Here is a 144,179-nt window from a genome sequence, read left to right as displayed (position 1 = left end):
ATACCAAATGCACTATGCCTGGGACAGCAAGTTTATTACTAAAATCACAGTGTATATAGGGACATATCAGATCAGAGGGCCCATAGAGAAGAGTGGGCTGTCTCTGTGTCCGCTTTGCATAAGCAGAGTAGACGCGGAGCTGTCATCTGCCCACTCTGCTCATTGTGGCCCGTAACTGGTTACGAAGTCACTTAAGTGGCCCTCGCTCTTCAAAAGGTTGGGCACCCCTGGTGTAAAGCCTCATACACATGACTTTGTACAAACTTTCTGTGGATTTTTGTACAAAGGACGTCGGCCGTGAACTTGTATTGCATGAACACGGCAGGACTTTTTCAAGCAACTTTCACCAAATCATGTGTTTTTTCTGCTCTTTACCGCCACCTTTGGTCAACTTCTGTATTGTTGTCTGGTCTTTTGCATTGGTTCTGAGCATGCGTGTTTGTACTTTGTATAAAAGTCCTATGGTTTTCTGTACACATGATCGGACTTTGCTCCTTCAGACTTTTGTTGCCTGAAAGTTTGTCCATTCACACAGCCAACAAAAGTCTCATGAAAACCGAAAAAGTTTGTCCGATGGAGCGTACATATGGTCAAATGTTGCCTTAAAACAGCTAATTTGCATGTTTGTTGTCAAAAAGTCAGATCGTGTGTATGGACTTTAAGCCTGGTGTTACAACATATACTTCTGGTCACCTGGCTTAGCCTAGAAGAACCCACCCCGGGGTAGGTCTTCTGTGTGACCCAAATTTGGCACCCAATGAGTTAATGGGGAACATGTCCCTAACCTTTAAAAGCAGATCAGGAAAAACTGTTTCCCAATGACTACCAGAAATTAACAGAGAGCTGTGAACTGGGGAGTGCTCCAAGCTGAAAGTTGTGAACATGGAATGGATCAGAGCTGAGCTTTATAGGTTCAATGCATACAGTAAGATCTGGAAATAAATGTCCCTCCATCTCCTCTCCCAGTTCTTCAGTCTGAGCTCCATTTTTGTAGGTCGGGGCTCTCGGGAAATGCAGATGAACCCTGGAGTTATATGGGGAGGGGGCAGCACCTTTCATTGCCTCTAGAGGGGGCTGTGTGCCTTTAAAGCCTTTCAAATTACTTAATTTTAACTCTGTGACTGCTACAAAATATCATCGTGATAATGGAATTAAAAATAAATTTCTGATCATAAAAAAAAAAAAAAAAAGTTGGTAATGAGAATGTGCCACATGCATTATGTTTTCATGCCTTGATAGTAATAAAATACAGTAGAGTTATAGAATACACTGCAACAAGTAAAATGCTAGGTGCAGTAGGCATAGCAATAGCAATCAATCATACACCATCTTGGTACTGGTCTCACTTTAATAAAGTGAAATGTGATTGGCCACAATGATTTACTGCTATTTGTGCTTTGCTGTTTGCAGTTTAATGAATAAGACCATATGTGTGTCTAACTACAGTATGTATATGTTTTTAGTTTTATACACCAGTTATGATCTTATATTACCTCCTATCAGAAGATTTCATTAGACAGATTTAAAGTACTCCCACGCTAAATCTTTTCTTCAGACTGAGTAATTGGATGGAAAAGTTAATGCCTCTGAACTACTGGGAATTAATGATCCTAAAGTGTCCCTGACCTGCTGACATTGGGATGAAATGTGATATTAGTTAGATGCAGATAAGCAGCAAGAGAAGGTTATTTAATTTCCAATTATTGCTCACGCCTCACTCTAGTATATCTCCCAGCTTTCCTCACTGCACGTCCACCCTTATGAGCCTTATGAGCCTTTTCTTCCATACTGCAGCAAATATACCTCTTCCTCTGACTTCCCACCACCATTATATTACGTGCCGCTGCTCACATCATCCCCTCAATGACACCATAGATGTTACCATAACAATGTCATCAAGTTTCAGACTTTCTAAAGTTGGACCCTGAATACAGTTTTTCAGTACATTCTTTCCTCCTTTTTCATCTTTAATAAACAGTGCTAGTAACTCCTCTGTATCTAAACGTCTTTTTTACTAATACAACTACTTGTGTTGGGCTTAAACCACATACTTCTAACCCAGACTCATACAAATATATTTATTCTGACAGCAGACATGTCCATAGTTGCCAACATTGTAAAAAAAAAGTTCGGGACACTTTTTTGGCAGTAGGCGGAGTTGTGTTATAATTAGGGGGCGGGGCATGCAGTTATAGGTGTGTCATGGATAAAATGCGGCAACATATGCGCGTGGTTTACGTAAAATAGTGGGCGTGGCTTACATGGGCGTGGCTCAAAGGGGTGTGGTTAGTGTCTGGAATGAATGCGGGATGGAGAGGGAAAGGGAAAGGGGGAGGGTGAAGGGATGGAGGGACAGCAGCCCCCCGATCCTACACCACAATAGCAATGTGTTTTCCAGAGTTTGACAATCAGCAGATAAAGATACTCCAAATACCTGGTGTTAGCGCTTCAATCATCCCGGCGCCATGATTGTTATGGTGTCAGGATGATTGAAGCGCATTATTTCTATTATTACATTGTAATATGAAATTAAATCATTTAACTCACCATAATGCCGAATCAGTGGGAGCCATGAGCGCGTCACTAGCCACGTTGCCTGCCACCAGATGCCATCAGGTGCCCCATCAGAGCAGCCTTCCTCACATCTGGTGTCCATCAAAGCGGCCTTCCTCACATCCGGTGTCCATCAGCGGAGCCCCTCCTAACATCTGGTGGCCCTCTGACATCCAGACTCTGACTGCGCCCCTCTGACATCCAGACTCTGACTGCTCCCCCCTGACATCCAGACTCACTGGCGCCCCCAACATCTAGACTCACTGGCGTCCCCGACATCCAGACTCACTGGCGCCCCCTCTGACATCCAGACTCACTGGCGCCCCCTTTGACATCCAGACTGGCCCCCTCTGACATCCAGACTGGCCCCCTCTGACATCCAGACTGGCCCCCTCTGACATCCACAGACTGGCCCCCTCTGACATCCCATCCACAGACTGGCCCCCTCTGACATCCACAGACTGGCCCCCTCTGACATCCCATCCACAGACTGGCCCCCTCTGACATCCCATCCACAGACTGGCCCCCTCTGACATCCCATCCACAGACTGCCCCCCTCTGACATCCCATCCACTGGCCCACTCTGACATCCCATCCACAGACTGGCCCCCTCTGACATGCCATCCACAGACTGGCCCCCTCTGACATCCCATCCACAGACTGGCCCAGACATACCACTGGCCCCCGACATCCCGCGTGGAGACTTTGAACTGTGGCGCCACCCACTGCACTTTACAGGTTCTCTACTGAAGACCAGCTTCTGGTCTTCTTAAAAACCTCTAGCGGCTGGCGGCGAAAAACTGGAAATTTGCATTTCCTGGGACAAACCGAATTTCCCGGGACATTTCCCAGGACAAAATTAATTCGGGACAAATGTCCTAATACCGGGAATGTCCCGGGAAATTCGGGACCGTTGACAACTATGGCAGGTGAGTTATTAATTGGACTGCAAGACAAACACATCTACTTTGTACATCTAAAGGCTCCCGTGTTTAAACCATTTTCAAATCCACTTACTATGTGATATACAGTCTCGTTATAAAAACAAAAAAAAAATTCCTTTACCTCCACTGAGTTAGCCAAATCCACCTTTATTTGTGTCGCTTGTGCTCTGCTTCCCAGAACTGCAGTTTGCAGTGGAGGGTTTTCAGCAGCAAATACAGGACTGTCAAATCAGAAAGCAGTGGTCAGGATTAGGTGTTGACAGTTGTTGACTGACAAGCTACAGGCTTAGAAATCTGCAGAGATAATGCTAAATGAGCACACACACCATGCAATGTCTTCTCATTCCACTGTAGTGTAAGCAGGCACAAACTATATAAGGAGAGCAGGGTTGTCAATCCATCACTGGCAGGATCAACAGTTAGTTTCAGGAGGATTAAGTGAGTAATATAAATAAGTGCACATATATTTTAATGAGGGACCAGGTTTCACTAGAAGTTTCTACTTCATGGCCATATAACAATTTATGAGATGAATAGCTGAATATTCTAATATTTGTTAGAAGAAAATATGGCAGACAAACTGTAAGCTGGCTAAATGTAACCATGCCCCCACTGCTTTGTAAATAACGTCAATATTCCCATTACACACATTCCTGAATTAGGCTCATTAGAGTATAGAATGCTACAGCATCACCCAGCTGGAGACTAGATACATCACAGGTCAATGTACATACACCATATTACCAAAAGTATTGTGACACCTTCCTTTATATGTACATGAACTTTAATGGTATCGCAGTCTTAGTCCATAGGGTTTAATATTGGGTTGACCCACCCTTTGCAGCTATAACAGCTTCAACTCTTCTGGGAAGGCTGTCCACGAGGTTTAGGAGTGTGTCTATGGGAATGTTTGACCATTCTTCCAGAAGCACATTTGTGAGATCAGGCACTGATGTGAACATTAAGGTGTCAGCATCCCAAGACATTTTGGACAATTTCATGCTCCCAGTCTTGTGGGAACAGTTTGGGGATGGCCCCTTCCTGTCCCAACATGACTGCACACAAAGCAAGGTCCATAAAAACATGGATCACCGAGTTTGGGGTGGAGGAACTTGACTGGCCTGCACAGAGTCCTGACCCCAACCCAATAGAACACCTTTGGGATGAATTAGAACGGAGACTGCGAGCCAGGCCTTCCCAACCAACATCAGTGCCTGACTTCATAAATGTTCTTCTGGAAAAATGGTCAAACGTTCCCATAGATATACTCCTAAATCTCGTGGACAGCCTTCCCAGAAGAGTTGAAGCTGTTATAGCTGCAAAGGGTAGGCCAACTTAATATTGAACCCTACGGACTAAGACTGGAATGCCATTAAAGTTCTTGTGCCTATAAAGGCAAGTGTCCCGATACTTTTAGTGTCAACACACCAAGGATCATTGAGTACCATCCGAAAGTTTTAATGAAGAATGATCATTAGTAGACAAAGTGCAATTTTTCTGAGCCATGCAGGAACCCTTCATCAGGCATGTCATGCTTTTTAAAGACACATTTTCACACTTTTATGCTGGCTATACAATATGTAGCAATACATGAACAGGTATAGTCTCAAATTCCAGCCTCATTAGTCATTTAGACCAACACTTCCTCCAATTACAAATCATGAAATAATATATTTTCAGTACACTTATTTTTACACATTTGTGTTTTATTAATACACTGTATGGCAGCATTTTAGTTTGCATTGGTGCTATATGGTCCCATATGTAAATCTCATCTGCAACAAACACTTTCTTTTTTTAGCTTTGGATAAAGTGAATACGAGTTTGAGCCCTTGTCAATTTTTATCTGCTGTTTTCTGCTGTCTCTATCCATATATAGTAGATTTTCCCTAACTTTATCCCATAATAATATTTCCAACAGGCAGAGACAAAAAAATACATATCTTTAGTAAAGTGAAGAAGGTTTAATACTTCTGTTTTTATTGCTGTCCGAGTGTCCGTGCCTTCCTATACTAGTGACAACAAACCCCCCATTTTTTGTAGGGTTGCCACAAGGACAGGGAGTAAGGAAAAAGGTGGGGTCAAAGACAAAAATCAACCTGACAGATATTTTAACATTCTATCCAAGACTACAAAAAAAAAGATTTGGATGGAGATAGGATTTACATTTTCCATATGCATATATTATTGTACACTATGCAGTCATATTGGTAGTTTCAAAACCCATCATGTTGAAAGTAGAGAACATGGCCATTCTATATGGAGGAAAAACAAAAAGTGCTAGGGCAGTGATGGCAAACCTATGGCACGCGTGCCACAGCTGGCACGCAGAGCCATCTCTGTGGGTACGCGAGAGGGTCCTGGTTCCCGGTGGGGAGAACATGGCAGCAAACAGCAGCGAGGTGCAGGAAATTAACTGCACGAGTGAGTGGGTGGGTGGCTCCGCAGCCTCCGCGTGGAAGGCTACAGACCTGAGAGCACGTGAGGGAGAGAAGCAAGCAGCAGCGAGGTGCGGGAAACTGTCTGCACGAGTGAGTGGGCGGCCCCACATTCTCCGCGTGGAGAAGCTTCACTGCTTCATTGTATGGCTGAAGAGGGGCGCAGCATCCCTGGCCCCTTCCGGAGCTTGGACTCCTCAAACCTCCTTCAACAATGAGGCCCGGAGAACAGACTGACCATGGGCCCAGAAGACAAGGACAGGCGAGAGGCGCAGGCTGTGAGGGAGCCGCTGGATGGAACAGGGATGGAGACAGGTACCGGGCACAATTACAGTGGTGTGAAAAAGTGTTTGCCCCCTTCCTCATTTCCTGTTCCTTTGCATGTTTGTCACACTTAAGTGTTTCGGAACATCAAACCAATTTAAACAATAGTCAAGGACAACACAAGTAAACACAAAATGCAATTTGTAAATGAAGGTGTTTATTATTAAAGGTGAAAAAAAATCCAAACCATCATGGCCCTGTGTGAAAAAGTGATTGCCTCCCTTGTTAAAACATACTATAACTGTGGTTGTCCACACCTGAGTTCAATTTCTCTAGCCACACCCAGGCCTGATTATTGCCACACCTGTTCACAATCAAGGCATCACTTAAATAGGAGCTGCTTGACACAGTAAGGTCCACCAGAAGATCCTTAAAAGCTACACATCATGCCGAGACCCAAAGAAATTCAGGAACAATTGAGAAAGAAAGTAATTGAGATCTATCAGTCTGGAAAGGGTTATAAAGCCATTTCCAAAGCTTTGGGAATCCAGCGAACCACAGTGAGAGCCATTATCCACAAATGGCGAAGACATGGAACAGTGGTGAACCTTCCCAGGAGTGGCCGGCCACCCAAAATTACCCCAAGAGCGCAGCGACGACTCATCCAAGAGGTCACAAAAGACCCCACAACAACGTCCAAGGAACTGCAGGCCTCACTTGCCTCAGTTAAGGTCAGCGTTCATGCCTCCACCATCAGGAAAAGACTGGGCAAAAATGGCCTGCATGGCAGAGTTCCAAGGAGAAAACCACTGCTGAGCAAAAAGAACATCAAAGCTCATCTCAATTTCTCCACAACACATCTTGATGATCCCCAAGACTTTTGGGACAACATTCTGTGGAGCGATGAGACAAAAGTGGAACTCTTTGGAAGGTGTGTGTCCAAGTATATCTGGCGTAGAAGGAACACTGCATTTCATAAAAAGAACATTATACCAACAGTAAAATATGGTGGTGGTAGTGTGATGGTCTGGGGCTGTTTTGCTGCTTCAGGACCTGGAAGACTTGCCGTGATAAAAGGAACTATGAATTCTGCTGTCTACCAAGAGATCCTGAAGGAGAATGTCCGACCATCTGTTCGTGTACTCAAGCTGAAACGAACTTGGGTTCTGCAGCAGGACAATGATCCTAAACACACCAGCAAGTCCACCACCGAATGGCTGAAGAAAAACAAAATGAAGACTTTGGAGTGGCCTAGCCAAAGTCCTGACCTGAATCCTATTGAGATGTTGTGGTATGACCTTAAAAAGGCCGTTCATGCTCGAAAACCCTCTAATGTAACTGAATTAGGACAATTCTGCAAAGATGAGTGGGCCAAAATTCCTCCAGGACGCTGTAAAAGCCTCATTGCACGTTATCGCAAATGCTTGGTTGCAGTTGTTGCTGCTAAGGGTGGCCCAACCAGTTATTAGGTTTAGGGGGCAATCACTTTTTCACACAGGGCCATGATGGTTTGGATTTTTTTTCACCTTTAATAATAAACACCTTCATTTACAAATTGCATTTTGTGTTTACTTGTGTTGTCCTTGACTATTGTTTAAATTGGTTTGATGTTCCGAAACACTTAAGTGTGACAAACATGCAAAGGAACAGGAAATGAGGAAGGGGGCAAACACTTTTTCACACCACTGTATACACTGAATACCTGCAGACAAAGACTGGGGCAGGGAGGCAGAGCAAGGATTGCAGATAAGGACAGAGCTATAGGTCTCCCTTTCTCTCAGCTCTCCTCTTTCTGCTCCCCCTCTCTGTGCCCCCCTCTCCCTGTGTCCCCCCTCTCTCTGTGTCCTCCCCTCTCTCTCTGTGTCCTCCCCTCTCTCTTTGTGTCCTCCCCTCTCTCTCTCTCTGTCCCCCCCCCTCTCTCTCTGTCCCCCCTGTCTCTCTGTGCCCCCTCTCTCTCTCTGTCCCCCCTGTCTCTCTGTGCCCCCTCTCTCTCTCTGTCCCCTCTCTCTCATTTCTCTGTGCCCTCCCCTCTCTCTCTGTCCCCTCTCTCTCTTTCTCTGTGCCCTCCCCTTTATCTCTGTCCCATATCTCTCTCTCTCTGCCCCCTCTCTCTCTCAGCATCTCTCACACTCCTCCCCCTCTGTGTTCCCCCATCTCTCTGTCCCCCCTCTCTCTCTGCCCCCGTGTGTCCCCCCTCTCTGTGTGTGTCCCCCTATCTCTATCTATCTGTCCCCCCCTCACTCTGTCACCTCTCTCTCTCTCTGTCCCCTCTCTCTCTCTTTCACTGTGCCCTCCCCTTTATCTGTCCCATATCTCTCTCTCTGTCCCATCTCTCTCTCTCTGTCCCATCTCTCTCTCTCTCTGTCCCATCTCTCTCAGCATCTCACACCCCTCCCCCTCTGTCCCCCCTCCTCCTCTCTGTGCCCCCATCTCTCTGTCCCCCCTCTCTCTCTGCCCCCCGTGTTTCCCCCCTCTCTGTGTGTGTCCCCTATCTCTATCTATCTGTCCCCCCCCCCTCACTCTCTGTCACCTTTCTCTATGTGTCCTCTCTCTCTTACACACCCCCCTTTCTCTCTCTCACAAACCCCTATCTCACAACCCCCCTCTCTCTTACACACACCCCCATCTCTCTCACACACCCCCTCTCTTTTGCTCAGCACCCCTCTCTCGCAAATTGCCGTGTTGGCACTTTACAACACAAAACCAACTTATTTATTTCAGTTTGGGCACTCAGACTCAAAAAGGTTCGCCATCAATGTGCTAGGGTATAATAAATTAACTTAATTAAACCAAAATAAATAAATCAATCAATAGATCACATTATTATTAAATATTAGATTCTAGTGCTTATTGGCACTGGATGGTGATCTTTATATGTTTGAAGAATTAGGCACTTTGGAACAGTTTTCTTTATTTCTTTGTTTTCAGTTTTCTTTAGTTTTCAAATTTCTTTATTTCTCTGTTATGAAATGCTTGTAGTATTTATGAAGAATTTTTGCACTCATAGTACTTTTTTGATTTTATGTATTGTAGTTTTGTTTTTTACATAATGTGATTTATTGATTGATATTTATTTATATCTATATTTATTTTGGTTTTGGCATATTTCAGATGAGAGGGATATAGCGCTACACTGTTTGTTTTTATTATTCTATATGGAGAGATCCAAAGAATTTAAGGAAAGGAAGAGGATGTGCCTCCATAGTAACCACATGCCACTTTGTTTTTTTATGACAGAGTGTGGCTCCTGTCCCCCAAGCACACCAGCGCAAGCACGGCATGGCATCTTTTTGCCTGCGTACTTGCGTAGCCCCTTGAATGCCTATGGAGCACCACTGGTTCCGAGGACAAAGCACAGGAAGAGGCCATGGAGGAAGAAGAAGAGGAGGGGGTGGAGGAGAGAGGTGTGTCACAATCACCAGTAGTAGCATTTTGGAGACGTGGTGGTGGAACAACCTCCAACACTACTGCACCAACACTACTGCACCTTGTCCTGCATCCTTCCCAGCTGCCAGAAGAGTCACCCAATGCGCGGTGAAAGATAGGTAACGCCCCTGTCCATGCCTGCTGGACCATGAGTCAGCGGTAATATGCACCTTACCGCTGACCGCCCTGTCCATCAAGGCATGGACATTGCCTTCCACATGCCGGTAGAGAGCCAGAATTGCCTTCCGGAAGAAAAAGTGGCGTTGAGGAACCGCACATTGCACAAACTCACGGAAGGGGGCAGAGTCTACCAACTGAAAAGGCAGCAATTGAAGTGCTAACAATTTAGCCAAGATAGCATTCAACTGCTGGGCATGTGGATGGCTGGGAGTGAACTTCTTTTGACGGTCCAGCAGCTGGGGCAGGGAAATTTGCCTGGTACAATCGGACGTCAGTGTACTGATAGCAGATTGCCCGCAAGGACTTGGCTGTGACACACCTAATTCTACACCTTCATTCCTCTCAGTGCAGGTTTCAGAGAGGACTGAAGGTATAGTGGGGTTGGAGATCACGGCTGATGAGCAGCAAGGAGAGGTCCGCTTTGTTCTTTGGTGTGGGTATTTTAGGTACGCTTGCCAACGAACTGCATGGCAGGTCGACATATGTCTGGTCAAGCATGTGGTGCCCAAGCGGCTGATGTTTTGGCCATGTGAGATACGCTTGAGACATATGTTGCAAATAGCAGCAGTGCGATCTGATGCACTCATCTCAAAAAAGGCCCACACTAAAGAACTTTTAGAATAAAGCGCAGAGGCAGCGCCCTGCACAGGCGGAGCTCTGCGTGTGATGCAGTTGTTGTGCTGCCCTTAAGCTGGCCCCTGGAGGGCATCCTGCCTCATTGGAGATGTGCCTCCTCCTCCTCTCTCCTATCAGGCACCCACGTAGAGTCAGTGACCTCATCATCCCCTCCCTCCTCATCACTGGAGCAAACCTGGCAGTATGCTGCAGCTGGGGGAACATGACTGCCAGATTGCTGTCCTTCTTGAGCATCCCTTCTCTCTGGGCTCATGTTACTGCCTTCCTCTAGCTAGGTATCATCATCATAGCCTTCAAAATGCTGGGCATTCTCATGAAGCATGTACCCAACACTGTGCTCAAACAGTTCAAGGACTTCTCAGGAGGACATGGTGAGGCTAGGGAAGGAGTGACTGATGCCATTGAGACGAGGGAAGAGGCCATGTTGGCAGATGCTTTGCCAGTACCCTGAGCCTGGGTGAGAGAGGATGAGGAGGATGAGGACGGCTTGGTCATTCACTCTACCAAGTCTTCTGCATGCTCAACACGTCCAGCTTCCGAAAATAAGGACAAGCATGTCCTATGGCCACGTGCTGATGAGGATGCACCGTGTCCATGACCAGCACTGTTTCCTCTAGACACAGAGCCTGCTTGCCCTCTTTTATTGGCTCATGACTGTCTGCCTCTCCTTGTACGCCTTCCAGACATACTAATGGCCTGCAAGGAGATGTAGCTGCACAAAGCTGGTACATATATACTGATTATACTGCAGCTAGCAGAATCAACTACCTGCCTGTATTATTATTACTATGAGAACACCAACAATTGGGATAGCTTTAAGTGCACACTGTGCAGATGACACAGTACACCGACTGTAATTGCTACAGCTACCTGTGCATAGGATCAGCAGAACACCAGCAATTGGGGTAGCTTTAGGCGTACACTGTGCAGATGACACAATACACCGACTGTAATTACTGCAGCTGCCTGCATGTGGTATAGGATCTGAAGAACACCAGCAATTTGGGTAGCTTTAGGTGCAAACTGTGCAGATGACAGAGTACACCGACTGTAATTGCTAAAGCTGCCTGTGGATAGGATCAGCAGAACACCAGTAATTGTGGTAGTTTTAGGTGAAAACTGTGCAGATGACACAGTACACCAACTGTAATTGCTACAGCTGCCTGTGGATAGGATCAGCAAAACACCAGCAATTGGGGTAGCTTTAGGTGTACACTGTGCAGATGACACAAAACACTGACTGTAATTACTGCAGCTCCCTGCCTGTGGTATAGGATCTGAAGAACACCAGCAATTGGGGTAGCTTTAAGTGCACACTGTGCAGATGACACAGTACACTGACTGTAATTACTGCAGCTGCCTACGGTATAGGATCAGCAGAACACCAGAAATTGGGGTAGCTTTAAGTGCACACTGTGCAGATGACACAGTACACCGACTGTAATTACTACAGCTGCCTGTGGTATAGGATCAGCAGAACACCAGCAATTGGGGTAGCTTTAGGTGCACACTGCAGATGACACAGTAGACCGGCTGTAATTGCTACAGCTGCCTGCAGATAGGATCAGCAGAACACAAGCAATTGGAGTAGCTTTAGGTGTACTCTGTGCAGGTGGCACAATACACCGACTGTAATTGCTACAGCTGCCTGCGGATAGGATCAGCAGAACACCAGCAATTGCGGTAGTTTTAGGTGCAAACTGTGCAGATGACAGTACAACAACTGTAATTTCTACAGCTGCCTGTGGATAGGATCAGCAGAATACCAGCAATTGGGGTAGCTTTAGGCGTACACTGTGCAGATGAAACAATACACCGACTGTAATTACTGCAGCGGCCTGCATGTGGTATAGGATCTGAAGAACACCAGCAATTGGGGTAGCTTTACGTGCATGCTGTGCAGATGATACAGTACACTGACTGTAATTACTGCAGCTGCCTGTGGTATAGGATCAGCAGAACACCAGCAATTGGGGTAGCTTTAGGTGCACACTGTGCAGATGACACAGTACACCGACTGTAATTGCTACAGCTGCCTGCGGATAGGATCAGCAGAAGACAAGCAATTGGGGTAGCTTTAGGCATACACTGTGCAGGTGGTACAATACACTGGCTGTAATTGCTGCAGCAGCTGCCTGTGGTATAGGATCAGAAGAGCACCAGCAATTGTGGTAGCTTTAGGTGTACACTGTGCAGGTGGCACAATACCCCGACTGTAATTGCTATAGCTGCCTGTGGTAAAGGACCAGCAGAACACCAGCAATTGATGTAGCTTTAGCTGTACACTGTGCAGGTGGCACAATACACTGACTGTAATTGCTACAGCTGCCTGAGGTATAGGACCAGCTTAACACCAGCAATTAGGGTAGCCTTAGGTGTACACTGTGCAGGTGGCACAATACACCAACTGTAATTGCTACAGCTGCCTGAGGTATAGGACCAGCAGAATACCAGCAATTGGGGTAGCTTTAGGTGTACACTGTGCAGGTTGCACAATACACCGACTGTATTTGCTACAGCTGCCTGTGGTATAGGACCAGCAGAACAACAGCAATTGGGGTAGCTTTAGGTGTACACTGTGCAGGTGGCACAATACACTGACTGTAATCGCTGCAGCAGCTGCCTGTGGTATAGGACCAGCAGAACAACAGCAAATAGGGTAGCTTTAGGTGTACACTGTGCAGGTGGCACAATACACCGACTGTAATTGCTGCAGCAGCTGTCTGTGGTATAGGACCAGCAGAACACCAGCAATCGGGGTAGCTTTTGGTGTACACTGTGCAGGTGGCACAATACACCGACTATAATTGCTGCAGCAGCTGTCTGTGGTATAGGACCAGCAGAACACCAGCAATCGGAGTAGCTTTTGGTGTACACTGTGCAGGTGGCACAATACACCGACTGTAATTGCTGCAGCAGCTGCCTGTGGTATAGGATCAGCAGAACACCAGCAATTGGGGTAGCTTTAGGTCTTCACTGTGCAGGTGGCACAATACACCGACTGTAATTGCAACAGCTTCAAATGAAATTCAAAGACACTGTCTCTCTGTCTATCTCTCTGCCGATGCAACACCCTATGCAAGGCCGCCGTGCATAGTGTGGGGCGTGTACTAAACCCCCTGAGCCATAATTGTCCAAAGCCACCCTTTGTTCTTTTGTTCTTTTTTTTCTTTTTAATAAAAGACTTTTCCCAACTGTGTCTGTGTGTTTTTTTAACAATTTTTTACACTTTCTTTGTGAAATGGTAGGGGTACTTTTGTACTCCCTTACTATTTGAAACGGGGGGGCGGGATCTGGGGGTCCCCTTGTTAAAGGGGGCTTCCAGATTCTGAGAAGCCCCCTGCGCACAGACCCCCACAACCACCAGCTAGGGTTGTGAGGATGAGGCCCTTGTCCCCATCAACATGGGGACATGGTGCTTTGAGGGGTTACAGACCCCCAAAGCATCCTCCCAATGTTGAGGGCATGTGGCCTGGTACGGTTCGGGGGGTGCTCTCTCGTCCCCCCTCTTTTCCTGTGGCCTGCCAGGTTGTGTGCCTGGATAAAGGGTCTGGTATGGATTTTTGGGGGGAACTCCACGCCATTTTTTTTTTAATTAGTGTGGAGTTCCCTTTAATATCCATACCAGACCTGAAGGGCCTGGTAATTGAATTTGGCGGGAACCCCACACATTTTATTTTTATTCTATCAATGACTTTCAATGACTGTTCTCTGCCGACAATTCATTATAGCCGCAAGTGCTTTTAAATGACTTTTTTCCTTCAGAAATGACACTTTGTGCAGGGACAGTTCTAAGCACGGGAAACATGCGGCCCTTTACAGGCATACTATAGGCACCCCTCAGGTACGAAATATAAAGGAATATTACACTTTTATTGTTTCACTTTAAGCATGATTAAAATCACTTTTTTTGCATTGATACATGTCCCCTGGGGCAGGACCCAGGCCCCCAAACACTTTTTATGACAATAACTTGCATATAAGCCTTTAAAATTAGCACTTTAGATTTCTCCCATAGACTTTTACAGGGTGTTCAGCGGCTTTTTGAATTTGCCACGAACACCCGAAATTGTTCGCTGTTCGGCGAACAGGCAATGTTCGAGTCGAACATGAATTTGACTCGAACTCAAAGCTTATCCCTATTAATAAGCCAGTTTATCCAAAACAGACTAGTGTGTTAATTCAGACTGTATCACACCCAAACAATCATGTGTAACTTCAACGTATAATATAAAAAAGTATTGACCACAATATTTTATAGTGTCCAGATAGTTAACATACAATGTTCAAAAAACATTAATATTTACTAAAACTGGAAAATGTAAAAGCTGGTGCAGCTGTGTATGGTAGCCAATCAGCATCTAAGTTCAAGCTTGTTCAATTAAGCTTTGTCAAAAAAAAAAAAATATGTACAGCTGCACCAGATTTTACACTCTCCAGTTCTAGTAAATCAACCCCATAGTGTCCAAACAAACAAAGTGAATCTGCTCCAAACTTTGTGCATTCTTCGCCATCACGAGACAAGTTTAATCATGAAATTATGAAACATAAATTCAACCATGAAATATCTTCCAATTGGTGATCATTGACTCTAAAGAACATGGACCTGCACCTGCAAAAAAAGTGCTCCCAGAACTCCCTACCAAGTGATCCACTCACCAGATGTATTTGACTCCTCACCTGAATAAGCAGGTCAAAGCCAGCTTTTTCTATAGTATCGTCAGGCAACCTCCCACATGTCTCCTCCACTATACAGACCCATTTATTCCTCCATATTTCACTCTATCATACTAAGATACAAACAAATGGTGCACACAGACCTCTACTGTCTGTATGGGAATGAATAACATAGGGTTTAAGCAATAGATTAATAGTAATTATATTATTAGTATAGTATAGTAATTAGGAATGCATTATGGTATTTCATTTTATTCTAAAGGCACATAGACTTTTTTATGAACTTGGTGACAAGTCCAATAGATCATGGATGAACCCTATAGGAGCCCGACACAATTTATTGTACATCCCTGCTTTGTTCACTTCTATGGGCACCAAAAGACATTCTGTGATTTCTATGCTTCACTTTACAATTTGCACCCCTCCTCTCCCCCGCTCAGGCCCCTGATAAATTGGAGGCTATAGATGCTTACCTTAGAAATGTTAATATAATGAGGAAGAAATAGAGCTGCTTTCTCAACCTACAGTATCACTACAGAGGAACTCTCCAGTGCCTTGGTTGGATCCCCAAGGGGGAAAGCTCCTGGCCCAGATGGCTTTACAGTCTCACATTATAAAACCTTGCATGAACAACTAGCAACTCATTTCGTTACCACCTTTAATGCAATATTAGAAAACCACGCCATGCCTCTTGACCTCCTAAAAGCAAGTATTTCAGTAATTCCTAAGCTGGGAAAATACCCACTCCTTTGTGCCAGTTATAGGTCCATTTCATTGCTTAATTGCGACCTCAAGTTGTTCATGAAAACTCTGGCTGAGAGACTGGGTGCAGTTCTCCAGTGTATCATCCCCCTCAATCAGGTCATGTTCATCCTTAATAGGGAGGCCCGAGATAATATGATAATGACTATTGATGTTATAACAAGGATCAGGCATCTTAAAAAGCGTGAACTGGACCTTTCTTCTGGCCACATTGCGGCATATTGGGATTAGGGATGAGCCAAACACCCCCCCCGGTTCGGTTCGCACCAGAACTTTCGAACGGTCCGCAAATTCGTGCGAACTTTAGAACCCCAGTGAAGTCTATGGGACTCGAACGTTCAAAATAAAAAGTGCTAATTTTAATGGCTAATATGCAAGATGTTGTCCTAAAAAGGGTTTGGGGGCCTGGTTCCTGCCCCAGGGGACATGGGTCAATGCCTAAAATGTTTTGAAAAATGGCTGTTTTTTCAGGAGCACTGATTTTAATGACGATTAAAGTGAAAAAAAGTGAAATATTTCTTTAAATATCGTGCCTGGGGGGTGTCTATAGTATGCCTGTAAAGTGCCACGTGTTTCCCGTGTTTAGAACAGTCCCTGCACAAAATGACATTTAACGGAAAATAAGTCATTTAAAACTGCTTGCGTTTTTAATGTAATATCTGGTTCTGGCAATACGGATGAAAATCATTGAGAAAAATGGTATGGGTAGCCCCCCCCCCCCCGCCCATTACCAGCCCCTTTGGGTCTTGTACGGATATTAAGGGGAACTCTGTACCCATATTAAAAAAAGGAAAGACTTGGGGCCCCCAGGCCCTATATACTCAGAACAGCAGTATACAGGCAGAGCAAACAAGACAGGGACTGTGTAGGTTTGTTGTGTTAAGTAGAATCTGTTTGTAATTTTGAACTGGTACATTTTTAAAGTGTAGATCCAGTCAAAAAATCTATTTTTAAGCTTTTTGGAAAACATAGGGAAGGGTTATCACCCCTGTATAATTTTTTTTGCCGTCCGTCTTTTTTCATCTCACTTCCTGTTGTCTCCTTCCATTTGCAAGTAGGAGACATTTGTAAGTTGGATGTTTGAAAGTAGGGTCCTGCCCTATATGCTCTGCAGAAATGGCAGAACAAGGTGACTCTTGGTGGGTGCTGGAGCACCCTGCTGTGAACGATTATATCAAGAATTGTAATTACATGCCATTGTTGAACAGTGGTAGAAAAATTAGGCCTTTGGTGGTTGTGGTGGTGGTGGTGCTGGTACCACAACACTATAAGTCCTCACAGTTACTCTTGGTGGGCACAGGAACGGGCCCTGCTGTGAAATATTATATCAAGAATTGTAATTACGAGTGCGCATGCGCGAGAGCTCCGACATGGCCGCTTAAGCCACGAGCTCCGCACCACCCCGGACCGCCGATCAGCATTACACCGCTCTCAGCGCACGGAGCCTCTTCCCAGATACTCCCCCGAACGTGGGACAGTACGGAGCACAACAACGGATGCCTGGTCCCCCCGCCAGACGAGATCTCGGGCCGCACTTCAACCGCACAGCGGGGAAAGGGTGTACCAAGATGGCCGCCGGCGCCTCAGCTACACAGACACTTGCGGCCTACATGGACAAACCACCAGAACCCAGGCAAGTGCTGACCCCGGCCACACTGTCCTATTCTCAGGTGGCACAGAGCGGCTCCCAACGCAGGCATAAACCACCTGATGATCCCTGCTCCCCTCAGGTCCCGTCACCTGCTTCCACCGAATCCCTCATAGGCCACCACATGGAGGAATTCCCTCCCTCCCCAGAGAGCCCAGGCACACCGCAGCCACTGGGACCTGCACCCCAACACTTCTCCCTGACAGACATTTCCACTCTCCAAGCCAATCTGTTCTCCAAATTCTCTGAGTTATTAGACAGGGGACTTGCTAATACTGCTACTCAGATTACAAATAACATCAAATCTGACTTTGCCAACCTGGGCTCCAGAATTGAGGCCATAGAAAACAAAATGGACACTACGGTAGCCAGGACCAACCAAAACGAAGCACATATTAAAACTATCCAGGATCAACTTGATGTTGCCATTGCAAGAATCGACGACCTTGAAAATAGGTCAAGGAGATATAACTTCCGAATCCGTGGCCTTCCAGAGTCCTTTGATGACATCCCCCTTACGGTTCGGGACATCATTTCCCAATTGGCCCCACAAATCCCGCCGCAACGTCTGGACCTAGACAGGGCACACCGTTCCCTGGGACCCCCCAGAAAAGATGGCTCCCCAAGGGATATTATTGTGAAACCCCATTACTATACCACTAAAGAAGAAGTGATGCACCAATCTAGATTGCAGTCAGACCTCCAATTTCAGGGCCATCGTTTACAGATTTTCGCTGACCTGGCTCCCTCCACCATACAAAAGAGAAGGGCACTCAAACCACTCCTGTTGGTGCTCAACCAGCAAGACATTAAATACCGATGGACTTTCCCGTTTGCAGCGAAGTTTTCCTTCAACTGCAAATCTTACTCTTTTTCCAATATGACGGATGGTGAAAAACTCTTTCTACACTTGAAGCTGATTTCTCAGGAGCTCCCCATGGACTTCTCTTCTTCTTCAGCCGGGTCAGCCAAGAGACCCCCCCCATCTAGCCCGGTATCCCCACTCTGGCTTAGCGGCCGCAACAAGAAGAGCAAGGATGGAGGCCCCCCTGATGGAAGTCTATTGTGAGGCAGACCTTTTCGTTTCTTTTCCCAACCTCGAGTGGACTCCCTCGGGCAATAGCCCACTCGATGGCCGGAGGAATAACCTCCAACATCACGGTTGAACTGACATTTTCTTCCTTGATCCTTTTTGATCTCTTATGGCACTTAGTTTTTCTGTTTATTTAAATTTTTTTAATATATATTTTTTCTTATAGGGTTGGCCTCCAGGCGATTAAGCGGGTTTATCCCCCTATACCCCCACAACGGTATGGTCGTGGATGGGCTCTAGGAACACCTCACTGATGGCCACTGGGTCATTTGGGAGGAGTCCCTCTGCTCGCCTGGGGGCCCAGGCCTACCTTGGTCCTGCCCCCCTGGGCCGGAGTCCCCTTTGCAATGTTAGGCCTTTGCATTTCATATGTCTACTTGGTATGTATAGGTTGATGGGTCCACGAATCCTCAGGCTCCCCCTCCCCCTACTCGGTATCCTGGTGTTCCTTAGTTTATTAGTAGGGGGGCAGCAGGTGGATATGGTTTGCTAGGACCAATGGCTCGGGGATGGGCAGTGGCCTGTCCCATCATTTCACTGTCTCCTCGCCATAGCCTTAGACTTCTACACCTTGGGTTTGGATCTAGCTGGACCAGGTTGGATCCTCTCCCCACTCGACGGTCGCTCTCCAGAAGCAACCTGGGTCCAACGGTTGGCAGGAAATTGAGGCTCTTAATTCTATAGCGTTTAGTCGTTAAGTTTTATACTGTTTTATATAGTTGTATGTTAGGGTCCGGGGTGGGCCCAATGTGCTCTCACCCATCTCATTGAGGTAGTTTTCTCCTCTCTGACATGGGCCTTTGGACGATCCTCGGGATCGCCCAAAGCATTTTTGTCGGGGTCGGTGGGTTCTATTGCACCGACCCTACACCAGTCTTCGTAGAAGATATGTTTCTGTGTTTTTTGTCTCCCTACCCTCCCCCCCCTCATGTTCTCTCCTTCTCTTCCCCCAAGCGTGTCCGCAGACGAATAGAGTGACTGGTTCCGGGGCCAGCCGTGTTTTCGGAATCGATCTGGGGGCTTCGATTCGGAAGGTCACCACCCAAAAGGTTAGTGGATGTATTTGGTTGATCATCTCCCCTCTCTGTTCTCATGGCTGATACTCAAAATCTCAACAGGGATCTGAGACTGGTCTCACACAATGTCCAGGGCCTTAATTCTCCCAAGAAGAGGAGAATAGCATTCGATCGGTACAGAGCCCTTAAAATTGATGTCGTCCTGCTACAGGAAACGCACTTTCCTACGTGATATAGACCTAACTTTATTCACTCTTCCTACCCCACGTTTTTTCTGGCAAATGCCCCTACAAAAACCAAGGGGGTTGCGATCCTCTTCTCTAGACACTGCAACTATACACACATTTCGGATTATAGGGACCCAGAGGGCAGATTCATCCTAGTGAAGGGCACGTTTGAAGGAATTCTATATTCCATAGTCTCCTATTATGCTCCCAATAAGGGTCAAGCCAAATTTTTCAAATATCTCTATTCGACATTGGGTCCAATGCTGGAAGGCAAAATCATTATGGGTGGGGACTCCAACGTAGCATTCGACCAGGGTCTTGACAAGACTAAACCCACTAAACATCAAGCGATTAGACCCTCGAAAATGAGCAGTAAAATTGCAAAATTCCTTCACTCTAAAAGCCTAGTGGATATCTGGAGGGAATTAAACCCTAAGAGTAAGGACTACACACATTATTCTCCCCCACATCAGTCATATGCCAGGATCGACCATATCCTGATCCCCCCGACGCTAGTTCCTTTAGCCCTGAAAGCATCCATTATAGATTCCTCATGGTCGGACCACTCGCTGGTCCTTCTGTCCATCCGCAATGTCTTCTCCAACAAAGGAGGAACACACTGGCGCCTAAACGAGTCTATCCTCAGTAATCCCATTCATGCCAAATGTATATCCGACTCCATCAAGGACTACTTTTCCACCAACGCAACGGAAGGCATCTCCCCAGAAATTATTTGGGCGGCCCATAAAGTTACTATCAGAGGTGAACTGATTAAACTCTCCTCCCGTCTCAAGAAAGAACGACTGTTAGAAATCCGTGCTCTAGAATCCAAATTCGCGAATCTAAAAAGGGCACATAAGCAACATCCCTCTAAGGCCTCGGCAGACCAACTAGATAACGTTAGATTAGAACTTAACTTAAAACTCACCGCATCAGCAGAGAAACACATTAGATGGAGTGGGGCCAAATATTACATGCATAAAGATAAAATAGGAACTATGCTTGCACGTAAACTCACCCCTAAATTCAAATCGCTTGCGTTCCCCAAACTCAGAGTGAACGGCCAACCCCCTACTTCCAACCCGACTAAGATCTTGAAGGCTTTTCAAGATTATTACGCCAAACTATATAGCCAAGACACCACAGGGAAGGCCACAGCTATGTCTGCCTTCTTTCAAGGCCTCAGACTACCGTCCTTGGCCACAGCACATAAAAACATTATGGAAGATTCCTTCTCGGAGGAAGAAGTTTTGGCAGTCATTAAGGCCTTGAAACCTGGCTCAGCCCCGGGCCCTGACGGACTATCTACACCTTATTATAAGACCTTTGGAGACATCTTAGCTCCGCACATGGCAAAATTCTTTAACTCCAAAACGGAAGGATCCCCCTTAGACCCACACCTCAACACCGCCTTCATCACGGTTATTCCCAAGCCCAACAAAAATCACGAAGAAGTTGAAAATTATCGGCCCATCTCCCTTATTAATAATGACCTAAAAATTCTAACCAAAATATTAGCCAATCGCCTCTCTTCTTTTATTAAATATTACATCCACAAAGACCAAGTAGGCTTCATACCGGGCAGACAGGGACCTGACCAAATTAGAAGAGCGGTTGACATTGTCTCCCTACTCCAATCTGGCTGGAACGGTAAACAAGCTCAGGAAGGGATGATTCTATCCCTAGATTTACACAAGGCCTTTGACGCAATAGACTGGAATTACATTTTCCTCCTTCTAGACAAATGGGGATTTGGTCCCCGTTTTAAAGGAATCCTGGGCTCGTTGTACTCGAATCCTACAGCCCTGATTCGTATACAGGGCCAGCACTCAGAACCACTAAAAATAGCGAGGGGCACCCGGCAGGGTTGCCCGCTCTCCCCCCTAATCTTCGCTATGGCGATCGAGACCTTGGCCATTGCAATCCGCTCAAACCCAGATATTCAAGGAGTCACAGACGGGACAAGGGTACACAAATGTGGTCTCTTTGCAGATGACTTACTTCTTTTCCTTACTTCACCGACAGTCTCCCTACCCAATCTATGTAAACTCCTCCAGGATTTCTCAGATGTCTCGGGTCTCAAGGTTAATTACACTAAATCACATGCCCTGAATATCTCTCTTAGACACGAAACTAAATTAGCACTACAGAGCTCGTTCAATTTTAAATGGAGCGACTCCTCTATAGAATACCTGGGCATCAACCTAACAGCCAGGGTGGAACAGCTGTACGACGCTAACTTCCCCCCCATTTATCGAAAACTCGAGGAGGATCTGAGACAATGGGAAAAGGGAGAGTTATCATGGTTGGGTAGAATACACTCAATTAAAATGACTTTGCTTCCGAGATTGTTATACTTCTTCATACCCATCAATATCAAATTGGACCACCTAAGGTCTTTCCAAGCTAAAATAAACAAATTTATTTGGGGAGGTAGAGGCTATAGGATCCCCCAGCAGACTTTGTACGTCCACAAATCACAAGGAGGCCTGGGGTTGCCGAGATTGCTCTGGTATTTTCAGGCAGCCAGAATAGCACAGCTCTCAATAATTTATAATAGCTCTGAAAAACCAGACTGGGTATCCCTGGAAAATCAAGCAGCCCCGGACTACACCATTGAGTCGCTCCTCTGGTCCCCCCCAAGGCTTCGGCCCCCCATTCTTTCCCCGATCCTCTCACAATCGCTCCTTCTGTGGGACAGGTTGAAAAAATCCCCCCACCTCATCTCACATCTAAAACCATTAGCTCAATTATTCAACAACCCGGACTTCCCCCCGGGCCTGGACCCCACGGCTTTTAGATGGTGGAGGGATAAGGGTCTATATCGCATAGGTCACTTTATGGACGCTCGAGGCCCTATTACCCTGGGACATTGTGTGAACCAACTAGAGATGCCTCCTTCAGAACGCTTTAGGTTCTACCAAATCCGCCATTTCCTTCTACAGCTTTGGACGGGCAAGCAAGCCTCCTCAGGATGCACTCCGTACGAATCATGGTGCGGACAAGCCTCGGAACAGAGAGGGGCAGTCTCAGTGGTATACAAGGCCCTTGCTCATCAACCTAATAGATCCTCTTACATGACGGCTTGGGAGACTGATCTGGCATTTAGCATGACGGTAGAGCAGTGGCAGACCTCCTTCTCCAGAGCTTTTAAAGGCATTAGAAATGTCTCACTAATTGAAGCCGACGATAAGGTCCTCACCAGGTGGTATCTAACCCCCTCGAGACTCTCCTTGATGTTCCCCTCAGCTGACCCCTGCTGCTTCCGGGGGTGCCACCTGACGGGGACCATGGCCCACATTTGGTGGGAATGCCCCAGAATTAGGCCTTTCTGGAACAAAATCCTGGCCTTAATAAAGAACATCACTAACCATACTCTCCCGAGAAACCCTGCCATTGCACTACTCAATGCTAATCTCCCAGGGATCCCGAAACACACTCGTAAACTAATTCACTTTATATTCCTGGGCGCCAAAATGACAATAGCCAAAGCATGGAAACTCCCTAAAGTTTCCTTTGCAGCCGCCGTCAAAAAAATTTCTTGGATTATGGTGCAAGAGAAACTTTCCGGCATTCTACTAGATACCACAGCTCAGTTCGAGGCTACGTGGGAGCCTTGGGCTCAATATGTGGGCATTTTGCTCATTCCGGGTGTCCCACCCTAGTTCCCTGGATTACCCTCGACTTAGAGGGACGCTCGACTGCGGACACGCCCCCCCCCCTCCCTATCCCCTGTTCCCCACTCCTCTCACCCCCTGTCCACAGGTACAGAAGCTTGTTGTGTTGTGTTCAGTTGGGTTTCAGTGGGTTGCCTCACTCACCAGGACCTGTAAGGCTCTCCTCTTTTATGCCTTACGTGTTATATATTAATGAAGAGACGAGGGGTGGGCGATTCAGTCACACCACTAAAATAGTACATCTCCCCCAGGGCTCGAGAGGTCTCCTCACCTCTGGTGGAAAACACCGGTTGCCGCGAGTCTCCTCTACCGCACAGTGTGCTCCCAGTCGGGGTGCGGTGGAGGGCTAGGTGGTGATACCCAGATTAGACCTCGATTTGTAATAAGCAAGCAAGGGGACATTTTATATGGAATGTATTAATGCTTTATTTCCTTGTTGATATACTAAGCTACCCCTGAAACATTGTATATCAGTGTCTGTTACCAATAACAAGCATGTATGCTTACCTGTAATGTATTGTTCTGTTTTGTTTCTCATGTCTGTTTAAACTCAATAAAACTTTTGAAAGTAAAAAAGAATTGTAATTACATGCCCCTGTTAAAGAGGGGCTGAAAAATTGGGCCTTAGGCACTGTAACCTCTCCCATATACTCTAGTTGTAGTGCAGGAATGAGCCCTGCTGCAAAGCATTGCATCAAAAATTGTAATTACATGCCCCTGTTAAACAGGGGCTCAAAAATTGGGCCTTAGGCACTGGTGCTGGTGCCACGACACTGTAAGCTCTCCCATATACTCTAGTTGTAGTGCAGGAATGAACCCTGCTGCAAAGTATTGCATCAAAAATTGTAATTACATGCCCCTGTTAAACAGGGGCTGAAAAATTGGGCCTTAGGCACTGTAACCTCTCCCATATACTCTCATTGCAGTACAGGAATGATCCCTGCTGCAAAGCATTGCATCAAAAATTGTAATTACATGCCCCTGTTAAATAGGGGCAGAAAAATTGGGCTGGTAGCATCACCCAGAACCAAAAATGTTCTTCCAAGATATCAGCGGAGGAGGAAGAAGATAGACTGTCAACATAACAGGACAGTCACTCAGCATCAGCATAGGCAGTCTTGAAGGGATGTGATATTTCAAAAAACATTATTCGGTTACATCAGCTACAGGTGCTTGGTAGCTGTGGGTGATCCAAGACTGATTCATCTTTATGAAGGTCAGTCGATCAACCGAGTTAGTGGACAGGCGCACCCTGTGATCGGTAACAAAGCCACCAGCAGCACTGAAGGTGCGTTCCGAAAGAACGCTGGATGCAGGACAGGCCAGTAGCTCAATTGCATACTGTGCAAGCCCTGGCCCGTGATCCATCCTCAAGACCCAGTAAGCCAGAGGATTTTCAGTGGGAAAGGTGTCCAAGTCTGACCTTGCCCCTAGGTATTCCTGCACCATGTAAATCAGACGCTGGTGATGGTTGCTGGAACCGATCATACCTTGGGGCTGCGGACTAAAAAATTGTCTGAACGCATTGGTCAGAAGGCCACCTTCTCCACCGCTCCTTCTGACCGATGCCTCAGTAACACATTGTGCAGGACCAGGAGTTTGTAACCTCCCAGTCTCTGGGAATGCGTTGCACAGGCCTTTCTGCAAGGCCTCCCGGAGATGTCTCATCCTCTGCTCCCTCTGCGACGGCAAGATAAGGTCCGCAACCTTACCCTTGTACCGTGGATCAAGGAGAATGGCCAGCCAGTAATGGTCCCTCTCCTTGATCCGAAGAATACGAGGATCCTTCCATAGGCTTTGCAGGATCAGGGAGGCCATGCAGGGTAGGTTAGCTGAGGCATTCGGTCCGGAGTCCTCTGGGTCACTAAGGACAACATGATCCACAGCTACCTCCTCCCAGCCACGTACAAGTCCACGGGTTTCTTGGGAATGTAAATCGTCCCTACAAGACTGCTGCTGCTGATGCTGAGCCTTCACCTCCATGCTGACACAATCATCCTCATCCTCCTCCTCTTCCTGTGTAATGGGTGGGACAGCAGGAACACTGTCTGGATAAAAGGGGCCTTGAGAGGAAAGGAAGTCCTCCTCTTCCTGCCTCTGTTCTGCCTCAAGTGTCCTGTCCATTATTCCATGCAGCGTGTTCTCCAAGAGGTGGACAAGAGGTACAGTGTCACTGATGCATGCACTGTCACTGCTCACCATCCTTGTGTCCTCCTCAAATGGTGACAGGACAGTGCATGCATCCCTGATCATGCCCCACTGGCGTGGTGAGAAAAAACCGAGTTCCCCTGACCCTGTCCTGGTGCTGTAGTCGCACAGGTACTTATTGATGGCCCTCTGCTGCGTGTGCAGCCGCTGCAGCATGGCCAACGTTGAGTTCCACCTGGTGGGCATGTCACATATAAGGAGGCTCTTGGGCAGGTTCAACTCCTTTTGGAGCTCAGCCAGCTGAGCACAGGCATTAAATGATCGGCGGAAATGCACACAGACTTTCCTGGCCTGCTTCAGGACATCCTGTAAGCCCGGGTACCTGCCCAAGAACCGCTGCACCACCAGCTTAAGGACGTGAGCCACAGAGGGCACATGAGTCAGTTGTCCCTGTCGGAGGGCGGAGAGGAGGTTGGTGCCATTGTCGCAAACCACCAATCCTGGCTTAAGCTGGCATGGTGTCAACCACCTCTCGACCTGCTCCTGCAGAGCTGACAAAATATATGTCCCAGTGGGGCTCCTATCCCCCAAACAAACCAGCGCAAGCACGGCATGGCATCGTTTTGCCTGCGTACTTGCGTAGCCCCTTGAATGCCTGTGGAGCACCGCTGGTTCCGAGGACAGACCACTGGAAGAGGCCATGGAGGAAGAAGAAAAGGAGGGGGTGGAGGAGAGAGGTGTGTCACAACCAGTAGTAGCATTTTGTAGGCGTGGTGGCGGAACAACCTCCAACACTACTGCACCTTGTCCTGCATCCTTCGCAGCTGCCAGAAGAGTGACCCAATGGGCCGTGAAAGACAGGTAACGTCCCTGTCCATGACCGCTGGACCATGAGTCAGCGGAAATATGCACCTTACCACTGACAGCCCTGTCCAGCGAGGCAAGGACATTGGCTTCCACATGCCGATAGAGAGCCGGAATCGCCTTCCATGAGAAAAAGTGGCGTTTGGGGACCTGCCACTGAGGAACTGCACATTGCACAAACTCACGGAAGGGGGGTGAGTCTACCAACTGAAAAGGTAGCAGATGAAGTGCTAGCAATTTAGCCAAGCTAGCATTCAACCACTGGGCATGTGGATGGCTGGGAGTGAACTTCTTTCGACGGTCCAGCAGCTGGGGCAGGGAAATTTGCCTGCTATAATCGGACGTGGGTGTACTGCTAGCAGAGTGCCCACAAGCACTTGGCTGTGACACACCTAATTCTACACCTTCATTCCTCTCAGAGCAGGTTTCAGAGAGGACTGAAGGTCTAGTGGGGTTGGAGATCCCAGCTGATGAGGAGCAAGGAGAGGTCCGCTTTGTTCTTTGGTGTGTGTCTTTGAGGTACGCTTGCCAACGAGCTGCATGGCAGGTCAACATATGTTTGGTCAAGCATGTGGTGCCCAAGTGGCTGATGTTTTGGCCACGCGAGATAGGCTTTAGACATATGTTGCAAATAGCAGTGGTGCGATCTGATGCACTAGTTTCAAAAAAGGCCCACACCAAAGAACTTTTAGAATAACGCGCAGAGGCAGCGCCCTGCACAGGCGGAGCTCTGCGGTGTTATTCAGTCGGTGTGCTGCAGCTAAGAAGGCCCCCGGAGGGCATCCTGCCTCATTGGAGATGTGCCTCCTCCTCTCTCCTACCAGGCACCCACGTAGAGTCAGTGCCCTCATCATCCCCTCCCTCTTCATCGCTGGAGAAAACCTGGCAGTATGCTGCAGCTTGTGGAACATGACTGCCAGATTGCTGTCCTTCTTGAGCATCCCCTCTCTCTGCGCTCACGCTACTGCCTTCCTCTAGCTGAGTATCATCATCAGAGCCTACAAAACACTGGGCATCCTCCTGGAGCATGTACCCAACACTGTGCTCAAAGAGTTTAGGGGACTCCTTAGGAGGACGTGGTGGGTCTAGGGAAGGAGTCACTGATGATGACATTGAGACGAGGGAAGACGATGCGTTGGCAGCTGCTTTGCAAGTACCCTGAGCCTGGGTGAGAGAGGATGAGGAGGATGAAGAGGGCTTGGTCATCCACTCTACCAAGTCTTCGGCATGATGCGGCTCAACACGTCCAGCTGCCGAAAATAAGGACAAGCGTGTCCCATGGCCACCTGCTGATGACGATGCACCACGTCCACGACCAGCACTGTTGTCTCTAGACACAGAGCCTGCTTGCCCTCTTTTATCGGCTCGTGCCTGTCTGCCTCGCCTTGTCCTTCCAGACATGGTAATGGCCTGAAGGGAGATGGGAAAACCAGCAATTGGGTAATGTATATTGTGCTGGAGGCACACAACACCCACTAACTCCTGCAGATGCCTTTATTATAGAACAACAGGAATTAAAGGGTAGATACCGGTGTATACTGTGCTGGAGGCACACAACAAGAGCAATATAGCTATACAGGTGGATAATGGTGTATGCTGCGCTCAGGGCACACAAACAACACCCAGAAACTCCTGCAGATGGCTGAAAGCTCAATTACAGAAGAGCAATATAGCTACATAGGTGGATAATGGTGTATACTGCGCTCAGGGCACACAAACAACACCCAGAAACTCCTGCAGATGGCTGAAAGCTCAATTACAGAAGAGCAATATAGCTACATAGGTGGATAATGGTGTATACTGCGCTCAGGGCACACAAACAACACCCACAAACTCCTGCAGATGGCTGGAAGCTCATTTACAGAAGAGCAATATAGCTATATAGGTGGATAATGGTGTATACTGCGCTCAGGGCACACAGACAACACCCACAAACTCCTGCAGATGGCTGATAGCTCAATTACAGAAGAGCAAGAACGCTAAATATGTGGATAACGGACGGTGTATACTGCGTTGAAGGTACACAGAGAACACCCACTAACTCCTGCAGACACCAACACAATACACAAGGCCGCCGCGCTGGCGGCCTTATATAGTGTGGGGCGTGTACTACACAGCCTGAGCTATGATTGGCCACAGGCATCTTGTCTGTGGCCAATCATGGCTCTCCTCGCTGCCGGCACTGTGATTGGCCAAGCATGCGGGTCACAATGCATGCTTGGCCAATCATGAGCCAGCAATGCACTGCGATGGCGCAGTGCATTGTGGGCCGTGAGCGCCACACGAATTTGGCGCGACGGCCCATAACGTTCGGTATTCGCCGAACGTGCGAACAGCCGATGTTCGAGTCGAACATACGTTCGACTCAAACACCAAGCTCATCCCTAATTGGGATGCCAGTTCCCAATATATCTTGAATTTCTGATCTTTACTCTACCCCTAGTGCTACAGTCAAGGTGAATGAAGTTGCCTCCAATTCCTTTACCATTTGTAACAAGACAGGAGTAGGGATGGCCGAACGGTTCGCCAGGCGGTCGTTTCGCGGCGAATTTCGGCTGTTCGTGGTCTGCCCGATCGGCGGACTATTGCCGCTGTTCGCCCGGCAGACTTCCGTGTTTACTGTGTAAAAGAACTTTGACCTATGATGACACATCCATCATGTGGTACAGGACAGCCAATTGAGACATTACAGCACATGGACACTTGGACATTCCCCCTAACTTATAAATAGACCCGATCCGGCGGCCATTTTACATTCTTTCGTATGTCACTATAGGGAGAGGTTGCTGTGTGGAGCAGGGAGAGACTGCAGTGACCCAAATCGCTAGCTATTAGGTCCACAAAAGTTCTTTTAAGGACTGGTATGGTATAGGTGTTAGGTGTAGTTCAGGATATAGGTTTGAGGCACTGCTATTCAAGTCATTGTTGCAGCAGCCTGTCTTTTGTCAGTGTAGAGAGAGGGACAGGACGCTGTGTGCAGCAGGGACAGTCAGTTTAATCATTAGCTGTTACTATTAGGTCCACAAAAGTCCTTTTCAGGACTGGTATGGTAAAGTAGTACAGGATATAGTTTTGAGTGCTATTCAAGTTCTTGTTGCAGGAGCCTGTGTTTTGTCAGTTTAAATAGGGACAGGCAGGAAGCTGTGTGGGGCAGTGAGGGACAGTCAGTTTAATCAGTAGCTATTACTATTAGGTCCACAAAGGTTCTTTTCAGGACTGGTATGGTAATAGGCTTTTTCCTGTATAATATTCTTTCTTCCAAATAGAGAAAGAATATTATACTTGACTGCTGCCATTCTGCTGCAGTAGTCCTTTATGAGTATAGGGACTGAGGTACAGTCTGCTAATCACAACCTACTAGTTGCACAAAGGTCCTTATAAGGACTGGTAAGGTATAGTGTACTACAGTACATAGGGTTGAGTCGAGGTACAGTCTGCTATTCCTTAAGGACTGGTATAGGTCCACAATATATAGGGTTGAGGTGCACTACTGCTGACTGCTGCCCTATTCTGCAGCAGTCCTTTATCAGTATAGGGACTGAGGTACAGTCTGCTAATCACAGCCTACTAGTTGCACAAAGGTCCTTATAAGGACCGGTAAGGTATAGTGTACTACAGTACATAGGGTTGAGTGAGGTACAGTCTGCTATTCCTTAAGGACTGGTATAGGTCCACAATATATAGGGTTGAGGTGCACTACTGCTGACTGCTGCCCTATTCTGCAGCAGTCCTTTATCAGTATAGGGACTTAGGTACAGTCTGATAATCACAACCTACTAGTTCCACAAAGGTCCTTATAAGGACTGGTAAGGTATAGTGTACTACAGTACATAGGGTTGAGTGAGGTAAAGTCTGCTATTCCTTAAGGACTGGTATAGGTCCACAATATATAGGGTTGAGGTGCACTACTGCTGACTGCTGCCCTATTCTGCAGCAGTCCTTTATCAGTAATTGCTTCGAGAAATGCTGCATTCTGCTTTTGCGTGCGCTGGCAGAGGAGCAATTCCCACTCACAGAGAAGGAGTTGCGGGTACCAATCCAACAGCGCCTGCAAGAAGAGGCCGGTTTGAAGATGTGTTGGTGACTTCTGATATGAGGTCATTCTTTCAGCCGACCCATCGACAGGTGTCATCCGGATCCAGCATCAGGGAACGCCTAGACCATCAGGTGTCTGACTACATCGGGTTAACGACCGATGTGGACGCTCTGAGGAGTGATGGACTACTGGGTGGGCAGGCTTGACCTCTGGCCAGAGCTTGCCCAATTTGCAATCGAACTGTTGGCTTGCCCCTCGTCCAGTGTCCTGTCCGAAAGAACGTTCAGCGCAGCAGGGGGGATCATGTCCGATAAGCGTACTCGCCTAGCTCACGACAGTGTTAACTACCTCACATTTCTAAAAATGAATGAGGCATGGATCTCGGAGGAATTCAACACATGTGACCAGTAGACCATGTATATGTCTTTAAACGATTTTTTTTTTTTTTTTTTCCAAAGAAAGTTTATTGAGAGTCACAAAATACAATCAAGGTATGTACCTGCAGTGTAGTATAATAATAACAAGGAGAACAGCATAAGAAAAATAAAGATAAAATATACAACTCAAGTCACAACAATTAAAGAAAAAAAAAAAAAAAGGTCAACAGGATTCGTGTACATACTGAGAAGGAAAAGTAAGTATAGACAATCCAATATTTGGAACAATTAAAGTACTCATAGATATTCTGAGCAAGGGTCAGATAATAGTATTGGGTCCTAACCGATCTCCTGTGCTGCCATCCACCCCAAATGGGATCACACTGTGGATGGTTGAGATATGTATACTTCGTGGTTTGCTATGGGAGGAGATCTGATAGGGGCCAGTAAAGAAAGCACATTACATAAGTTTTATGTAAAATATTTATATAACTGTATAGTAGAAGTAAAGGGAAGGGGGGGGCTAGCACTAAGATTTTCATATGTTCAACGGGGGAAGGGGGGGGGTGAGGCCTCATGAAGGGGGTAGGAGGGGGGTTGTATATTGTATGGTAAAATGTGGCGAAATGTGTATGAAAAACTGTAGTCGGCTATGATCTCTCCAGGGAGGAAGTAGAATAGGGGTACAGAGATGGGGTGTTCGAAGAACCGTCCATGAAAAAAGAAAAGTGTAAATGGTGTCTATACTATTAGTACATTATGTTAAGTAAGAGCAACCGCAGTGCTAAGAGATTTAGAGGCGCGGAAATGTGTCCAGCACGCCCATTTATGAGAAAATTGTTCATGCCTGTCATATGCTTGGTGAATTAATCTTTCCATTTCCTCTATTCTATCCATCTGTTGGAGCCATTCTTCAACAGATGGAGGTTTCGTAGATCTCCAATGACGTGGAATGCATTGGGTGGCTGCATTGATCAAGTGTGGTACTATCGAAGTCTTATAAACTTTATGTGAAAGCGGTGTGTGGTGTAGCAAATATTGGGCTGGGGAGAATTCTGGATGATACGTAGTAATGCTAATTATTGTGTCATGAACCTTCTTCCAGTAGGGTTGTAATATGGGGCAATCCCACCATATGTGTAGGAAATTCCCAATTGGAGCACTACAACGCCAACAGGATGCGGGAGCGTCTGGGAAGAATTTGTGAATTTTGTCAGGAGTGCGGTACCACCTAGAGTAAATTTTATATCGATTTTCCTGTGTCGATACGTTAATAGAGCGTTTGTGTATATGTTCATAAATCAAGGACCATTGTTGCGAGGTTAAAGTAGATTTCAAATCTGAGTCCCAACGCTGTAGAATGGGTTTCTGCGGGGAAAGGTCTGAACTTAGCAGCTGTACAATAGTGGAGATCACGTGTTTTTGCGGTTCCGAGCTGGAACATAAGGATTCAAATGGAGTAAGGGCTGTGTGCCATCTCGAGAATGGTTGTGATGATGTAAGGAAATGTCGGATTTGAAGAAACTTGAAAAACGGTAGGTGTAGCTCAGGGAATTTTGCAGCCATATTAGGGTATGTCAACAATTTCCCTTTATCGAAAAATTGGTAAGCTCTGTAGACATTTCTTTGAAAGGTGGCTCCAGATCCAGGAACGGTAAGATCCGGGGGAAAGTCTGGGTTTGAGGAAAGCGGAGTCAGAGGGCCCTGAGGTATATTAATGTGAAGAGATTTATATGTTTGACGGAGAGCGCGAATAGTGGGGCCTATCAACGGGTGTTGGGTGCAAGCTAAAGGTGTAGCCTGAGTGGAGATCCAAGGCAGATGGGATATAGGGAACGGGGTATAAAAATTTTCTAAAGGGATCCATGCCTTATCTTGTGTGTGTATGTGCCAATCCACTACTCTGGCCAGAAGGATTGCATTGTAATAGGTGTGGAGATCAGGTAATCCCAGGCCTCCACATAGTTTTGGAAGGATGAGTTTGGCCCAACTCAGTCGGGGGGGGTGGTATGACCACAAAAATTTCCTACATATGGCTTTGTACGAGTTAAAAAAGGATTTGGGAATTGCTATAGGCATGGCCTGTAGCAAGTAAAGCAATTTAGGAAGGACATTCATTTTCAGAATGGCTACCCTGCCAAACCAAGAGAAAGGGCCTCCATGCCACTTTTGTAGATCTTTTTGTATCTGAAGTAATGCAGGGGTGAAATTGAGCTCATACAGCCTGGATAGATCGGTGGGGATTTTAATGCCCAAATAAGTCAACGCCTCACTTTCCCAGCAAAACGGGAAATTGCGGCTGCATTGAAAAACCGTGCTTTCAGGTAGAGAGACATTTAAAGCCTTTGATTTGTCAAAATTTATTTTCAAGTTTGAGATTTTGGAAAAGGCATCGAGGTCCTTCAAGAGGTTCGGAAGAGTAGTGATGGGGTCTGAAAGGTATAACATGATGTCGTCCGCGTAGGCGGCAATCTTATATTGATGGTTGTTAACGTTAATGCCTTGGATGGTTGGGTTATCTCTAAGCATGCGAAGTAATGGTTCTAAGGTTAATATAAAGATGATCGGTGAAAGTGGGCATCCCTGACGTGTACCATTGTTGATGGAGAAGGCGTTCGATAGGCGGCCATTGACTCGTATGCACGCGGTAGGGGTGGAATATAAGATCGATATCATCTGAATCAATCGCGAGGGTAGGCCAACATGTTGAAGGACAGACAACATGTAGTCCCATGCCACCCTATCGAACGCCTTCTCCGCATCCAATGATAAAAAGAAGCCTTTGCTCCGAGATGTGGTCAACCAATGATGCATATTCAGGGTCTTGGTGGTGTTGTCCCGGGCTTCTCTGCCGGGGACAAAACCGACTTGATCAGTCGAAACAATGTGGGGAAGCAAGGGTGCAATGCGGTTTGCAAGAATTTTAGCATATATCTTAATATCCACATTGAGTAAAGAGATAGGCCGATAGTTAGGGATGAGTGTATCATCTTTGCCAGGTTTGGGGATCAGTGTAATGTGTGCTTGTAAAAGGTCAGTAGTGGATTGGGTGTTGGGAGTGAGGTTATTAAAGGTGTTTAAGAAGTGAGGAATTAACTGATCGGAAAATGTTTTATAATACGCCGCAGATAAGCCATCTGGGCCTGGACTTTTACCAGCTTTGAGTTGTTTTAGGGCGAGGAGCACTTCTTCCTTAGACAAGGGGGAATCCAGTACCTTTTGATCTGAAGATTCAATAGGGGATGGGGAGAATTTAGATAGAAACGCCCGTATTCGCTCCGATCTATCCTCCACCGTCTCAGGCGGAGAAGGTGGTGGAAGGTTATATAATGATTGAAAGTATTTCACAAATTGGTCCGCAATTTCATCTGTTGCTACTATAGAGTCTCCTTTAGGCGTCACGATTCTATGTATGGTGTGTCTCGCTTTCTTGGTCTGTATGGCTCTCGCTAGAAATTTACCCGCCTTGTTCCCAAATTCATAGAACATTTTGTTGGATAAGGCAAATTTACGACGAAGAGTCTTTTGGAGTTCTTCCAAAAGAAGTTCCCGGGCAGCAATAAGTTCATTAAGGTGAGTATCAGCCAAAGTACGTTTATGTAAGCGTTCGAGAGATTGAATGCGCGAATATAACGAGTCTAGAGTTGCTCTTTGGTATTTGTGTCTTTTAGCTGCAAGGGAGATGAGTGTGCCGCGTATGACGCATTTATGCGCTGCCCAAACCGACGCAGGTGGCGTCTCGAGGTTGGAGTTCTCCCGGAAATAATGCGAGAGACATTCCCCGATTATAGCCTTATTTTCTGTGTCAAGAAGTAAAGAGTCGTCAAGGCGCCAAACTACAGATCTGTGGTTACCGTGTGCGAACGTAAGGGTAACCGTGATGGGGTTGTGATCGGAAAGCAAAAGGGGCTCGATCGTGGCTTTGGTCAAATAATGAATGTCCGCTTGCGAAAGGAAGAAGTGGTCAATTCTGGAGTATTTGGAATGTGGGGGGGAGAAGAAGGTGAAGTCTTTAGTGTTTGGGTGGAGAGTGCGCCAGGTATCATGAAGGGTCAATGTTTGAAGTTGTGTTTTGATATCCCTGAGTGCTTGGTATTTTAGACAGGACTTGCCATTGGAAGTATCGAGGGAGGGTGTCAAGGGAACATTGAAATCCCCTCCTAGGAGGAGGATGCCTGATTGAAATGCGGTAAGAAGGGCCATGGTTTCCCTGAAAAAGGTCACCTGCTTAGAATTGGGGGCATAAATGTTAGCTATCGTAATAGGGAGGTTGTGCATCCGTCCCTTAATAAATAAATATCTTCCCTGAGGATCTCTCAAAGTGTCGGTAATGGTAATGGGGCAAGATTTTGAGATTAAGATAGAAACTCCTTTAGATTTAGTGTGGTCATTCGTCGCATGGTATACTGTGGGAAAATGTTTATTGTAGAGTTTGGGGATAGCATCTGAACGAAAGTGGGTTTCTTGTAAAAGGGCTACTTGTGCTTTTGCTCTATACAGGGTATATAAAAGCTTGGATCTTTTTTCGGGAATGTTCAAACCTCTAATATTCAGAGAATATAATTTAATGGATGGTGATGGACGAGCTTGTAGGGGGGGGTCACTAGTAATGGGAGTTGAGTCCGTCATAGTCAAGGGGGGAGGTAAAGAGGCCATGGTACGGGAAAGGAAAAGGGAGGATTAGTAACAGGGAGGAAGGGGTGGATAGACAAGCAGATGAGGGGGGTAATCTGTTTGGACAGCCAAATTAGGTATGGGGAAAAGGACGGGGGGGTCACTGGTTGAGTGACACAAAATCAAAAGGCAATATATTGACGGGCGGTCGGAGAGAGTACACACCTAAATAATGTATACTCACTCACTTCCGCCAGTACGTGGGGGTTGGCTGTCGCCAAGTCCAATGAAAGACTAGGTGAGAAGGAAATCAAGTCGTGGAACTCCGCCAGTCAGGACTAAAGAGACAGGGAAGACTGTCGAGGTGATAGTGTGCAATCTTATGATTGATTGCTAACCTATGATTAGCATGTTATGGGGAGCATCGGCAAGATTTATGCAACAAGGAGCCAAAAATAAGCTAGTAGAGGAATAGAAGTCTAAAGATGTATTGTTCAGATACAAAATATAAGCGTAAAATGTAAATAGTTTGCAGGGCTATAAAGATTTTAAAATACAAAGTAAATGCAAAACTGTTGACCTGTAAAAGAAGACACTTGTCATCAGAGCTGTTAACATGCAAACTATAAATATTATGCATAACCGGTAAGCTTCAACCGTCAACGTAACGTGTAGCATTGTAAATAGCACATCTCTGAGTGAAATCATGTAGCAAACTGTGTTTTGGACATCAAGTCGGAGATGCAAACATGAAAATGGGTATATGCGTTAGGGTAAGGGAAAAATTCCCCGTAAACCAAAGGTCAAAAGACCGGTTGTAGCTATAGCCATTCTCGTAAAATGCAGCATAGCCGAGATAAGATAAGGCATGTCCATGCGTCATTATGTACACAGAGCTTTCAGCTATGAAAAAATGTCGTCATCCTAAGAGAGCTATAGTGAGGAGCGCAAGCTCAGTAAAGTCAAAGTACAGTAAACATTAACAACTGTTGAAGAGTGAGAACAAGTATTATGCAGGCACTGACAATGACCGTAGTTCGTCCTGTGCGTTTACTCACTGCTTGAGTACAAGGTAGATAGGTCCATGTGTTTCTTCCAGCATGGGATAAAGCAGCAGACAGCGCAGAGGTAACGCAAAATCGATCTGTACGTAAATTCTAGAAAACTGTTGGTGTTATCCGATGCATGTAACAGGCGTCTTCCGCTAGGGGTTGAAACATCCGGGAGGTTACGCATGAAGAGTCATGTGGCAATACGGCGTACTACGCTCCAGGTGTATGCTGGGTAATGTAGTTTCAGCGCTGGCTTCAGTTTCCGTAACAAAAAATGGACACAGTCAAAATAAATCGGGTCCAACGTAGTACTGAGCAAAGAACGAATAAAATAAATGTGGAGTATCCCACAACATCACATGTGCTTCCGCAACAGTAACAGGTATAACGAACAAAACTCCCACAATCGTGTAACAAAAAAGGTAGGGAAAGAGAGAAGAAGCATGTATCCTGCAATGGAGAGTATTGCAAGATCTCGCAAGTAGGTAGCGGTCGTCAGCTTTTTTTTTTTTTTAGTAATCTCTCCTCGCTCTACGCGATCTGGGGGATATGGAAGGGCTGTACGCTCCTTGAGGATGGTCAGATTGTCGGTGCACCCTGGTGTTAGAAGGAGACCTGCGCCTACGGTATCCTGCTTCCTGAGCTTCCATCAATTCAGGTTGGGATTTATCTGATCTATTCAGTAGAGGACGAAAGTTAGAATACCAGTTAGGGACCTCTGTTAGTGGGATCCCTAAGGTTATACAAAACGTGGGTAGATCCTCCGGGACTCTAAGATGAGCCGTTCTACCATGATTTGAGGCGGTAAGGAAAAAAGGAAATTTCCATTTGTAGGCTATGTTCCTGTCTCTGAGCACTTCTAGGAGAGGTTTGAGGTCTCTGCGATGCTGCAGGGTAATGCCTGAGAGATCCTGAAAGATTTGTATGGGGGCATTGTCATGTAATATGCGTTGCTTTGCTCGAGCACCCCTTAATATATCCTCTTTAAGCTGGTAGTTAACGAGGCAACATATAATGTCTCGAGGGGGGTCGGTGTCCCTACCTTTAGGTCGCAAGGCTCTATGGATTCTCTCCATTTCAACAATTGATTGCGGAGGTCGGTCAAGTATATTGTTAAAGATGGAGGTTACAGCAATAGGGATTTGATCTCCCTCAATAGCCTCAGGGAGACCTCTGATACGGAGGTTGTGTCGCCTCCCCCTATTGTCTAAATCTTCTAAATGTCTCTGCATATCTCTCATTTGTATTGTGTGCCCGTCGATCTTCCTGGTGGACTTACGAAGAAGCAGGTCGTGGTGATCAGAACGGTTTTCCACTTGGAGCACACGATCAGATAGAGCTCTGATATCCACCCTTAGTTCAGCAATGGCCGCCGATAGAGTGTCTTTTATATCTGAAGCAATCAGTTTTAGGTCCTGCATGCTGATGTGTGAGGACGGGTTTACCTCAGATGGTGGTTGGGTAGTAGAACCGGTAGTGCGAGAAGCCCGGAGTCCAGCGTCCGTCAAGATGATATCTTCCCGCTGAGGGGAATGTGTGGACACTGACTGTGAGGAGCTGTGGCGGGAAGGCGCCATATTTCCCCTCTGCGTGCGGAACATCTCTGGTATCTGTTGGCTCTGTCCGCTGGAGTTCCTACGCGGAGAGCGGGACCGAGATGTGGAGGAGTTTCTGGAAGCTGTTCCCATCTTTTGTAGGGAGATATCGGGTGAGAAATCCCTCTGTAGGCTGAAGTATTCGTCCCGAGGCAGCGGAGCTATTCAGTTAGACGTCCGCCATTGAGCTCAGCCAAGCCACGCCCCTTTAAACGATTTTTTTATTCGAGCACACAGACCTTCTTTCTTCATTTGGCTCACTTCCTTGTCCAAAAAAAGCACACCGTACTATATGCCCGTACCCTCCTGTTTGAAGAGTTTGAGTGGTGTCATATTTCTACTGGGGCTGCTTATTATGAGGGGCTCCCACCATCCCTGCGCTGTGCTGACTTCCTCCTGGGGCTGCTTATTATGAGGGGCTCCCACCATCCCTGTGCTGTGTTGACTTCCTCCTGGGGCTGTACCTCTGCTGTGCATATTATGAGGGGCTCCCACCATCCCTGTGCTATGCTCATTATGAGGGGCTCCCACCATCCCTGTGCTATGCTCATTATGAGGGGCTCCCACCATCCCTGTGCTGTGCTGACTTCCTCCTGGGGCTGCTTATTATGAGGGGCTCCCACCATCCCTGTGCTATGCTGACATCCTCCTGGGGCTGCTTATTATGAGGGGCTCCCACCATCCCTGTGCTGTGCTGACTTCCTTTTGGGGCTGTACCTCTGTTGTTCCTATTATGAGGGGATCCCACCATCCCTGTGCTATGCTCATTATGAGGGGCTCCCACCATCCCTGTGCTATGCTGACTTCCTCCTGGGGCTGCTTACGGTGCAGGTGTCAGTGCTGTATATCACGGTGCTGGTGTCAGTGCTGTATATCACGGTGCTGGTGTCAGTGCTTTATGTCACGCTGCTGATGTCAGTGCTCTCTATCACGGTGCTGGTGTCAGATCACTCTATCACGGTGCAGGTGTCATTGCTGTATGTCACGCTGCTGATGTCAGTGCTCTCTATCACGGTGCTGGTGTCAGTGCTGTATATCACGGTGCTGGTGTCAGTGCTTTATGTCACGCTGCTGATGTCAGTGCTCTCTATCAAGGTGCTGGTGTCAGATCACTCTATCACTGTGCAGGTGTCATTGCTGTATGTCACGCTGCTGATGTCAGTGCTGTATATCACGGTGCTGGTGTCAGTGCTTTATGTCATGCTGCTGATGTCAGTGCTCTCTATCACAGTGCTGGTGCCAGATCACTCTATCACGGTGCAGGTGTCATTGCTGTATGTCACACTGCTGATGTCAGTGCTCTCTATCACGGTGCTGGTGTCAGTGCTGTATATCACGGTGCTAGTGTCAGTGCTTTATGTCACGCTGCTGATGTCAGTGCTTTCTATCATGGTGCTGGTGTCAGATCACTCTATCATGGTGCAGGTGTCATTGCTGTATGTCACGCTGCTGGTGATCATCTCCTGCACCCTCTTCTTTGCCTACCCTGACCTTCCCTCTCCTCCATTGCCTTCATGCGCTCCACAGTCCTGAATTGTCACAACAATTTCACATATAAAAAAAGAATGCTTGTAGTTGTCGATCCCAGATTCACCTCATACATGTGTTATGTCATTGGCCATGTGGTGGGACTATGTTTGCACAGCTAGTAATTATTTTGTGGCTGCAAATTTGACCTGTAGGTTTGCAAAGTTCGCCTCCCATTGAAGTCAATAGGGCCCGCCGCGAATGTTACGGTTTGCGAACTATCGGCCGCGTTCGCGAAACGTCCCGTCGGAAGTTCGTCCATCACTAGACAGGAGTGCCCACTTTTTCTGCTCCTTCCATCATACCATCATAAAATTGCTGCTTATGCTGCTTATGCTTATGCGGATGATTTACTCTTTTATATAGCAGACCCGCTTGTCTCCCTACCTGTGCTTGTATCCAAATTATGGGTTTAGGGTGACCTGTCAGACTTTAAAGTTAACCTACAAAAGTCGGAAGCCCTCAACGTTACCCTCACTCCTTGTTTCCTTGCCCGCCTCAGTGGCAACTTCCCTTTCCATTGGACCTCTCAAACCATTCAGGAGCCAAGACTCCTTCAAATCTCCACCTCATTTTCCAAGACAACTTCCAGCCTTTACTGAGCATTTTTTTCCCGCTAACCTGGTCAAATGGAAAAATCTAGCTGTTTCTTTGTTCGGTGGATGCAACATTTTAAAGATGAATGTTATGCGGTGCCTTCTGTATCTTTTACAAGCTCTGACAGATAAGATTCTTTAGGGTTTCTTTTATAGGCTTCAGACAATTTTCATTAGGTATATCTGGCATGGTTAACCTTCCCACCTCAAGAGATCACTTCTGCAGCAGCCAAAGCTTTGAGGAGGGGTGAGCCTTCCCGACCCAGCCTTATATTGCGCAACGGTCCACATGAAGAGTGGTCGACTGGTGTAGCCACTCATCTTATAAATTATGAGTATCCCTGGAACAGGAATCTTTACCGAATTCATTAGCTGGCCTTCCGTTAGGACTGGGATTCGCTACTCTCGATTTTCCTCTCCGCACCCTTTGATTGAACTACTGGAACTTCGCAGGTACTACCGAATAGCAGAGATGTCCAGCTTCCCCTCTCCATTGACACCTATTATTTACCACCAGTACTGTGTGCTGGGTTTATCTAATAAAGCTTTTCAGCTCCAGCCGGACTTGAACCTGAGCTTCTACCTTCCTTTGCACCTCTGAGTGGGTCTTATATCCTGTCCCTTAATTCGTTGTCCTTAGGCAAGTGGGAGATTTTACAATTGGCCCACTTTCTTCGGTCCCTCCCAGGCCATGCTTGTTTCTGCAGACAGTCCACTTTGTTTGAAGACCTCTGTCTGGGAGTTGAGCCCTTAAGGAAATCTCTATCCTACTGGCATTGTACTTGCAGCCACCTCCCAACCAGTGATGTAAGTAACGGGATTAAAGTAAACCGCGTTACTTAACGCCGTTACTTTAGAGCAGGGGTAGGAAACCTTGGCTCTCCCGCTGTTTTGAAACCTCAAATCCCATCATGCCTGTACCTCTAGGAGTCATGCCTGTGATTGTTAGGGTCTTGCAATGTCTCATGGGACTCCCAGTTTCAAAACAGCTGGAGAGCCGAGGTTCCCTAAATGACGGAGCGATCACTTTTTAAACAAACCGGCGTCATGATGACGCCGGTTCCTCTCTCCCCTCCGTGTACAGATCTGTACAGTGGAGGGGAGAAATCGGATGGCAGCAGCCCTGTGGGCTGGATCTGTAGTGCCCACAGCGCTGCTCTGTGACAATTGCAGTCACACAGCCATCCCTCCATGCCCTGCCAATACTCTGCAATTCCTTGCCAATGCTCTGCAATAGCCTGCCAATACTCTACAATTCCCTGCCAATACTTTGCAATTCCCTGCTAATACTCAGCAATACCCTTCAGTACCCTGCCAATGCCCTGCCAATACTCTGCAATACCCTGCCAATACTCTGCAGTACCCTGCCAATACTCTGCAATACCCTGCCAATACTCTGCGAAACCATGCAATACTCTGCAGTACCCTGCCAATACCCTGCCAATGCTCTGCAATTCCCTGCCAATACTCTGCAATACCATGGCAATACTCTGCAATGCCCAATACCCTGCCAATACTCTGCAATACCGTGCCAATACTCTGCAATACCATGACAATACTCTGCAATACTCTGCAATGCCCTGCCAATACTCCGCAATACCCTGCCAATACTCTGCAATACCCAGCCAATACTCTGCCATACCCAGCCAATACTCTGACACAGCCAATACTCTGCCATACCCAGCCATAACCAGCCATACTCTGCCATACCCAGCCATACTCTGCTATACTCTGCCATACTCAGTAATACCCATCCATACTCTGCCATACTCAGTAATAACCAGCCATGCTCTGCCATACTCTGCAATACTTGGTAATACCCAGCCATACTCTGCCATACTCTGTAATACTCGGTAATACCCAACCATACTCTGCGATACCCATCAATACCCAGCCATGCTCAGCCATACCCAGCCAATATTACAGTGGGGGAGATGACGTGGATATTACAGTAGGGAGATTGTGGATATTACAGTGGGGGCTATATGGTGGTGGAATTTTCACAGGTTTTTGTAAATTCAATTATTATCTGCTGATCCGAAAAATGATCCAATCCGTGACTCAGATCCGAGGAATGATCCGATCCGTGAGTTTGGGGGGGACAGATGTACAGAGAGGAAACAGATATATGTTTGTGGGGGGGATGACAGACGTGTAGTGGGGTACAAAGGGGGAACAGATATCTGTGTGGGGGGAGGAAAGACGTGCAGGGGGGTACAGAGGGGAAAAAGACGTGCAGGGGGAACGTGCCCCTTGCTTACAGTAATACTACACCCGCCCCTTAGAATATAGAAAAATAGTCACAGTTACTTTGCTGAGTAACTAATTACTTTTCCAATGTAGTAACTGAGTTACTAACACAATTACTTTTTGGGAGAAGTAATTTGTAACTTAACTAATTACTTTTTTAAAGTAAGATGACCAAAACTGCTCCCAACATGATCCACTGTATTTGATTAAATGGGAAAGAGATCTTAAAACTTAGTTTTTGGAATACCAAAAAAACTGTATACTTTTCTTTGCTCACAGGTCTTCCTTGTGTACCAAGTATCAGGAGATCACATTTAAAATCTTGACACTCTGGTACAGGGGCGTAACTAGAGATCACAGGGCCCCATAGCAAAATGTTGTATGGGCCCCCCCCACCAAAAAAAAATGAACTAATGCTATTAAACAACAGACTACCACACCCATGTGGCACAGTACCCAGGCAACAGCTTATATTAATTTTGAACAACAAAGTATGCAGTATACTGTATGCAGCCCCTGAAGGGAACACATTGCTGACCTCCAGGCCTTTTAACCAATTTCTGTTCTGTTATACAAAATGAAATAGTTCAACTCACCATAATGCAAAATCAGTGGGATCCCTGAGCGTGTCACTTGCCATCATCGCCTGCCACCAGATGCAGATTGTAACTTGTCAAACGTTGCGGAATGTCACCTACCACATGTTGCGGATTGTCCATTTGCCACATCCCAGATTGTCACTTGCCAAGTCACCTGCCACACATTATGGATTGTCACTTGCCACATCCTGGATTGTCACTTGCCACACATTATGGATTGTCACTTGCCACGTCCTGGATTGTCACTTGCCACGTCACTTGCCACACATTATGGATTGTCACTTGCCACGTCCTGGATTGTCACTTGCCACGTCACTTGCCACACATTATGGATTGTCACTTGCCACGTCCTGGATTGTCACTTGCCACACATTAAGGATTGTCACTTGTCACATCACCTGCTACACATTGCGGATTGTCCACTTGCCACGTCGCCTGCCACCAGATGCAGATTGTCACTTGTCACACTTTGCAGAATGTCACCTGCCACATGTTGCGGATTGTCCACTTGCCACGTCCCGGATTGTCACTTGCCACGTTACCTGCCACACATTACGGATTGTCACTTGCCATGTCCTAGATTGTCACTTGCCACGTCTCGGGTTGTCACTTGCCACGTCACCTGCCACACATTACGGATTGTCACTTGCCATGTCACCTGCCACACATTACGGATTGTCACTTGTCACGTCACGGATTTTCACTTGCCACGTCACCTGCCACATGTTACGGATTGTCACTTGCCACATCCAGGTTGTCACTTGCCACGTCACCTGCCACACATTACGGATTGTCACTTGCCACGTCCTAGATTGCCACACATTACAGATTGTCACTTACCACATCCTAGATTGTCACTTGCCACACATTATGGATTGTCACTTGCACGTCCCGGGTTGTCACTTGCCACGCCACCTGCCACACATTACGGATTGTCACTTGTCATGTCACGGATTTTCACTTGCCACGTCACCTGCCACATATTACGGATTGTCACTTGCCACATCCAGGTTGTCCCTTGCCATGTCACCTGCCACACGTTACGGATTGTCACTTGCCACGTCCCTGGTTGTCACTTGCCACGTTGCCTGCCACACATTATGGATTGTCATTTGCCATGTCATGGATTTTCACTTGCCACATCACCTGCCACATGTTACGGATTGTCACTTGCCACATCCAGGTTGTCACTTGCCATGTCACCTGCCACACGTTACGGATTGTCACTTGCCACGTCCCGGGTTGTCACTTGCCACGTCGCCTGCCACACATTATGGATTGTCACTTGCCATGTCACCTGCCACACGTTACGGATTGTCACTTGCCACGTCCCGGGTTGTCACTTGCCACGTCGCCTGCCACACATTATGGATTGTCACTTGCTCTGCCACTTTCCTACTGTGTCACAGAGTTAGGCAGCAGATTATCAGTCAGGCAGCAGAGAGATAATGTCATCTCTCTGCTTCCTGGCTGCCTGCACAGTGAGGGGGAACTGCACTACAGGGATGAGAGGGCAGCGAGAGATGATGTCATCTCTATGCTCCCCCGCCCGTCAGCTCCCTGATTGGCCAGCCCACTCATGCCCACTCTCATCTGCCTCCCAGTCCCACTATCACCCGCGGAGCCGCTCGCGGACCACCCGCGGAGCCACTGACTACCCGCGGACCACCCGCGGAGCCGCGGACTACCCGCGGCCGCCCGCGGACCACCCGCGGACCACCCGCGGAGCCGCGGGCCGCCCGCGGACCACCCGCGGAGCCGCGGGCCGCCCGCGGACCACCCGCGGACAGCCCGCTCTCACCCGCTATCTCCCGCGGAGCCACGGAGCCTATCCTCACCGGGCCCCACTTGACTGCGGGCCCCATAGCGCCCGCATGTGTTGCTATGGCGGTAGTTCCGCACTGCTCTGGTACAGGACTCTGGCTATGTTAACTTCTATTTTCCCCGGTTATAGCCCGTTATGCTGGAGATATGGTTCCTAGACAGTCACACTACTGAACATCTTCTGGGATTGGCTGCCGCTTGACCATTCTGGCAACAGGTCCTACAGATTGTTTACAAACTTACAGACGTTTCCCTCTTTGATAACCCAGCAGTAGCACTCCTAAACCTGCCCCAGATGAGATACCATAAGTTCCTGTTGAGGCATCTGCTAAATCAGTTAGGGCATGCATCCCCAGCATTTGGAAACAGCAATCTCCACCTACAGTGCTACAATGGTTTGCCAGGGTGAACGACATTTAGCAGAGTAAGCATTCATACCCCTTGAAATTTTCCACATTTTGTCCTGTTACAACCAAAAACGTAAATGTATTTTATTGGGAATTAATGTGAAAGACCAAAGTGGAAGGAAAATGCTAAATAGTTTTCCAAATTTTTTATAAATAAATATCTGAAAAGATTGGCATGCATTTGTATTCAGCCCCCTTTACTCTGATACCCCTAACTAAAATCTAGTGGAACTAATTGCCTTCAGAAGTCACCTAATTAGTAATTCGAGCCCACCTGTGTGTAATTTAATATCAGTATAAATAAAGCTATTCTGTGAAGCCCCCAGAGGTTTGTTAGAGAACCTTACTGAATAAACAGCATCATGCAGGCCAAGGAACATACCAGACAGGTTAGGGATAAAGTAGTGGAGAAGTTTAAAGCAGGGTTAGGTTATAAAAAAAATATATCAAGCTTTGAACATCTCACGGAGCACTGTTCAATCCATGAAATCCGGGAGGAGCTTCAGAGAACTATAGCTCAGGTGGGAGAATCTGTCCACCGGACAACTATTAGTCATGCACTCCACAAATCTGGCCTTTATGCCAGATGAGTGGCAAGAAGAAAGCCATAAGAAGTCCTGTTTGCAATTTGAAAGAAATCATGTGGGGACACAGCAAACGTGTAAGGCGGCGTACACACGCGGGGACTGTCTGCCGAAACTAAGTTCGTCAAACAGTCCGCTCAAACTTTTAAATGAACGAACACGCCCACACACGGCACTTTTTGAGCGGACAAATACGGCAAACTTTGTTCGTCGTACTAAGTCCGCGCAACTTTTGAAATGAGCGGACTCGCCCACACACGAGGCAACAGTCCGCTCATTTCGAGCGCGTGTCAAGGTAGGCGGGGCCCGCGACGGAGACGTCGTGGGCTCCGCCGCCTGGAATGGACTTAAAGGGGAACCCCAACGCCGAAAAAAATCGGCGTGGGGGTCCCCCCAAAGTCCACAACAGACCCTTGTCCGAGCACGCTACCCGGCCGGCCAGGAAAGGGGGGCGAGCGAGCGCGCCCCCCCTTCTGAGCCGTACCCGGCCCCCCCACCCCAAAGCACCTTGTCCCCATGTTGATGAGGACAAGGGCCTCTTCCCGACAACCCTGGCCGTTGGTTGTCGGGGTCTGCGGGCGGGGGGCTTATCGGAATCCGGGAGCCCCCTTTAATAAGGGGGCCCCCGGATACCGCCCCCCCCCCACCCTATGTGAATGAGTATGGGGTACAATGTACCCCTACCCATTCACCTGTAAAATAAAAGTACCCAAAAAAAAAACACAACACACGAGATAAAATATTTTATTGCACAGCTCCGGGGGTCTTCCGTTTTTGGGGGTCTTCTCGCCGGACTCCTCCGCTATCTTCTTGTAGCTCTTTTGCTAGCGGAGGAGCCTGGCTTTCTTCCTCCCCGCCGCCGGCCTCTTCTCCCGACTTCGGGGGTCTTGTCCCCCTCTTCGGTTCTTCTGCCGGGCCACTGCGCCTTCTTATAGCTCTTTTGCAGGCGGTGGCCCGGTCTTCTGTCGCCACTGTCGCCGCTGTCGCCGCCGCCTTCCGTTCTTCTTCTTCTTATTGTTCTTCTTGTTCTTCTCCAGGAGATGTTGACACGTCGCTCTCTCTGGCCGGAATGCCAGAGCCGCGCTGAGCGGCCACTTATATAGTGACAATGGGGCGGTGTCACATGGTATATGTCACATGGGTTGGTCACATGGTGACCCCGCCCCCTTACGATGTCATAGTCCCCATGTGACATCAACCCATGTGACCAACCCATGTGACATATACCATGTGACACCGCCCCATTGTCACTATATAAGTGGCCGCACAGCGCGGCTCTGGCATTCCGGCCGGAGAGAGCGACGTGTCAACATCTCCTGGAGAAGAACAAGAAGAACAAGAAGAACAAGAAGAACGGAAGGCGGCGGCGACAGCGGCGACAGAAGAACCGAAGAGGGGGACAAGACCCCCGAAGTCGGGAGAAGAGGCCGGCGGCGGGGAAGAAGAAAGCCGGACTCCTCCGCTAGCAAAAGAGCTACAAGAAGATAGCGGAGGAGTCCGGCGAGAAGACCCCCGAAGATGGAAGACCCCCGGAGCTGTGCAATAAAATATTTTATCTCGTGTGTTGTGTTTTTTTTTTTGGGTACTTTTATTTTACAGGTGAATGGGTAGGGGTACATTGTACCCCATACTCATTCACATAGGGTGGGGGGCCGGTATCCGGGGGCCCCCTTATTAAAGGGGGCTCCCGGATTCCGATAAGCCCCCCGCCCGCAGACCCCGACAACCAACGGCCAGGGTTGTCGGGAAGAGGCCCTTGTCCTCATCAACATGGGGACAAGGTGCTTTGGGGTGGGGGGGGGCCGCGCGGCCCCCCCTTCCCCAAGGCACCCCCCATGTTGAGGGCACGCGGCCTGGTACGGCTCAGGAGGGGGGGCGCGCTCGCTCGCCCCCCTTTCCTGGCCGGCCGGGTAGCGTGCTCGGACAAGGGTTTGTTGTGGACTTTGGGGGGACCCCACGCCGATTTTTTTCGGCGTTGGGGTTCCCCTTTATATCCATTCCAGGTGGCGGAGCCCGCGACGTCTCCGTCGCGGGCCCCGCCTACCTGCACACGCGCTCGAAATGAGCAGACTTCCCTCCGAGCGGGAACAGTTTGCTCATTTCGAAAGTGGCCTACACACGGGCGGACTGTTCGCTCAAACCAAGTTTCAGCGGACAGTTTTTCGGAATTTCCGAAAAACTTTGTTCGTCAAACTGTCCGCTGAAACTGTCCGCTGAAGCCCCACACACGAGCGGACTGTCCGCTGAAACACTGTTCAGCGGACAAAGTTGAGCCAACAGTCCGCCCGTGTGTACGCGGCCTAAGAAAGTGTTCTGGTCAGATGAGACCAAAACTGAACTTTTTAGACTAAAAGCAAAATGCTATGTGTGGCTAAAAACTAACACTGCATATCACCCTGAACACACACCATCCTCACCATGAAACATGGTGGTGGCAGCATCATGTTTTGGGGATTCTTGTATTTAGCAGGGAAACAAAAGCTGGTCAGAGTTGATAAGAAGATGGATGGGGCCAAATACAGGGCAATTTTAGAAGTGTAGCGCCGGCTCCTGAAGAGCATGCGCTATGTGTTTTTTTCTCTATTTAAAGTTCCTAGAACTGCAGTTTGGTTTTGGGTTTAATTATACCAAATTATGCTTTCAGTACCAGTCTAGCTGGATTGTGTTCTGCTTGGCTATAGGTGGTGCTGTCATCTCTGGCAGGTGTGAGAACGCAGTTCAGCTGGGCGCATTGGGTCCCACTTTTTCTCGGAACCAGCCCAGTGGGAGTGTCATCCTTCTGTGCATTCTGGGAGAAAACATGAACAATCAACTGAAGATGAACAGGAACCTTTTCCCAACCGTACCTGTTACGTTTCCTGCTTCCTTTGAGGTACTGGAAAAGTGTGGACTCGCCAATGTCCTTCCCAAATCAGTAACCAGGCACTTCTCAGGATGCCACTTGCTGGCCCTCCTCCAAAGAGTCTTCCCCCGGTAACTTGCACGAGCTGTGGTGCCCCTCCCAGCCGAGAGCACACCCGGACACTTTGAATCCTCCCTCAGTTACAGCGCCTTGGACCAGCAGGTTCCAAGACTCTGGAACAGACTGATCCCTACACCAGACAAGTCGGGTCTATCAGGGGCCACTGACAGGAACATGCTGCAGGATGTTAAACACCCCGTGACCGGGACCCCTCACAGGGCTACCCCGGTCCTGGAACCAGAACAGACCACACGGGTCTCTCGAACAACTCCAGAACCCTGAACACGTGACTCACACCTGCTTAAGTACCCCCTCCCAGACTCCTCAGCGGGCTCGGCACTCCCGCTGATTGGCTCTGAGAGGGCCATACCCAAATATCCAACCAGGCCTGGTTCTAGCCTGTCATGTGCACCTCACCGCTCACATGACCAGGCAGAACATCAATCATGGCCTGGCCATACTGGTGTTAAGGCTTACCTACACAATTTACCCTCAGTACTGTAAGGTCCTGAGGAAAAAACTAAATTTACAATGTGTGTGACATTTGAACCCAAATGTCATACCGCTACATGTCTGTTTGGTCCTGGTCCTCCTGACCAGCCCCCATGGCTCTCATGGCCTGGGGTGTGGATCCATCCAATTCCGAGTCTCAGGGCTGGCTAGCCCAAGGCAAAGTAATTGGAGGGAGGATTCGGAGGTGGTCCAGTGCCGTCTCATTTGTGGAGAGGCCCAGCAACTGAGGAAGCAACCAGGGGAGGGCTCTTCGGGAGAAGGCCACATGGAAGGCTGGCTTCTCAGAAAGAGCCTGGAGGCTTAGTTGAAAGACCTCAAGTGAATCTACACTCGTACGGTATCGCCGGACCAGCTGCAAGATACTGGTACTGTATGAGGGCTCTCTAAATTTATCTACATCCTCCAGTTTACTACAAGAGTTCTACAACAAGTCTGTGGCAGAGACTTTACTACAAGTGTTCTACAACAAGTCTGTGGCAGAGACTTTACTACAAGTGTTTTATATGCAAGTATGTGGCAGAGGCTTCGCTTTATCTGAATACCCTATCGGCTGCTAGGCCTAGCGAGAGGAGGTCTATCCAGTAGCAGTGAGAATCCAGTTGTGAATGACTAGTCTCTGGAGTGTTATAGTGAAAGACTACTTACTTTGAATAAGTTTCAAGAGTACCTGAACTTTCTACCTAAAACCCTCTTATCCTCATTGAGAGACTGTGTTTTGTCTACTTCTTTTTGCAAATAAAAATCCTTGAATTGGATCCAGTGTCAGTTTCTGCAGTTCTTTGGGCCATCAACCTCGGGAAACTCCTGGACGCACACGAGGTCAAGAAGGTAACGGTAAGCCCAATAAAATCAGCCACTGCTTTGGGGGTCATTGCTACAGAAGAAAACCTGTTAGAGTCTGTAAAAGACGAGACTGGGGCAGAGGTTCATCTTCCAGCAGACAAAGATCCTAAACATACAGCCAGAGCTACAATGGAATAGTTTAGATCAAAGCATATTCATATGTAGAATGGCCCAGTCAAAGTCCAGACCTAAATCCAATTGAGAATCTGTGGAAAGACGTGAAAATTGCTGTTCACAGAATCTCTCATCCAATCTGACAGAGCTTGAGCTATTTTGAAAAGATAAATGGGCAAAAATGTCACTCTCTAGATATGCAAAGCTGGTAGAGACATGCCCAGAAGACTTGCAGCTGTAATTGCAGCGAAAGGTGGTTCTACAAAGTATTGACTCGGGGGCTGAATACAATTGCAAGCCACACTTCAGATATTTTGTTTGTAAAAAAAATGTAAAACCATTTATCATTTTCCTTCCACTTTACAATTATGTGCCACTTTGTGTTGGTCTATCAAATAAAATCCCAATAAAATACATTTACACTTTTGGTTGTAACACCATTATACCAAAATGAAACAAAACTGTTGCTGTAACTGCTTAAACAGTGTTAGCTAACACTACCCTCTCCCCAGATTGACAATGCTGCTGTCCAAGGGTTGCTCCTCGAGTGGAGTCACAAGAAGTGTTCTATTGGCCAGATCACCAGGTGAAAGTAAAGGAAAAGCAGTGTATTAAATAGAAAACGAATGCAGCCACCACATCTAAGGAATGATTAGCTGCCATTATTAAAATGTTTGTTTTTGGGCGTGGCCTGGCCGCTGACCGGAATGGCTGCTTAGATTCAGAGCTCTGCTCGTCCACAGAGCAACAGGCGGCATCCAGCACTATCAGCCAGATCTCCACACCTCACGGAGAGCCAGCATCTGCCTCACATCATCGGGGACATGACCCGCGGCAGATCCCACGGAGCGCAAAAACTCACGGAGTTTTACATGAAGCCTGCCAACGCTCAGGCCCAAGATGGCGCCGATCGGGACGGAGATCCCGTGCCTCAGGAGGTACACACAGCCTCGGCACCCACAGAGGACCCCCTCTCTGACATGGAGGAGTGCGGGGATCAGCAGCACCCGCCCTGTCTCTCACCGGCTGTCAGAGATAAGAGATCAGCCATGTCTCCAGCACACTCTCCCTCTAAGCCTCCCCCTGTGAAGCGGCAACATGGTGCTGACACTTATAGTGCCACAGCAGCAGCAGAAGAATCCAATACCTCTCTGGCAGCATATAGCACCACTGACAGTCCTGCATCTGAGCATACTTTAAAAGCCATGTTACTCTCATTACAAGCAGACATGCAGAGGGAGTTTAGATCCTCAATTAACCATTTACAGGACAGAGTAGATGACATGGAAGATCGCATAGAACACATTGAACAGCATCTCTCTGCCGCCACCAGTTCACATAACACTATGGTTGACATTCAGGATGAGCACTCTGCAGCTATACACCAACTGCGCCTTAAAATCGCAGACCTCGAAGACCGCTCAAGGCGGAACAATATTAAAATCCGAGGGGTGCCTGAGGCCGTTTCGCCTCCTGAAATAGTCTCATACCTACATCAATTTTTCATACCTACCTTAACACCGCAGGTCCTTACGCAACCTTCCTGAACCATTCACTAAAATTCAACTGTATAATGATATCTCGGCCACCACTTCGCAGACACATAAAGCATTCTCACAAGTCACTTCAATCCTCATGGAGCACAAAATCGCATACAAATGGGGATTCCCTACAAAACTCCTTGTTAATTTCCAGCAACAACAGGTCGCCTTCCTAACCCCTAAAGATGGGCTCAAACAGCTACACAACTGGGGCATTGCATCTAACATACCTCCGATGCCACCTTTGAACACAAGGTCCTCCAGGATCCCCAACAAATGGGCTACAAAAGTTAAAACCTAACTCTGCAACGGAAATAGAGCAACCTCTCCGGTTGCCCTCTCCATTAGCTGGTCCTCAGCTATCATGAAATTGTGGACGAGCGTCTCGTTTACCATTGAACCCTCCACGCCATACTGCTACAGTGTGCAAAGCACATGGCATCCTCCACAGTTTTTCAGTTACGTTACAGTTTCATACCGTTTACCAATGTTCGTTGTTTCTAACGGAACTATTTCACAAAGTGAATATAGCCTCTATATCCGCCGGTTAACGATATAGAAGTCTCAGAACAGTTTGCTTTTCCTTTTTGTTTTTCTGTTAACCTCTTGTAACACCTGATAGTTGCAGATAAAAGTCAACGGTTTCTTATTTGTATAACGTGTAACTAACCACTACTTGCCTCCACATAGGACACCATCATCCTCAGTACCTCTTTGACATCTGCGGTCTGTCTAGCATGTCCCTCACAATTACGTCCCTTAATGTCAAAGGCCTAAATAGCCCTTTCAAAAGATCCCTCTTATGGAGGGAAGCGACTGCTCGTCGTGCTGACATATTATGCACTCAAGAGACCCATTTCTCCTCACTTAACCCACCACAGTGTACCCATAAATGGTACCCACATATTTTCCACTCCCGCACAAACAAAAAAGTTAGAGGTGTAATGATAGCGGTTCGCTCCACAGTAGCACTTACAGTCTCCAACGTAGAACATGACCCCGCAGGAAGATTTCTGATACTAGCTGCACACTTTAATAACAAGCCCTTAGTAATTGTTAACATATACGCCCCAAACTCACACCAAAAATCCTTCTTTAAATCCATTTTTGCCAAAATACAACACTACCCGAAAGATCAAATCATTTTATGCGGGGACTTCAATGCGGTGTTAGATCACACGCTTGATTCCTATACCCCTCGTAGGAGACGGTCTACAACCCTCTCCTCCATCACACGTCTAGAAGATCTCTATGACCCTTGGAGGTGTCAACATGGTACTGAGAGAGATTTTACGTTTTATTCCAATGCCCAAAGAACCTATTCTAGGATTGACCTGTTCCTGACTTCCAAAGTGCTGCTCCAAGCAGTCTCCTCCACCAGTATTGGAGTAATATCATGGTCAGACCATGCTCCTATCTCGATGGTCCTCAATCTATCGTCCTCCACCACTCCAATCACGCTGTGGCGATTGAACGCCAGCCTAATCAGTGCCAAGGACATTAGGGAACAGGTCAAATCCGCCATTGACGATTACTTTACTTTGAACCAGCACTCTGTCTCCAATGACACCACATATTGGAACGCCCATAAGGCGGTTATAAGAGGGGTCCTGTTAAAACTGGGAGGCCAGGAGAAGAAGAAGTGCAACGCAAACCTTAACACCCTCCTAGACAACATAAAGACCCTAGAGAAGCGTAAATGCAATCACCCATGCAGAACTATGTAAACTCCGGTCAGAACTGAGCGCCTATTTACAGAATAGAGTTTTATATACGAAAACTGAGGCTCACATGGTACTCTCAGGGAAATAAAACGGGCAAAACCCTGGCACAACAATACAAATGTAAGACGGCCCAATCCACAATCCCATATTTGGAAGACTCTAGGGGCAACAGACTAACTAACCCCAAAGACATAGCCAACTGTTTTGGTTCATTCTATCAACAATTGTACAACTTAAAAGACTCCCTGATTGAGACGCAAACCACTGATGTGAATATTCAGACTTTTCTCTCCAGCGTGACCCTCCCCTCCTTAACCCCGTCACAAACGGCGGACTTAGCCCAAACCTTCTCGGCTCAGGAAATTCGGAATGCTATTAAAGGGCTACCATTACACAAGGCTCCGGGCCCAGATGGCTTTGGAAATGAATATTACAAAACTTTTGCTGAACTATTAATCCCACATCTCTGCAACTCATTTAATAGAATGCTCGCAACTGGGGAGACCCCTACAGAATCTTTAGAAGCCACCATCTCCACCATTCACAAACCTGGGAAAGCGCCAGTGAATTACCGCCCTATCTGCTTCTTAACTCCGACTTGAAAATGTTTGCCGAGCTACTAGCCACCCGACTGTCACAACACATGACCCACCTCATACACCCAGACCAAGTGGGGTTCATCCCCCGACGTCAGGCCTCAGATGGCACACGCAGGTTTGTGGATCTTATCCACTGGGGGGAACATCATCGAGCGCCTTATCTTTAGACGCAGAGAAGGCATTCGATAGAGTACACTGGGGATACCTAGAGGCAGTATTGAAAAAATTTGGTATAGAGGGTCGCTTCTTAAACGCTATCATGGGTCTATACTCCTCGCCTACTGCGAGGATCCGTACCTCGGGCATTCTTTCCAACCCCCTTAAAATTACCAACGGCACTCGTCAGGGGTGCCCGCTCTCACCCCTGATCTTTGCCCTAGTCATGGAGCCCCTAGAGTAGACTATTCGCACACACCCCCATATTAACGGTATTGCGGTGGGAGATACATGCCACAAAATAGGTCTCTATGGAGACAACGTAATCATAGGTCTCACTGACCCAGTCAATTTACTGCCTACCCTGATAAAAGTTCTAAATAACTTTAGTGATGTATCCATGTACAAATTGAATCACTCCAAATTGGCCATGCTTGGCATTGAGATATCCCCAGCGCTTAAATCAGAGATCTCAAAAATCTTGCCCTTCTCCTGGGCTCCCAGTTCTTCTATGACGTACTTGGGCATTCAATTGGTAACCCCCTCCACAGCAATGCTTCGTAGCAATCTTACCTCCTAGTATCTAAAACTGAACAACCTGACCGCGAACATGTCCTCAATCAAAGCCTCATGGGCCGGAAGGATAGCCCTGACTAAAATATTTCTCCTTCCACATGTGCTTTACTTGTTTCGTACTCTTCCGCCTCCAATACTCACTGCGGAGCTGTCCAAACTCCAACGCATCCTAGATTCATTTGGGCAGGACGTAAGCCCCGTTTGAAATCCTCAACCCTGTGTACTCCCACCATCACTGGAGGGATGGGGCACTGGACGTCAAAAGATACTACAAAGCTGTCATCCTGGATCAAGGGAAGCAACTTTGGACCCAGAACCCTGACGTAAGGTGGCACCAAATAGAATCAATGACATTACCTAATAATTCTCGTTTGACACTCTCAGCGATCTGGATGTCCCTCTCCATCACACAACCATTTCCCACAGTGCGTGCCTGTATAACACAATGGAATGCTATAGGTCGTGCCCATCAAGGCATACATGGAGACACATTAAAAAGTCTACCGCTCTTATCTCTACAACTATTATCTCCGGACCTTTCTATTCAACACTGGCTTGATGCTGGGATCAAAACCATTGGAGACCTTTACCTACTGTCGAAACTCAAAAGCTACCAACAATTGACTTCGGAATTCGGCCTTTCACATAAAGACTTCTACATATATCTCAGGATCAGGCATATTCTCTCAAAAATTCTGACCTCTACAGAAACCACTTCCAAGGATCTACTTAATCACTATAACCGCCTCGCTAGTACAACCAAAGGAATATCCCTAATTTATACCCTCCTCTCCAGATCTACCAAATCGCATAAACCAACGACCATAACCTACTGGGAATAAAAGATACAATCCTCTTTCTCTTTAGAGGAATGGTACCGTGCTTTGCGCACCCCACCCAAAAATGTTTCACATTGGGAAACGATCATAAAGATCTTTCATGAGTGGTACTTCACACCCGCCAAGTTAGTAGCTATCTTCCCTATCTGCAACGCAACAGGAGATATGTTGCACATCTGGTGGGATTGTCCAATTATAACCTTTTTCTGGAACCAAGTCTCTACTTTATTAAAGTCCCTGACCAATTCCCCCCAGCAACTGACTTCGCGGATGGCTCTCTTTGGTCTGGACTCCCAACACTGGCCCATCGCCAGCTTACCACTTATACACCACGTATTATTCGCAGCACTCCTAATTATTGCTCGCGCATGGAAAAGCCCCCAACCTTAGTGAGCTCAATGAACATTGTCATATGGAATATCTTTTCTCTAAAATAAATTTGACAGAACCTAGGTTCAACAAGCATTGGGCTTCCTGGCTAACACACCCAAGCTGTATAAAACTAACCTGACTGTCTCGAGTACCATACCCAGACCAGATAGAGCCAGAAGCGAAAGCCACCTTGTTTATTATTTCCTCCCTTGCCTGCCACATATAAGTCAGCTATATCTCATAAGATGCACCTAGACATTTGGCACTGAAATCTCTTGCGTGTTCTGGGACTAGGCATTGTCCACTCCCAGCTTTGTTTTATCAATGTGAATGTAATTCTGCCTCCTCCCCACGGGAAGAGGACCTCAGACATGCTCGAAATTCACTTGACCGAACCGAGGGTACACGTACACTGTATAGTGATGTCTTCTCGGTTGGAGGCAGAAATAGGGTACAGTGTCGCATCCCCCCAGGACACAGCTTGCTCCCACTGGGGTGTCTGCAGGGGACGGGATACTGCCAGGACTCTACTACACGGAGACCGCAGGAACAAACAAACAGGAGGACACTTTTCTCTTGTCTTCTGTATTAGTAGTTTGCTTGTCCCCCTGGTTGTTCAGGGTGCTAGTGTATTGCCTATCTCTGTATTATTGTACCTTTACAGCAAGTAGTGATCATTGTATGTATGTTACTATGATAAATCTCAATAAAATCTTTTGAAAATAAAATGTTTGTTTTAGGGTTCAATACCACATTAATAGAATAGGAACTTACATCTTTCATCTAGCACAAATTCTGCAACTGAACTTTTTAGTAATGGAACAATATCTTGCCTAAGTAAATAAGTGGAAAATATCGCCTGGCTCTGGCAATGTGCACATTTGAGGACATCAGACTGAAGCTTGCACTGTCCACAGACATAAAAAAGTCATCAAGCTGCTTGCCAGCTTAATTCTGGACCTGCCAAGACTTGGAGTGACACACACTCAAGACAGCCAGTAACTTTGGTTATTATTCAAAAACTGGGCCAAGACAAACACAGGTAAAGTGAATCAGGCTGTGTGTGCATAAAGGAATTGTACAATTACTTCTTATCATTATTATTGGCTGTACTCACATATAAATATTACGATTGGGAAGAGTCATGTCAATCTAAGTTAAATGGACAGGGTGCAATCAGTAAATACAACCCAGAAAGCATTGCAATTATGTTTAATGCAAACCTATCACTTGCATGCCCTACCAACTGTTTAGATGAAAATACTCTACCAATATCTAGAGCTGATAGGCCTGTTACCATATCCAAATTGTCCTTCCACAAAGATTCTAAACTTAAAAAAAATGCAACAAGAACTTTAATCTACAGTAAACCTAATTTCCTGGTTTGGGCACTCCCTATTAATCATCATTAGGGATGAGCTTCGTGTTCGAGTCGAACATACGTTCGACTCGAACATCGGCTGTTCGCCCGTTCGGCGAATTCCGAACGTTATGGGCCGTTCGCGCCAAATTCGTGTGGCGCTCACGGCCCACAATGCACTGCGTCATCGCAGTGCATTGCTGGCTCATGATTGTCCAAGCATGCACTGTGACCCTGCATGCTTGGCCAATCACAGCGCCAGCAGCGAGGAGAGCCATGATTGGCCACAGGCATGATGCCTGTGGCCAATCATAGCTCAGGCTGTGTAGTACACGCCCCACACTATATAAGGCCGCCAGCGCGGCGGCCTTGTGTAGTGTGTTGGCGTCTGAAGCAGTTAGTGGGTGTTCTTTGTACCTTCAACACAGTACACACCGATCGTTATCGGCCGATTTTCGATCTTGCTCTTCTGTAGTGGTTGTTGTCTGCGTGCCCTGACCGCAGTATACACCGCTATATTCACCTCACCTATATAGCTAGTGATCTATCTTTTAAAATAGAGCTTGCAGTCAGTAGTGTTAGGAGCTTGTGCGTGCTGTCTGCGTGCTCTGTACCCAGTACACACCGCTATATCCACCTACATAGCTCTTCTCTATTTGAGCCCACTTGCCATCTGCAGGAGTTATTGGAAGTTGTGTGTGCCTCCAGCACAGTACAGTATACATCTGTATATACCCCTTTATCTCTGGTGTTCTATAATAAAGGCATCTGCAGGAGTTAGTGGGTGTTTTGTGCCTCCAGCACAATATACACCCGTATCTACCCTTTATTGCTGTTCTCTAATAGAGCCATCTGCAGGGCTTAGTGGGTGTTGTGTGACTCCATTACAGTATACCCCTTTATCTCTGGTGTTCTATAATAAAGGCATCTGCAGGAGTTAGTGGGTGTTGTGTGCCTCCAGCACAATATACACCTGTATCTACCCTTTATTGCTGTTCTCTAATAGAGCCATCTGCAGGGCTTAGTGGGTGTTGTGTGACTCCATTACAGTATACCCCTTTATCTCTGGTGTTCTATAATAAAGGCATCTGCAGGAGTTAGTGGGTGTTGTGTGCCTCCAGCACAATATACACTACCCAACTGCTGTTTTACCCAACTCCCTTCAGGCCATTACCATGTCTGGAAGGCCAGCAAGGAGAGGCAGACAGGCGCGAGCCGATAAAAGAGGGCAAGCAGGCTCTGTGTCTAGAGACAACAGTGCTGGTCGTGGACGCGGTGCATTGTCATCAGCACGTGGCCATGGGACACGCTTGTCCTTCTTTTCGGCAGCTGGACATGTTGAACCGCAACATGCCAACGACTTGGTAGAGTGGATGACCAAGCCCTCTTCATCCTCCTCATCCTCTCTCACCCAGTCTCAGGGTACTAGCAAAGCAGCTGCCAACGCATCGTCTTCCCTCGTCTCAATGTCATCATCAGTGACTCCTTCCCTAGACCCACCACGTCCTCCTGAGGAGTCTCCTGAACTCTTTGAGCACAGTGTTGGGTACATGCTCCAGGAGGATGCCCAGTGTTTTGTAGGCTCTGATGATGACACTCAGCTAGAGGAAGGCAGTAGCGTGAATGCAGAGAGAGGGGATGCTCAAGAAGGACAGCAATCTGGCAGTCATGTTCCACAAGCTGCAGCATATTGCCAGGTTTGCTACAGCGATGAAGAGGGAGGGGATGATGAGGGCACTGACTCCACGTGGGTGCCTGGTAGGAGAGAGGAGGAGGAGGAGAAGGAGGAGGAGGCACATGTCCAACGAGGCAGGATGCCCTCCGGGGGCCAGGTTAGGGGCAGCACACCGACTGAATCACACCGCAGAGCTCCGCCTGTGCCACTTTTTCTCACGGAAGGCGATTCCGGCTCTCTACCGGCATGTGGAAGGCAATGTCCTTGCCTCGCTGGACAGGGCGGTCAGCGGTAAGGTGCATATTACCGCTGACTCATGGTCCAGCAGGCATGGACAGGGACGTTACCTGTCTTTCACGGCCCATTGGGTCACTCTTCTGGCAGCTGGGAAGGATGCAGGACAAGGTGTAGTAGTGTTGGAGGTTGTTCCGCCACCAGGCCTCCAAAATGCTACTATTGGTTGTGACACACCTCTCTCCTCCACCCCCTCCTCTTCTTCTTCCTCCATGGCCTCTTCCAGTGCTCTGTCCTCAGAACCAGTGGTGCTCCGTAGGCGTTCCAGGGGCTACGCAAGTACGCAGGCAAAACTATGCCATGCCGTGCTTGCGCTGGTTTGTTTGGGGGACAGGAGCCACACTGGGGCGGATGTTTTGTCAGCTCTGCAGGGGCAGGCCGAGAGGTGGTTGACGCCACGCCAGCTTAAGCCAGGAATGGTGGTTTGCGACAATGGCACCAACCTCCTCTCCGCCCTCTGACAAGGACAACTGACCCATGTGCCCTGTGTAGCTCACGTCCTTAACCTGGTGGTGCAGCGGTTCTTGGGCAGGTACCCCGGCTTACAGGATGTCCTGAAGCAGGCCAGGAAAGTCTGTGTGCATTTCTGCCGATCATTTAATGCCTGTGCTCGGCTGGCTGAGCTCCAAAAGGAGTTGAACCTGCCCAAGAACCGCCTTATATGTGACATGCCCACCAGGTGGAACTTAACATTGGCCATGCTGCAGTGGCTGCACATGCAGCAGAGGGCCATCAATGAGTACCTGTGCGACTACGGCACCAGGACAGGGTCAGGGGAGCTCGGTTTTTTCTCACCACGCCAGTGGGGCATGATCAGGGATGCATGCACTGTCCTGTCACCGTTTGAGGAGGCCACAAGGATGGTGAGCAGTGACAGTGCATGCATCAGTGACACTGTACCTCTTGTCCACCTCTTGGAGCATACGCTGCGTGGAATAATGGACAGGGCACTCGAGGCAGAACAGAGGCAGGAAGAGGAGGACTTCCTTGCCTCTCAAGGCCCCCTTTATCCAGACAGTGTTCCTGCTGTGCCACCCATCACACAGGATGAGGATGAGGAGGAGGAAGAGGAGGAGGAGGATGATTGTGTCAGCATGGAGGTGGAGGCTGGCACTCAGCATCAGCAGCAGCAGTCTTGTAGGGATGATTTACAGTCCCAAGAAACACGTGGACTTGTACGTGGCTGGGAGGAGGTAGCTGCGGATCATGTTGCCCTTAGTGACCCAGAGGACTCCGGACCGAATGCCTCAGCTAACCTACGCTGCATGGCCTCCCTGATCCTGCAAAGCCTGCGGAAGGATCCTCGTATTCTTCGGATCAAGGAGAGGGACCATTACTGGCTGGCCACTCTCCTTGATCCACGGTACAAGGGTAAGGTTGCCGACCTTATCTTGCCATCGCAAAGGGAGCAGAGGATGAGACATCTCCGGGAGGCCTTGCAGAAAGGTCTGTGCAACGCATTCCCAGACACTGGGAGGTTACAAACTCCTGGTCCTGGACAACGTGTTGCTGAGGCATCGGTCAGAAGGAGCGGTGGAGAAGGTGGCCGTCTGACTGATGCTTTCAGACAATCTTTTAGTCCGCAGCCCCAAGGTATGATCGGTTCCAGCAACCATCGCCAGCGCCTGATTTACATGGTGCAGGAATACCTAGGGGCAAGGTCAGACTTGGACACCTTTCCCACCGAAAATCCTCTGGCTTACTGGGTCTTGAGGATGGATCACTGGCCAGAGCTTGCACAGTATGCAATTGAGCTACTGGCCTGTCCTGCATCCAGCGTTCTTTTGGAACGCACCTTCAGTGCTGCTGGTGGCTTTGTTACCGATCACAGGGTGCGCCTGTCCACCGAATCAGTTGATCGACTGACCTTCATCAAGATGAATCAGTCATGGATCACCACCAGCTACCAAGCACCTGAAGCTGATGTAACCGAATAATTTTTTTTGAAATATCACATCCCTTCAAGACTGCCTATGCTGATGCTGAGTGACTGTCCTGTTATATTGATTGTCTATCCTCTTCCTCCTCCGCTGATATGTTGGAAGAACATTTCTGGTTCTGGGTGATGCCATCAGCCCAATTTTTCTGCCCCTGTTTAACAGGGGCGTTTAATTACAATTTTTGATGCAATGCTTTGCAGCAGGGCTAATTCCTGCAATAAAACTAGAGTATATGGGAAAGGTTGCAGTGTGGTGGCACCAGCACCAGTGCCTAAGGCCCAATTTTTCTGCCCCTGTTTAACAGGGGCGTTTAATTACAATTTTTGATGCAATGCTTTGCAGCAGGGCTAATTCCTGCAATAAAACTAGAGTATATGGGAGAGGTTGCAGTGTCGTGGCACCAGCACCAGTGCCTAAGGCCCAATTTTTCTGCCCCTGTTTAACTGGGACATGTAATTACAATTCTTGATATAATATTTCACAGGAGGGCCCGTTCCTGTGCCCACCCAGAGTAACTGTGAGGACTTATAGTGTTGTGGCACCAGCACCACAACCACCAAAGGTCAATTTTTCTACCACTGTTCAACAATGGCATGTAATTACAATTCTTGATATAATCGTTCATAGCAGGGCGCTCCAGCGCCCACCAAGAGTCACTTTCAGGGCTTACAATGTTGTAGCAAAACCAACACCTTGTTCCGCCATTTCTGCAGAGCATATAGTTCAGGCCCCTACTTTCAAAAATCCAACTTACAAACATCTCCTACTTGCAAACGGAAGGAAACAACAGCAAGTGAGATGAAAAAAGATGGACGACAAAACAAATTATACAGGGATGATAACTCTTCCCTATGTTTTCCAAAAAGCTTAAAAATCGTTTTTTTGACTGGAGCTACACTTTAAAAATGTACCAGTTGAAAATTACAAACAGATTCAACTTAACACAACAAACCTACACAGTCCCTGTCTTGTTTGCACCGCCTGTATACTGCTGTTCTGAGTATATAGGGCCTGGGGGCTACACGCATTTCCGTTTTTTAATATGGGTACGGGGTTCCCCTTAATATGCGTACAAGACCCAAAAGGGGCTGGTAATGGGCAGGGAGGGCTACCCATGCCATTTTTCTCAATGATTTTCAACCATATTGCAGGAACCAGATATAACATTAAAACCGCAAGCAGTTTTAAATGATGTTATTTCCGTTTAATGTCATTTTGTGCAGGGACTGTTCTAAACACGGGAAACACGTGGCACTTCACACGCATACTACAGACACCCCCCAGGCACCATATTTAAAGGAATATTTCACTTTTTTTTCACTTTAATCGTCATTAAAATCAGTGCTCCCACCAAAACGGCCATTTTTAAAAACATTTTAGGCATTGACCCATGTCCCCTGTGGCAGGAGCCAGGTCCCCAAACCCTTTTTAGGACAGTATCTTGCATATTAGCTGTTAAAATTAGCACTTTTAATTTCGAACGTTTGAGTCCCATAGACTTCAATGGGGTTCTAAAGTTCGTACGAATTTGGGGTCTGTTCGAAAGTTCTGGTGCGAACCGAACCGGGGGGGTGTTCGGCTCATCCCTAATCATCATGTCTACCTACAAGTTCTTTTGTATGCAGTCACCAGATTTGTAGCAATTTGTGTACATGCCATCCATACAAACTTGCATTTGCACTCCATACTTGCACTCCAGACAGCCACAACTAGAGTGACTTGAAGCGATAATAAATCCGAAATTAAAAATGTATTATATTGCAGCCTACTAGATATCAGATGTGGTGGCTGCATCAGTTTTTTTTCTTTGGCGTTTTCTCCTCTGTTTTCAGCTGGTGATCTGTCCAGTAAAACACCTACTGTATTAGTGGGACACAACTCTTGAGGACTGAGTACAATTGGCACAGCAGACAGCAGCATTGGCAGTCTGGGGGGAGGGGAGTGTTAAATATATTATCAGACTTAGAACCACTAATAAATTGGTGCCAGTCTCCAGCTCACACTTCATATTCAGTTACAGCAAACAGTTTTTTATCTTTTGGGATAAAGGTTTTCCATTAATAAATAAAAGCTAATCATTTTACTCACCCCCGCCAGTGTTAAATGGTTTGTCTCAGTCTAAGAAAACTATTTTAGGGACTTAGGAGCTAAATTGAGGAAAAGGCCCCTTAAGGTAGTATTCTCAGAAATACTACCAGAGCTAAATTGAGGAAAAGGACCTTTGAGGTAGTATTCTCAGAAATACCATGAGCCACACCAGAAAGGCAGAGGGAGATTAGAGAAGTAAACAAGTGGCTGAGTAGCTGGTGTAGAAAAAAGGAGGTTGGGTTCCTGGAGAACTGGGGCGACTTCACAGTCGGTTAACAGCTCTATAGGAGGGACGGACTGCACCTAAACGGGGAAGGTGCAGATCTGCTGGGAGTGAAGATGGCCATAAAGTTAGAGGGGCTTTTAAACTCGGCGACAGGAGGGGGGGGGGGGTCCAGAGGTAGAGATTGTCAATGCGGAACATATTCCAGAGAGTAGTATTGGGGGCATTAGTGGTAGGTTGACTGAAGCACCTAAACCCGAGGTAAGTATAGTAACAAGTCCTATTTGCAACCCCAGAGCACCCAATAATGAGATATTATGCGATCGGTCTAAACTACAGGGAATGTTCACCAATGCCAGGAGTCTGGCGGACAAGATGGGAGAACTAGAGCTATTTTTTTTTTTTTGTAAATAGTCTTTATTAAATTTTTTAGTGTACAGAAATACAGGATACATAGGGCGAAAAGAAAATACATTGCCCAGCAATTAACAGATGCCGATCTCCACATTGTATTAGGCATACTGGCAAGAAAGGGAAAGAAAAGAAAAAAAAACAACAACAGGAGAAAACACAAAAAACAAAAAACAAAACACAAAACAGAAACCCCAGTTACAGTATATCAGTACAGTGATGTGAATAAACCAACAGATGTAAATTGCAACAGATGCGCAGACCAGGGAGTATCAGGATGTGAATCATATATATTAACCCATACGTAAAGCTAACCATCCGACATCCCTGGGCTGCGGAAGCACAGTCATATCAGTATTCAGCTATAACATTATTCCACCGAATATTATGTACACAAGAAATTGTAATAGGGGGCGTAAGGAAGGGAGTCAGAGAAGGGATGGGGAGGGTGTAGTCGGTCTAGTCCAGTCTACTCGGCTGGGGGTACCCCTTAGTTCTTACATTTATACCAAGTAGTCCAACATTTCCACTTGTTATCAAAATATTTTTTGTTTCCCCCTGCTGCTGCTATTAGTGACTCATAGGTATAATGGGTCTGCATAGTAAGAAAAACCTCGGCTACATCCGGGGCTTTGTTGCTCTTCCAATGTCTTGTGATTAGAGACCTGGCAATTATCAATACGTGGGTAACCACTACTCTAAATTCTGGTGGAAAAGAATCTATTCCCAAATTTAGTATGGCCAGGGTCGGGCTGGGGGGAGTGTTGATTCCCGTGATGCCGGAGAGCGAGCGGAATATGGAATTCCAGTAGCTAGTGAGATGTTTACAAGTCCAAAACATGTGGAGTAAGTTGCCTACCTCCCCGCATCCTCTCCAGCATAACGGTGAGCCATCCCTACCAAACTGGGCAATCCTGTATGGGGTAAGATACCACCTCAGGGCAATCTTTTGTGACAGTTCCCAATGGTTCACACACTTAGAGGCCCTGTATAGCCACTTGAAAGCCTCCTTCCACTGTGGAATAGTGAAGGTCGTCTGCAGGTCGGCTTCCCATTTGAGATAGGGGGGTGATTTAACAAAGTCCATTTTACATTGGAATAGATTATAAAATAAGGAGGTACCTTTAACAGATATAGGGGTAGCATTATAAAATTACCAGGCCTCTTTTGAAAGGCGAATGGTGGGTGTAGCGATGGATCTGCAAAGGTGATGAATTTGGTTATATTTATATTTGTCAGAAGATGATAAATTAAAACGAAGTTGGAGAGTGTCGAACGGGATAAAGGAGTTCCCATCATACAGGTCAGAGATAAGTTGAAGTCCCTTCTCCTGCCAGCTCGTGAGTGACAAGTTGGGTATGGCCTGTTGTAGGGTCGATAAGGGTATTGGGATGGTAGTCAGTCTGTCAGATGGCAGAGGGAGTTTTAAAAAAGTCCTCCAGGTATCCAGGGAGGCACGGAGAGTGGGAGGTAAGCTATGTGTGGGAGTTGGGTGTAGGGCGTCGACCAACAGAAGCTGTTTAAGATCTTTGGTCGGACTCAGGGCACGTTCGACACTGCACCAAGGGGTGTCCGCCGGTTGGTGGAACCACTTCCGCAGTTGAGTAAGGATAGAAGCTCTGTAGTAGTCCTGTATGTCAAACAGACCCATTCCCCCGGCTGACCTATGTTTGGTCAGTAAAGGTTTTGCGCATCTGGGTCTCGAATCTTTCCAAATGAAATTTTTAAGTAGAGAATTGAGAGCTTTGATATGTTTCGATTTTACCGGGATAGGCAGGGTCCGGAAGACATACAGCACTTGAGGGAGAAGTAGCATTTTAAATGTAGCAAGTCTGCCCGACCAGGTCAGTTCAGTAGTAGCCAAGCGTTTGGCTTCTTTAGTAAGTTTGTCTATGAGGGGCCCGTAATTAGCGTCCGCTATCGTCTTGATATCAGTAGTTTTTAGACCAAGGTATGTTATACCATCTTTGTTCCAGGTGTAGGGAAAAGCTTTCTGTAAAGATTCACAAATGGGGGAGGGAAGTCCTAACGGGAAAATAAGCGATTTTGTGCAGTTGACCTTATAGTAGGATACATTACTAAATTCTATAAGTGTGCTATGGGCGTAGGGAAGGGAGGTTCGTGGTGAGGTTAGAAACAGAATGATATCGTCCGCGAATAAATTGATAACATGTGAACCATGCGAAAGGTCAAAGCCGGCAATATTAGGGTGAGTTCTAATCCTTTCCGCTAGGGGCTCTATGAGTAAGTTAAAGATAGAAGGGGATAGGGGGCACCCCTGTCTGGTACCATTAGAAATGGTAAACGTGGTCGACAGCATATTAGATGTATAGACTTGCTCACAGGGGGACGAGTAGAGGGCCATTATGGCCGATAGGATAGGGCCTGTAAATCCATATTTTTGTAATGTGAGTCTCATATAACCCCAATGAATCCTGTCGAATGCCTTCTCCGCATCCAAAGAGAGGAGCAGAGAAGGCACCCGACAGGTCCCGGCGTATTGCATAATGTTAATAACTCTTCTCGTGGCATCAGAAGCTTGCCTGCCCGGAGTGAAGCCCGGATGGTCAGCACCTACCAGTCCAGGCAGGATCGTGAGTAGTCTGTGTGCGAGGATTTTCGCATATAGCTTAACATCAGAGTTAAGCAAAGAGATCGGCCTAAAGTTGGCAGGTGAAGTGGGTTCTTTTCCCGGTTTCGGGATGGTAACTACATATGCTTTAAGCATTTCTGCAGGAAACGAGGCAGAGGACATTGCTGTTGAGTAAACATTCATAAGTGTTGGGATAAGGTTGTCTTGAAAAGACCTATAATAGTCATTGGGGAGCCCATCTGGGCCTGGAGACTTCCCCAGAGGGAGGGTTCTAACGATTTTTCTAATCTCAGGCTCCGTAATAGGGGAGTTTAAGGAGTTAAGTTGATCAGGGGTAAGGGAGGGTAAATTAATTTTCGCTAAGAACTCCTTTATAGTATGTTCATTCGGTTGAGGGGTGTTGGGGTCATCTTTTAGATTATAGAGTGAGGCATAGTACTCAGCAAAGGAGTTTGCTATTTCCTTGGGGTTATAGATTTTCCGTTTAGTTGGAGGATGTAGAAGGTACGAAATTTTTGACTTAAGTCTTGCTGCTCTAAGCCTTTGGGCAAGAAACTTGCCTGCCCGATTCCCAGAAGAATAGTGGGACAGTTTGAAATATCTGACATGTTTGTCATATTGTTCTATCAAAAGAAGTCTGAGATCAGAGCGATATTGGGCAAGACTTTGCGCAAGTTGCAAAGTCGCACATGTCTTATTAAGTGATTCTAACGATCTAATCTTATGGATAATTTGGTCAAGTTTTTGTGTCCTCTGCCTTTTTTCTCTTGCACATATTTGTAACATTACACCTCTTATATATGCTTTGTGTGCACACCATAGCAACATTGGATCTGAAACCGACTGGTCATTTAAGGAGAAAAATTCAGAGAGGTTAGCGGCTACACTCGCAGAGTGTTCTGGGTTTTGAAAAATACGAGGGTTAGCCCTCCATAGATACGCAGGGCCTGGAGTGTGCCCCTCCACCACCACGACAGAAACAGGAGCATGATCAGACCATGTGATGTCATGTATGGTGGAGGAGGACACTGCCTGCAAGAGATGTTTATCAACTAAAATTAAATCAATTCTAGAATATGAATTGTGCCTTAAAGAGTGATAAGAATAATCACGCTCATTTGCGTTCTGACACCTCCAAACATCAAACAAGTCCTCCACATGCAGGAGAGGTTGAAGTGAAGATGGTTGTCGTCTAGCTGTGGAGGTAGTGTCCATGTTGCGATCCGGCGTCAGATTGTGATCTTCACATATCACCACCGATCCCTTCTTGTTGGCACCAATTTTCTTGTGAAGGCGTTTCAGAAAGCGTAGTTGGTGAGAGTTGGGTGCGTACAGGTTTACTACAGTATAGGGTTTGTTGTTGAGTTCGCAGACCAGGATAAGATAACGACCCTCCTGGTCAGCTAGAAGGTCCTTCATGGTGAATGCGACTGAATCCTTGATAGCGATTAGGACTCCTTTTTGCTTCTTGGCACAAGAGGCCATGAAGATGTGCGGAAAGTTTTTGTGGCGAAATTGGGGCACACAGTCGGCAGCGAAGTGGGTCTCCTGGATGCAGAGAACATCGGCATTTAATTTAACCGCTTCTTTCCAAAGAGAAGACCTCTTGGCAGGGTGGTTGAGACCATTAACATTAAACGAAACTATATTAATAGCCATCATTAGTCATCAAAGATGAATAAAAAGGTAATGAGGGTACCGCAGGCATGATTCCAGAGTGTCCCAAATGTCTTCTTCTGATATTCCAAGGAGACTTGCTAGGAGAATGGTGAATGGAAAGACAGGTAGACCGACCAGATCCTTTAAGAAGGGATTAAAGGGGGGGGGAGAGAAAATAAAATAAAAAGAAAAACAAGCAAACGAAGTTCTGTAAAAAAGTAGGTGCAAACCTGCACGTAGAGGCATAACAGCTGCCCATATTCAAGGGGGGGGAGAATAAACACACTGAGTTGGGGGACTCAGTGCAACGGGAACACTATCATTGAGAAAAGAACATAAACACATCCACAGACATGTATCCAAGGTTGACTTCATTTATTTTTCTTCTTGCGCACCACCTTTTGCCAGTCCATCGGTAAATGGTCGTTGGAGGAGGGGGAAGCGCCATCTGAAGACGGGGCAGGGAGAATGTCCAATGATCGCAACAATGTGAGGCCCTCATCAATGGAGGTGACCACAGTAGCTTTGCCCTCGTGGGTGACCGTCAGTTTAACTGGGTAGCCCCACCTGTACTGAATATTGTGGTTACGCAGGGCCTTAGTTACAGACAGAAGGGATTTGCGCTTCTGCATAGTAAACTGTGAGAGGTCGGCAAACAGTTGGATGCGAGCGTATTCTGCAGGGGGATTCTGTTGTTTGCAGAAAGCAGACATGAGTTGCTCCTTCGTTTGAAAAAAGTGAACTCTCATTAAGACATCACGAGGTATATTGTCAGGGAGAAAAGCAGGTTTGGGCAGCCGGTGAATACGGTCTATTTGCAGCTCCGTTAGGGGCAGGGAGGGGAGGAATGCCTTCATAAGGTCCTGGGCATACTGCTGAAGTTGTGCAGGGAGGACATCCTCCGGGACCCCCCGCACCTTAATATTATTTCTGCGGGACCTGTCTTCTAGGTCTGCGACTTTAGCTTTGAGCCATGCGACTTCTTCGGCTTGGTCGCTGTGCGCGTCAATCAGGGTATTGTGTGAAGTGGCAAAGTCTCCCATTTTAGATTCAATATGATCAACTCGTGAGCCCAGTTCTCCTACCTCAGTTTTAAAGTTATTAAGGCAATGAAGCATATCATTGTGCATAGAGGTGCGGAGTGAGAGAAGCATCTCCTTCAGGGTTGTGTCAGAAATAGGCCCATCCGTGGTAGGGAAGGCAGTGAAAGGGTCAATGAGTTCCCTCGTGTCCTCTAATGGATCCCGGCCCTTGCTCACCTGTATGGTGTCCGATGCCATTCGTGGCTTGGATTTGGCCGGGCTACGAGACAGCGGTGTGGAGACCTCCGGGGAGCGGCGGTAATCTCCCTCTCCATTCTCTGGGCTGGTTGTTGCAGAGCCGTCTGAGGCGGAGGCCTGCCCGTCGGAAGAAATCATCCAGTTTCTTCGGAGCTACCGCTCCTCTCCGCTTCCTGGACATTCCACCCGGGTGCCCGGGTCTTCAGATGTCCGGTAAGGTGTCTACAAGTCAGCAGTGGTGAGTATATGTCGCTCGGTTCCCGTTGCTGGAGCGGAGCTGTGCTAGCAGACGTCCATCCAGCAGCGCGGTAGCCACGCCCCCCCAGAACTAGAGCTATTGTTGTACGAGGAGGATTTCGATTTTGTTGCAATTACAGAGACTTTGTTGGACAGCTCTCATGATTGGATGGCAACAATTCAAGGGTATTCCCCATATCTCAGGGAAAGAGAGGGTAAAAAAAGTGGGTGGAGTTTGCCTGTATATCAGAAATGATGTACAAGGGAATGTGAGAGATGACATCACTAAGGGAGTAAGGGAGGAGGTGGAATCCTTATGGGTAGAGCTACAAAGGGAGGAAACTAAGGGCAAAGTAATACTGAGAATATGCTATAGGCCCCCTAACCAGAGGGACGAGGTGGAGGCGGACCTTTTATCACAATTTGGATTAGTGGCAAGAATGGGAAGTGTTATTATAATGGGGGATTTTAATTATCCAGACATAGACTGGGTGGAAGGAACTGCGCATTTATCTAAAACTCGCCAGTTCCTAAATGTCTTGCAGGACAATATCATAAGTCAGATGGTAAAGGCACCAACTAGAAACAAAGTGTTACTAGACCTACTGATTACCAACAATACAGACCTGATCACGGATGTGGAAATATGGGGCAATTTAGGAAACAGCGATCACAGGTCAATTCGTTTTAGTATAATTCAGACAAATAGGAAACATAAGGAGAATATAAAGACACTGAATTTCAAAAAAAGCAAACTTCCCTAAACTACGATCCTTGCTAGAAGATAATAATTGGGATAATTTGAAGGAAATTTTTTAAAGGGTTTTGTATGCGCTCACAGGATGACACTCTGAGTACATGGGTATTTTTTGTGCCAACGTCCCAGTGGTAGATATAGGAAAAGCTGAAATCTAAATGTTTGGACTTTAACCACTTTCAGACCGGACCATTTTGCTGGTAAATGACCAGAGGTCTTTTTACACTTTGGCACTGCGCTGCTTTAACTGGTAATTGCACGGTCATGCAATGTTGTACCCAAACGAAATTTGCGTCCTTTTCTTCCCACAAATAGAGCTTTCTTTTAAAGGTATTTGACCGACTCTGCGATTTTTATTTTTTGCGATATAAACGTAAAAAGACCGCAAATTTTGAAAAAAAATGATATTTTCTACTTTTTGTTATTAGAAAAATCCAATAAACTCAATTTTAGTCATACATTTAGGCCAAAATGTATTCAGCCACATGTCTTTGGTAAAAAAAAAGTCAATAATTGTATATTTATTGGTTTGCGCAAAAGTTGTCACATCTACAAACTAAGGTACATTTTCTGGAATTTACGCAGCTTTTAGTTTATGACTGCCTATCTCATTTCTTGAGGTGCTAAAATGGCAGGGCAGTACAAAACCCCCCCAAATGACCCCATTTTGGAAAGTAGACACCCTAAGGAAATTGATAAGAGGCATGTTGAGCCCATTGAATATTTTATTTTTTTGCCGCAAGCGATTGAATAATGACAAAAAATTTTTTTTTTTTTTTACACAAAGTTGTCACTAAATGATATATTGCTCACACATGCCATGGTTATATGTGGAATTGTACCCCAAAATACATTTTGCTGCTTCTCCTGAGTACGGGGATACCACATGTGGTCGACTTTTTGGAAGCCTAGCCGCGTACGGGGCCCCGAAAGCCAAGCACCGCCTTCAGGATTTCTAAGGGCATACATACAGTGGTGTGAAATAGTGTTTGCCCCCTTCCTCATTTCCTGTTCCTTTGCATGTTTGTCACACTTAAGTGTTTCGGAACATCAAACCAATTTAAACAATAGTCAAGGACAACACAAGTAAACACAAAATGCAATTTGTAAATGAAGGTGTTTATTATTAAAGGTGAAAAAAAATCCAAACCATCATGGCCCTGTGTGAAAAAGTGATTGCCCCCCTTGTTAAAACATACTATAACTGTGGTTGTCCACACCTGAGTTCAATTTCTCTAGCCACACCCAGGCCTGATTATTGCCACACCTGTTCACAATCAAGGCATCACTTAAATAGGAGCTGCTTGACACAGTAAGGTCCACCAGAAGATCCTTAAAAGCTACACATCATGCCGAGACCCAAAGAAATTCAGGAACAATTGAGAAAGAAAGTAATTGAGATCTATCAGTCTGGAAAGGGTTATAAAGCCATTTCCAAAGCTTTGGGAATCCAGCGAACCACAGTGAGAGCCATTATCCACAAATGGCGAAGACATGGAACAGTGGTGAACCTTCCCAGGAGTGGCCGGCCGCCCAAAATTACCCCAAGAGCGCAGCGACGACTCCTCCAGGAGGTCACAAAAGACCCCACAACAACGTCCAAGGAACTGCAGGCCTCACTTGCCTCAGTTAAGGTCAGCGTTCATGCCTCCACCATCAGGAAAAGACTGGGCAAAAATTGCCTGCATGGCAGAGTTCCAAGGTGAAAACCACTGCTGAGCAAAAAGAACATCAAAGCTCGTCTCAATTTCTCCACAACACATCTTGATGATCCCCAAGACTTTTGGGACAACATTCTGTGGAGCGATGAGACAAAAGTGGAACTCTTTGGAAGGTGTGTGTCCAAGTATATCTGGCGTAGAAGGAACACTGCATTTCATAAAAAGAACATTATACCAACAGTAAAATATGGTGGTGGTAGTGTGATGGTCTGGGGCTGTTTTGCTGCTTCAGGACCTGGAAGACTTGCCGTGATAAAAGGAACTATGAATTCTGCTGTCTACCAAGAGATCCTGAAGGAGAATGTCCGACCATCTGTTCGTCTACTCAAGCTGAAACGAACTTGGGTTCTGCAGCAGGACAATGATCCTAAACACACCAGCAAGTCCACCACCGAATGGCTGAAGAAAAACAAAATGAAGACTTTGGAGTGGCCTAGCCAAAGTCCTGACCTGAATCCTATTGAGATGTTGTGGTATGACCTTAAAAAGGCAGTTCATGCTCGAAAACCCTCTAATGTAACTGAATTAGGACAATTCTGCAAAGATGAGTGGGCCAAAATTCCTCCAGGACGCTGTAAAAGCCTCATTGCACGTTATCGCAAACGCTTGGTTGCAGTTGTTGCTGCTAAGGGTGGCCCAACCAGTTATTAGGTTTAGGGGGCAATCACTTTTTCACACAGGGCCATGATGGTTTGGATTTTTTTTCACCTTTAATAATAAACACCTTCATTTACAAATTGCATTTTGTGTTTACTTGTGTTGTCCTTGACTATTGTTTAAATTGGTTTGATGTTCCGAAACACTTAAGTGTGACAAACATGCAAAGGAACAGGAAATGAGGAAGGGGGCAAACACTTTTTCACACCACTGTATGTCATTTTACTCCTCACTACCTATCACAGTTTTGAAGGCCATAAAATGCCAAGATGGCACAAAACCCCCACAAATGACCCCATTTTAGAAAGTAGACACCCCAAGCTATTTGCTGAGAGGCATGTTGAGTCCATGGAATATTTTATATTTTGCCACAAGTTGCGGGAAAATTACAAACTTTATAAATTTTTCACAAAGTTGTCACTAAATGATATATTGCTCACACATGCTATGGGCATATGTGAAATTACACCCCAAAATAAATTCTGCTGCTTCTCCTGAGTACGGGGATACCACATATGTGGGATTTTTTGGGAGCCTAGCCGCGTACGGGGCGCCGAAATCCAAGCACCGCCTTCAGGCTTTCTAAGGGCGTAAATTTTTAATTTCACGCCTCACTACCTATTACAGTTTTGAAGGCCATAAAATGCCAAGATGGCACAAAACCCCCCCAAATGACCCCATTTTAGAAAGTAGACACCCCAAGCTATTTGCTGAGAGGCATGTTGAGTCCATGGAATATTTTATATTTTGCCGCAAGTTGCGGGAAAATTACAAACTTTTTTTTTTTATTTATTTTTTTCACAAAGTTGTCACTAAATGATATATTGCTCACGCATGCCATGGGCATATGTGAAATGACACCCCAAAATAAATTCTGCTGCTTCTCCTGAGTACGGGGATACCACATATGTGGGACTTTTTGGGAGCCTAGCTGCGTACGGGGCCCCGAAAGCCAAGAACCGCCTTCAGGCTTTCTAAGGGCGTACATTTTTGATTTCACGCCTCACTACCTATTACAGTTTTGAAGGCCATAAAATGCCAAGATGGCACAAAACCCCCACAAATGACCCCATTTTAGAAAGTAGACACCCCAAGCTATTTGCTGAGAGGCATGTTGAGTCCATGGAATATTTTATATTTTGCCACAAGTTGCGGGAAAATTACAAGCTTTTATTTTATTTTTTTTTATTTTTTTTTCACAAAGTTGTCACTAAATGATATATTGCTCACACATGCCAGGGGCATATGTGAAATGACACCCCAAAATAAATTCTGCTGCTTCTCCTGAGTACGGGGATACCACATGTGTGGGACTTTTTGGGAGCCTAGTCGCGTACGGGGCCCCGAAAACCAAGAACCGCCTTCAGGATTTCTAAGGGTGTAAATTTTTGATTTTACACCTCACTACCTATCACAGTTTTGAAGGCCATAAAATGCCAAAATAGCACAAAACCCCCCAAAATGACCCCATTTTGGAAAGTAGACACCCCAAGCTATTTGCCGAGAGGCATGGTGAGTATTTTGCAGCTCTCATTTGTTTTTGAAAATGAAGAAAAAAAAAAATAATGTATATTTTTTTTCTTTTTTTCAATTTTCAAAACTTTGTGACAAAAATGAAGGTCTGCAAAATACTAACCATACCTCTCGGCAAATAGCTTGGGGTGTCTCCTTTCCAAAATGGGGTCACTTGGGGGGATTTTGTGCTATCTGGGCATTCCATGGCCTCCGAAACTGTGATAGGCAGTGAGGAATGAAATCTAAAATTTACACCCTTAGAAATCCTGAAGGTGGTGCTTGGATTTTGGGGCACCGTACGCGGTTAGGCTCCCAAAAGGTCTCACACTTGTGGTATCCCCGTACTCAGGAGAAGCAACAGAATGTATTTTGGGGTGTAATTTTACATATAACCATGGCATGTTTGAGCAATATATCATTTAATGACAACTTTGTGCAAAAAAAAAAAAATAATAATAATGTATTTTTTCCACAACTTTTGTCAAAATATAAAATATTCCATGGACTCGACATGCCTCTCAGCAAATAGCTTGGGGTGTCTACTTTCTAAAATGGGGTCATTTGGGGAGGTTTTGAACTGTCCTGGCATTTTATGCACAACATTTAGAAGCTTATGTCACACATCACCCACTCTTCTAACCACTTGAAGAAAAAGCCCTTTCTGACACTTTTTGTTTACATGAAAAAATATTTTTTTTTGCAAGAAAATTACTTTGAACCCCCAAACATGAAGTGTTTTTTTAAAGCAAAAGCCCTACCGATTAAAATGGTGGGTGTTTCATTTTTTTTTCTTCACACGGTATTTGCGCAGCGATTTTTCAAACGCATTTTTTGGGGAAAAAACACACTTTTTTTTATTTTAATGCACTAAAAATCACTATATTGCCCAAATGTTTGATGAAATAAAAAATATGATCTTAGGCCGAGTACATGGATACCAAACATGACATGCTTTAAAATTGCGCAGAAACGTGCAGCGGCGACAAACTACGTACATTTTTAAAAGCCTTTAAATGCCTTTACAGGTGACCACTTTAGATTTACGGAGGAGGTCTACTGCTAAAATTAGTACCCTCGATCTGACCTTCGTGGTGATACCTCACATGCATGGTGCAATTGCTGTTTACATATGCCACCAGACCAACGCTTGCGTTCCACGTTGCGCCTTAGCAGGGGGGGACAGGGGTGTTTTTTTTTTTTTTGTTTTTTTTTATTATTTATTTTGCTTTTTTATTTTATTTTTAAACTGTTCCTTTCATTTATATATATTTTTTTATGATTTTAATTGTTATCTCAGGGAATGTAAATATCCCCTATGATTGCAATAGGTAGTGACAGGTACTCTTTTTTTTAAAAATTAGGGTCTATCAGACCCTAGATCTCTCCTCTGTCCTCAAAGCATCTGACCACACCAAGATCGGTGTGATAAAATGCTTTCCCAATTTCCCAATGGCGCTGTTTACATCCCGCAAAATCTAAGTCATGAAATGTTCGTAGCTTCCGGTGTCTTAGGCCATAGAGATGATTGGAGCCATTCTGGTCTCTGATCAGCTCTATGGTCAGCTGGCGGAACCACCGGCTGCATTCTCAGGTTCCCTGTTGGGACAGGAGAGCCTGAGAAAACCATGGAAGATGGTGCGGGGGGGGGGGACATTCCCTCCCACTGCTTGTAAAAGTAGTCTAGAGGCTAATTAGCCGCTAGGATTGCTTTTACATAAAAGCCGACCGCTGGCTGAAAAGAATGATACCAAGATGATACCTAAACCTGCAGGCATCATTCTGGTATAAGCACTCAAAGTCCCGCAACATACCAGTATGTTGCTGGAACTGGTTGGGCATATATTGTAATTTTTTTTTCATGCAGCCTGTGGGCTGAACGAAAAAAAAATATTGATCGGTGGGTATGCCCACCATTAGATACCACCCTTCATCCACCCACTTTCTAATGGTGGGCATACATGCACCATTTATATATGCCGAAGCATGGGGGCATCCTCCCGCAAAAGGTAGGAGCAGATCGCTCCTCCACCCCTTATGCCCCCATGCTTCGGCATATATGCTCTTTTTTAACTGTGGTGGTGAAATCACCCCCGACAGTGCTGGAGTCGCGGCTTTATATATCATGGGAGCAAACGCTGTTGCTGTCAAGATAAATAAATCCGCTCTGCAGCAGAATGGCATACCTGCTAAGCAAATGATGGTTAACAATAAAACAAAGTAACATTACAGTATAACAGTAGGACTTACCATACCTGCAAAGCAAATACAAAAAAAAAAAAAATCGCAAAAAATAACACATTTAACACAATCTGTGCCTAAAATATATATATGCCGAAGCATGGGGGCATCCTCCCGCAAAATGTAGGAGCAGATCGCTCCTCCACCCCGTATGCCCCCATGCTTCGGCATATATGCTCTTTTTAACTGTGGTGGTGAAATCACCTCCGACAGCGCTGGATTCGTGGCTTTACGTATCGTGGGAGCAAACGCTGTTGCTGTCAAGATAAATAAATCCACGCTACAGCTGAATGGCGTACCTGAAAACAAAAAATGGTTAACAATAAAACATTGCAGAATAGAATACAGTACAAAGGAGCAGAACAATAGAGAGAGAATAGAGAGAGAGAGAACAATAAAACGACAACTATTTTTGGTTTTTTTATTTTATATTTTTTTTGTTTTTTTGGTTTTTTTACATTTTTTTTTTTTTTCCAGCGGTTTGGGTCTCTCAAAATGCGATGGCATCTTGGGAGACCCTGTGAACGTGTGCCTTGCCTGTGCAATGCTGTACCCTACGCTAATACTCAACTAGTGAATGGTAGCGTTCAAAACACTCACCCTGACAAAGACCAGGCTGGTCAGGACAGCGGGGACAATAAGAACGGGTATCACGCCTAAATCCGCGCTTTCTGCAGACACGACATTTTCTTTGGGGGGCTCGTTGGGTAGGGGTACTCGGGAGGACATAAGAATAATGCCTCTCATGCAGCCGGCTTACTGCATCTGGTAGGGGAAGGTGAGGTGGAGCACCGCCTGGATACAGAAGGGCTCTGACGATATCCTCCTGGAATTTGAGGAAGGATCCAGTCCGTCCTGAAGCTTTGTGTAGTACATAAGCATTCAGTATAGCCAATTGGAATAAATAAACAGACACTTTTTTGTACCAGCGTCTGGCCTTACGGGCAACTAGATACGGCGCCAACAACTGGTCATTGAGGTCCACCCCTCCCATGTTAAGGTTATATTTGTGGACACAGAGGGGTTTCTCCACAATACCAGTCGCCGTAGGAATTTGGACCGTCGTGTCTGCATGAAGGGAGGTAAGAACGAAAACATTCTTATTATCCCTCCACTTCATAGCGAGCAAATTATTACTGCGCAAGCAGGCTCTCTCCCCCAGCCTAAGACGGGACTCTACAAGCCGCTGGGGAAAGCCCCGGCGATTAGGTCGCACGGTGCCACATGCTCCAATCTGCTGATCAAACAAGTGACTAAACAGTGGCACGCTTGTGTAATAATTGTCACCATGTCCCACACTATCTTGCCAGCGCTTCCTATGTAGTCAGGGCAGTTCTCCGGCTCTACGTGACTATCTTTACCCTCATAAACCATGAAACTACGTGTATAGCCTGTGGCCCTGTCACAGAGCTTATACATCTTGACCCCGTATCTGGAACGCTTGTTGGGGACGTATTGTTTGAATGACAAGCGACCAGAAAACGTAATCAGGGACTCATCAATGCAGACAACTTGATCGTGAGTAAACAAGTCTGCAAAACGTTGGTTGAAGTGGTTTATGAGGGGCCGAATTTTGTAGAGCCGATCGTACTCAGGGTCTCCACGAGGACGACAGAGTTCATTGTCGCTGAAGTGCATGAACCGCAAAATCATCTCGTATCGTGCCCTGGACATGGAAGCAGAGAACACGCGCATATGGTGAATTGGGTCAGTGGACCAATATGACCGCAACTCACTCTTTTTGGTTATGCCCATGTTGAGGGAGAGGCCCAGAAAGATTTTAAATTCGGAAACCGTAACTGGTTTCCATTGTCTGGCAACGGCGGACTGGGGAATAGTGGCGATGTGTTGAGCAGCGTACAAATTGGTTTGGTCCACAATAGATCTATAGAGATCTTCAGTGAAAAACAGTGAGTAAAAGTCAAGTGTCGTAAAATCAACTGTTTCCACGTTAATGCCAGGTTGGCCAGTGAATGGGGGAAGTACGGGTTCTGCAGAAGTGGTGGGCACCCAAATAGGATTGGCGAATTCTGCAGGAAGGGCACTATGGGTACGACGGGCCTGTCTTTGTCTTCTTCTTGGTGGCAGCGGGACACTACTTGTGCTTGCCACCTCGCCAGCTTGAACTGCACTTATGGGACTCGCCACGTCACCGCGGGAAGGCAAGGACGTACATGTAAGCCCTTATGCCTGCCCGTGCCATTCTGTCGACGTACATCGTCGTGCGCCGGTCGGCAAGTGGTTAAAGGCACACTGGTAAAGAAGCTAGCGGTAAAAAAAAAAAAAATGTATAATTTTTTTTACAGGAGGATAAAAAAGAAGCAGCCATCGAGGACAACAAGGGATAGTCAGGAGATAAGTCAAAGGTTGGGGCAGCATGAGAAACAGTAGGGATCCCAAGCCAGGATCTGCCCAGAAGTCCAGTCAACATGTGGAGAGTGGAGCTGCAACCAAGGAAGCCTCAATACAATAGGGGTTGAGACCTAAGGTAGGATAAGTAAGGATATCCGCGCCTGGTGGAGTATCCCTTCCGACATCATGGAGAGTCTGGAAGCGGATAGGACCCCCTGGAAGAACAGTGCCATCAATCACCGAGACCACCAATGGAGTGGCGAGGAGTGAGAGAGGAAAAGGTTCATGGAAGATGCAGTTCTCCAGTCTATAAAATTGCCAGTGGCTCCAGAATCCAGATAAGTCAAGACTGAGTGGGAGGAAGAGCCAACATGAAGAAACACCAAAAGAAGCAGACGAGAAGGTGACTTTTCTGGGTCCAATACTCCACCTTGCAGATGTAATAGAGCCAAGTGTTTCCCTGACGAAATCAGCATGTGTCACAAAAATGACCTTTGCCCCCACAACAGAGACACAGGCCCAGAATTCTGCGCCCAGCACATTCCTTGGGGGATATCCTGGTCCGTCCCAGCTGCATGGGTTCCTCAGCTGGCAGGGGATGCTCCATGAGTTGAAGAGAGGGGAGCGCAGGCTGACTAAGGATCAAGGAGTGCTGGCGTTGCTTTTCTAGTTCCTGAAAACGAATATTAATCTGGTTACACAAGGAGATGGCTTTGTCCAGATCAGCGGGGATGGTTCTTCCCATTAATTCATCTTTCACTCTATCGGAAGGGCCACGCAAAAAGATTGCAACTAAGGCCTTATGTTCCAGCTCAGATCAGCAGTCAGCATGCGGAACTGAAGAGCATACTGTACCACAGAAACAGACTCTTGGCAGAGACATAAAAGAGCGCTGGCCGCTGAAAAGACACAGCCTGGTTCCTCAAAAATATTCTGAAAGAGTTTCAAGAAATTAGACAGGCTGGAAACCACTGGATCCTTCCTCTCCCACAGCGGGGCAGCCCAGGCTAAAGCCTCGCCGGACAGGAGAGAAATAATATAGGCCACCTTTGTCCAATCAGACGGGAAGTTTTGAGGCTGGAGTTCGAAATGAATGGTACACTGGCTAAGGAACACTCTGTAGGCCTTGGAGTCCCCAGAGTAATGGGATGGAGCTGGTAAGTGCAAAGGATTAGTGACTGCGACTGTAACCGGAGCCGATACGGCAGCAGATTGTGGTTGAGGTTGTCGAACCGGGGATCCCAAGAGGCTTGAAGTTGTTTAACCACTTGCCGACCAGCGTACGACGATGTACGTCGACAGAATGGCACGGGCAGGCAAATGGGCGTACATGTACGTCCCTTTAAATTTGCCGCCCTGTCATCGGGAGCTCGCCGCTGGTCAGGACCCCCGTGAGTCCGGTCGGGATACCCGCGATCGTCTCACGGAGCGGCCGAATGGAGAAGTGCCGTTGTAAACAACATTTCTCCATTCTGCCTAGCAACTAGTGACGCTGATCTCTGCTCCATGTGATTGGAGCAGAGATCAGTGTTCACTAAATGAAAGCCCAACCCCCCCACAGTTAGTAACACGCCCCTAGGAACACTTAACCCCTACACTGCCACCCACTGGTTAACCCCTTCACTGCCAGCGTCATTTACACAGGAATCACTGCATTTATATAGCAGTGATTACTGTATAAATGACAATGGTCCCAAAAATGTGTCAAAAATGTCCGATGGGTCCCCCACAATGTCGCAGTCACAATAAAAAAATCGCTGATCGGTGCCATTACTAGTAAAAAAAAAAAATTATAAAAAATTATTAATAAAAATGCTATAAAATTATCCCTATTTTGTAAACGCTATAACTTTTGCGCAAACCAATCAATAATCGCTTATTGCGATTTTTTTACCAAAAATATGTAGAAGAATACGTATCGGCCTAAACTGAGGGAAAAAAATGTTTTTTTATATATTTTTGGGGGATATTTATTATAACAAAAAGTAAAAAATAATGTGTTTTTTTCAAAATTGTCGCTCTATTTTTGTTTATAGCGCAAAAAATAAAAACCGCAGGGGTGATCAAATACCACCAAAAGAAAGCTCTATTTGTGGGAAAAAAAGGACGTCAATTTTGTTTGGGAGCCACGTCGCACGACTGCACAATTGTCAGTTAAAGCGACGCAGTGCCGAATCACAAAAAGTGGTCTGGTCTTTGACCAGCAAATTGGTCCGGTCTGAAAGTGGTTAAAGTGGCCAGCCCCGCAGCTGATCATCGGCAGGTAGTGGCACATCAGCCAGGTCCATGGGCGAGCAAACTGTCAGGTCACCTGAGTCCAGTTGACAGATGCACACCATTGGAGTCAGGAGTGCACCGCTAAGGTAGTGGACCCTATGACTGACTGCTGCAGATGGAACTCTGGGAGGTTCAGGAAAACAGGTCCACTGGAGCACCAACATGGATCCCACTGGGAGATAGAGAATAGATTCCCCAGGGCGTGGAGTCTAAAAGCAAGCAGGTGTTCACCAGAGCCTCTAGTGGTGAGGATGGACTGCGCTGCAACTGACTCCAGGTCGTGGCCCCCAGGGTCTCCCAGCTCACACTCATGGTAGGCCACAGGAGGATAGAGAGGAAGCAGCAGCCCAGGACAACAAAGGATAGTCAGGAGATAAGCCAAAGGTCATGGCAACTAGCAGACAAGGATAGACAGAGAACACGCCAAAGGTCAAGGTAAAAAGCAGGCAGGTAGTGAAAAAACAAGCCAAGATCGATAACTGAGACTGACGTAGAACACAAGGCAACCAAGAGACAGGAAACCAAACACACAATAATGCTTGGCAAGGCAGGCTTGGAGAACACAGTGTTAAATAGTGGTTTCTGTTTAGGCTAGGGTGGAGCCACACTGAGGAAGGATTACTTAACCATGCAGGTGTGAGAGTGCAAGCCCTAAGGCTGATACACAGACCATGTAAGAGACAGACAGGGCATGAAAATATTACTGCAGAGTCATGACAGGAATGCAATGTCAATCTGCTGAAAGCAAAGCAAAATAAGAACAGTTTAGAACAGTCCCTGCACAAAATGACATTTAATGGAAAAAAAGTCATTTAAAACTGCTTCTGGTTCCGGCAATATGGATGAAAATCATTGAGAAAAAATGGCATAGGTAGCCCCCCCCCCCCTCCCATTACCAGCCCCTTTGGGTCTTGTACTTGAACCCCGTACCCATATTAAAAAAAGGAAAGGCGCGGGGCCCCCAGGCCCTATATACTCAGAACAGGAGTATACAGACTGTGCAAACAAGACAGGGACTGTGTAGGTTTGTTGTGTTAAGTAGAATCTGTTTGTAATTTTGAACTGGTACATTTTTAAAGTGTAGCTCCAGTCAAAAAATCGATTTTTAAGCTTTTTGGAAAACATAGGGAAGGGTTATAACCCCTGTATAATTTGTTTTGCCGTCCGTCTTTCTTCATCTCACTTCATGTTGTCTCCTTCCATTTGCAAGTAGGAGATGTTTGAAAGTAGGGGCCTGCCCTATATGCTCAGCAGAAATGGCAGAACAACACAACATGTTGCCACAACACTGTAAGCCCTCAAGGTGACTTTTGGTGGGCGCTGGAGCGTTCTGCTGTGAACGATTATATCAGGAATTGTAATTACATGCCATTGTTGAACAGTGGTAGAAAAATTGGGCCTTTGGTGGTTGTAGTGGTGGTAGTGGTGCTGGTGCCACAACACTATAAGTCCTCACAGTTATTCTCGGTGGGCGCATGAACTGGCCCTGCTGTGAAATATTATATTAAGAATTGTAATTACATGCCCCTCTTAAACAGGGGCTGCAAAATTGGGCCTTAGGCACTGCTTGCTGGTACCACAACACTGCAACCTCTCCCATATACTATAGTTAGAGTGCAGGAATGAGCCCTGCTGCAAAGCATTGCATCAAAAATTGTATTACATGCCCCTGTTAAACAGGGGCTGAAAAATTGGGCCTAAACACTACAACCTCTCCCATATACTCTATTTGTAGTGCAGGAATGAGCCCTGCTGCAAAGCATTGCATCAAAAATTGTAATTAAACGCCCCTGTTAAACAGGGGCTGAAAAATTGGGCCTTAGGCACTGGTGCTGGTGTCACGACACTGCAACCTCTCCCATATACTCTATTTGTAGTGCAGGAATTAGCCCTGCTGCAAAGCATTGCATCAAAAATTGTATTACATGCCCCTGTTAAACAGGGGCTTAAAAATTGGGCCTTAGGCACTGGTGCTGGTGCCATGACACTGCAACCTCTCCCATATACTCCATTTGTAGTGCAGGAATGAGCCCTGCTGCAAAGCTTTGCATCAAAAATTGTATTACATGCCCCTGTTAAACAGGGGCTGGAAAATTGGGCCTTAGGCACTGGTGCTGGTTCCACAACACTGCAACCTCTCCCATATACTCTATTTGTAGTGCAGGAATGAGCCCTGCTGCAAAGCATTGCATCAAAAATTGTAATTACACGCCCCTGTTAAACAGGGGCTGAAAAATTGGGACTTAGGCACAGGTGCTGGTGCCACGACACTGCAACCTCCCCCATATACTCCATTTATATTGCAGGAATGAGCCCTGCTGCAAAGCATTGCATCAAAAATTGTAATGACATGCCCCTGTTAAAAAAGGGCTGAAAAATTGGGCCTTAGGCACTGGTGCTGGTGCCATGACACTGCAACCTCTCCCATATACTCCATTTGTAGTGCAAGAATGAGCCCTGCTGCAAGGCATTGCATCAAAAATTTTAATTACACGCCCCTGTCAAACAGGGGTTGAAAAATTGGGCCTTAGGCACTGGTGCTGGTGCCATGACACTGCAACCTCTGCTATATACTCTATTTGTAGTGCAGGAATGAGCCCTGCTGCAAAGCATTGCATGAAAAATTTTAATTACACGCCCCTGTTAAACAGGGGCTATAAAATTGGGCTGGTGGCATCACCCAGAACCAAAAATGTTCTAGCGGAGGAGGAAGAGGATAGACAGTCAACATAACAGGACAGTCACTCAGCATCAGCATAGGCAGTCTTGAAGGGATGTGATATTTAAAAAAAAAATGATTCGGTTACATCAGCTTCAGGTTCTTGGTAGCTGGTGGTGATCCAAGACTGATTCCTCTATATGAAGGTCAGTCGATCAACCGAGTCGGTGGACAGGTGCACCCTGTGATCGATTACAAAGCCACCAGCAGCACTGAAGGTGTGTTCCGAAAGAACGTTGGATGCAGGACAGGCCAGTAGCTCAATTGCATACTGTGCAAGCTCTGGCCAGTGATCCATCCTCAAGACCCAGTAAGCCAGAGGATTTTCGGTGGGAAAGGTGTCCAAGTCTGACCTTGCCCCTATCATACCTTGGGGCTGCGGACTAAAAAATTGTCTGAACGCATCGGTCAGACGGCCACCTTCTCCACCGCTCCTTCTGATAGATGCCTCAGCAACATGTTGTCCAGGACCAGGAGTTTGTAACCTTCCAGTCTCTGGGAACGCGTTGCACAGACCTTTCTGCAAGGCCTCTCGGAGATGTCTCATCCTCTGCTCCCTCTGCGACAGCAAGATAAGGTTCGCAACCTTACTCTTGTACTGTGGATGAAGGAGAGTAGCCAGCCAGTAATGGTCCCTCTCCTTGATCCGAAGAATAGGAGGATCCTTCCGCAGACTTTGCAGGATCAGGGAGGCCATGCAGCGTAGGTTAGCTGAGGCATTCAGTCCGGAGTCCTCTGGGTCACTAAGGACAACATGATCCGCAGCTACCTCCTCCCAGCCACGTACAAGTCACAGGTTTCTTGGGACTGTAAATCATCCCTACAAGACTGCTGCTGCTGATGCTGAGTGCCAGGCTCCACCTCCATGCTTACACAATCATCCTCCTCCTCCTCGTCCTCTTCCTGTGTAATGGGTGGGACAGCAGGAACACTGTCTGGATAAAGGAGCCCTTGAGAGGCAAGGAAGTCCTCTCTTCCTGCCTCTGTTCTGCCTCAAGTGCCCTGTCCATTATTCCATGCAGCGTATTCTCCAACAGGTGGACAAGAGGTACAGTGTCACTGATGCATGCACTGTCACTGCTCACCATCCTTGTGGCCTCCTCAAATAGTGACAGGACAATGCATGCATCCCTGATCATGCCCCACTGGCGTGGTGAGAAAAAACCAAGGTCTCCTGACCCTGTCCTGGTGCCGTACTCGCACAGGTACTCATTGATGGCCCTCTGCTGCGTGTGCAGCCGCTGCAGCATGGCCAACGTTGAGTTCCACCTGGTGGGCATGTCACATATAAGGCGGTTCTTGGGCAGGTTCAACTCCTTTTGGAGCTCAGCTAGCCGAGCACAGGCATTAAATGATCGGCGGAAATGCACACAGACTTTCCTGGCCTGCTTCAGGACATCCTGTAAGCCCGAATACCTGCCCAAGAACCGCTGCACCTCCAGGTTAAGGACGTGAGCCACACAGGGCACATGGGTCAGTTGTCCCTGTCGGAGGGTGGAGAGGAGGTCGGTGCCATTGTCACAAACCACCAATCCTGGCTTAAGCTGGCGTGGTGTCAACCACCTCTCGACCTGCCCCTGCAAAGCTGACAAAATATCTGCCCCAGTGTGGCTCCTGTCCCCCAAACAAACCAGCACAAGCACGGCATGGCATCATTTTTCCTGCGTACTTGCGTAGCCACTTGAACGCCTACGGAGCACCGCTGGTTCCGAGGACAGACCACTGGAAGAGGCCATGGAGGAAGAAGAAGAGGAGGAGGTGGTGGAGAGAGGTGTGTCACAACCAGTAGTAGCATTTTGGAGGCGTGGTGGCGGAACAACCTCCAACACTACTGCACCTTGTCCTGCATCCTTCCCAGCTGCCAGAAGAGTGACCCAATGGGCCGTGAAAGACAGGTAACGTCCCTGTCCATGCCTGCTGGACCATGAGTCAGCGGTAATATGCACCTTACCGCTGACCGCCCTGTCCAGCGAGGCAAGGACATTGCCTTCCACATGCTGGTAGAGAGACAAAATCGCCTTCCGTGAGTGGGGACCTGCCACTGAGGAACCGCACATTACAACTCACGGAAGCGTGCCAAGTCTACCAACTGAAAAGGTAGCAGTTGAAGTGCTAACAATTTAGCCAAGCTAGCATTCAACCGCTGGGCATGTGGATGGTTGGGAGTGAACTTCTTTCTACGGTCCAGCAGCTGGGGCAGGGAAATTTGCCTGCTACAATCGGACGTGGGTGTACTGCTAGCAGAGTGCCCGCAAGCACTTGGCTGTGACACACCTAATTCTACACCTTCATTCCTCTCAGAGCAGGTTTCAGAGAGGACTGAAGGTCTAGTGGGGTTGGAGATCCCAGCGGATGAGGAGCAAGGAGAGGTCCGCTTTATTCTTTGGTGTGGGTCTTTGAGGTAAGCTTGCCAACGAGCTGCATGGCAGGTCAACATATGTCTGGTCAAGCATGTGGTGCCCAAGCGGCTGATGTTTTGGCTTGAGACATATGCTTGAGACATATGTTGCAAATAGCAGCGGTGTGATCTGATGCACTCGTCTCAAAAAAGGCTCACACCTAAGAACTTTTAGAATAATGCGCAGAGGCAGCGCCCTGCACAGGCGCAGCTCTGCGGTGTGATTCAGTCAGTGTATTGCCCCTAAGCTGGCCCCGGAGGGCATCCTGCCTCATTAGAGATGTGCCTCCTCCTCCTCCTCTCTCCTACCAGGCACCCATGTGGAGTCAGTGCCCTCATCATCCCCTACCTCTTCATCACGGGAGCAAACCTGGCAGTATGCTGCAGCTTGTGGAACATGACTGCTAGATTGCTGTCCTTCTTGAGCATCCCCTCTCTCTGCGCTCACGCTACTGCCTTCCTCTAGCTGAGTATCATCATCAGAGCCTACAAAACACTGGGCATCCACCGGAATGGCCATACTACCGATGAGCCCCCCACCCCTTTTACCACCTCTGTTACTGCTACCGTCACTGACCAACAAACGAACACCGCCACAGCCTAAAAGGTTGAAAACCTCAACCTTGAGGACCCCTCCACACCCGCAGGGCCACCTGAATCCCTTCCTGAAGCCCCATTGACCAAAGGTCAATGCCCAAATCCGTGAGGTGAACCCCACCCCTTCTTAAATAGAGAGCAACGTTCGTCTCTAGTTCCCTGTGGCGAATCACCAAGCCCCCTTCCCGACCTAAAAACTTCCCCACCACCTTGTTAACCCTAATCCTTGCTTTATTAATCCGATCCACGGATCGTGCCATGCGCCATGCCGTCCTCGCCACCATGTCTGACCACAATAGCAACGTATTCCGAAATGCCGTACGCAAGTACACCAGATCCGATTTTACGCCCGCGATCAGATCCTTGACCGTCCTAACATCCAAGTCATTACCACCTGCATGGATGACCAGCACGTCTGCTGGTCTGTCCAGCCCCGCATACCTTTCTACCTCCGGGAACACCCTGCCCCCCATCATTCCAGGCCTCCCCAACCACCTGATGTATGCCTCTCTTCTGGAGATCCCCAACTGTCTCCCATCTGGTCTTGCATCCCCACTCCTGGCACCCCAACGTTGAGGCCCTCCACCTGAAACAGAAAATAAGAACGTGATTGCAGTCAACAAACCCCCCAAACCCCGTGACCATCAACACAAGCAAACGGCCCCCCAACTTTCCCTCACCACAAAGAAAATTATCGACAACATGTGTCCCTTTCTTTTTTATTCCTAAATCAAATGAGGCCGAATGTAGGTATGGAATCGCTTAGATTCTCATCTCCCCATCCGTCGCACGGCCGCCTCATCCAACCCACCCAATGTGGAAGGAGTGTGAAGCGTATGCGGAACTCTGCAATCCTATCTTCCCCAAGCATTTCCTTAGTACCGCCACAAATTGGAATTTCGACAAGTGGGACCCATATGCATGTAACAGAAACGGTCCCCCCCGGTCTCACCCGTGCAAAATCCCCCACCGCATGTATCGGGCATACCACACAGCCTGGCAACACAAACAACCCCACTTGCACCCCTCTATCACTCTGATCCGTTTTTGACTTTCTCAGCCTTATTGACACCTGCACCAATAATCCACCTGCCACACCCCTCGAAGGGTTAACCAGCTCCCCAATGCGGAACGCCCCAAAAAAAGCCAACGAAAAAGCGGCTGAAAACAAGAAACCCTCGTATGAGGAGGAGCACACTGACTCCAACTGCGCACATATGGCAATAGATTTGCAAACGTAACTGGCCGCCTCGTATGTTTCATCCTGCGCTCCCCTTAATAGCCTGCTTAACCCAGAAATCTTTTGTCCAGTCCACCTCCCCCTGCAGCTTGAACCAAAATGCCAGACCCGCCATTTTCTTTTCTATGGACGAGATTGAGCTCCCCGCTTCCATGTTTCTGGATACTAAGTACAGGACTTGTCCTTCATAACCCCCGCCTCCTGCATCAACGCCGACCATTCCGTCCATACCTTTAAATATGCTGCCCACGGGGACGCACTCACCGACCGCTGTATCCATCCTGCGGCGATTCCAACGCCAGCTCCCACATCCAGCCCCGGCAAGGGACTCCTTTCTTCGCTGCCGGTGCCAGAGCCCTGAACTTGTCCCACTGGAAGCGAGACAAAGAATCATCAAATGTGTTGTCCATAGCCCAGAGTCTTTACCAAAGTACTGGCTCCAGTATTGGCGTTGCTGAGGCAGCGCCATCGTTGGTTACCTAGATGATCTCCTCCTGAGAGCATCTTCCGCCTCAGGATTAGAGGAGGATGTGTCGATCACCATGCAGACCCTGCAAGAATTTGGGTGGCTGTTGAACCTAAAGAAGTCGGTGGTTGTACCAACTCAACGTCTGGAGTACCTGGGGTTACTGTTGGACTCCAGGGAAGCGAAGGTTTTTCTTCCCTCGGACAAATTGCTGACTCTCAGGTCGGCGGTCAATCTACTGATGAACCGCAAGTGTTCGTTGCTCCACTTTTGCATGTGAGTGCTGGGACTCATGGTAGCCTCCTTCAAGACAGTACCTTATGCCCAGTTCCACACCAGAGTCCTGCAGAAGGAGATATTGACAAAATGGGACAAATCTCCGTTGTCACTGGATCGGCAGATCCAGGTGAGCAAACCAGTCATTTAGTCCCTGATCTGGTGGTTGAGGTCCAAGGTGATTAAGTCCGGAAAATCATTTCTTTCTCTGAAGTGGATGGTGATCACTATGGACGCCAGTCTGTCAGGCTGGGGTGGAGTGATGGGGATCAGGCTGTGCCTCCACACATGGTCGACGTGTGTTCAAGGGCGTCTGACCAGGATACAGTCAGACAACGCCACGGCTGTGGCATACATAACTCACCAAGGGGGAACAAGAAGCTCAGCCGCTGCTTGGGAGGTCGCTCACATACTTCGGTGGGCAGAGTGACATGTTCCGGCCCTGTCAGCCATTTACATTCCGGGGGTGGAAAATTGGCAGGCGGACTATCTGAGTCGTCAGATGTTGGACCTAGGAGAATGGGCGTTGCATCCGGAGATATTCCAGCTGCTGTGCCTTAAATGGGGCACGCCAGATGTGGATCTCTTGGCCTCCCATCTCAATCGGAAGGTGCCGAGATTCCTGTCCAGGACAAGAGATCCGTGGGCAGACGCATCAGCCGCACTGGTGGCTCCTTTGGACCAGTATCAGCTGATCTACGCCTTTCCTCCGCTAAAACTGTTGCCACATCTGCTTCGCAGAGTGGAAGCCAAGGGGATTCCAGTAATCCTGTTTGCCCAGATTGGCCTCAGCGGCCCTAGTACGTAGACCTGGTGCGTCTGGTGGCAGACGCTCCCTGGCGACTGCCACTGCGGGAGGACCTCCTGTCTCAAGGTCCAATCTTTCACCCTGCTTTACCATCGCTGGCTTTAACGGCATGGCTATTGAGAGCCAGGTGTTGAGGAACTGGGGTCTGTCAGACTCGGTGATTCCAACTATGCTGAGGGAGCAGAAGGCCTACCTGGAAGGTCTACATCTCCATGTGTGAGGAGAAAGGGTGGCATCCGTGCTCCTTTTCTATATCGAGGATACTGCTGTTTCTTCAGCATAGAGTGGACCAGAAATTGGCTTTGAGCACCATTAAGGGACCCCTGGCGTCTCACTTTTTAGTGAGTACCTTTGTTCAGGGGGTACGATATGTAGTCCCTCCGGTGCGTCCTCCGTTACCCCCTTGGGATTTGAACCTGGTGTTCAAATCCTGTTTGAGAATATCAGGGAGATTCCCCTGTTGACCCTTTCACAGAAGGTGGTCTTTCTAGTTGCCATCACATCGGCCAGGAGGGTTTCGGAATTGGCAGCCTTGTCCTGCAAGTCGCCTTATCTAGACATCCACAGGGATAAGGTGGTGTTGCGTCCGCAACCGTCCTTTCTGCTGAAGGTGGTTTCGGCTTTTCATATCAATGAGGCCATTGTCTTGCCATCGTTGTGTCCTAAGCTGAAGCACCTCAAGGAGGTGGCCCTTCATGCTCTCGATGTGATTAGGGCTCTGAAGGTGTACTTTTCTGCCACAGCTCCCTTTCGGAAGTCTGACTCACTGTTTGTTTCGGTGGCTGGTCCTAAGAAAGGCATGGTGGTCTCGTCACCTTAACAGGTGCCCCCCTTTCCAGTCACGGCCCACTCTACACGAGCAATCGGAACGTTTTGGGCCTTCCGACACCAAGCGTCTGTCGCTCAGGTGTGTAAGGCGGCGACCTGGTCGTCTGTCCATACGTTTACCAAGTTCTACAAGGTAGACGTCAGTGCATCGGCTGATGCCTGTTTTGGCCACAAAGTTTTGCAGGCGGCCGTGTAGTTGTAATTGAGTTTTCTCCTGGTTTTTCGGTAAAAACACAGTACTGTTTATTTAATGCACTGTTGCATTACTTCCGCAATGTTGCGGTCTTGGGGATCGCTTCTGTTGAGGATACCCGGTTATATGGTGGTTTTCCAAACACTGCTGTTTTTTTGTGGGTTTAGATTCACAGTTCCCACATGGTGGATTAAGTTTTTATGCTGTTTTTCCCACCCCTCGTTTGGCACTGCTTGGGGACGTCCCATTTAGTTACAGAGAGGAGCTGTGTTGGTCGGTGAATATAAGAGAAAATAGGATTTTTGTATTCACCGTAAAATCCTTTTCTCTGTAATTCACCGACCGAAACAGCACCCACCCCTCCTTTTCTCTACGTTGTACTGCTTGTTGACGTACTGAAGCTGCTGGGAGCAGTGGGGAGGGTTGATAGCACAGGGTCCGCCCTCCTGGGGCGGGACTAAAAGTTCTGTGTATTGTGTAACAATTTTGCCTAGTTCTCCTAGTGGCAGGCTAAAAAACCCATTTAGTTACAGTGAGGAGCTGTGTTGGTCGGTGAATTACAGAGAAAAAGATTTTACCGTGAGTACAAAAATCCTATTATATGCTGAAGCACGGGGGCATCCTCCTGCAAAAGTTAGGAGCAAATCGCTCTTCCACCCCTGCTGCCCCCATGCTTCAGCAAATTTGCTCTTTTTTTAACTATGGTGGTGAAACCACCTCCGACAGCGCTGGAGTCCCGGCTTTATATATCGTGGCAGCAAACGCTGTTGCTGTCAAGATAAATAAATCCACTCTGCAACTGAATGGTTTACCTGCTAAGCAAATGATGGTTAACAATAAAACAAAGTAACATTACAGTATAACTGTAAGACCTACCATACCTGTAAAGCAAATACAAAAAAAAAAATGTAGTAAAAAAAAAAAATGTTTTTAACGCAATCTGTGCCTAAAATATATATATGCTGAAGCACGGGGGCATCCTCCCGCAAAAGTTAGGAGCAAATCGCTCCTCCACCCCTGCTGCCCCCATGCTTCAGCATATATGCTCTTTTTTTAACTTTGGCGGTGAAATCACCTCCGACAGCGCTGAAGTCACGGCTTTTTATATCGTGGGAGCAAACGCTGTTGCTGTCAAGATAAATAAATCCACGCTGCAACTGAATGGTGTACCTGCTAAGAAAATGATGGTTAACAATAAAACAAAGTAACATTACAGTATAACTGCAAGACATACCATACCTGCAAAGCAAATACAAAAAAAAATTTTGTAAAAAATAAAACATTTAACGCAATCTGTGCCTAAAATATATATATGCTGAAGCACGGGGGCATCCTCCCGCAAAAGTTAGGAGCAAATCGCTCCCCCACCCTTGCTGCCCCAATGCTTCAGCATATATGCTCTTTTTTTAACTGTGGTGGTGAAATCACCTCCGACAGAGCTGGTGTGATGGCTTTATATATCGTGGGAGCAAACGCTGTTGCTGTCAAGATAAATAAATCCGCGCTGCAACTGAATGGTGTACCTGCTAAGCAAATGATGGTTAACAATAAAACAAAGTAACATTACAGTATAACTGTAAGAAATACAATACCTGTAAAGCAAATACAAAAAAAATGTAGTAAAAAAAAAATGTTTTTAACGCAATCTGTGCCTAAAATATATATATGCTGAAGCACGGGAGCATCCTCCGGCAAAAGTTAGGAGCAAATCGCTCCTCCACCCCTGCTGCCCCCATGCTTCAGCATATATGCTCTTTTTTTAACTGTGGTGGTGAAATCACCTCCGACAGCGCTGAAGTCACAGCTTTATATATCGTGGGAGCAAACGCTGTTGCTGTCAAGATAAATAAATCCACGCTGCAACTGAATGGTGTACCTGCTAAGCAAATGATGGTTAACAATAAAACAAAGTAACATTACAGTAAGACATACCATACCTGCAAAGCAAATACAAAAAAAAAGCACAGTAAAAAATAAAAAAGTTTTAACGTAATCTGTGCCTAAAATACATATATGCCAAAGCACAGGGGCATCCTCCCGCAAAAGTTAGGAGCAAATCGCTCCTCCACCCCTGCTGCCCCCATGCTTCAGCATATATGCTATTTTTTTAACTTTGGTGGTGAAATCACCTCCGACAGCGCTGGAGTCACGTCTTTATTTATCGTGGGAGCAAATGCTGTTGCTGTCAAGATAAATAAATCCACCCTGCAACTGAATGGTGTACCTGCTAAGCAAATGATGGTTAACAATAAAACAAAGTAACATTACAATATAACTGTAAGACATTCAATACCTGTAAATCAAATACAAAAAAAAAATGTAGTAAAAAATAAAATATTTTTTAACGCAATCTGTGCCTAAAATATATATATGCTGAAGCACGGGGGCATCCTCCCGCAAAAGTTAGGAGCAAATCGCTCCTCCACCCCTGCTGCCCCCATGCTTCAGCATATATGCTCTTTTTTTAACTGTGGTGGTGAAATCACCTCCGACAGCGCTGGAGTCACGGCTTTACATATCGTCGGAGCAAACGCTGTTGCTGCAACTGAATGGTGTACCTGCTAAGCAAATGATGGTTAACAATAAAACAAAGTAACATTACAGTATAACAGTAAGACATACCATTTCTGCAAAGCAAATACAAAAAAAATGTAGTAAAAAAATGTAAAATTTTTTAACGCAATCTGGGCCTAAAATACATATATGCTGAAGCACGGGGGCATCCTCCCGCAAAAGTTAGGAGCAAATCACTCCACCACCCCTGCTGCCCCCATGCTTCAGCATATATGCTCTTTTTTTAACTGTGGTGGTGAAATCACCTCCGACAGTGCTGGAGTCACGGCTTTCTATATCGTGGGAGCAAACGCTGTTGCTGTCAAGATAAATAAATCTGTGCTGCAATTGAATGGTGTACTTGCTAAGCAAATGATGGTTAACAATTAAACAAAGTAACATTACAGTATAACAGTTAGCCCCTGTACACACGGTCGGAGATTTCCACAACCAAATCCGTCGGATTTTGCCCGTCGAATTTTGTCCGTCGGATCTTGTCCGAAACTGTTGCATACACACGGTCGGACAAAGTTGGCGAAAAATCCGATCTTTCAGAACGTGATGATGTAATTTTGTTACAATGGGACTATATTCAGGCTAGTAGCCAATAGCTTTGATGTAGGAATTTGATCTGAGCGTGCCTGGCACTTGGTCCGATCAAAATTTTCTACACATGATCGGAGTATGTCCGATCGGCCCAGTTGGTCGGGAAATATTTCCAACATGTTGGAAAATTTGGTCCGACTGATATTCCGACGGAATCAGTCCGATGCATACCACACACAGTCGGATTATCCGACGACACGGTCCGATAGGACACATTCCGACGGATTCTCCAACTGCGTGTACAAGGGCTAAGACATACCATACCTGTAAAGCAAATACAAAAAAAAATGAAGTAAAAAAAAACAACATTTATTTAACGCAATCTGGGCCTAAAATATATATATGCTGAAGCACGGGGGCATCCTCCCGCAAAAGTTAGGATCAAATCGCTCCTACACCCCTGCTGCGCCCATGCTTCAGCATATTTGCTCCTTTTTTAACTGTGGTGGTGAAATCACCTCCGACAGCGCTGGTGTCATGGCTTTATATATCGTGGGAGCAAACGCTGTTGCTGTCAAGATAAATAAATCCGCGCTGCATCTGAATGGTGTACCTGCTAAGCAAATGATGGTTAACAATAAAACAAAGTAACATTACAGTATAACTGTAAGACATACCATACCTGCAAAGCAAATACAAAAAAAGATGAAAGGATGTAGTTAAAAAACAAAACATTTTTTAACGCAATCTGGGCCTAAAATATATATATGCTGAAGCATGGGGGCATCCTCCCGCAAAAGTTAGGAGCAAATCGTTCCTCCACCCCTGCTGCCCCCATGCTTCAGCATATATGCTCTTTTTTTAACTGTGGTGGTGAAATCACCTCCGACAGTGCTGGAGTCACGGCTTTCTATATCGTGGGAGCAAACGCTGTTGCTGTCAAGATAAATAAATCTGTGCTGCAATTGAATGGTGTACTTGCTAAGCAAATGATGGTTAACAATAAAACAAAGTAACATTACAGTATAACAGTAAGACATACCATACCTGTAAAGCAAAGACAAAAAAAAATTAAAAATTTTAACGCAATCTGTGCCTAAAATATATTTATGGCCGAAGCCCTATGACCGATACGTATCTGAACAATACAAACTTATCATGAGATACCCTATATGAAATGGACCTGAAAGTGTGCCCTGGTCTAATGGACGGTATACCAAAATAAGGGGGCATACCCAGTGATTAGAAATGAATGTGTTTGAAGAGAAATGTTTAGAGAAATGCCTTAAAAAAGGGGATGGGAGGGTGGGTATTGCGCACAGGAAACCGACAAAGACCACAGGCAAGTGGGCTGGTTAAATACCCCCCGGGCTCCTCCCATAAATTCAGGCCACCATACTGGCCTTCTTACTTATGGCCGAAGCCCTATGACCGATACGTATCTGAACAATACAAACTTATCATGAGATACCCTATATGAAATGGACCTGAAAGTGTGCCCTGGTCTAATGGACGGTACACCAAAATAAGGGGGCAAAAACACTTAGGTAGGGGTAAGAGAGTTTTATTGTTTCCAGCTTAATCTTTATTGAGCCAGTTGGGTGAATGCCTGAGACATCTCTGCCTGTGGGTTAGGGATGTATCGAGCGAAGCAGGCCGATTTCCACCTGCCCAATCTTTTGATGACGTGGTCCGGGACCCCGTGTCGGGATGCGGATGAAGCTGCTCCGATGCAGAAGGAGTGGCCGGAGTACTCACCGGGATTGAGGAGCAAGTTGCGGAGGAGAATCCTAACATGTTTAATGAACTGGCAGTTCGTTAATGGTTTGACCGGGAAGGGCAAAAGAGGACTAGAGTCCGGGAGCTCGGGTAGTAGAGAGAGTAACTGCGTAAGCACAGTGACTGGGCACCAGGCGTTGTTGGTTTTGTAGAGGTGGATATCTATGGCGGTGCCTGCCTGCTGGGTCTTGGTTACCGAGAGGTGGAGGATGAAGTGGTCCTGGTGACGGAGCAGATGACGTCTGCGAAGAACTGGACTGTGTGGGCTGTTATGGGTGAACTCGCTGGGCCGTAGGAAGCCATAGTAGGCCAGGTAAATGGCTGCCTGTATGACCAGACTGGGGAGAACACCGAAGGGGTAGCTGGTAAGCATGGTGGACATGTCCCTGAAGATGGAACTGGTGATGGGGAGCCGTTTTACTTTTATTGGCGGCTGTTGCTTCTGGATGCCGCGCAGGATGGCTCGGATCGCGTGGGACGAGAAGATGGATGGTTTGGTAGGATCCTGAAGTGAGAGGAAGTGCTGTATGCCAGTTAAGTATAAACGGATGGTGTTGAAGGACAAGGCCAGTTGACTATGGCAGTATGAGGTGAAGGCTAGTATATGCCTGGCATCTGTGGGGGTGCCTACTGTGGAGGCAACCAGAAATGTATTGAACGCTTTCCAGGCTACCCGGTAGGCTCTCAGAGTATTGTCTGAGAGTGATCGGTTGATGAGCTGAGTGGCTCTATGTAGATGCGGCTCTAGTCCAGGGTCAACTGAGACCAATGCGGGATAGGAGCTGACACCGTATCTGCTCCGGGAACCTGCTGAAAGAAGGACAGGAAATTCAAGCGAGACAGTGCGTCAGCTGCAAGGTTGTACTTTCCTGGGACAAACGTGCAGTATACATTAAACTGATGCTGCAGAGACAGCTGCACCAGCCTGCGTAGGAAGGACATCACGGAGAGAGACTTAGACCTGCCTTTGTTGATAATTTCGGCTGTGGCCTGGTTATCGGTGGTAAAACCTACGGTTTGTCCTGTCCAGGTATGACCCCAGAGCTGGGCGGCTGCTACAATGGGGTAGAGCTCGAAAAGGGATGAAGACTGACTAAACCCAGGGATCACGAGTATTTGAGAAGGCCAGGGTCCGGCGAACCAATGGTGGCCAAAAATTGCCGCAAACCCTGTGGAGGCTGCGGCATCTGTCACTACCTGTGGTGAGAGAGGTGAGATACACGGGATGAACAGGGAGATACCGTTCCAGGTGGACAGGAACTCGTCCCACATTGACAGGTCTGCTATGGCTGCGGTATCCAGGCTGAGAATTTGATCCGGGTCTTGTGCCTGAGAAAGGTAGACCAACAGGCGCGAGATAAAGGAGCGACCTTGTGGAATTATTCGCATGGCAAAGTTGAGCATGCCCAATAGCGACTGTAGCTGCCTCCTTGTACATCCCCTGGTGTGGGTGAATTTGCGGAGAACTGCCCTGATGCGGGTCAGTTTGTCGAGGGGCAGGCTGGCCTGCATGGAGCTGGTGTCGAGATTGACTCAGAGGAAGGTGATCGATTGTGCGGGCCTGTCCACCTTATGTTCAGCGATGGGAACGTTGAGGTTCCCAAAGACGGTCCTTAATTTGTCGAGGTCCCTTGGAGGTGTGCCCGGATGTTCAATCAATAGGAAGTCATCCAGGTAGTGGATAACTTGCTGACAACAAGCCTTGTGCAGGAGGATCCACGCAAGAGACTGAGTGAATGTGTCGAACAGCCAGGGGCTGCTTTTGGAGCCAAACGTTAACTTAGTGGCGAAATAATATTGATCTCTCCATTTAATGCCGTGCCAGCACCAGAGGGACGGGTGGATAGGCAACAGCTTGAAGGCGTCGGATATGTCGGCTTTGGACAGCCACGCACCTGTGCCTACTTTAAGGATGGCCTGAATCGCCATGTCCACAGAGGCGTATTTTAATGAAAACTCTTCGGAAGGAATCAAGGAATTTAGGCTGGGAATGTGGGAAGAATGAGGCGCAGACAGGTCGTACACCAAACTATTTTTATTTGAAAATTTGCTCTTGACAAGCCCAATAGGGCTAACTCTCCACGTATTGAAGGGGGGCTGTGTGAAGGGACCTATGACGAAGCCTCGTTCCACCTCGGTTTGCAGCAGTTGGTCAATGGCCTGCTCGTCGGAGGCTGCTGAGCAGAGGTTTCTGCACTCGTAGGTTGTGTGGGGCAGGGAGATGAGGCCGGTGTGAAAGCCTGTTGTGAAGCCACCAATGAGGAAGGTGGCTAGTGAAGGAGTGGGGTGCATGGTGAGGTAGAAGCCCAAGCATAGGACGTCTATGCGGCTCAGTCATGAGCCCTTGTGAGCTGTGACCTCGCACAAATTTCTGGGGTGCGCTCTGTGACATATGACACAGACGTGCAGTAGGCGGCACTGGCTAAAATTGCATGAGCCATAGTTATAATTGTTGCAGATGGCCGCTCCCCCTACGGTTCGAACCGAACGTCCAAACTTGTCCACTTGAGTTTTTGGCGCAGGGCCTGACGGGCCTTGGGCTGCACCAGAGGTGGAGGGGAACTCTACCGGGCGGCTAACCGACATGTTGGCGCACCAGGAGGCGGTGTGGGTGGAGGACTGGCAGATGCCACACAGGGGTGAACGAAGGCCGGCAAAATGCCGGCAGAACAGTTCGGTGTCCATAAGGCTCCAGTCTGTGGGTGACTGGAACTGTGCCAGTTTAGCGGCTGCTTTGGCTGAGAAAGAACGATGATAATCGTAAAAGGAGAAGCCTCCGTATTTATACCCTAGGTCCACCACCGTGTGGAGGTACAAATCCAGCTCTTCCCTCCTGGCGGGGGATGCTGAGCAAATGATGTCTCTCAGCATCCCAAAGGCTAGGGCAAACTCTGGGATGGAAAGTTTGCGATTCAGCCTGGGGTCCTTGGCCTTGAGAACTACGGAGACATCTCCCCAGGTGTAAGCCTTGTTTTCTGCGAGGTCATGGACCGAAATAAGCAGGGAGGCAAGGTTGACATCCTTGCCGTCCAAGATGTCCTTCCTTATGCCGGCCGGCACCAGATGTGCTGGGCAGACAACGGGACATGTCCCTGCGTTACCTGTCGGCAGTGGTGACGGGACTGGAACTGGAACAGGGGTGGTTGTGGCTGGGTGAGTTTCTAGGAGCGTCACTCTGGCCTGGACATCCGTGACCGTATTGGTTAAGGACGACACCATAGAATGCAGTTGGGCTATAGCCGCTGAGATGGACTGGAGAGAAGCCTGAGGCGGGGTACTGGGCCCGGCCATAGCTGGCAGGGTAGAGAGGAGCCTGAAAAGCTCTGCCTTCCTAGCCGTAGCGGGGAAGGGAATGCCCCTGCGTCTCAGCTCTGCTGTCAGCCTGGGGATAGTCCAACCCCTGAAGGACTGTAGGCTGTCGCTCACTGAAGGCGGGCGAGGAGACAAGGGGGCGGTAAGGTCTTAGCTGCCGACTTGGGACATGGCTCCAGGTGAATCGTGCCCTAGGAGTGATGTCCTATCTCTTTGGGAACGAAGGATGGACGACCGGAACCTATAGAGGGTGACATAAGTCAAGACTGTTTCTCTATTTTACCAAGCGAATCCACCTGTTGCTGAGTACTAAGGCGGGAGCGAACGTGTACACATATATATATATTGTCACGTGCCTTCATATACATATATATATGTATGCCAGCATGGTTGCTGTCGCATTTTTCCGCGCCTTCCCCTCTCTCCTTTTTTTTTTTTTTACCTGGGAAAGATAACGTCCAAGCTGGTGCAGGGTGGACCTACTGAACTTGACTGACCTGGAGAGAGAAACAACAGATGACAACTGGTGAGGAGCCTAACAAGTAAACTGAAGAGTGACGTAAACGGCTGGCTAATATGACCGAGGTGCACCGGTGAGTAGACAGTTTTCGTCATAATTCTTTCATTATCACCATCATTATTCATCATTTTTTATTTTTTTTGTATTCTGCTGTCCCAATCCGACGTATCATTTGCGTAAAGGACGAAGTGTGGGATGACCCGTGTCCAATGCGGGAGCACGAATAAGTGCTGTAACTGTGACCATACAATAAGGCAACCTGTGGAGAAAGTGAAATGTGGCCCTTCCATCTGGGGCACGCCAAACCGAATCGATGCATCACGGATGCTACTGGATTCGAGTCGGAGCGCGATAAGTGACAGTGAAAAGAAGTATGATTGCCATGACAGAGGCACGAAATGGTCGTGTCGCCAGTGCGACTGACAACAAAGCAGACTCTGGAGCATGTACTGAAATGTGGGAAATAACCTGGGGCGAACCGGAACGAATCGGTGCATGTTTAGGTGCGACTGGATTCGAAACCGGAGCGCGAAAGTGAAATGAAACGAACAACTTCTGTCATGACAGAGGCCTAGATCGGCCGGCTGCGAACTGAGACTGGAACCGAACTGGTCTCTGGAGCATGCACTGAAATGAGGCTGAAAAAATACCTGGGGGCCGTCCAGACGAATCGACGCACAGGGATGCAACCGGATTCGAACTGAACGCACTACGTGATAATGAAATGTTTCCCATGATAGAGATGCGAATCGGAGAGGACGCAGCCTGCGACCGTCAACGAGCGGGCTCTAGAGCATGTACTGAAATGAGGCCAACGCAACTGGGACACGTCGATCGAACCTGTGCGTTGAGAATGCGACTGTTTTCGATTCAGGACGTAATAGGTGACAGTGAAATGATTCCCATGACAGAGACCCGGATCGATTTGCAACGAGTGGGCTCTGGAGCATGTACCGAAATGAGGCCGAGCAACTAGGGGCACACCGGAACGAATCGGCGCATTTAGCGGGTGCGACTGGATTCGAATCGGAGCGCAGTGTGTGACAGAAATGAGTGAAATTATGAAATTACCTACGTGAGCCAGCCGTGGCAGAGGAACGAATCGTTGTGCCGTGTAATGCGACTGGCAACGATTTGTCTGTGGAACACGGTGATGAGGCAGACAACATAACAAGTTACGAAAATAGTGCAATATTTTTTGTTCAAGCAATTTCTACTGAAATGAGGCCCGTGAAATGAAGGGCGCTGCGATAATGGTGCGTTTTGAGTGACTAACAACCCGGTTTCGCAACGAATGACTCGAGATTTCAGGGTTTAACGACACTCAAAATAGAAATGTTTTTAGTAAAGGAAGGTCAATCGAGACCCTTACCTGCGGAAGTCGAGCCAGAGACGTTGTACAAAAAACACGAACGGGAACGAAAACCACGAGACTTCTAGTAGAGAGAAGTTATCCGAATGGCAACGAAACTCGAGCAGTCGGCCTAGTGACGTAGTATTGCGCACAGGAAACCGACAAAGACCACAGGCGAGTGGGCTGGTTAAATACCCCCCGGGCTCCTCCCATAAATTCAGGCCACCATACTGGCCTTCTTACATATGCTGAAGCACAGGGGCATCCTCCCGCAAAAGTTAGGAGCAAATCGCTCCTCCACCCCTGCTGCCCCCTTGCTTCAGCATATATGCTCTTTTATTATCTGTGGTGTTGAAATCACCTCCGACAGCGCTGGAGTCATGGCTTTATGTATCGTGGGAGCAAACGCTGTTGCTGTCAAGATAAATAAATCCACCCTGCAACTGAATGGTGTACCTGCTAAGCAAATGATGGTTAACAATAAAACAAAGTAACATTACAGTATAACTGTAAGACATACCATACCTGCAAAGCAAATACAAAAAAAAAAGCACAGTAAAAAATAAAACATTTTTTTACGTAATCTGTGCCTAAAATACATATATGCCAAAGCACAGGGGCATCCTCCCTCAAAAGTTAGGAGCAAATCGCTCCTCCGCCCCTGCTGCCCCCATGCTTTGGCATATATGCTCTTTTTTTTAACTGTGGTGGTGAAATCACCTCCGACAGCGCTGGAGTCACGGCTCTATGTATCGTGGGAGCAAACGCTGTTGCTGTCAAGATAAATAAATCCGCTCTGCAACTGAATGGTGTACCTGCTAAGCAAATGATGGTTAACAATAAAACAAAGTAACATTACAGTATAACAGTAAGACATACCATACCTGCAAAGCAAATACAAAAAAAAGCACTGCGGGATCCCGGCAGCCTGCAATATCTTATATAAGGAAGAAACCTGCGTTACATCAGAGGGGGCGGGGTCACCCACACGTCATTGGGGAAGCTAGGCTTCCCCACTTGCGTCAGAGGGGGGAGGGGTCAGGTGACGGATGGCCCCGCCCTCCTCATATAAGAAATGTCAGGCTGCCGGGATCCCGCAGTGTCTCCGCCAGTGGAGACAGAGGAAGAATGGATGGACTGCGCTGCGCTGGACGGAGAGATCACGCGTTGCTGGATCAGATCAGCCTTCGCTGGACCCCAGAGAGATGATCATCCCTCGCTGGATAGCAAGAGTGGCTTACCACCGCTGGAATCTTTTTTTATTATTTTTAATAAAGGACTTTTTCAAAAAGTGTGTTTGTCTTTTTTTACACTTTCTTTGTGAAATGGTAGGGGTACTTTTGTACCCCCTTACCATTTCAAACAGGGGGGGCCGGGATCTGGGGGTCCCCTTGTCAAAGGGGGCTTCCAGATTCTGATAAGCCCCCCCGGCAGACCCCCACAACCACCGGCCAGGGTTGTGGGGATAAGGCCCTTGTCCTCATCAACATGGGGACAAGGTACTTTGAGGGGTCTGTGACCCCCAAAGCATACTCCCAATGTTGAGGACATGTGGTCTGGTACGGTTCAGGAGGGGGGCCGCTCTCTCATCCCCCCTCTTTTCCTGCGGCCTGCCAGGTCACAGGCTCAGATAAAGGGTCTGGTATGGATTTTTAGGGGGAACCTCACGTCATTTTTTTTTTATGGTTCCCCTTAATATCCATACCAGACCTGAAGGGCCTGGTAATTGAATTTGGGGGAACCCCATGCTTTTTTTTTTTTTCATCAATGACTTTCAATGACTGTTCTCTGTGTTACGGGAGCCGACAATTCATTATAGCTGAGTGATTTTAAATTACTTTTTTTCCTGCAGAAATTACACTTTGTGCAGGGACAGTTCTAAGCACAGGAAACATGCGCCCCTTTACAGGCATACTATAGACACCCCCAGGTACGAAATTTAAAGAAACATTACACTTTTATTGTTTTACTTTAAGCATTAATAAAATCACTGCTCCCGAAAAAACGTCCGTTTTTAAAACTTTTTTTCTTGATCATACATCACGGGACACAGGAGCTTCATTACATAGTGGGTTATATAGGCACCTCTGGTGATTGGATACTGGTTAATCCCCAATTAAGGAGAATTCCTCCCCTATATAACCCCTCCCATATGGCAGGCACCTCAGTTTTTTCGCCAGTGTCTAAGGTGGTTGGTCACGTAAAACATGTGCTATGAAGAAAGCTCTGTGCAGGTCCCTGCGGGGGTCTTAGGGCTATGATAACCGGATCCATATCTCTGGCCGATATTTTGACTCCCAAGATGCTATGGTACCCGGGCCTCGTCATCCGAAGAAACAAGGTTTTGCCTGTAAGTCCTCTCCTATTGGAAGACTTAGTGTACTATTTACATAGTGGAGCGAATGTTTCTGGCAGAGTCTTTTACAAGGTCCAGATAAGAGGTTCCTCTGAGAAGGAACCCTAAAAATCCTGAAGGTTGGCACATCTCTGCCCGCCGTGATGGGTGAAGGCTGGAATCTGTCTGTTTTCAGCAATTCCTGCGGCGAGGACAGGTAAGAGAAGTTAATATATCATATATTATGGATTTCTTCATTTGAGTAGTTGTATGTCTTACCTGGTTTCCACCACTAGAGGGAGTAAGAGGGAGTAAGAGCAGCCTGATGCATACTTACATGCCTTTCAGATACACACGCTCAGTGAAGCCTGGTTTTTCCAGATGACTCACGTCTCCACTGCAGTCTCTGCCACAATGGAGGTAAAAAGAGGGGTACCACGTAGTCTAGGGGCTCCGTGTGGCTCCGTAGGTGATCCCCTTCCCCCTTGGACGACCGGAAGTGCTCGTGCACGCGCGCTGAGCGAGCTCCCATGCTAATGGAAGGGGGGGTGTGGTTGCGAGCCGCGCACGTCGGCGTGCACGGTGCTTTACTGCGCAGGCACCAAGCGGCAATTTTAAAATGCCCAGAGCGCCAGGGGGCTGTAAGTGGAAGACACAGGAGCTGTGGGCAGTAAGCATCCTAAGGGATTGGATCCAGGCAAACCTAAGACACCTACTCAGCATCACATTGTGCAGTTTAAGCATATATATTTATTGTGAGACTTTGAGCACAACAGTGATTGCACTTTGTACTAGTACCTCTGCTTTGTAGCTTAGGACTATGTCTCCTCGTAAAAGGGTCTCAGGGGGAGGTAACAAGGGCACTGATAAATCACCTCCTAGGTCTAGGGGTTCTAAAAATGCCTGTAGATTACCATCCCCCCTGCAAGACTGGAGCCAGCCTCACAGGATGAGTCAGTGCCCCTGTCAGGTTTTGCAGCCTCTCCTAATGTTTCACCCCCGGTATATGTCACTGAAGACTCCCTTAAGGCTACATTGGAGGGGTTTGAAGGGAGAATCATGAATTTTATTTCAGCTTCCCTAAAAGATAGCAGAAAAAGGGGTAGATCCCCCTCCCTCTGCTGAGATTCCTCTTTCAGATGACACCTCTGACAATGAGGAGAGATCCCTATCTTGGGACAGGGATCAAGAGCAGTCGGATGAGTCAGAGGAAGAGGAGAGAGTCCCCTCCTCCCAGGCACTCAGAAAACAGGTTCAATATTATACTGAGTTGGTGCATACCACATTCAGAATGCCCGCTGCTGAGGTCGCCACTATCATATAAATGTACTCACCGAGGCCAAGATGCCGAGAGCGGTCGCTGTTGCGACTCGGTGCAGACCACCCCTGAAGGTGGCACAGAGGGTGGTTGCACCAAGAGGCACAAGCTACCAGTAGGACAGTCACTTGCTAGTAGATCAGCAGGTAGCTTGAGCAGAGCTGAAAGGTGATGTCCCGTGGGAAGGTCCAGAAGCAAAGGTAGCAAGTCCGTAAGGCAAAGGCAGAATCCAGGAGACAGGCCAGGGGTCAAACACAGTCCAGATCAGAAGACAACAAGTACCAGGAACGCTGAGACAGAAGGATAATCCAAGACAAGCCGGGGGTCGAACACAGGAGATAGCAGGTAAGTCCAGATGCAGGCTGAGGGTCAAACACGTTTAGAAAGCGGGAGTCCAAGGTCAAGCCAGAGGTCGGGTCAGGAGAAGATCAGCGAGGTCGATGAGGCAATCCGGGTCACAACGGGTAATACAGATCACAGGAACAGACGTGGGAATCACAGGAAGCTGAAGACAAACCAGCAGTGTGTTTGGATGACCTCACTTCCTTTATAGGTCAGCGAGGGGTCACACCCTGTGTGTGTGTGCTTGTGTGCTTTAGTTTATTCCTATTGCACACAGCTGTGCGCCAGAGCGCTTTACCCATGCACATCCTATGACAGCCACATCCTCTGTTTCTTCCCTGGGGGTCAGGAAAATCCCACAGACTGCCTTTTCCTTTCCAATTCATCCCTTAATGGATAAATTGTTGTATGAGGATTGGGGACATCCCGATAAACAGTTTGCTCCTCCTAAAAGGTTTTCTATGCTTTATCCTCTGGAGGAAAGTTTCATCAAGAAATGGGGGGTCCCATCTGTCGATGCAGCTGTTTCTTGCGTGAATAGAAACCTGACCTGTCCTTTGGATAATGCTCAGGTATTTAAGGATCCAACTGATAAGAAGCTGGAAACATTATTGAAAGCCATAGGTTGCACTACAGCGCCCTTTTCCATGACTGGCGCTGTAGTGCAACCTACAGTCGCAGCTGTGGGGTTGTGTCAGTTCCTCAAGGAACAAGTTAAGCAGATGCTTGGCCTTCTTCCCAGTGAGGAAGTAGAGAATTATGCAGAAATACCTCAAATTCTGTGTTTTATGATTGATGCGATTTTGGATTCTGTCCAAACAAGCATCTCGTTTGTCTCTCCTGTTGGTTCACATGCCAAGGGCCCTATGGCTAAAAAATTGGGTAGCTGAGCTATCAGGTAAGAAGTATTTGATTGGGTTCCCGTTTAAGGAGGAACGCTTATTTGGAGAGGAATTAGACAAATTCGTCCGAAAAATTTTAGGGGGTAAATCTACTCTCCTTCCAATCAAAAAGAGCAAACGTCCATCATTTAGGCATTCTCTTTCTCCCGGAGCATCAAGCTCTAAGCAGTGGTGACAGCCTTCCTTACCTCTCTCTACAGGAAAGGCTCAAGGCCATGCCCAGGGGCAGAAAAAGACTTGGGGGCGAAAGCCTGCCAAGCAGAGCCCAAAAGCTTCCTTGTGAAGGGGCGCCCCCGCTCGGCTGAGTGGGGGGAAGGCTCCTGCAGTTTGCAGAAGCCTGGCGGGAAGAGATCCGGGACAAGTGGGTAACCTCCTCGGTATCTCTGGGCTACAAGCTAGAGTTTCAGGAGATTCCACCTTCTCGCTTCCTAAGGTCAAGGATCCCCAAGGATCCAGTAAAGCAAAGACCGCTATTTCTGGCCTTAGATCACTTACTATTCCAGGGGGTGATAGTGGAAGTGGACCCAAAAGAACAGGGTTCAGGCTTTTACTCGAATCTCTTCACCGTTCCAAAGCCAAATGGAGGTGTCAGACCTATCCTGGATCTGAAGGATCTGAACCTGTTTTTGCGCATCCAGTCTTTCCGAATGCAGTCAATACGCTCTGTGGTCTCCTCCCTGCAAGGGGGAGAGTTTATGGCATTGATAGATATCAAGGATGCATATCTTCATGTGCCAATTTTTTCCGCACACCAAAAGTATCTAAGGTTCGCGGTAGATCTGCGCCATTTTCAATTTGTGGCCTTGCCCTTCGGTCTCGCTACGGCTCCTCGAGTCTTCACAAAGATTCTAGACCCTCTCTTGGCAAACCTAAGAGCTCAGGGTATAACCATCATGGCTTATCTAGACAATTTACTTCTCATAGAGAACCACAGTGTTACCAGAACGCTAGAACACCTGAAACGCCTGGGTTGGATTATAAACCTAGAAAAGTCGTCCCTACAGCCTGCTACCAGGTTGGAGTATCTGGGCATGGTCATCGACACCGCTCAGGGCGGGGTGTTTCTACCAAGGCCAAAAGCAGTGGCTAAAGGGGGTCTGGTGTGCTTAATTCTGGGCAGAAGATCTTCCCCCATTCGGTTGTGTATGAGACTGTTAGGGAAAATGGTCGCCTCCTTCGAGGCCTTTCCATTCACCCAGTTTCAGAGATGCATCCTTGCGGCTTGGAACAGGAAGCCCCAGGCCTTGGATCTTCCTATGTGTTTATCCCCAGGGACACACAAGAGTCTCGTTTGGTGGTTACTGACCAAGAATCTGCTGAAAGGCAAAACGTTTCTTCCTCTTCCATGGAAGATTATAACTACAGATGCCAGCCTGACAGGCTGTTGAGCCGTGTTGCAGCAGACGTGCTCGCAGGGGAAATGGTCTGCGATCGAGAAGCTATTGCCCATAAATGTTTTGGCAGTTTATATGGCTCTCATAAACTGGTCTTACAGACTACGGGGTCTCCCTGATCGAGTTCAGTCCGACAATGCCACAGCAGTGGCCTATATCAATCACCAGGGTGGCACCAGGAGTCTGGTTGCACAAAGAGAGGTGAATCGCATACTTACTTGGGCAGAAAGGCATGTTCCATGCCTTTCTGCAGTCTTCATTCTAGGAGTGGAAAATTGGCAGGCGATTTTCTGAGCCGCCAGCAGTTGTGCCCAGGAGAATGGGCTTTACACCCCGACGTATTTTGGAACATATGTCGCAGGTGGGGCACTCCAGACGTAGATCTGTTAGCGTCCAGATTCAACAGAAAACTGGACAAATTCATGTCAAGGACAAGAGATGCACTTGCTTAGGGGTCAGATGCTCTGACAGTTCCCTGGAATCAGTACAACCTAGTTTATGCCTTCCCACCATACCCACTTCTGTCACGGTTCCTGGGAAGAGTCAAGAGGGAAACAAAGTCAGTTCTTTTGGTAGCCCTGGCTTGGCCCAGGCGACCTTGGTACGCAGAGATCATGAAGTTGGCAGTAGGCAGGCCGTGGATCCTCCCTCTCCGGTCAGATCTACTCTCGCTGGGTCCAATTTACCATCCTGCTTTACACAGTCTGAGTTTAATAGTTTGGCTGCTGAGACCCACATTCTGAGAGATCGTGGGCTTTCAGGGCCAGTCCTTTCTACCCTGGTCAATGCCAGAAAGCCGGCCTCCAGGCTTATTTACTACAAAATCTGGAAGGCATATGTTTCCTGGTATGAACCCAGGGGATGGCATCCTAGAAAGTATGTCACTAGCAGGATCTTGGCTTTCCTCCAGTCAGGCCTAGAAATGAATTTGGCCGTAAGCACTATCAAGGTGCATATTTCGGCCTTGTCAGTGTTTTTCCAGAAGCCACTTGCATCACATTCCCTTGTGCGGGCTTTCATCCAGGGGGCCATGTGGTTAAGGCCGCCAGTCAAACCTCCGGTATGCCCATGGGATCTGAATTTGGTTCTCTCACAGCTTTGCAGGGGCAACCATTTGAACCTTTGCATCAGGCTTCATTAGTTCTTTTGACTAAAAAATAGTTTTTCTTGATAGCCATATCCTCGGCTAGAAGAGTGTCAGAACTAGCAGCTCTCTCCAGCAAGGAACCTTATCTAATTATTCATAAGGACCGGGTGGTAATGCGTCCCAACAGGTCCTTTCTGCCTAAGGTGGTTTCAGGATTCCATTTGAATCAAGATGTAATCCTACCATCCTTTTTTCTGGACCCACAGTCCGCAGAAGAAGAATCTTTGCACACTTTAGATGTGGTAAGGGCAATCAGTATCTATCTTCAGGCAACTGCTCGGATAAGAAAAACTGATTGCTTATTTATTTTGCCGAAATGCCCTAGGAAGGGCCAGGCGGCATCAAAGGTGGATTAGACAGGTTATTTTTCAGGCCTATAGTGTAAAGGGGAAGATCCCTCCTTTTCAAGTGAAAGCACATTCAACGAGGGCTATAAGTGCTTCTTGGGCAGTGCATCACAAGGCCTCTCTGGCTCAGGTCTGTAAGGCTGCAACTCACACATTCACCAGATTTTATCAGGTGGAAGTCAGAAGGCAAGAGGATATCGCCTTTGGGCGCAGTGTACTGCAGGCTGCAGTCTGGATTCTCTGGTCCTTGGCGGTCTGTAATTCTGATCTGTGTCTCCCTCCCCTCAAACTGAGCATTGCTTTGGGACATCCCACTATGTAATGAAGCTCCTGTGTCCCGTGATGTATGATCAAGAAAATAGGATTTTTATATACAGCTTACCTGTAAAATCCTTTTCTTGAGAGTACATCACGGGACACAGGGCTCCCATCCCTCTTGGGTTTTACGTGGTTTCTTATTGCTTTGCTACAAAACTGAGGTGCCTCCCATATGGGAGGGGTTACATAGGGGAGGAATTCTCCTTAATTGGGGGTTAACCAGTGTCCAATCACCAGAGGTGCCTATATAACCCACTATGTAATGAAGCTCCTGTGTCCCGTGATGTACTCTCAAGAAAAGGATTTTACAGGTAAGCTGTATATTAAAATCCTATTTTTGCATTGATACATGTCCCCTGGGGCAGGACCCAGGTCCCACTTTAGATTTTGAACGTTCGAGTCCCATAGACTTTAATAGGGTTCTAAAGTTCACACGAAGTTTAGGTCTGTTTGCAGGTTCTGGTGCAAACCAAACCGGGGGGGGGGGGGGGGGGGGGTGTTCGGCTAATTCTTAGTCACCACCTTCATTTGGCCAGCCCTCACGCACATGATACGTGCAGGTGAGAGGAGCGGTCGAGCTTACAGTCGCAAAGTATTGGCGTCTTAATGTCATATCTCGCCTTTCCACTCCCCACATTTTTATTTTTCAGTCCTTTCAGGTTGGATTCTCAGGTCGTAGTCCAGAACGACACAGACCTTGCCAAGCCACAATATTACGCCAACAGCTGAGGAGACGTTTCTCATTCCTCCTCCAACAAGAAGATGTTTCCATTCCTCCTTTGAACAGAGGAGACATTCCCATTCTTCCTTCAACAAGGAGATGTTTCCATTCCTCCTTTAAACAGAGGAGACGTTCCCATTCCTCCTCCAACAAGGAGATGTTTCCATTCCTCCTTTAAACAGAGGAGATGTTCCCATTCCTCCTCCAACAAGGAGATATTTCCATTCCTCCTTTTAACAGAGGAGACGTTCCTATTCCTCCTCCGACAAGGAGATGTTTCCATTCCTTCTTTAAAGAGGGGAGATGCTCCCATTCCTCCTCCAACAAGGAGATGTTTCCATTCCTCCTTTAAACTGAGGGGATGTTCCATTCCTCCTCCAACAGAAGAGAGTGTCCTATTCCCTCTCCATCAGAAGAGAGTGTCCTATTCCCTCTCCAGTCACCGCACACACCGCCATGACAGGCGCTCTGGTTGTAGAAGCCTGCTGGGGATGTGGGACACGAGTCCTGGAGGGCAATTCACTATGTGGCCCATGTTTTGCCCGGGCGGTTGATGAAACAGAGACACAAAACAGATGGAGTATCTTGTCAAGCATGTGGTTCAACAATCCCTAAAGGAGTGGGATACAACCAACAGATGGAGCCAGTCCACAACCCTATCTGGCTCCTTGGCTGACGAGGCCCAAGAAGATCCATGCCCATTTCAGCCCTATGATGCCTCCCCAGGTTCTTCGATCAGTGATTTGGAAGAAGATGATTTCATCGGAGAATTTGACTTCTTTCGGATTTCCCCACTATTCAACGCGGTCAATGAGGCATTGAAGTGTGAAGAGCCTTCCGCTCCACCGGATAAGCAAGGTAAATCACCTGGGGAAGGAACGCTCTGACTTTCCCCTCCTGATGGAATTGAAAGAGAGTATTGATAAGGAATGGAGCAAAATGGACAAGAAAACTTCTATGTCTCATAGAACTTCTGGACATTATCCCTTCAAAGCAGAGGGGAAACATCTGGGAAAATGCTCCCCTCATGGACGCAGCATTACTGGGTCTGGCTAGACACGTCACCTTTTCCTTAGTAAATGCCGTATCCTTTAAGGACGGGCTCGAGAGGAGATTAGACCAAGGTCTTAAATTACGGGCTAGTAAAGATGAGCTGAACACCCCCCCAGTTCGGGTCGCACCAAAACCTGTGAACAGACCTAAACTTCGTGTGAACTTTAGAACCCTATTAAAGTCTATGGGACTCGAACGTTCAAAATCTAAAGTGCTAATTTTAAAGGCTAATATGCAAGTTACTGTCCTAAAAAGTATTTGGGGACCTGGGTCCTGCCCCAGGGGACATGTATCAATGCAAAAAAAAGTTTTAAAAACGGCAGTTTTTTCGGGAGCAGTGAGCTAAGGTGACCAACCACCTTAGACACTGGCGAAAAAACTGAGGTGCCTCCCATATGGGAGGGGTTATATAGGGGAGGAATTCTCCTTAATTGGGGGTTAACCAGTGTCCAATCACCAGAGGTGCCTATATAACCCACTATGTAATGAAGCTCCTGTGTCCCGTGATGTATGATCAAGAAAAAAAGTTTTAAAAACGAACGTTTTTTCGGGAGCAGTAATTTTATTAATGCTTAACCCCCCTGACGGTTTTCCCGAGTCTGGCTCGGGGTGGAATTTTTATACCAAAAGCGGTATCCCCGAGCCAGACTCAGGACTGCATCGCTGGATCCAGGAGGATGTTTACTCACCTTCTCCCTCGGATCCAGTGTTGTCTCCCCGCTGTACGAGCGAGCCGTGTCTCGCTCGATCTAACACAGAGCTGATCTCCGTTCCCTGCGAGCATTGCGACGCACGGGGACGGAGATCGGCGCCAAATTCAAAAAGTGAAACACACAGTATACATACAGTATAATGTAATCTTACAGATTACATTGCTGTATGTAAATATTTCACATCCCCTTTGTCCCTAGTGGTCTGCCCAGTGTCCTGCATGCAGTTTTATATAATAAAAACTGTTTTCTGCCTGGAAACTGGAGATTGTCCATAGCAACCAAACTGTCACTTTACATCAAAAATGGTTTTAGACCAGCTAGAAAACAGCGATAATAAATTGGAATCACTCGCAGAATTGAGCGATAGCGATTTGTGGGGAGATCCGTCATCAAATACTGAAAAGTAATGACAGTGACAATTCTGCAACTGAGCAAATTTCAGTGTTTTTGATTTGATTACATTATTGAATAATTTTTATTATTGTTATATTATTATTTGGTACAATTATTTATAGTTATTTATTATATTATAATTTATGATTTCATTTTTCAAACTTTATCATACCCGAGATGTCTGCTAGACTCTGGTTTGGACAGAGATTTAAAAGAGTTATTCCTAAGAATTACAGGACTACAATATAAAACGCCAAATTTTCATGCAAAATAATGGTACCACTTTTAGCACCTAAAATCCGAAATAATCCTACCGCCAGGGAGGTTAAAGTGAAACAATAAAAGTGTAATATTTCTTTAAATTTCATACCTGGGGGGTGTCTATAGTATGCCCGTAAAGGGGCGCATGTTTCCTGTGCTTAGAACTGTCCCTGCACAAAGTGTAATTTCTGCAGGAAAAAAAGTAATTTAAAATCACTCACAGCTATAATGAATTGTCGGCTCCCATAACACAGTCATTGAAAGTCACTGATAAAGAAAAAAAAAAGTGTGGGGTTCCCCCAAATTCAATTACCAGGCCCTTCAGGTCTGGTATGGATATTTAGGGGGAACTCCGGGTCAAATAAAAAAAAAATTGACGTGGGGGTCCCCTAAAAATCCATACCAGAACCTGGCAGACCGCAGGAAAAGAGGGGGGGACGAGAGAGCGCCCCCCCCCTGAACCTTACCAGGCCACATGCCCTCAACATTGGGAGGATGCTTTGTGGTCCCCCCCGAAAGCACAATGTCCCCATGTTGATGGGGACAAGGGCCTCATTCTCACAACCCTGGCCGGTGGTTGTGGGGGTCTGCGGGCGGGGGGCTTATCAGAATCTTTAAGCCCCCTTTAACAAGGGGACCCCCAGATCCCGGCCCTCCTTGTTTGAAATGGTAAGGGGGTACTTGTACCCCTACCATTTCACAAAGAAATTGTAAAAAATTGTTAAATAAGACAAACACACTTTTGAAAAAGTCCTTTATTTAAAAAAAAAAAAAGATTCCAGCGGTGGTAATCCACTCTTGCTATCCAGCGATGGATGATCATCTCTCCGGGGTCCAGCGATGGCTGATCTGATCCAGCGACGGGTGATCTCTCTTTCCAGCGCAGCGAATCCATCCATTTTCTGTCTCCACGGAGGAGACACTGCGGGATCCCGGCAGCCTGATGTTTTTTATATGAGGAAGGCGGGGCCACCCGTCACCTGACCCCGCCCACTCAGATGCAAATGGAGAAGCCGGGCTTCCCCAATGACGTGTGGGTGACCCCGCCCCCCTCTGATATAATGGAAACCTGCTATGGTAGGGATTTTTAGGCGAAAAAATTGACGCAGGGTTCCCCTTAATATCCATACCAGACCTGAAGGGCCTGGTAATTGAATTTGGGGGAACCCCATGCTTTATTTTTTTCATCAATGACTTTCAATGAGTGTTCTCTGTATTACGGGAGCCGACAATTCATTATAGCCACGAGTGATTTTAAATGACTTTTTTTCTGCAGAAATGACACTTTGTGCAGGGACAGTTCTAAGCACGGGAAACATGCGCCCCTTCACAGGCATACTATAGACACCCCCCAGGTATGATATTTAAAGGAATATTACACTTTTATTGTTTCACTTTAATCATTATTAAAATCACTGCTCCCGAAAAAACGTCCGTTTTCAAAACTTTTTTTGCATTGATACATGTCCCCTGGGGCAGTGCCCAGGTCCCCAAACACTTTTTAGGACAGTAACTTGCATATTAGCCTTTAAAATTAGCACTTTAGATTTCTCCCATAGACTTGTACAGGGTGTTCCTCAGCTTTTCGAATTTGCCACGAACAACCCAAATTGACTCAAACTCGAAGTTCATAGCCGGTATGGCTTGCAAACCTGTTCTGGCCCTAGCAGGATGTATCGGAAGAGCTGGGCATAGGCTTGGCAGTCCAGGAACTGAAACAGCGGCAACGGCCTTCCTGGTGGGTGGCTTCGATTAATCTTATCCACCTGTTGACTTGGGCTATGCTGTCCCTGATCACGGCTGAGAGGGCCTTATGGTTACGTCCTTGGCTCGCTAATCCAGCTTAGGCATCTGTTTGGTCAGAAGAAGACCTTAGCCTAGAAGACGCAGCATTAGGCGTTCATAACAGGCACACTCGTACAGGCCCGGCTGGGACTTCAGGAGTAATTAAAGCAGAGGGCAGACACCCTTCCAAAAGCTCACAGAGGGCCAGGTGTCCAGTGGACACAAGCCAGCTAAATCGCCCTAAAATTAGGCCTGCCCAGGTAGGTCAGAAAGGGGTTCGTGGACCATCAAGACAGTCTTATCAGGTCATACACGGTCCTTCATCAGCACTTCTTCCCCAGATTCATCTCTACCTTGCTACCTTGGCTAGAAGAGATAAGCAAGTGTTGCTGTCCTATGTGGATTCGCTGAAAACACGAGGAGTGGCGGTGCCTATCCCGAAACGGCGGAGAGGTCCGAGGGGTATACTCCCCTCTTTCCATAGTTTAAAAAAAAAGGTTCTTGGTGTCCAGTCTTAGACCTGACTTATCTATCCAAAACGGAGACTCTGGCTACATTTCAGCAAGCTACACAACCAGGAGATTGGTTAGTCTCAAATAGACTTGAAGGTTGCTTTCCACATTCCTGTGCAGAGTTTTTCCACGAATATCTTCGGTTCCAAGCTGGCCAAGAAGATCTACAGTTCAACTGCCTCCACTTTGGGCTGACAATCTCACCCCGAATATTCTTAAAAGTCCTTCGGGCTTTGGTGGCCCGCATCTGAACAAAAGGCATATGCTTGTACCACTATTTAGGCGCTCTCTTGTGCTGCCCTAGTCAAAGAAGCAGCTGCTGGTCAACAAGGAGCAAGTTACCTACATATTGATATAATTTGGACGGCTCCTAAACCAGGAGAAAAGCCAGCTAGAACCAGTCCAGCGCTTGGTATATTTAGAGGCTCAGTTCCTCAACGATGGAGAACACCATCTCTCTTCCAGTAGAGAAGATTCCAGTCATCCATGGGAGAATCTTTCTGGCTCTGAGCTCCGCACGCCTGAAGGCCTCACAGTGCTTGAAAACTATAGGCACGATGGTCTCTACGATCCCCATGGTTGAGTGGGCCCTATGGAGGGTACGCCCTTTTCAGTCTGTGTCTCTTCAACAATGGAATTCAGAAGATGTCAATCTGTCGATTTATGTAACATCATTCATGGGGAACAGTCTCTTTAGGTGGTTTCAATGCAAATTTGGACAATTACCACTATATCACTCCCATCTCCTGAGTCACAGTCATAGCCGATGCCAGCAGGGCTGGTTTGGGGCCCTCTGCAGGGCGGAACTTGCACGAGTCAAGTGGGATGTCTGTCTTTGGATTCTGGGCTCATATGTCTTGGACCTTCAGGCAGCCTTGTGTGCCCTTCAGTCCTTCTCCTGGATGGGGAGTCAGTATTATTGGAAATGGACAACTCCACAGCGTTCCCCTACTGGAAGGGCTGGGATCTTTCGGGTACGCCTCAAGAACAATTTAACTATTTTTCCTTCATGAGCTCAAAGGAGAAGAACTTGAATAAAGTTTATAACTAAATATGGGCCAAGTCGGTCAGACTGTCATCTTCTTCGAACAAGTTCAGGTAGAAATCCACAAGCTCAGGATATCCTCAGCTTCCTTCATTCTGGTATAGGTCTATTCTTTGGCTTCGAGCCTCAGCCTTGTCAGTTTTCTCTGGTACATCTTGGGCTGTTCACTCTTTATTCCAGCAGTTCCTCCGTGAGGCATCCAGACTCAGACCACAAAGAAGACCAAGGTTTCACAAATGGGATCTTCCCCTTGTACTCAACTCACTGTCTCAACTCAGTAACACGAGGTCCTCCCGCTTTCCGTTAAAGTACTTTCTGCTAAAGTCACTTTCCTAGTAGCCATTTCCTTGGCTAAAAGAGTCCTGGGAGATCGAGTGACTAGGTCATGAAGACATTTTCTGACATTCTATCCGGACCAGGTGGTCCTTATTCCTAGTCTCGACTCAAATACAAAGTTACTTCAGGGTTCCTTAAGTTTCCAGATATCATCCTGCCTATATTCAGGACCCTGGGGTCTACTAAAATTTCTGAGAGCATGCCAGCAAGTTACTTCCTCCTTCACAAGCTCTAACTGCCTGTCTGTTCAGCACTCTGGCAGTAACAGAGCGACTGCGGCCTGGATTGTCCAGTTCATCCAACAGGCTTTCAGAGCTAGGGGTCTGGCTCTTCCGGAGATATTAGTGACACGCTCTACCAGGGGTATAGCGGCTTCATGGGCGGCAGCCCGACACGTGGCTCCAGACATCATCTGCAAGCGGCCTCTTGGGCCTCTATTAAAACGTTTGCGTCACTGAGCCTGCTCCGCTATCTTCTGTGGACTTGGGTTTATAAATCCTGTTGGTTGACGGGTCAAATTAAATTTATTTCTGTTCAACATACCCACCCATGTGGATTGGCTAGTTATTTCCCAACTGAAAAAACTGAAAATTTATTGTCCATCGGGAAATTTTCCTTTCCTGATGGACTCCATGGCAGACGGAGTTCCCACCCATCGGTCAAGAGTGGGCTAGTTACGGAACACAGTCTATACAGGTGAGCTCAATTTTAAAGGGTAGGGGGTCCTATAGCATTGGAGAGGAGGCAGGGTTAACCCACACCTAGGCTGCCATGGAGTCCATCAGGAAAGGAAAATTACGGTAAGTATTTGACAATAAATTTTCCATTATATATATATGTAATTGTTTAAAACTAATAACTATTTTGTTTTACACACACACACATGTACTTACCTACATACTTACCTAACTTATCTATCTGATAACTAATTTAAACTTTTTTTTGTTTTTTGGGGGGGTTTTTTCACACACACACACATACTTACCTACATACTTACCTAAGTTACCTAAAACAATTTTATTTATTTTTTATTTTGCACACACATATACTTACCTAACTTACTTATAGGATAACTAATTTAAACTATTTTTATTTGTTTTTTTGTTTTTTTTTGTTTTTGTTTTTTTTTTGTTTGTTTTTTTAGCACACACACACACATACTTACCTACATACTTACCTAACTTATCTATCCGCTAACTAATTTAAACTTTTTTTTGCTTTTTTTTTTTTTTCACACACACACATACTTACATACATACTTACCTAAAGCAATTTTATTTATTTTTTATTTTGCACACACATATACTTACCTAACTTACTTATAGGATAACTAATTTAAACTATTTTTTTATTTTTTTGTTTTTTTTTTGTTTTTTTTGTTTTTTTTTACTACTTTTTTTGTTTTGTTTTTTTAGCACACACACACACATACTTACCTTTGTACGTATCTAACTTACTGGGATAAATGGGGGAGTTATTTTCAGCTGCTGGAGGTCATCCCAGTTGATGGTGCTGAAGAACGGATGATTTCGGATATCTCCGTTCTGCCCCAGACGCTCCATAGGGTTTTCATGCATAAGCTGAAAAATGAATAAACTTTGTTTATAATTTTCCATCTCCTCAAATTTCAAATGAAATGAAAAATGAAGCCCAGACCTTTTATACATCTCCTCCTATACCTAACACTTATTATGACCCAAAAACGTCACCTAATCTTAGAACTTGAATTCACCTTTACACTGAAGCCTTAAACTTTAATAAATAAAAATAAAGTGAAGAAATTCTAACTCATCACCTAAACCTCAAAATTTCCTGATCCCTCATCTCACGCCGAGACTAAAACCATAGCCGTTACCCTAATACTAACACCTAACCCTATCCCTCCCCCTAACATAGGACTCAACACTCCAACCTAACCCCCCCAAACCTAACTGTAGCTGACCCCTCAGCCTCCTTACTAAGTCCAATCATTGTATTCTATAAAAGTAGGAGCATTTAGATGTATTACTTCTATGGGGAGAAGTACCTGAGCCCTGGTAGGAGTGCACACTTCTATTAATCTCTAAGTCATATATTGTATGAAGCCTCGGGGTGGATTCATACCTTCAGAATCCCCCATAACTAAAGGGATTTATGGCTCCAGAGATACTTTAACAATTTGATTAAAAGTTCAATGTACTTGGCAGGACAAGGGGTGAGTATAAGGGGGTGCTCACACTTGTGAATGCCCCTCAATGGGGTTGCCTACTCACAGCCAATCATGGGGACCCTCTTTGGGGTTCTCTTAGCTAATCGGCAAGAAAGTGCATTGGTAAGTGTGAGCGCCCCCTAAGTCTGTCAGCTTAGAATGTACATTTGTTCAGGAGAAGATGACAGCATTAGGTGCGCCATCATGTAAATTCTATTTTAGTATCTTTCTATAAATCAGATGTGTCAGTGTAAGGGAGGTTTGGTGTGGTGTTTTCTATGACTATAATGAACAGATGTAATGTACTTACCTTTATAATCAGATCCTCGAGATGACAGTCCAAGCCATAAGCTGGCACAATGGAGGCCATGCATTGCTTGGCTGGTACTCCGGTGACCAAAACAAACAGCATCACTCCAAGAGAAAACCAGTCCACGGCCGAGGAATATGGCTTCCCTGTATAGATCTGTCAAGAAAAAACATGAGACTTGTAAGCTTTATTACACAAATGATCATAGCAGACAACAACCACAATATAGTAATTACTACACAAGGACAACACACATGCCACATAGCTCTGATTTCAATGGACTGTCCTTAGTATGGAGGATTTGTCCCTTGTCTTTAGATGTGATAAAATCTTTAATAAATCCCACGCTTTCTGAATGTTACAGTTATTGCTCATTTACACTTGTAGTTGGTGAAAACAAGGGTTTAAGGAGCACTTTTACACTCCCACTAACACCACCCTTAAACTGCAAAGGCAGTAATACTGGGGTGTACACATGCTGCGGACAATGCAAAAATGATACCCCTGTCCTATTCAGCAATACAGCTACTAAATGTGACCCATTTAGGTAAATGAGCCCATGCTGTAACCACGTATAATGAATGTGGTTGCAGTGCGGTGGTGCGGCATTTACAGGGTTAAAACAGGCAGTGATGAGGCAACACATCGCCTTCTCGCCACCTGTCAAATTCCTCTGAAAGGTAATCCACCGTAGATCGGTTTTCGAGGTGTGGAAATGTTAGTTCCATGTCTAAACGTAGCCATAGACCTGGTTCACACTGGAATTTTGCATTTTGACAGAAGATTGGGTGTATGCGTGGGTTCCATGCATTTCTGCTGTGTTTTTGGCATCTGCCCCATTGACTTCTGTTAGGTAGTGAACCAAAAGTCCTTCATTCCTCATCTTTGGTGCACTTTAAAAAAACATTGGGCAAAGACATGTGACCTAATAGAAGTCAATGGGACCATGTCTAAAAATGTAGAAAAAACACTTGGAAACTGTGCATACACCCACGCTGCACACAAAACACAACACTCCAGTGTGATCCTGGCCTTAGAAAAAGTTGAAGAAGCATTAGATGGGGACAGAAGAAGTCAGGCTTTGCTGGTGGGCAGTAGGAAACCTAACAAAACATTTCAGTTTCCTTTCTAGTCATCTCTCTATTAGCAGAGTGCTAGTCCACATGACTAGAGAAGCTCTCTGGTAAGAGATGATACACTCCCATTACTACCAATATAAAAGTGCTGACATAGCTAACAGGACTAACATGACTTACCTCTGGGGCAATATATCCGGGAGTCCCCACTTCATCTTCATCTCCCTGCTCTGTCGCTAACCCGAAATCCCCGATTCTGATGTGTCCGTCTCTTCCAATGAACACGTTCTTTGGCTTTATATCCCTGTAGATAGAAAAGCATTATCAGTAATCTGTATATGTTTGAATAGGCTGCAAATGCCCAACAACAGTCCTTATATCAGACATGCACCATTTTTCTTGCCCAGGCTGCCACAATGTATGGTAGTGTGTTACCTTGTGTTGTGGTGTGCTGCAATGCATTGATGTTGGAGGAACATTAATTGGTAGTGTATTAATATGTGTATGTTCCTTTAAAATTCCAATATACAGCTTCTTGTAGGCTGTGATCACACTGGTACAGTATGTGCACAGTAACATACCTTATGTCATAGGTTAATGTGCGTTGTATTCAGTGTTAATTTTGTCAACTAAAATATTTTCCTCAGGTAAATTAATACTATTTTAATCAACTAAAATACGACTAAAACTAAAATGGCATTTTAGTCAAAAGACTATGACTAAAACTAAATTGATATTTGACATCAAAATTAAGACTGCACTACCACATAAGAATATATAGGTTGCATCTACTAAGCTGCTAAAAGAAGAAAAAAAATAAGAAAAAGGCTTTTCTTATTTTTTTTTCTTGATATTTAATGTTGGTAATATAATGATAATGCAATGGCATCACAGTCGATAGAGTTTGCTATTTTTTTTTTATTTATATTTTCAAGTTGTACTTCTGCTTGTCAAAAAGCAATCTTTTGTTTGTTTATGAAACTTGGTTTTATTTATAAAGATGTTCTATATCTAAATCTGTGCCTGTAGTGCATGTTCCACCCTTTATACCATAAATAACATGTTATTAGATTTTTACTCCATGAGTATATAATGAGTTTGGCAATTCAAAAGAAATACTTAAATAATGCATTAAAATGTAACTAAACCTATTAGGTTTTAGTCGACTAAAATGTACTGGAGATTTTAGTCAAATAAAATACGACTAAAACAATTCAGATGATTAAAATATGACTAAAGCTGCATTCTAGCTAAAAGATTATAACTAAAACTGAACCGAAATTTGACGTCAAAGTTAACACTGGTTGCATTAAGGCAGCCCATTCATTTGAATGTTCCGCCTAACGCACTAAAACACACAAATAAAAAAGGGATGTGTACAATTTGTAGTAACGCAGCACACCCTAACGCATGGAAGTACCTTTCTGTGCATTGTGGCGTGCTGCAATATAAATGCATTGGCAAGGTACATAGGGGTGCTATTAACAATGAAGAGCACCTCAGTGCACCAACTTGGATAATGCACATTGCTACTTGTTGCGGTAATATTTGTCTTACAGCAACACAGCAGTGACACCCCAGCCTAAAAGTGATTATAAAGGGAATTTTTCTTCTAAATATAAAACATGTTATACTTGTTCTGTGTAATTGTTTTACACTGAGCAGCCCCCATCCTCCTTCTATGGGGGCACTCATGCAGGATCACTCCCAAGCCACACTTTGTGTGTCCATTGACATATACAGCACAGCTTGGCTCCGCCCCCTCTCACCTTACAGGCTGTGATTGAAAGCAGCAGGAGCCAATGGCTCCCAATGCTGCGTCCATGACCAGTGAGGGGAGTGGGGGAGGCGGAGAGAACCGCCACTCTCTGGCACATCGCTGGATCGAGATCAGGCTCAGGTAGGTATAAGGGGGGAGGGGGCTGCTCACAGAGAATGCTTTGAATGAATTAAGGTAAAAAATCTTCTGCCTTTAGAGTATGTATTACTGTACACTGAATATGAATACTTCAGTTTTGTTGCAGACAATGGGGTTGATTTACTAAAACTGCTGAGTGAAAAATCGGGTGCAGCCGTGCATAGTAGCCAATCAGCTTCCAACATCAGCTTGTTCAATTAAGCTTTGACAAAAAACTTGGAGGCTGATTGGTTTCTATGCAGAGCTGCACCAGATTTTGCACTCTCCAGTTTTAGCAAATCAACCCCAATATGTTTCAGAATCACAACATTTACAAACCACTTTGTAGCTGGAGGACCTTATATTGGATATAAAGGTAGGTAATTGTTTAGGTTGTCCTCACACTACAGTTGTTGGTAAATCTTGTTGAATAAACAGATGAAATGTAAAGTAAGATCTATTTGTGGGAAGCAGTAGAATAAAGGCGAGAACTTACCGATGGATAAAGCCTTTCTCATGGAACTGTTGGAGGCCAATGATGCATTCGGCAGCGTAGAATCTATTGAAGGAACAACAAATAATAATTTATAATTTTCCAATATATATATATATATATATATTATATATATATATATATATATATATATATATATATATATATATATATATTCTAATATAGAAGTAAATGGAATGTATTTTAATGTGTATGTTCAGAAATACCCCTAGCCGCTCCCAATGCACAATGAAAACCCTTATCAAAGCTGCTCTATTCAAAAACACACAGAGAGCTGCAGGAAGATTTTATATTTTAGAGAATGGATCATGGGACATCTGAGAATTATTCCTCGCTGTGACTGCAGGGCTGGCTTGGTCAGTTGTGTTCTCAATTGTCTGTGAAGCCCCAAACTGCCCCCATGTCTATTATAGGGGTGTATGTTCTTCTTTTGTATTGTGGTGTTTTACAGCTGAAGCCTTTGTTACTATGGTATGATGTAGCACAATGTGAGTCAGTGGTGCTTTCATTGTTAATGACTATACCTACCTGATGGTGTCGATGTCAAAGTCTCTCTGTTCACCCAGGAGATGAAGATCCCCTCCGCTGGCGTGCTCCATGGCAATCCAAAAATAGTCCTAAAATAGCAAAAAGTTTAGAATTTAGTCATTTACTTACCAATACAATTGCATTCTACAATAATCCAAGTCCTAGATCATTTACAAACACTCAAAACTTTCTAGTAAATTGTTCTGAGAAGACATAAATGGACATAGTTTTTTTGTACTGTAGATGGTGATAACATTTCTTATTTTTTGTGAAGAAATAGCTTCTGCAAGATTTGTCAATTTACAAATATTCTGTCCTTTTTTATTATCTTTGTTCGCTAATCTCCCCTTCCTGCTAATGACACAGAAGCGACATGTGAAACGTCATTTCCGGGTCTTGGTGTCACTTCATCCAGTGCATATGGTGGGGGCAGAAACTAATGGGGGTGATCTGCACTCCGTTAGCTTCATTGGAGAGCAGGTGAGACATCAGGACTGCTGATGTCTTATTAAAAAGACCTTGTCACCACAAAATACACCACATAGGGGACTTTATGTCCCCTATGTGATAAAAAAAATGCAAACAATTAAAGTTACAGCCAAGCACTTAAACCCGCCACAAATTTTGAACCCCACCCCCACATACACACACATGTGAACACAAATGCATGCGGCCGGGTTGCCTATTTAGAAAAGCATCAATGGTGCTACACATGTGACATACCGCCATGCACACCAAAGTCTGAGTAATAATTCTGGGCCAATTATTCATAGTTAACTCTAAATTGATGACCTGTAGGGGCATTTAAACCTCCACCTATGAAAAATATGGGGTACAGAAGTTTATCACTATTTCACGAGCGTATGCAATTTTAAGGCTTGACATGTTGGGAATTGATTTATTTGGCACAAACTCATATTTTATATTATATTATTATTATTATTTATATTTTATATTTTACAAATCGGGCAATATATCGGGCAATAGTTTATGTGTCCTTAAAATTACCTTCAGTACATTTTTTACTGAAATGTTGTCTTGTGCTGTGCTAATATCTTGTGATATAAAAATTGTAACTACCTGTATTTATTATATTCTCTAAGGTATCTGCTTTCAGAAAATATAATGTTTTGGGGGTTCTATGTAATCTTCAGCCCTAAAATTATTTTCTAAACATGTGTGCAAAAAATCCAAACATAGTTCTGGCAGAAAAATGATTATTTGGTGGTCAGTCCTGTGGTTTCCACATTCATCCCCCCTGACCACTCTGCAACAGCACTTTTGTGGCTCATCAACTATTGCTAACTGCTAATCAGAGTGTGTGAAGTGTTGGTTTTCTACAACAGTGAGAGATGGTCAGCCCCACCCATAGTGATAGTGAGGATACAGGTAGAGTCCGGCAACTTTCCTGGCTGGCATCTATTATAAGATTCAAATTATCAATTTTGGCTTATCTGACCCTAAGGAAGAAGATTTGTAGTCATACCTTTGACTCCCAGGTCAGGTGGCGTTGGATGAGGAAGGGACAGCCGACAACTGCATCAAGGGCCTTCTTCTCCATGTAGATCTGCCGTCTCAGATATTTGGAAATCCTGATGGATTTGAGGGCCACTTTCTGCTTCGTTGTTCTGTCCTTAACCAGATCCACCTACATTGGACAGAGAGGAACAGAGATATTATACAATCTGAAATAAAGTAAATCGTTTCCTATATCATGGCTATGTAGATGATGATACACGAAGGTGAATACATCAGAGATGTTACTATGTTAGGAGTATGAGTGTTTCCTTATAATTATAACAGTGATATATCCAGTACATATATACATATACATACAGGATAATTTACAGATAATTGTTGGGTGGTATTCTTGCCTAAATATCATTTCCAAAAATGACAACCTTTTTTACCTATTGTTTGCTATAGATGATTGCTGATCTAGTGTGGCAGGCAAGAATTTTCCTCATACAAGACTTTAGGGAACATTTAGCTTCAGCGCCACAAAGCAGGACCCAATAACTGCTAGACCAGGGCCACTCAGGTAAGTAACATTCTCTTTTCAGTTCCCCCCAACCTTTGCAGCTAAGGCCTCATGCACACTGAATGCATTTTCTCCTGCTTCTAAGGGCATTTTTTTTCTGCCTTATCACTCCTGCATGTTAGCCCATACACACATTGGACTTTAGGTGCTTGATGCCCCAAAATACGTGTAAACACTCCTAAGCACAAGGCATTTCGGCCATTATTTTAATGGTCAGAATAAATTATTATTCTGGCTGATAAAATGAATCAACAACCAAGTGTTTGACGTGTCTCAATGTGTTACAAGAGTTTACAAGTGTCAAGGGTTTTTTCTACCAAATCTCTTCTGCAAGAAGGAAAGAAGTCTAGGAGACTTAGCGTTACGTGTGCATGAGGCCTAATTGAGTTTGCATGATAAACATCCTGCTGTGCGATTTAAACAATGGAAGAGCAGTGATCATATTAGGAGTTGTTACCCTAAGCAACCAATCAGATGTTATCTTTCACCAGCAGTGAGTACAATGTTTAAGATAACTGCAGATTGGTTGCTTGTGGGTTATTGCACTGTTCACACAGCTATTTATGTAAGACACCAATAGATATACAACAATAAAGACTAAATATAACACTTACACTTCCAAAGCTGCCTTTTCCCAGATGTTTCCGAAATGTGAACCGCTTCTCCAGGGGTATCTCGTGTCCTTTGTCCAGATGGTCTCCTATTGAATAGAGGTGAAAGATTGTATGTTTGAGCTACATGAATGCTATTATGAGTACCAAATAAATTACAAAAATCAATCTGCACAATCAAATCCAATGTACCCGGAGTCACAATGCTATTACTAAAAAGGTGATCTCACTACACCTCCACAGAGGAACAAATTGCAAAACATAAAAAAAATTCAGCATTGCCTTCAAAAATCCCAGAATATTACACATATTTAAAATGAGAAAACCAACAGTCTCAACTGTGCACAGTGAAAAAAGTGCAACAAATAGTGCAACAGTGATTAATCTTCAGTCCCAAGCAGTGCAGTCCTTTTCCAATGACAGAATGGTGTTATATGTGTAGCGGGGTGTCTTTAAGAACTATAAAACTACTGTTCCCAGAACCCCGCTGGTTCCCAGGATGCTTTGAGTTATGCCCCAGAGACTTATGGGGGAGGAAATATAAGGAGGGGGAGAGGCCTAGTTCGCTCTCTTTGGACACCCCCCTCTCTTCAAGCAAGAGGAGATCTGTGCTGAACTGCTGAGTCACAAGGCCTGAAGCCTGGGCCTTGTGCTCTTTTCCAAAGAGCTCTCTGCCAGCCTACTTGCACCTGAGAGACATTTTCTCATTCCTTGCTGCTGTACACCAGAAGGATTGAAGACTCGGAGGTCGGTGGATTCCTGTTCCTAGACGAAAAGGCAGAGAAACCGGACTTGGACTTGTCCGGGTGGTGAGAGCTGTTTAAAGACAGATGCTTTATCTTTATTATTCGTTTGGATTACAAAGTTGTTCTTCAAGTGCACCACCGAAAGATTGGTAGCGAATATTGTTTTACTGGACTTCCATCTAGATCAGTCAGGCCTGACTGCATAGGTAGACAGTGCTGGGTGTTTACCCATGTGGGGAAGTAGCTGAAAAAGGGCAGCGCTAGAGTTGCATAGCAATACTTTATTATGCTGATTACTCTGTTTATCTTTATTACTGGTTACTGCAGGGACCTGATTATGTGTTGCAATCCAAATGTTTGATTCATGTTATTCCTTTTATAAAAACAATAAGTAAAGTCAGTTATATACTTTCAAAGATTGTCTATGAGCTTGAGTTACCCATGCACGCACACACACATATTTAGAGTATAAGTGATTTAATGTGTATTGCTAGATACTAACTGTGTCAGAGTGGGTAGTGCAGATTGCCGGGGGGTTGGCGGAGCTGTGCTCAGGACCCAAACCAAACTTGCGGCCCTCTTAAGTGAGGGTATCGCTATACGTGGGGGCTCGTCCGGGATAAGTAGATGAGGCCCGTGCTCAACAGGTACTGAGGGGAGCTCAACCCATGGATCCTATTGCATGGACACTGCGTGCCCGACTGGATGGGAAGAATCTGGAGTACACTGACCTCATCCGAATGATCAGAGAGGAAGAGGCCCTACTGGAAGAGAAAAGGGAAGAACATCTCACCGAGCCCGTCAACCAACCGGTAGCAATAGTTACACCGGCCATGACTCCCGCTAGAGATAAGGAGCTGGACACTTTGAAGTTACAGATGTCCCAGGTGATGGAGATGTTGACTGCTATGATGGCGAAAGGTCAAGGGGGAGCCGAGAAACCAAGTCCTAGGAGGGAGTTGTTTCCAGATACACCAACACCAAGCCCCACTCGAGACCGAGAAGAGATGCTATGCTACAACTGCGGGGGCAGTGGCCACTTCGCCAGTAGATGTTCCAGTCCCAAGAAGAAGAAGATAGATAACCGCCAGCCGGCGGGAAACTTCAGAGGGCCCCGGTGAGGGAGTCAACCGGGTGCCCATGCCTCTCAGTGAACTCCAAACTGAATAGAAGGAAGAGAGAGAGAGGAAACCAGACCCCTCAGAAGGAATGTCTACAAATAAGAGACAATAACATCCCTCAGCGGGTTTGTACTCCCATTACTGTGGGGAGGGTCAATGCATACCAGGCTCGAAAAAGAGTAAAGTCAAAAACCAACTGGATGAAGACGGGTCCCCAGAAGAGGGTGGCCTCAACCCGGCCCTTCCCAGAAGAATTGGTCGGCCCGTCCCCCACTGTCTCCATCCAGGTGGAAGGAGTCTACACGAAGGCCCTCCTGGACACTGGAGCTCAAGTGACTTTGTTGTACAGAGACTTCTATGATAGGCACTTGAGCCATTTGCCTATACAGAAGATAGAAGAGCTGGAGATATGGGGCCTTGGAACTCAGAGTTTCCCCTACGATGGTTACCTGCCCATAAAGCTGACCTTCGATCCATCTGTGGCAGGGAAAACGGAGGTGTTTGACACCCTGGCAGTTGTGTGTCCTAGACTGCCCGGGGCCAGCAAGATGTCCCTCATCATAGGGACCAATACGGATCTGGTGCGAAGACTTCTGACCCCTCTAGTGGAGACGAGTAACCATCAAGATCCCAATATCCATCCCATGCTGAAGACAGCCTACCAACGGTTGGTCCTAGAGCAGAAGACCCCAGGAGAGGGGATAGGGAAGGTGTGGAGACTTGGGAGAGAGGGAGTGGTGCTGCAGCCCGGAGAGGTAGCCTGCCTCAGGGCCACGGTGAAGCTTACCTGGGAGCAGCCTGGCCCCTTTGTCATGCTGGAATCCGATCCAAGGGAGGATCACTCAGGCCTGGAAGTGATACCGGAAGTGATTTCAATCAAGGTCCTGAAGAAGGCTCGAGGAAGAGTCCAAGTGAGTGTGAGAAACCCTATGGAGAGACCCATAGAGATCCCTGCCAGAATGCTGTTGGGGCAGGTGAGTCCTGCGGCCCCAGTCAGCTGGTCTGAAGTAAAAGGAACTGCTGAAGGAGGAGATGTTTGGGAAAAACTTTCCATGGAGAACCCGGACCTACCTGGAGCCTGGAAGGAGAGAGCCAAGGCCCAGCTGACTAGATGGGAGAGGATTTTCTCAAAGGATGAGTTTGATGTTGGATGTGCCAGGAGTGCCACCCACCGAATCCGCCTCCAAGAAGACAAACCCTTCAGGGAAAGGGTTAGACGGGTCCCTCTAGCTGACCTGGAGGATCTGAGGGAGCAGCTTGCGGAGTTGAAGAAGACTGGTGTGATTCGGGAGTCTAGAAGTCCCTATGCCTCCCCCATAGTGGTGGTCAGGAAAAAGAATGGGTCGTTGAGGCTTTGTATTGACTACAGGACTCTCAACAGGAGGACCATCCCTGACCAGTATACCACACCAAGAATAGAGGATGCCCTACAGAGTTTGGCTGGTGCCAAGTGGTTCAGTGTAATGGACCTCAAGAGTGGGTACTACCAAATCCCCATGCACCAGGAAGACCGAGAGAAGACAGCTTTCATAACCCCAGTGGGATTCTTTGAATTCAACAGAATGCCTCAGGGCCTGTCTGGAGCCCCTGCTACCTTTCAACGCCTCATGGAGAAGACCGTTGGAGACATGAACCTCATAGAAGTCCTTGTGTACTTGGACGATGTCATTGTCTTCGGGAAGACTTTGGAAGAACATGAGGCCAGGTTGGAGAAGGTGTTGAGAAGACTCAGCGAAGAGGGACTCAAGCTTTCTCCCGAGAAGTGCCGGTTTTACCAATCCTCTGTGAACTATCTGGGACACATAGTGTCTGAAAAGGGAGTGGCTACAGACCCTGAGAAGTTGGAGGCAGTTACCTCTTGGCCAAGACCGACAACAGTCACAGAGCTCAGATCTTTCCTGGGGTTCTGCTCCTATTATAGAAGATTTGTGGATGGGTTTGCCCGGATTGCCAAGCCACTGAACGAATTGCTCAAGACTGAAGGAGAAGAGGATGGTTTGGGACCCAGGAGGGCCGGTGAGTCGGTTCAAGATCAGTGGAGCCCAAGGTGTGAAGAGGCTTTCCGAACCTTGAAGAGGAGCCTTACCACGGTCCCAGTCCTGGCCTATGCCGACCCCACCAGACCATATGAGCTACATGTCGATGCCAGTCATGAGGGCCTAGGCGGAGTGCTCTATCAAGAGCATGAAGAGCAGCTGCGACCAGTGGCCTATGTGAGCCGGAGCCTGACTCCCTCGGAGAAGAACTACCCCACTCATAAATTGGAGTTCTTGGCCCTCAAATGGGCAGTAGTAGACAAACTGAAGGACTATCTCTATGGGGCGGAGTTTACCGTAAAGACAGATAACAATCCTCTGACCTACCTCTTCACTACTGCAAAGTTAGATGCAACCGGACACAGATGGTTGGCTGCATTATCCGGATTCAACTTCAGTCTAAAATACAGACCAGGGGCTGGAAATAGGGATGCAGATGTCCTGTCCCGAAGATCTCATGTCATGGTCGATGACTGGGAAGACTGGACTCAGGTAGCACCGGAAGGAGTACGAGCACTCTGTCAGGGTGCTGAGTTTCAAGCAAGAGGGGGCTCCAGAGCAGAGGAGATAGGAGTCACCGCAGTGGGAGTCCCTCAACCCTACTGTGGGGTAATTCAACTAGCAGAGGAACTCCTGCCAAAGCTGTCCAGAAAGGAGCTGAGCTATGACCAATTGGAAGACCCCATGGGGAGATTGGTCCTTGAAGCTTTGGAGAATGAGAATCCAGAGGGACTTCGACATCACCCTTCCAAGGAGGCTCGCCTGCTGAGGAAAGAGTTGGATAAGCTACAAGTACATCAGGGAGTGGTCTACCGAAGGGGCCCCTCTGATAACTCAGAAGATAAGTGGCAGTTGTTTCTCCCAGAGAAGCACCGAGAGACGGTACTAATTGCCTTACATGACCAGCATGGCCATCTAGGGGCGGAGAGAACTTTTCAGCTTGTCAGAAGCCGGTTCTATTGGCCCTGTATGAGGGCAGAAGTGGAGGAATATTGCCGTTCTTGTGCACGATGCATCCAGAGGAAGACTCTACCCCATCAAGCTGCCCCAATGGGCCACCTACAGAGTCAGGGTCCAATGGATCTGGTGTGCATTGACTTTCTCTGCCTCGAACCCGATTTGAGTGGATTGGGAAATGTTCTGGTGGTAACCGATCATTTCACCCGTTATGCCCAGGCTTTCCCCACCAAAGACCAAAAGGCCTCCACTGTGGCCAAGGTGCTCATGGAAAAATACTTTGTCCACTATGGATTACCACAGAGAATCCACTCAGACCAAGGAAGGGACTTTGAGAGTCGTCTGATCCGGAACCTACTGGACTCATTGGGAGTAGAGAAGACCAGGACTACACCTTATCATCCACAAGGAGATACCCAACCTGAGAGGTTTAATCGGACCTTACTAAACATGCTTGGAACTCTAGAGACAGAGAAGAAGCAACACTGGAGCCAACACATATCAGCTCTGGTGCACGCTTACAACTGCACCACAAGTTATGTGACAGGATACTCCCCCTACCGGCTCATGTTTGGGAGAGAGCTCTGAGGACTCTGTTGTGACTGCTAGAAGAAGTGCTGAACGCTCTAATCCTTCCACTGACCATTTGGTGGAGGGCAACCCCAGCTCACTCTCTGGCACAGTTAGGCAGGCCACTCATGTCAGTGTGACCTGTGGGACAGGGAATCCCACCTCTGAGTTCTGGTGGAAATTCCCTGTACCAACATCATACTCAGCACTTTCAAAATTGGTACAGGATATGTGTTAAAAGTTTATCTTTGGGGACCAAAGAGTTTAAGTGGGGGGAATGTGTAGCGGGGTCTCTTTAAGAACTATAAAACTACTGTTCCCAGAACCCCGCTGGTTCCCAGGATGCTTTGAGTTATGCCCCAGAGACTTATGGGGGAGGAAATATAAGGAGGGGGAGAGGCCTAGTTCGCTCTCTTTGGACACCCCCCTCTCTTCAAGCAAGAGGAGATCTGTGCTGAACTGCTGAGGCACAAGGCCTGAAGCCTGGGCCTTGTGCTCTTTTCCAAAGAGCTCTCTGCCAGCCTAGTTGCACCTGAGAGACATTTTCTCATTCCTTGCTGCTGTACACCAGAAGGATTGAAGACTCGGAGGTCGGTGGATTCCTGTTCCTAGACGAAAAGGCAGAGAAACCGGACTTGGACTTGTCCGGGTGGTGAGAGCTGTTTAAAGACAGATGCTTTATCTTTATTATTCGTTTGGATTACAAAGTTGTTCTTCAAGTGCACCACCGAAAGATTGGTAGCGAATATTGTTTTACTGGACTTCCATCTAGATCAGTCAGGCCTGACTGCATAGGTAGACAGTGCTGGGTGTTTACCCATGTGGGGAAGTAGCTGAAAAAGGGCAGCGCTAGAGTTGCATAGCAATACTTTATTATGCTGATTACTCTGTTTATCTTTATTACTGGTTACTGCAGGGACCTGATTATGTGTTGCAATCCAAATGTTTGATTCATGTTATTCCTTTTATAAAAACAATAAGTAAAGTCAGTTATATACTTTCAAAGATTGTCTATGAGCTTGAGTTACCCACGCACGCACACACACATATTTAGAGTATAAGTGATTTAATGTGTATTGCTAGATACTAACTGTGCCAGAGTGGGTAGTGCAGATTGCCGGGGGGTTGGCGGAGCTGTGCTCAGGACCCAAACCAAACTTGCGGCCCTCTTAAGTGAGGGTATCGCTATATATGTAATATGCAAACATGTCCAAAAAGGGATCAAATCCCAATCAGAGTGAATACTCAGTGATCTTATCTCCAAAACTTCTACTGTATCATAAAATACTCCACCCCGTGCCACTTTAATCTGCTCACCTCAGGGTAATGACATCAATAGTAACAGGAGGCCAAAATCACATTCCCCAGCAAGGGTTAACGTGAAGGTCTTCACTGTCTTCACCAAGGAAAATCCCCAATTCATATCACCAGATAAAAAAGATATATGAAATGGAAAACGAACTTCTAGTGCCAAAAAACACTTTCAAGTAAAGGTAATAGATACACCACAGCAAGGTGTATACTTCCAAAAATTGTAGTCGGCATATACAGACAGACCGCTTACCGTAATGTGCCCTGAACTCCGAAGAATAAAGTATGATGACTTTACCAGCAGTAGGCTCTGCCACCTATATGCGACATGTCTGCCAACAGGACTTAAGTAGTGGAGCCTATTGCCAATGACATCATCACACTTCATTCACCAGAGTTCAGGTACATTGCGGTGAGCGGCCTGTCTGTATATGCTCACTACTATTTGTGGAAGTATACACCTAGATGTGCTGTATCTATTACCTTTACTTGGAAGTGTTTTGGACATTTTATCTGTTTTTAATAAAATGTATCGGTGAACACTAGAAGTTCTTTTTCCATTCCATGTATCTTCCTATATCATGATAGAAATTGGGGATTTTCCTTGGGGAGAAAGAGTGAACACCATCACATTTACCCCTGCTGGGGAATGCGCTATTTTGATCTCCCGTTACTACTGAGATCCAGGCCCATCGGGACAGGACAGGCAAAACAAGCAATTGCTTGGGGCCCTGAGCTGGGCTGGGGCCCCAGCCATGCTGCCGACCGCCGATTCCTATAAGCTGCAGCCTGTAGCATGGCCGAGCTCCTCTTTCTTCCTCCTGCAGTCCGCACAGTACAGGAGATTCAGTTTCCTGTTCCCGGCTGGACTGACAGGAAGTACACACACTGAGTGCTCACTTCCTTTCAGTCCGGTCGGCCGAGAACAGAAAACTGAATCTCCTGCCGCGTGGTACGTTGTAGAGAGGGGGGTTAAAAAATATATGGGGGGTGGAGTAGTAAGGGGGGAGGCAGTCATCAAGACCCATTTAGTAATTAAAATATGGTAGCTTGCTGACCATAACAAAAACAATTACCATAGCTTTGTTTCAATTTTCTTTCTTTACCATCCCATTTCCACCTTATTGCTTCTTTTTTGAATCAGGTAATATTTATTAAAGCTTTTTGCAACAATTTACAAAGCAGAGAAAAGACTCTACAGTACACTCTACTGTATAGCCTTTTCTCTGCTTTGTACATTTTTGCAAAAAGCTTTAATACATATTACCTGATTCAAAAAAGAAGCAATAAGGTGGAAATGGGATGTCAAAGAAAGAAAATGGAAAGAAAGCTATGGTAATTGTTTCTATGGTAAAGCTATGATACATCATTCTTTTTTGCTCTCCTCATTAGATATCATTAGATATACTGTGTCCACTGTACAAGATGGTATCCCTTACCCATAATTTATATGCCCAGCCATATGGGTGCTTTAAGACCTCATTGTTTACTGCCACAATGCTTCCATGTTGGTGTGTATGTCAGACCCCTTTCACACTGGAGCGTATTGCAGACGCTATAGTGCAATCCGCCCTTAAAGTGCTGTCACATTCACTCCAGTGTGAAAGCCCGAGCCCCTGTAGGCTTTGCGTGCATGCGGGGGGAGTTGTGGGTAGGTTGGGAGGACCTCCATGTCTATTTTGCTTGGGGCCCCCAAATTCCTTCAAACGGCCCTGCTGAGATCTTTACTCTAAGGTGAGCAGATTAAAGTTTCACAGAGTGGAGTATTTTACCACACAATAGGTGTTTTGAAAAGAAAATTGGGATTGGAGCACTTTTTGAGACTTGTTTGAATATCATATATGCACTGCTTTGCACTAGAGGTGAATTATTTACTGTTTGTTGCACATTTTTCTCTTTGCACAGATTGGATTGTTGGTTTACTCATCTTATATTTGTGTAATATTTGGGATTTTTATACATATATATTTGTGGGTAACACTGCACTCTTTTTGCCTATTTGTGCTCTTATGAGTATGTGACTTATTGTTTATTTTATTTGAAAACAGTATAAAGGAAGATCACTGTGTTCTGATGGTTTTTAGGGACCATTTCTGCCATTGCCATTGCAGTGTGGTGTATTGCATTAACATGTAGAGAATTCCGATTGGACAAAGTGCCACTCATGCTCAGATCAAATTCCTAGACCAAACCTATTGGCTACTAGCCTGAACGTAGTCCTGTCGTAACTTAATTACGTCATCACTTTCAGAACGATCAGATTTTCCGTCAACTTTGTCCAACCGTGTGTATGCAACACAAGTTTCCAACAAAATCCGTCGGACAAAATCCGTTGGATTTTGTTGTCAGAATGTCCGACCATGTGTACAAGGGCTTAGAGTGTTAGGCTATGGTCACACAGACAGCGATGCCCATATACACTATATCGTTAAAAGTATTGGGAAGCCTGCCTTTACATGCACATGAACTTTACTGGCATCCCAGTCTTAGTCTGTAGGGTTCAATATAGAGTTGGCCCACCCTTTGCATCTATAACAGCTTCAACTCTTCTGGGAAGGCTATCCACATGGTTTAGGAGTGTGTCTATGGGAATGTTTGACCATTCTTCCAGAAGCGCATTTGTGAGGTCAGACAGTGATATTGGATGACAAGGCCTGACACACAGTCTCTGCTATAATTCATCCCAAAAGTGTTTTGTTGGGATAAGGTCAGGACTCTGTGCAGGCCAGTCATGTTCCTCCACCCAAACTCGCTCATCCATGTCTTTTTGGACCTTGCTTTGTGCACTGGTCCAAATCATTTGGTGGAGGGGGGTTATGGTTGTTTTTCAGGGGTTGTGCTTGGCCCCTTAGTTCCGGTGAAGAGAACTCTTAAGGCATCAGCATGCCAAGAAATTTTGGAAAATGTCATGCTCCCAACTTTCTGGGAACAGTTTGGGGATGGCCCTTCCTGATCCTCCAACATGACTGCACACCAGTGCACAAAGTCCCACCCTGAAATGCATTACCAGACCCCCTCAATGTCCTGCCGTGTGTGATATCATCCTCCTGAGTTCCAGACCTCCGGCTATTTCCTCAATGAGCTTTGCCATTGAGATGCAAGAGAATGATCCATCTTCAGTGCTTGTGCCCCGTGCACTTACCTGTCAAGCCCTGCAGAAGCTGATCCGTCTCCATTACATCAAATGCCGGCAGCAATCCAGACTGGAGGGATGGACACCACGGAGGCTTCTTCATATGCTTTCCATTTCTTCTTCTTCAGTCAGTGCATATAGTGCGTGTTTTTATTATCCATTTTTAATAAAATCTACAACTGTACACCAAATTAGTGGGACCCTCTCCTTCTCTTCTTTATTACATGAATTGGCCAGTGGGATGTACCCAAGGTTATTCTTTCATAGAGGTGCTACAGGCGAGGAAAGTGTTCATATATATAGAACATCATAATAATATGGACTCTTGGGACTGGTTCACACCAACCTCTGCATTACAGTGCAGCAGCTGGTGTGCAGTGCGATCCGGCTGAGCTCAGCACAGTGATGAAGAGCTGAGTTTGGTGGATTACACTGTTTCCTTTTTTTTTATATACAAACTTTATTGAGATGTTACAAAGACATCTGACAAAGTTCAATCGCCGGCGACGCAGTGCAAAGCAGTGGATTGCCTCCCAGCGTACTGCATTGATAAGAGGTAATACATGCCATACCCTTTTCATTGCACACACCACCAAAATACAGTGCTGTAAAACTGGGCAAATAGGAGACAAAGAATTTTGCTTTGTCAATAAGGTGGGACTGCACTGGAATAGCCGCCCAACACAGTCCCACCACATCTGATGTTACTATACCCTTAAAGCGGAGGTCCACCCTAAAGTGGACCTTCCGCTCATTGGAACCCTCCGCCCCTCTGGCGCCACAATTGGCACCTTTCAGGGGGGAGGGGGGTGCAGGTACCTGTACAGTACAAGTATCTGCACCCACTATCCGGCGTAGATTCTGCATAAGGTACGCCCCTTTCCGCAGAATCTACACCCCTTTCCCAAGGTCCCCCGCTGCCTGCTGGGAAACACACGGATCCCAGAGACAGCGGGGACCATCCTTATTGCGCAGCGCGACTCACGCATGCGCAGTAGGGAACCGGGAAATGAAGCCGAAAGGCTCCACTTCCTGATTCCCATACCCAAGATGGTGGCGGCAGCACCCGAGAGACGATCGAGAGATCGGCTTCGGGTGCTGACATCGCGGGTGCGCTGGGTGGGTAAGTGTCATTATTTTAAAAGTCAGCAGCTGCAGTATTTGTAGCTGCTGGCTTTTAAAAAAAAAAACGGCGGACTCCCGGCGGACTCCCACTTTAAAGAGGTTGTAAAGTCAGAAGGTTTTTTATCTGTGTGCAGCAGCCCCCCTCAGCCCCCCTACTACTTACCTGATCCCCATCTTTGTCCAGCGATGTCTACAAGTGCCTCAGCTGTCTGGGACTCTCCCTCCTGATTGGCTTAGACACATCAGTGGCGTCATTGGCTTTCGCTACTGTCAATCAAAGTCAGTTAGTCAATCAAGAGTGAGAGGGGGCAGGGCCCAACCATGGCTCTGGGCTTGAGTTCCCCCATAGCAAGCTGCTTACTGTGGGGGCACTCAACAGGAGGGAGGGGCCAAGAGCACAGAATAGGGACCCAAGAAGAGGAGGATTCGGGCTGCTCTGTGCAAAACCAACTGCGCAGAGCAGGTAAGTATAACATATTTGTTATAAACATCACTTTTACAATCACTTTAAGGACATTTTATTCTCAATTTATCATACAAGGGGAGGCATTTCTTTTTTTTCTGCAATTTTTTTTGTTTTAGTAAAGCTTGTTTTTTATTTCAATTACACATATGGATTGATTTAGGGTACATATTTAAACTATTGGAAAATGTATATAGTTTTACTTTACTTTATAAGTACTGTAATAAACGGTGTTATGCGATGAAGATTGCCTTTGTTCGTTTTGCCCTGTATGGGTCTATTGGTTTATGGAGAGATGTAAAAATGGAGAGCTCTGGTGATAAAGCACTTGTGACCCACTTATTAGGGTAAAGGATAAGTTCACTTTTGGGGAAAAAAATAAGAAATCAACATATTTCTTTAAGAAAAAACATGTTTTATTTTTTTCCCCTAACGAGCCTGCAAAGCATTAAACCCGTGATCAGTGGCTAGAGAAAAAATGGTATTTCAGTATAGGATATGTATATTAGTATTAGTATATTATTAGTATATTAGGAACTGTCCTAAAAAAGTTTAAAAAATAATAATGTTATATATACATATATATATATATATATATATTTATGGTATGGAGCCCTCTGACCGATACGGTTAAGGATGACAAACAAGGTTAACATAAACTCGCTTACTTGAAATGGACCTGAAAGTGTGCCCTGGTCTAACGTACGGTATACCAAAATAAGGGGGCATACCCTAGATAGAAAGTGGGTGATAAATGAAATGAATATGAATGGGGAGAAAAGAGTACTCTCATGAGGAGTATGATGCTTGAGAAATGCCCTGAAAAGGGGGATGGGTGGGTGGGTATCGCGCACCGGAACCGACGAGGAGGACAGGCGAATGGGCTGGTTATATATTCCACCGGGCTCCTCCCATAATTTCAGGCCAGCATACTGGCCTTTCTATTTATGGTATGGAGCCCTCTGACCGATACGGTTAAGGATGACAAACAAGGTTAACATAAACTCGCTTACTTGAAATGGACCTGAAAGTGTGCCCTGGTCTAACGTACGGTATACCAAAATAAGGGGGCAAAATCATTCAGGTAGGGGTTGTATTTTATTGATCCAAGTTTGTTACTGGGTGCGCTCGACAAAGGCCTGGGTCATCTCCGCTTGCGGATTGGGTATGTAGCGGGCGAAACAGGTGGACCTCCATCTGCCCCACTTCTTGATAATGTGAGTAGGACAGAGGTGAAGGACACCCGGGAGTATCCTGACACGTTGCACCGGGCAGCGTTCAGGGGTTTAGTGAGAAATGGCAGAAGAGGACTAACTCCTGGTTGATCAGCCAAAAGGGGCCGACAGGCGCGTGAAAATGGCGACCGGGTACCGACGGTTGTTGGACTTATAGCGGTGTATGTCCGAACCCGAGCCAAGCTGCTGCGTCTTGGAGACTGCTAAGTGTAAGGCGAAATGGTCTTTGTATCGGACCAGGTGGTGCTGGTACAGCATGCGTGCCGTGAGGCTACAACAAGTAAACTTGCTTGGCCGTAAGAAGCCGGGGAAGGCGAGGTGTATGGCTGCTTGTAAATGACACCAACGTGGAGACCGAAAAGGTGAAGTAGCCAGGAAGTCTGACGTATTTCTAAACGTCTCCTGTGATAGGCGGTCGTTTTGGTGCCGGTCATCGGCTGGCGCTTCCTGGATACCGCGCGTAACAGCCCGAACGGCGTGGTAAAATAGGAAGGGTACGGTAGGGTCCTGGAGGGACGTAAGATGTTGTACACCGGTCATGTATAGCCGGATCGTATTAAAGGATGACGCCAACTGCGAGTGACAGTAGGAAATGAAGGCTGTGACTTGCTTGACACGGGACGTCTCTGTACTGTGACACGTGACGAAGTTGGTTAAAGGCCCTCCAGGCTGATTGATAGGCCTTGAGGGTATTGCGGGAAAGGGAGTGATCAAACGAGTTGGGTAGCCGCTAGGAGGTGAGGGGCTAACCCAGGGTCAGTTGAGACCAGTCCGGGATAGCTGCTGATGTTGGTCCGGCTCCGGGTACCTGAATGAAAACGCGACAAGGTTAAAGCGGGAGAGGGCGTCCGCTGCCTGATTGAACTTACCGGGGATAAAGGAAGAATGGATGTTGAACTGAAACAACAACAAGAGCTGGACCAGTTGACGTAGGAAGTACATACCACCAGAGAGGCGCCTTGGCGCAGCCAGGAATTGCCAGTAACTGGGGAGGCCAGGGAGCTGCGAGCCAGAGGTGGCCAAAAAATCAGCGGCAAGCCCGTGGAGGCCGCTGCGTCAGTCATCACCTGGGGAGAAAGGGAAGACGCGAAGGGAATGAACAGAGAGACGTCACTCCCAGACGATAGGAATTCCTCCCGCATAGCAAGGACTGCTATTGCCGCGGGGACCCGGCTGAGGACTTGCTCCGGATCCTGTGAGAGAGACAGTAAGACCAATCGGCGTGACACAGAGGCGCGACCCCTGAGGGATGACGTGCATAGGGACGCTCGACATACCGTGAAGGGACTGTAGGTGTCTCTTGGATGACTAAACTGGGGAATCTGCGAGGGTATTATGTGTCCGTAAAGATGGCAGTTGTAATGGGCGAGCATTGGCCGAAGATTATGGGCTGATGCCTCTGGACGCATCGTAGTGGGGATCTTGCTGTATGGGCTGTAACAACAGATGGTTCTCCGAGCATGTAAGAATAAGAAATGTTGAACGCTGGCTAGAAATAGCCTGGGCGTGCTACGGAAGAAGCCAGTCGCGTGTGACAACATGATCCTGGTGCGGACGGAGGTTGAACTCAACTGTCCCAAGGAAGAGACAGCCGGACAGGCGACAGTGAGTGGCTTGTAAGAAAGGCCACAGGAGACGAGTGGCCAATTAAGTGCTGCTGAAAATGAGGTGTAGCCAGTTAGCGTACCACTGAGAACGTGCTTGCAACAAACGATTGCAAGAAGTTATGCTAAGTCGCGAGCCTTGGCATGAGTAAAGGTTGTGTTTGTACGTGTGCTTGCGACAATTGCCCGGGAGTTTGTCGGAGGAGATGTGTACGTGGTGACTGCGAGCAATTCGCGTTCCGCATGTGCACTGCGAAGAGTGCGGGAGTTATGCTTGCATGTATGTTAGGACGCGTGCTTGCGACGGTTGCAAGATGTTACTCAGTATGCGTGCTTACCATGATTGCAAGATGTTATGCTAGGACGCGTACTTGCGACGGTTGCAAGATGTTACCCAGGATGCGTGCTTGCCATGATTTGCAAGATGTTATGCTAGGACGCGTGCCTGCAGCGATTGCAAGGATTTACAGTAGGCTTCGTGGGTAGCCAGGCCGGAAAAGACAGAAGTCCATCCGGTCCAACCACAATTGAAATAATAAGGTATCACACCACCCGACACCCCAATTCTACGCCCGCAGCTGATCCAGAGGAAGGCAAAAAACCCCAACAGAGCATGGCCAATTTGCTACAGTAGGGGAAAAAATTCCTTCCTGACCCCTCGAGAGGCAATCGGATTTTCCCTGGATCAACTATGCCTATAAGTATAAGTACCCTGTAATACAACGGACATTTAGGAAGGTATCCAGGCTTCCCCCAAAGCAACCTATTGAGCAGGCAGAAGTGCCTGCCAGCAATGATTGCCATAAGTTGAGCCCGGACATCAGCTTGCAATGATCGCAAGAGGCTTATGCTTGAATGCGTGCTTGTCATGACTGCAAGAGGTCTACGCTCGAATGCGTGCTTGCAACGATCGCTAGAGGTGTATGCTCGAATGCGTGCTTGCGACGATTGGAAAAGGTCTATGCTCGAATGCGTGCTTGCAACGATTGCAAGAGGTTTATGCTCGAAAGCGTGCTTGCAACGATAGCAAGAGGTTTGTGCTCGAATGCGTGCTTGCAACGACCGCAAGAGGTTTATGCTCGAATGCGTGCTTGCAACGACTGCAAGAGCTCTATGCACGAACGCGTGCTTGTAATGAGTGCAAGAGGTCTAGGCTCGAATGCGTGCTTGCGACGACTGCAAGAGGTCTATGCTCGAATGCGTGCTTGTAACGAGTGCAAGAGGTCTAGGCTCGAATGCGTGCTTGCGACGACTGCCAGAGGTCTCTGCTCGTATGCGTGCTGGTACAATGATTGCGATTAGTCTATCTCTGGATGCGTGCTTGCAACGACTGCAAGAAGTCTGCGCTTGGATGTGTATTTACGACGATTGCAGGAAGTCTGCGCTTGAATGTGGAGAAAAACAACGCAACACGCCTAAACGAAGCTGTTTTCCTTTTGAGGCAACTTTATAATGAAATGAGGCCGAGGAGCAAGGCCCCCCTGGTAGGCATCCAGACCGCATGTGATAGTGAGATGAGAGAAGCTGCCATGACAGAGATCCGGATCGCCATGCCACAACTTTGCGACTGAGCACGAAACGGATTCTGGAGCATGTACTGAAATGAGGCCGTTCCTGGGGCACGCCGAGACGAATTTGGTACACCGAAGTGACTATTCGTACCGGAACGTGATAAGGTGAAATGAAATGAAAACCCATGACAAAGACAAGAATCAGAGGACGAGGCCCTTGAACCAAACGGATGAATCCTGTCCTTGGAGCATGTACTGAAATGAGGCCATTCCTGGGGCACGCCGGGATGAATTTGGTACACAGATGTGACTATTCGTACCGGAACGTGATAGGTGAAATGAAATGAAACCCATGACAAAGACAAGAATCGGAGGACGAGCCCTTGAACCAAACAGATGAGTCCTGTCCTTGGAGCATGTACTGAAATGAGGCGTAACAGCTGGGCGCACCGGAACGAATCGGTGCATAAATAAATGCGACAGGATTCGAATCGGAGCGTAATAAGTGACCGAAATGATATGCCATGACAGAGATAAGATTCAACGACTGGACTGATGGTTACAACAAAGAATCCGACTCTGGAGCATGTACTGAAATGAGGCGTAGCAGCTGGGCACACCAGAACAAATCGGTGCATAAAAGAATGCGACAGGATTCGAATTGGAGCGTAATAAGTGACAGAAATGATATCCCATGACAGAGACAAGATTCAACGCCTGGACTGATGGTAACAATAAAGAATCCGTCTCTGGAGCATGTACTGAAATGAGGCGTAGCAGCTGGGCACACCAGAACGAATCGGTGCATAAAGAATGCGACAGGATTCGAACTGGAGTGTAATAAGTGACAGAAATGATATCCCATGACAGAGACAGGATTCAACGACTGGACTGTAGGTTACAAAGAATCCGTCTCTGGAGCATGTACCGAAATGAGGCGTAGCAGCTGGGCACACCAAGACGAATCGGTGCATAAGAGAATGCGACAGGATTCGATTTGGAGCGTAATAAGTGACAGAAATGATATGCCATGACAAAGACAAAAATCAGGGATCGTGCGTGAACCTGCGAGTGATTCAGTCTCTGGAGCATGTACAGAAATGAGGCCAAACCCTGGGGGCACTCCAAAGCGAATCGGTGCACCAGAGGTGCAACAGGATTCGCGCCGGAGCGCGACTAGTGACAGAAATGATTCGAAATGGAAGAAATGACTGGGAGTGAAATGAATTGGAATGAGATCGAATGAAATACATAACATAACTGCATGAATGAAGGGATATTCGAATTGAAGCAGGGCAAGCGAAACGTGCGGACTGCTTGCCTTGTCGTAACAAGCAGTTGGCTGTGAGTCGAACGATTCGACCGATACTAATAGAAATGCTCGGGCAGTCGAACGGTTTCGAATGCCGTACCTGCGAATGAATCGCCTGACGTGGCGTAATCGAACGTGTCAAAAAAGTGATAACGACTGCATCGAAAGTAGAAAATAGCGACATGCGTACGAGGGCCACAGAAAACATTCGATTTGAAAGCAGCGAGCGGCTCGTGAGTACAGGGAATGTTGACGGTACATCGAATACATGAATTGAAAAAGGGGGTGCCGAAGCCCTACCTGCGACAGCCAGCCCGACGTGCAACGACAAATTCGACGGGTACGGCGACACTCCGACGGCGAAACCGACGGACGCTGCTGAACGGGAAGACGAGCTGTCAAGACGGGGACGAAAAATGCGGGAACTGACGAACGGGCTCACTGCGTCTGGTCTGAATGGCCGGCGCTTGATACCTGACGTATCGGGTATCGCGCACCGGAACCGACGAGGAGGACAGGCGAATGGGCTGGTTATATATTCCACCGGGCTCCTCCCATAATTTCAGGCCAGCATACTGGCCTTTCTATATATATATAGAGGGAGATCTATCTATCTATCTATCTATCTATCTATCTATCTATCTATCTATCTATCTATATATATATATATATATATATATATATATATATATATATATATATATATATCCTGTTAAATTAACATAAAGTTACCTTTATATATAAAAGTTATACTAGACTAGAATACACTAGAATTATTATGTGAAATAATGAGACTTTAACATATAGTGTAAAACCTTTATTTTATAATATGTCAAATTACACATTCTGTTCACACTGGAAGGTTTCTTAAGACATTTATCAATAACTTTATATTCATTTTAGAAATGGGTATAACAGAGTTGCATTTTTTAATGTTTATTTATAATAAAAATAAGATATGCCAGTTCTGATAACATTGTGCTGTTTAAAATGTAAATATTAACCATTAAAGTATAGTAAGTATTACTGATCTATCTCTATGTGTAGTAATGGACACTTGTTCTGGGAGAAACCCATTGACTCTCATTACTGACCCCCTTTTAGAAATCCTCTGTCTGGCTGCCATAGTTTGGAGTCCCTGACACAGAACAAATGAGAAATACATATCTGGGACTTGTTCTTGTTCAGGGAGTCTGTATGAAAACCAGCAGAGTAACATGACATGAGGTCACTAATATCTGAATCTATATCCCTAAATACAGATGTCCCCAATATTCCTAATTACCAGTATATAAAGGTCTATTTTTGTATTCAGCATTGTAATGTCGGTGATAAACATGAATGGCAGCAATACATCACAGATTTCCTCCCTGGTGTGTCAGTTTACTCCCCCCTTCCCCTTAGCCCCGCCCCCTCCACTAGTCATGGCGGCCATCTTTTAACTGCCAATAAAGAGAGTTTCCAGCCAATAAACCCTGAAAACGAACAGAAAAGTTCTCACTATTTGTGATCATTCCTATCAGAAAACATGTATATTACTGGAAATTAGTGGATTACAATACATTCTCCCATGTATTACACTTCAGGTGTCACTTAAACATAATATACATGATTTCTGGCTGCCTAACCTGTCTCCATGGCTACCTGACTGCACTGAGTGACCCCTAAATCTACCTAAATGTACACTAAATGTAATTCCTGTATCCCAAATGGTATATATTAGAGTGTAAGCTCCTAGTGTGAAGTGTATATAGAGTGTAAACTCCTAGTGTGAAGTGTACATGTCTGTATACAACTTACCATGCTTTGTCCCTCTGGACTTCAGCAATCGTTCAGCTCCCCGGCGTCT

The sequence above is a fragment of the Lithobates pipiens genome, unplaced genomic scaffold, assembly GCF_037356315.1.
Source record: "Lithobates pipiens isolate NorthernLeopardFrog02 unplaced genomic scaffold, aLitPip1_a1.2 Scaffold_18, whole genome shotgun sequence".
Taxonomy (NCBI): Eukaryota; Metazoa; Chordata; class Amphibia; order Anura; family Ranidae; genus Lithobates; species Lithobates pipiens.
The sequence above is the reverse complement of the archived record's forward strand: the minus strand, read 5'-3'. Positions refer to the sequence as shown.